Source organism: Pelophylax lessonae, assembly GCF_965119305.1.
Source record: "Pelophylax lessonae genome assembly, chromosome: 9".
NCBI classification, from domain to species: domain Eukaryota; kingdom Metazoa; phylum Chordata; class Amphibia; order Anura; family Ranidae; genus Pelophylax; species Pelophylax lessonae.
In genome coordinates, this window is record NC_138776.1 from 232,235,574 (window position 1) to 232,379,752 (window position 144,179).

A 144,179-nucleotide genomic window follows, 5' to 3' on the forward strand; every position below is an offset into this window, starting at 1 on the left:
AACTAAATAAACAGAATGATTCATTCATAATCAATAAATCTGGGAATTGGGAATTCTTGTAATTTAAAAATAAGTTTAACACTCAAGTGGACTGGAGCTCAAGCACATGGTGATCTTGGTGACAGCTTTCTAGTTTTGCGCATGTATTCTGTTGTTATTTTACATCTTAAGACTGGCTGTTATCATTTGCAGTCCTGACATGAAACTACAAGTGAAGGGCTAAAGGAGGCGCATGCGCGGGACTCGGCGAGACGGACATGTCAGCCTGAGCTCCGCTCCGCAGTGAGACATCCCGCCGCCTATCGCTGTGACCAGCCGAACGATCCTCAGCCCGTAAGTCACCCTCGGCCAGCCGGCATCCCTCCACACCCCATCATGGTGTCTGGAGGCGTGAAATCCAAGATAAAGAGCCGTACTATCCGCGATGCCCTTGTGAGGGCTTCTTCCAAGATGGCGCCGCCTCTCTCCTCACGCTCCAGCCCCAGCTTCTCCAAGGCCCCCAGAAGCAACTTGCCTCACCCAGATGAAGGTGAGTCGGACACCGATGCCCCTCTCTCCCGGGGAGCCACAGCTTTTGACCCCTCACAAGCTGCACTAATCCAGCATTTTGAGCGTATCCTAAACAAAGCCCTCCAGCACACCTCAGAGCAGATTACAGACAGGCTCACTAGGGAGATCAGGGAACTAGGCCAGCGCACCTCAGACCTGGAATACAAAACAGAGGATCTTGAAGTGAGCATTCACAATCACTCCGAGGAACTTGAGACCCTCAGAGAGGAAAATCTAGCCCTACAAGCTCAACTTGAGGACCAGGAGAATAGAGCTAGACGATCTAACATTAGAATTAGGGGGATCCCTGAGACTGTTGTGGATCTGCAGTCCACCATTACTGCTCTCTTTCAGGAACTCTCCCCTTCCATCCCTATTGAACGTCTGGAAATGGACCGGGTCCACAGGGCCTTGGCCCCCCGTAAGCCTGAGGGACCCCCCAGAGATGTCATAGCCAAACTGCACTACTATAAAACAAAGGAACAACTCCTACAAGCTGCCAGGCAAAAGGACACCCTCTTGTTCCAAGGCTATTCCTATCAGCTGTTCACTGATCTCTGTAAAGCCACGATCACGAGACGCAGGGCATTCAAGCCCCTTCTCCAGATCCTGCAGCAACACCAGATCATTTACTCCTGGGGTTTCCCATTTTCTGTGCGATTTAACTACCAGGGGCGCAAGCACACCTGCAAAACCACTGAGGACCTCCAACATCTTCTCCATGAGCTGCATCTGTCTTCCTCCCTTGAGTTCTCTACGGCACAACAGCACCGCAGACGCTCTGCATCCCGCTCCCCGCAGACAGCCACTGCCTCCACATCAGCCACTCCTAAACGGAGTCGTCTCATCTCCCCTCTGCCAACGCCCTTAGACTCCATGGACTGATAACCGCGAGCGGCCCCAGGCCCTGGATTCATCCTTTTATGTATTTGAATTTTTACACTTCATTATCTTGATTGTATTGACGAGTTATCTCTCTCCTGTTTTGCTTCCTGCTTCTGCACAGCGGACCTCCCATACTGCACTGTTGCAGTTGCTCCTGGACCATCCATCCATTCGTCTGACCTGCACTGGCGCGCTCGCCTCCACTGATCTCACACGCTTCTCCCGGGACGGTAACTATGGCGTGTTATTTTTATTTTTATTTTTATTTTTATTTTTTCCTCTGACATTATATTTTTGAATTTTTCACAACAAATACTCTCTTTCTCTTGTTAGTTGCACTGACCTCTAGCGGGTCCCCATACTTTTGTATGACTTTTTTATTCCCCCCCCCCTTTTTTTTTTTTTTTGCCCTGTTTTTTGGGGCACGGCTACCACTGGCCCTTCCCTTGGGTCCCTCACGGGCCGTAACACACTGTTCCTCATGCTAATTTACTCACTTTACAAATGTACGATATTGTTGTTACCATTGCTTACCACTTCTGGTCACCAAATGTTCTCTATCAGTTTTATGCTTCTACAGGCGGTTTGTCTCCTGTCGGCAGTCACTGCTGCCTCCTTCTTGCCTCCGGAACCCTCCTTTTGGAGATTTCCCGAGGTGACCCTACTCCCTCTGAGTGGATGGACTCCCTCTCCTCAGACGGACTACTATTTGCTCACATGATTCTATTGCTATCTCAACATATCTCAATGTCTCCTGTACCCCCCTCCTTTCTCCCCCCACTGTCGTCCTCCCCCCTGCCCCCCCTCCTTTCCTTCCCCCTCCCCCCTACTCGCCGGGGGGGCACAGTTGGCGAACGCAAGATCGCCATTTTTAGCTCTTCTCCCCTTGACACACGATGGCCTCCTTAAATGTCTTGTCCCTTAATGTTCAGGGCCTCAACTCCCCACAAAAACGTCGCAAAGCCTTTCGTTCCCTAGCTTCACTTGACGTACATGTTGCGTGCCTCCAGGAGACCCATTTTTCCACCTTGCATGCACCTAAATACCTAACGGCCTCTTATCCCCAGTTTTTCGTGGCCTCGGCTACGGTAAAGAAAAGAGGGGTTCTTATAGCGTTCCACCGTAAGACTCCATTCATACTTCACTCCACTGTAGCTGACCCTGAAGGCAGGTACTTGATACTCACCGGCTCATTGTTGGACACAGAAGTCACTTTAGCGTCCTACTACGCACCAAATTCGAAACCCCTCTCCTTCCTCTCACACTTTCTACAGATAGTTGAACAACATAAAAAAGGTACAGTCATTCTTTGTGGTGACTCCAACCAGGTCTTATATCCGTTTCTAGACAAGTCCCCTGTCTCTCTTTCTCAGCCTGCGCAGCGGCTTTCATTCCAACTCCTCCTCCAGACTCATTCACTGGTGGACACCTGGCGGGAACTTAACCCGAATAAGCGTCAATACACCTTTTACTCTCATCCACATAAAGTGTCTTCACGCATAGACCATATATTCACCCCCGTGGCCTCCTCCCCTGCTCTCCTATCCTCTTCTATTCTACCGATTCCATGGACCGATCATAACGCGGTGGTCTCCACCTTTGACTCCCTAGTCCCCAAGCAACACAACTTCTCTTGGTGCTTGAACAACTCCCTCCTGGCCCACCCCTCTCACAGAGCCGAAGTGGCTGTGGCTATTAAGGAATATATTTCTCACAATGACACTGCTGACGTCACTCCACTCACACTATGGGAAGCCCATAAACCGGTGCTTCGGGGCACCCTCATTAGCCTGGCCTCCCGTCGCGAGAAAGAGCGACAGCTTCTCTACCGTACCCTTAATTCCACCTTCGCTTTAGCTCACGAACGCTTCCAAGCGGACCCAACCCCAGCACATAAGATCGCCCTTGACAAAGCAACACTGGAACTGGACCTTTTTCTCACAGAATCCGCTGAAAAGCAGCTCAGGCGTTCCCAACACCAGTTCTACACTAAAGCTAACAAACCCGACACCTTCTTAGCACTCTCGCTCCGCAACGCCAACATTGTTCGGAAACCGATCCGACTAAAAACATCCACCACGACTTACACTAGTAACCCGCTTAAGATTCTGGAGACCTTCCGTTTACACCTCTCAAAACTTTATTCCCCTCCACCACCTCCGCCTGACTCCCAGATCACCGACTTCTTTTCTGACCTCACCTTGCCTTCACTGTCTGCCCCTCAACGAGAAGATTTGGATAGACCCATATCTGACCTCGAAATCCGCATGGCCATCAAGTCTCTCAAACTCAACAAGAGGCCTGGACCCGACGGCTTCACGGCCTCTTACTACAAGCACTTTTCTGACCTCCTGACCCCCATGCTTTCTAAAGCCTATAACTCCTTGCTTACAGGCCACTCTCTCAGTCCCGACTCATTGAAAGCAGCTATCTCCATGATACCCAAACCACAAACTGACGACTCCTCTTGGACTAACTACCGTCCGATCTCCCTCCTTAACATAGACATAAAGATTATGGCTAAAATACTGTCAGCCCGTCTTAATCTCGTCATAGGCTCCTTGATCCATAGAGACCAGACTGGTTTCATCCCTTGTCGTCAAACGGGAGACAACGTACGCAGGGCTGTTCATCTTGCCTACCAAGCCCGCCGTCGCCACATCCCTGCGTGCTTTGTCTCCCTTGATATTCGGAAAGCCTTTGACACTTTATCATGGAACTACCTGCAATCGGTACTACGCATCTGGGGTTTCGGCCCCCATTTCCTATCCTGGATCTCATCATTATATTCTACCCCCTCTGCCTTTATTCGCTATGCAGGCTTCCAGTCCTCTACCTTCACCATAGGCTGTGGCACTAGACAGGGCTGCCCCCTATCCCCTCTCCTTTTTGCACTTGCAATCGAGCCCCTTGCCCATAAGATCCGTTCCAACCAGAATATAACAGGAATTGAACTAGGTGGTCACCATCATAAATTATGCTTATTCGCAGACGACATCCTTCTATTCCTCACCTCCCCACTCACCTCTGCTCCCAATCTCCTAGCCATTTTGCAACAATTTGCCCATATCTCTGGCCTGGTGGTCAACACCCACAAATCCAAAGCACTCAATATTTCCCTGCCTGCGCCCCTCCTCACACAACTACAATCGGTGCTCCCCTTCTCCTGGGCCACTCACCACATTCCCTATCTAGGAGTAAAGCTCACGGCTGACCCTCTTGACCTCTATGCAGCTAACTATCCTCCTATGCTACAACACCTAACTAGGCTTATGCAAACTTGGTCCTCACTTCCCTTAGCTTGGATGGGTCGCATCACAGTTGTTAAAATGGCCTTGCTGCCCAAAATATTGTACCTGTTTCGGGTTCTGCCCTTACATGTCCCCTCCTACTACCTGTGTCAGCTCCAAAGCCGGACCTTCTCCTACGTTTGGGGTAAAATTAGACCCAGGGTATCCAGACAGATTCTTCACCTCCACAAACTGCAGGGCGGGCTGGGCCTCCCCCAGTTCGCCAAATATTACCAGGCAGCCCAACTAGCCCAGCTGACCAATTGGCACGCTACTCGGGAAATTCCCCTATGGGTGGCCCTCGAAGCGGTCGAATGTGATCCTTTATCGGTGGCCAACCTACTGTGGTTAAAATCCTCTGATCGCAGATCGATTACCAACCCCATTCTACGCCATTCCCTGCACCTTTGGGACACCCTAAAGTTCAAGTATAAGCTTCTGTCGCCCCATAACCCACTTCTCTCCTACCTCCACAACCCATCCTTCCCCCCAGCTTGGGAATCCCCATCCTCTTTTCAACGTTGGTCGGCAGCTGGCCTCCTCCGGGCCCACTCCTTGATCGTTTTCGATACATTTAAATCCTTTCCGACTCTCCAAGACTCACACCAACTCCCCAATTCTGAGATCTTCCGCTACCTACAAATTAAACACTTCCTATCCCGCTGCATACGTACAGACACATCTTTACCCACCTTGACCTCATTTGAACACGCCTGTCTCCATGACCCACACACCCGAGGTCTAATATCCCTCCTTTACTCTAAACTTTCTGAACCCCTAACCCGAGCTCTCCCAGCATATACGTCCAAATGGGAACGGGACTTGGGCATTACACTTGAGCCTGCAGACTGGTCCAAGATCTGGCAGACGACAAAGACAGCCTCCCAAAATATAGTGGCTTCCGAAACCAACTATAAGGTGCTTATGCGCTGGTACCTTGTGCCAGCTCGTATTGCTAAATTCCATCCCTCATACTCTCAGGACTGTTTCCGAGGCTGTCAGGATGAGGGCACTCATATGCATATCTGGTGGTCCTGCCCCGTGGTCCAACGATTTTGGAAGGCTGTCTTTCGCATTCTCTCCACCCTCATGGACACGCACATCGACCCTGACCCCTGTCTCGCCCTCTTGAACGTGAAATCAGATGACATTTCCACACGGCAGCACAAATTGTTCCTACAAGTCACGACAGCGGCTAAACAAACAATAGCTAAAGCTTGGAAAACCCCCCATCTACCTATTCCCGAAGTGAAACACAGAATCACTAATGCCATGATTCATGCGAAAATTGAGGCGGTCCTGCTGGACAGGGTAGAAAAGTTTGACAAATTATGGCAACCATGGGTAGACCACTTTCTCCCTCCGGACTTTGATAGCACTCTCTTATTGCCCTAAACGGCATATTTGCAATGCTTGTATCCACCAGTAGTTACCCTGCTCCCCCCCGGCGACCCCCCTCCTCCCCCCCCACTTTCTCCCCTTCCACCCCTCTCCTTTCCCCCCATTCCTTTCTCCCCCCCCCCCCTGTTTTGTCCCCCCGTCTCCCCCCTTCCCCCCTATTCTCACCTCTCTTATGACCTTATCCCGCTATATGTACAATACTCTGTCCCATACTCTTCCCCACTGTGGTTACTTCTCTCCACATTCCCTACACAAGTCATTTCGCCATTCTACTACAGTCTGCATCTTGTTTGACCTAATGCCAAGGACTCCTGACTAGTGTTGAGCGAACACGGACTGTATTATTCGTGTTCGTACCGAATAATTGGATTTTTTGTACCCGAACACGGACACGGACACTTTACTGTATGTTCGGGTAAAAATCCGTGTTCGGTCGTTTTATTTCCGGGTTTTGCATGCTTTGGCGCTCTTTTCATGGCGGGCTTTCAACAGCCAATCAACAATCGTTTACTGGTGTGCCTTAAGCCATCCCAGCCATGCCTGCAAATGTCTCAGTAGCTGTGATTGGCCGTCTGAAGCATGTGACCAAGTCTTTATAAGTTCGAGGCAGCCGCAGCGGCGTCATTATGCTGCTTAGATTCAGGGACAGAGCACACATCAACGTGCTGGCTGCTGATTAGGGAAAGATAGGCAGGAAAAAACCATTTGTGTCCGGATAGAATTGAGGGACAGGTCGGAGTGTTTAGGCAGGGCGAGTTGTAGGCATTTTAGGGATAGAGTCTGCTGAATTATATAGGGTCAGTGTCTTCTACAAACTACAATCGATATTGCTGTGTGGGGGGTGGGGTGAATCTGCACTCAATCCTGATCTACGATCTCTTCTCAATCCTGTTAGGGACAGAGTCTGCTGAATTTTAGGGAAACTGTGTTCTACAAACTACAATCGATATTGCTGTGTGGGGGGTGGGGTGAATCTGCACTCAATCCTGATCTACGATCTCTTCTCAATCCTGTTAGGGACAGAGTCTGCTGAATTTTAGGGAAACTGTGTTCTACAAACTACAATCGATATTGCTGTGTGGGGGGTGGGGTGAATCTGCACTCAATCCTGATCTACGATCTCTTCTCAATCCTGTTAGGGACAGAGTCTGCTGAATTTTAGGGAAACTGTGTTCTACAAACTACAATTGATATTGCTGTGTGGTGTGGGATTGGAGATAGGCAGGTGTCAGTGATCCACATCCATTTTTCTGTGTGTGAGCTGCAGTGAACACAATCTTTTTGGGCTGCAGTGAACACAATCTTTTTGGGCTGCAGTGAACACAATCTTTTTGGGCTGCAGTGAACACAATCTTTTTGGGCTGCAGTGAACACAATCTTTTTGGGGTGCAGTGAACAAAATCTTTTTGGGGTGCAGTGAACACAATCCTTTTTGGTGTGCAGTGAACACAATCTTTGTGGGGTGCAGTGAACAAAATCCTTTGTGGGGTGCAGTGAACACAATCTTTTTGGGGTGCAGTGAACAAAATCCTTTTTGGGGTGCAGTGAACAACATCCTTTTTGGGGTGCAGTGAACACAATCTTTTTGGGGTGCAGTGAACAAAATCCTTTGTGGGGTGCAGTGAACACAATCTTTTTGGGGTGCAGTGAACACAATCTTTTTGGGGTGGAGTGAACAACATCCTTTTTGGGGTGCAGTGAACAAAATCCTTTTTGGGGTGCAGTGAACAAAATCATTTTTGGGGTGCAGTGAACACAAACTTTTTGGGGTGCAGTGAACACAATCTTTGTGGGGTGCAGTGAACACAATCTTTTTGGGGTGGAGTGAACAACATCCTTTTTGGGGTGCAGTGAACAACATCCTTTTTGGGGTGCAGTGAACACAATCTTTTTGGGGTGCAGTGAACACAATCTTTGTGGGGTACAGTGAACAGAATCTTTGTGGGGTGCAGTGAACACAATCTTTGGGGGGTACAGTGAACACAATCTTTGTGAGGTGCAGTGAACACAATCTTTGTGGGGTGCAGTGAACACAATCATTGTGGGGTGCAGTGAACTCAATCTTTGTGGGGTACAGTGAACACAATCTCATACTGAAGGTTTGAGGGTGCTGCCTGTTCCATACTCCCCCTACTCCTCATCTAGCCTTTTAGGGGTACAAACAATAGTAATTGGGGCCTAGTGTGGTTGTGTACGTGTGATATACATACACTTTTTTGGGATCATATTTTCTATTCCGCTATTTAATCAAAAACCTTTGGGGATCAGTTAAATTGGGGGATAGTCTGTGTTGGTACGTGTGAGAGAGATCCACCTTTCCAAGTTGTTGGGGTTCATCTCATACTTCTGAAGGTTTGAGGGTGCTGCCTGTTCCATACTCCCCCTACTCCTAGCCTTTTAGGGGTACAAACAATAGTAATTGGGGCCTAGTGTGGTTGTGTACGTGTGATATACATACACTTTTTTGGGATCATATTTTCTATTCCGCTATTTAATCAAAAACCTCTGGGGATCAGTTAAATTGGGGGATAGTCTGTGTTGGTACGTGTGAGAGAGATCCACCTTTCCAAGTTGTTGGGGTTCATCTCATACTTCTGAAGGTTTGAGGGTGCTGCCTGTTCCATACTCCCCCTACTCCTAGCCTTTTAGGGGTACAAACAATAGTAATTGGGGCCTAGTGTGGTTGTGTACGTGTGATATACATACACTTTTTTGGGATCATATTTTCTATTCCGCTATTTAATCAAAAACCTCTGGGGATCAGTTAAATTGGGGGATAGTCTGTGTTGGTACGTGTGAGAGAGATCCACCTTTCCAAGTTGTTGGGGTTCATCTCATACTTCTGAAGGTTTGAGGGTGCTGCCTGTTCCATACTCCCCCTACTCCTAGCCTTTTAGGGGTACAAACAATAGTAATTGGGGCCTAGTGTGGTTGTGTACGTGTGATATACATACACTTTTTTGGGATCATATTTTCTATTCCGCTATTTAATCAAAAACCTCTGGGGATCAGTTAAATTGGGGGATAGTCTGTGTTGGTACGTGTGAGAGAGATCCACCTTTCCAAGTTGTTGGGGTTCATCTCATACTTCTGAAGGTTTGAGGGTGCTGCCTGTTCCATACTCCCCCTACTCCTAGCCTTTTAGGGGTACAAACAATAGTAATTGGGGCCTAGTGTGGTTGTGTACGTGTGATATACATACACTTTTTTGGGATCATATTTTCTATTCCGCTATTTAATCAAAAACCTCTGGGGATCAGTTAAATTGGGGGATAGTCTGTGTTGGTACGTGTGAGAGAGATCCACCTTTCCAAGTTGTTGGGGTTCATCTCATACTTCTGAAGGTTTGAGGGTGCTGCCTGTTCCATACTCCCCCTACTCCTAGCCTTTTAGGGGTACAAACAATAGTAATTGGGGCCTAGTGTGGTTGTGTACGTGTGATATACATACACTTTTTTGGGATCATATTTTCTATTCCGCTATTTAATCAAAAACCTTTGGGGATCAGTTAAATTGGGGGATAGTCTGTGTTGGTACGTGTGAGAGAGATCCACCTTTCCAAGTTGTTGGGGTTCATCTCATACTTCTGAAGGTTTGAGGGTGCTGCCTGTTCCATACTCCCCCTACTCCTAGCCTTTTAGGGGTACAAACAATAGTAATTGGGGCCTAGTGTGGTTGTGTACGTGTGATATACATACACTTTTTTGGGATCATATTTTCTATTCCGCTATTTAATCAAAAACCTCTGGGGATCAGTTAAATTGGGGGATAGTCTGTGTTGGTACGTGTGAGAGAGATCCACCTTTCCAAGTTGTTGGGGTTCATCTCATACTTCTGAAGGTTTGAGGGTGCTGCCTGTTCCATACTCCCCCTACTCCTCATCTAGCCTTTTAGGGGTACAAACAATAGTAATTGGGGCCTAGTGTGGTTGTGTACGTGTGATATACATACACTTTTTTTGGATCATATTTTCTATTCCGCTATTTAATCAAAAACCTTTGGGGATCAGTTAAATTGGGGGATAGTCTGTGCTGATAGCTTAACTATCCCACTTCTATGCCTCCTTGAAAAAACAATTCGGGCGATGATGGAAGAGGATGTGGCACAGGATGAGGAGGAGGAGGAGGATGAAGAGGTAACATTTCCAAGGCTTTCAGGGCAGTCATTCGCAAGGGGCTCCGAGGGTGGGTTCCTGCACACGCAAACGCCAGGGACGCAATTGTCCAGCAGGGGCACAGTTCTGGAGGATGAGGAGGATGAGGAGGAGGAGGAGCTGGAGGAGGAGATGGAACCATGTTCACAGCAGGGTGGCACCCAGGCCAGCTCATGGCCATCACTGGTGCGTGGCTGGGGGGATACAGAGGACACGGACGATACACCTCCCACAGAGGGCAGCCTTTCGTTGCCTCTGGGCAGCCTGGCACACATGAGCGATTACATGCTGCAGTGTCTCCACAACGACCGCCGAGTTGCCCACATTCTAACTTGTGCTGATTACTGGGTGGCCACGCTGCTGGATCCCCGTTACAAGGACAACGTACCGTCCTTAATTCACTCACTGGAGCGCGATCGCAAGATGCGCGAGTACAAGCGCACGCTGGTAGACGCCATGCTGCTGGCATTCCCATCTGACAGCGGGGCCACAGTGGAAGCACAAGGCAGAGGAGGAGGAGGAGGAGGTCGCCAACGCAACCAGGGCACCGCCAGCACCTCAGAAGGCAGGGTTAGCATGGCCGAAATGTGGAAAAGCTTTGTCAGCACGCCACAACAAACAGCAGCACCAGCAGCTCAGATGGAACGTCTTAGCAGGAGGCAGCATTTTACCAACATGGTGGAGCAGTATGTGTGCACACGCCTACATGTAGTGAATGACGGGTCTGCCCCCTTCAACTTCTGGGTCTCCAAATTGGGCACATGGCCTGAGCTTGCCCTTTACGCCTTGGAGGTGCTGGCGTGCCCTGCAGCCAGTGTATTATCTGAACGGGTATTTAGCACGGCTGGGGGCGTTATAACAGACAAGCGCAGCCGCCTGTCCAGAGACAATGTGGACAAGCTCACGTTCATTAAAATGAACCAGGCATGGATCCCACGGGACTTTTCCGTACCTTATGCAGAATAGCAATGGATACCGACCTTACCCACCCATTGTTCCATTTTTGCTCTTTCTCACTCTTTTGGGGTGTACCCTCATTTAAAATTTTTGAAAAGAAGCAGTGTTGGCTACCTCGTCCTCCTCCTCAGGGCCAGATTAATGTAGGGGCTATTGGAGCTGCAGCTCCAGGCCCCTACCTTTTATATAGGCCCCGGGTTGGCCATATTCACTGTTACCGCTCTTCTGTCACTTGTAAACACAGAAGTCTGGCTTCTATGCTCGCTTCCCCAGGCAGCACCCTCAGAACCTCCCCACACAGCGTGAAGGCCGGACAAGGAGGGACAGTTGGCGATGCATGGATGTGTTTATGGGCTTCAGAGACAGCATCCCATGTTGAATTAGGCATGCATGGCTGCACCCTTCCTCCTCTGGGTGCATGGCAAGGCACGGCCCTTAAGGCCCTTCAAAATCCTCAGCACCAAGCCCATGATGCTGTTAATCCGGCCCTGGTCCTCCTCCACCGCCGCTTCCACCTACACCGCCCATAGGTGTGCGCAGCCTATTGCATTAAGGTGTGCACCCCAAAGTTGAAATACACATGCATGTGTTTGCCAGCAGGGAGAGTAATGTATCGGGGCCATGTACCTGTAGGCAAGGAGAAATAGAGCAGAGCAGGTCCCAGGGAGATCTTTCCCATCTCCTCACTGGCAATGCTATGTGCCCTAGGTGATTAGGGTGTGCCCAGGCACACCCAGCACACCCTGTGCGCACGCCTATGTCACCGCCACATCCACCACCACCTCAACCTCCCTCCTACTCCATATGGGCCTCGTCCTTCAGAGATGAAGAAGAACATTGTTTTATTTTTCTGTTTTTTTTTTGTTGTTTTAAGTTATTTCCCTATCCACATTTGTTTGCAGAGCACTTGCCATGCTCTTAATTACGTTTTGCTGCCATTTGCAGCACTCTAGCCCTTTCCTTTGGTGTTTTAGAGCCATTTTAGTGCCTTAAAGTTCGGGTCCCCATTGACTTCAATGGGGTTCGGTGTCCGGGAAAAGTTCGGTAAAAGTCCGGGACACGGACCCGGACTTTTTTTTAAAGTTCGGCCGAACCCGTCGAACACGGACATCTAGGTGTCCGCTCAACCCTACTCCTGACCTAACCAGGCTTCCTTTCTCCCTCTGAGCCATGTATTGCGACCCCCGAAAACGATACTTTCATGCATGCTATATGACCCACTGAAGGCGCAGTCGCGCGCGGGCACAGCAAGTTCCCTTTTAGGGGTGCCCGGGTGTTGGCTGTGCTGGAAGGATCTCCCTTCTGGGGTTGTCGCCCACTTGGCTCCGGAATATGTCTGTTACCCTGGTTTGCTTTGTTACTATCTCCGGTTTACTGTTGCGACCTGTTGTGCAAATGTAACCTCTCTTGCTCTGATTGTACATGTTGCGTTGTATTTACTTCTGTTTTTTCAATAAACTATTTGAACAAGAAAGACAAAAAAAAAAAAAAAAAAAAGTGAAGGGCTAACAATGGCAGTACAAGTGAAGGGCTAAAGAAAGTAAGGAAAGGGCCCAAAAGTACACAATGAGGTGTTTCTTAGTTGTGGAGCCTGGCCTCCTATACTATCTGCTGGTTCTAAAAATATTCTTTTATACCCTGCCTGTTGGTCCTGGAATGTAATCGCTTGTGCCATCTATGGGTGCTAGCAGGCTGTTTACACAGACATAGGTGCAACAACTGTACTCAGGTAAACTGTGTTTAGTACTTTCTGCTAGGTGGTAGTGGGTTGTACAATGTGGCGTAATCTAATGTAAAGTCCTTCAGACTTTAGATGGCTAGATTGTGGCCAGTAAGAGTAGAAAATCCTCTGGCAACTCTGAAAATAAACACTGCCTTAGGCTTGATGGTCAATGGGAGTAAATCAAATTACATAGAATCTGTAGTATGTAGGAGGGAGACTATTGCGCCATCACTGGTATCAGAGAGAAGAACAGTACTCCATCATTGGTGTGAGTGGGAGGTTTAGTGCCCCATCATTGGCATCAGTGGGAGGAATAGTGTCCCATCATTAGTATTGACAGTGAGAGAAATAGTGTCCTATCGTTGGTATCAGGGGCAGGAATAGTGTTCCTATCATTGGCATCAGCGAGAGGAATAGCGAACCATCCTTGTTGTTAGTGAGAGGAATAGTGCCACGTTATTGGCATCAGTGGGAGGAATAGTGCCCCATCATTGCTATCATGGGGGGAATCTTGCCCTATCACTGGTATTAGTGGGAGGAACAGTACCCCATCATTGGTATTAGTGGGAGAAATAGTGCCCCATCATTGGTATCAGTGGCAGGAATAGTGCCCCATTATTTTTATCAGTTGGAGGAATAGTGCCCCATCATTGGTGTAGGTGGGAGGAATAGTGTCCCATCATTGTTGTCAGTGGGAGGAATAGAGCCCCATCATTGGTATCAGTGGGAGGAATAGTGTCCCATCATTGGCATCAGTGGGAGGAATAGTGTCCCATCATTGGTATCAGTGGGGGAAATAGTGCCCCATCATTGGTATCAGTGGAGTGGAAGGAAATAGTGCCACATCATTGGTATCAATGAGAGCAATAGTGCCCCATCATTGGTATCAGTGGGAGGAATAGTGTCCTATCATTGGTATCAATGAAAGGAATAGTGCCCCGTCATTGGCATCAGTGGGAGGAATAGTACTCTATTCTTGGTCTCAGCAGGAGGAATAGTGTCCCATCATTGCTATCGGTGGGAGGAATAGTGCCCCATCATTGACATCAGTGGGAGGAATAGTACTCTATTCTTGGTCTCAGCAGGAGGAATAGTGCCCCATCATTGGTATCAGTGTGAGGAATAGTGCCCCATCATTGACATCAATGGGAGGAATAATGCCCCATCATTGGTATCAATGAGAGGAATAGTGTCCGATCATTGGTATCAGTAGGAGGAATAGTGTCCCATCATTGGTATCAATGAAAGGAATAGTGCCTCCATCAGAGCTGGGACAAGGCCATCCAGCGCCCAGGGCGAAGACACCAAACTGCGCCCCCCCAAGATGTAGGAACATAATGTTTTAGCAATATAAAAAAGAGAATTGAGCACTAATTGGCACACTTAGCCCTAAGCAGATATTCCCTTTCCAAGCCAAATATTTCCACAAACAAATATCCTCCCTCCTCCCAGTACACATCTCTCCCTGCTGAAATCCCCCTCCCTGCACAAATCTTTCCCCCCATCCTCTCTAAGCTCAAAGCCTCTCTCTTCCCAAATGTTCCCTGCTAGCACAACTATCACTACTCAAAAAAGCTCTGTTAGCGCACATTCTCACCCCTCAAATTTCCCCTCCAAACACAAATTATCCCCTCTCCAAATCCCCCCTCCCAGCACAAATCTTCTCCTCCCCCAAATGTCCCCTCCTAACACAAATACCCATCAATTTTCCTACTAGCACAAATCCTCTCCCCCAAATCCCCCCCCCCTCCAAAAAAAATGTTTTCCCTTCTTGCACGAATCCCCCCTCCTAGCACAAATCCTCTTCCCCATCCCCCCAGCACAAACCCCCCAAATTCCTCCTCCTAGCCCATCCCACCAAATCCCCCATCCTAGCACAAATCCCCCCTCTTAGCACAAATCCTCTTCCCCCATCCCCCCAGCACAAACCCCCCAAATTCCTCCTCCTAGCACATCCCACCAAATTCCCCCTCCTAGCACAAATCCTACCCCCAAATTTCCCCTCTAGCACAAATACCCCCAATCATCCCTACTAGCATAAATCCCCCCCTTTCCCATTTCTAACAGCCCAAAAACTCCCCATCCTGGCACAAATACCCCATCACCTCTTCTAGCCAAACCCCCCAAATACCCTCTTAGCCCAAATCCCCCCCATCCCCCCAGCACAAATCCCCCCTCCTGGCACAAATCCTCTTCCCTCCATCCCCACAGCAAAAATACCCCCTCCTGGCACAAATCCTCTGCCCCCCCCTTCCCACAGCACAAATATCCCTCCTGGCACAAATTCTCTTCCCTCCATCCACACAGCAAAAATCCCCCCTCCTGGCACAAATCCTCTCCCCCCCCCATCCCAGCAGCACAAATCCCCCCTCCTAGCACAAACCCTCTTCCCCCATCTACCCAGCACATATCCCCCCTCCTGGCACAAATCCTCTTCCCCCAACCCCACCGCATAAGTCCCCCCCTCCTGGCACAAATCCTCCCCCCCCATCTCCCTAAATCACCCTCCTAGTACCCCCCAAATGTTCCCCTTCTAGAACAAGTCTTAATTTCCCCCTAGCACAAATCCCCCCATCATTCCTACTGGCACAACCCCCCCCCCCCCCAAATACCCCTTTTTAACAGCCCCAAGACTTCCTGTTCTGGCACAAATCCCCCCACCCCATCCCAATAATCTCTTCAAAGACAATCCCCAAGTCCCCCCTCCTGGCACAAATCCTCACCCCCCCCCCCCCCCAGCACCCTCCCCCCCAATTTCCCTGCTAGAAGAAATCTTATCTTGTCATCTCTCAAATTCCCCATCCCAGCACATCCCCCCCCCCCCATATCGATCCCACCTAGAAGTAATCATCTTCTCCCCACCCCTCCTAGTACAAATACTTTTGGGGGGATTGTCCTGGGGGGGGGGGAATAAGAGAATTTGTACTAGGAGGGGTGGGGAGGAGATGATTACTTCATGGTGGGATCGATATGGGAGAGGGGGGGGGGGATTGTGCTGAGATGGTGGAATTTGAGAGGTGACAGGATAAGATTTGTGCCCCCGGTGCAGACAGTTCACCCTTTCCTCCAGACCTCAGATACAGCGCGGCACATCAATCTGTGATCCTCCTCTTCTGACTGGCTCCTTCTCATCTTCATATGTCAGAGCGGAGGAGGAGCCTAGGAGAAGACAATTCCTCAAGCTTTGCACGGAGAGATGCGGCTGCAGAAGGGGAGAAGATTGCGGCTCAGGAATGACACTGGATGTCAGATCGGGACTATACAGAGTTTGTTATCCCCTCTCCTCCCAGCAAAAAATGTGGAAAGGGGGCGGGTAACAAACTCTGTATAGTCCCGATCTGACATCCAGTGTCATTCCTGAGCCGCAATCTTCTTCCCCTTCTGAAGCCGCATCTCTCCGCTAGCCCAGCTGTCTGTGCAAAGGTTTAGGAAATGTCTTCTCCTAGGCTCCTCCTCCGCTCCTCCTCCGCTCTGACATATGAAGATGAGAAGGAAAAGCCGAAGTCCCGATCTGACGACCGCTACAGTGATAGGAGTCAGTGTGAAGCCTGGCGAGAAGAGAGAGAGAGAGTACATCCCGCTCTCTCCTCTCAACTAATAGCCACAGAAACACTCTTGGCAGCGCCCCCTCCACCTCCCATGCTAACGACGCCCAGGGCAGCCGACCCTGCCGCCCACCCCTTGTACCGGCCCTGGCCTCCATCACTTGTGTTAGTGAGAGGAATAGTGCTCCATCACTTGTGTTAGTGAGAGGAATAGTGCTCCATCACTTGTGTTAGTGAGAGGAATAGTGCCCCTTCTTTGGGGCACATATTGATGTGTCCACTCTGTTCACTCCTCTCCTTCCTGTCTCTATCCTCTTGTAGTATTGTGAGCTTGGTTTCTCCCTGACTAAAGAGTGCCCATTGAAAATTGGAAGGAGGCAACCGCTGACCCTAAAACATTGTGAGTACTGACCAGAATTCTGTGCCCCAGTGAATACATGCAGATTCTCTTTACTCCAGAAGGCCCTTATATTTGCTGGCTTTGTGGTGTTCTCTTACATGGATTGTTTCAGTTATAATCTTCTGCTCTAGTGTACAGAGACTGCCTAGGAGAAAGAGAAGTGTCCTCTTGTTCTTCATTCTTCCTGGGGTATTCTCTAGTCTACTCTTGTATCTTTTCCAGGTTGTGATTTCATATAAAGTAACAATGTAAGGTGGGTGATTGTGGGATTTAAAATTGTAACAATGTTTCTGAGTGCAGCATAAATGTTCACTCAGTGCTGACACCTAGTGGTCAGTCTGGGTATAACACTTTGGTGTGTTTGCAGTAGAATAGAGGAATATATACAGTCAGAATGTGGAGATGATCTCCACAATCCAGAGAGAATCAGGATGCGACTAGAAGAAAATCTGGAGGCATCCAGAGCCCTGCAGAGGAGAGGACACAGCTGAGGCGTGAAAGAGGCAGAAATCACAAACGTACCATAAAAATAAATGACTTAAATGTCATAAAAAAAAAAAAAAAAACTTAATTATTTTTTTTTTTTATTCCCCCAAACATACCTCAATTCTAATACTGAGCTCCATATTGTTCTGATCGGACAGTTACAGTATTTAGGGGAAATACTGGCACAAAAGATCAACACAACACTGCCACCGTGCGGCCATTTCATCAAACAGCAACAGGATGATTTATTTTTTTACGCTGTAATCGTAGAACAAAGACAATAAATGCGGCTCCAAAGGAAATACATAAAAATCATTGGATCAAACCATTTAAAAATTAAAAAAAATCTGATTGTTTCAACCCCCTTTAAGTGTGTGTCTACACATTTGTTCATCATTATTATTTTTTTTTTCCCTAGCAGGAATGTCATTTTCTGATCGTGATGAGTGATTTAATATATTTATTATTACCAAATGTGCATACAATGAAAGTTAGTGAATGTTATAGTGCATGGGGATGGGATGAGAGCTGTGATAGTAGAAATATCGGCTTAGAAGAGTCTTTAGGAGAATGTATTTCCACCCAACCATACAAAGAGCCCCACATATGTGTTTTTTTTTTTTGTCTCATTCTTTTTTTTTTTTTTTTCAAATATCATTTTATTGAAAAGTTTTCCTTCTCTTTTATAAAAAAACAAAAAAATAAACAGTACGACCACAATACATGTTTCTCTCATTCTTTATTAATGTGATAAATTGTATTATTACTGTCAGGAAAAGGGCACTCTAAAGGCAAACACTTTGTCTTCTTATTCACACTCAGACTTGTAATACAGGTGAATAGTAATGAGGGGAAATCTCTCATCTATTTTCATTACAATATATCAGCATTGTTGTTGGGGGATGGGATTGGATCTTCTTATTGTACAACATTACAGGGACTGATCCTCATTGCTCTCCATCCTTTACTTCTGATGGATGATTACATATTCTATACATTCCAAACAAGAATCCTTCCAACTGAAAAGGAACACAAATCTCATCACCTCCTTCACACTCATCAGAAGACAAAATCCTATCTGAAGGAATCTCCCACAACTGCGATTGGATCAACTTTCCAATTCCTTCCTATAAATGGATCCCAGGAATTCCATAGACCGTTACAGTCATCTCCGATCCACTCAGCCGACCTTACCGGGAACATTGATCAACTCAGGGGGATTCATGAACCGAGAATAAGAAATACGTTGGAAATAATAATTTCAGGATGTTTCATTTCACAATACAGAATCCGCCCTGCTATAGAGATCAATGGAAAGTCTACAGAACAAGTATTTTCTGGGCTGAGAACAGAGAGATCTCACAATACATTTCTTTGGATTCCTCATAAGAAGACATTATTACTGGCTGATGAAGGAGACGCCCACAGCTGTGATTGGCTCAGATTTCCAATAGCAGTTTTCAAATTTGCCCGCCAGAATTGTGTAGATCGTTACATAGAAATATTCAGCCCTTTTATACCGCCAAATCCGACACGGAGGAGATCATCAGATGAGACATTTATCGGCTAAATCCCATTATTACTCCAATGCCATTCGTACAGAAGGATTCTCTGTTACTAAACCATGAGAAAACACTTCAATATGTTCTCAGAATCCAGGATCTCACCACTGCTACACACACAGCATGATAGAGAAATGTATTCTATTATAGATCTCTACTTTTCTATATATGATGGGGAAATCATCACATACAGATCTGATCATCAATTTATGTCTCTTTCAGACATTTATCAGTGAAAGATTGTCCTCATATCACAAGCAGAATATGTATAACAAGAAATGTCTGGTAGTAACCATGACACATAAATATGTACAATGAATGAATAAAGAAACTATTTCATGCCTTAAGAACCAGATCGGTTTCCTCTTTGTATCACACAATCCGCCAAATGTTACAAGGTTCTAAGAACGTAAAATTCTCTACAGAATACGAATATGTTGTGGCCACGCCCCTTTCGATTAGTCTCCTATCAGGTCCGCTCAGGTTTAATCAGGGAAGAGGTGTTATTCGTATATATAATTTCTTTTTTTAGAGTAATATTCTATAAATATGACATCGTTTTTGACAATAATATCTGGTGATTCGGAGGATAAACGCCAACACCTACCCACTTCACCCCAACAAAGGTCCTTCTCAGGGCCACCCACCTTCTCATACAAAGGGCTGTCTATGTTGATATTTATACATTGCTACCGGAGTTATGTGAGTTTCTAGCAATTTTAGAACAAATTTGTGGAGAAAGAAGGTTCTTTTTAGCTGAACATACACTAAAAGATCCGATTGTACATTTTTCTTTAGTACAAAACTAAAAGGCGCTTTATAGCTAACCGACGATTTTTAAAAAAGATTGCATAGTATGTGGCCAGTGTTTAGAATGGCAGCAGATTTCCGTTGGTTAAGATTTCCTTAACCTGCAAATAAAGGCACACTTATCTTTTCAGAAGCCATTTGCAGTGAGGATCCAGACTGGGCCCTCCATCCAGCACTGTGCAGGAGGACGAGGGAGAGGTGGCAAAGTCCCTTTCTGAGGTATGAAGGTGTCTCCTGGATACTCTTACTCTCCTTTCCTCCCATTGATTGGATGCATTTTCATCAAAATGCAGAAAGAGGAATCTGATCCAATGCTTTCCGACCCTCTCTCACTATTTCCTTCTCACCTGCAATGACAATTATATATATATAAATTAAGATCTGCATGCACAGCGTCTAAAGGGCCATACACACTATAAGATTTTCTGAAGACTTTTTTCCTTCAGACTTACCAAAACCATATAATATGAGGTCATACCTATACACTTTCAATTTGTATGCAATCTGGCAGGCCCTTGCACTACATAGAAAAGGTGAATCTGAAGGAAATCTAACCACAAAAGTTGGATAGTGTGTATCCAGCTTTACTCTGAATCCTGAACCTGGATTTGGGTCCCATATCCTAGCAATGTGTCTAATCCAAAGGATGGAGGACAATGGAAACCAGTCCCTATAAGGAGATCATCTGCTTATCTAAATTCACATCAATTCAATGTGTTATATTAGACAATAAAATCATAGAGACTCATAATTGCTGTTAGGACAGACAGGTGTCATTATAACACATTGCCCCCCCCCCCCACCCGGATCACAATCTTCGGTGTCTAATTATACAATCAGATCTCCCAAACATGCATGTCCGGCTCCTTCTTAGATAGAAGTGGGTGGCTCTGAGAAGATCCATTGGGTTTGGTAATAGAAAATAATTGATTGGGTTTACTTGGCGGGCTTGTGGAAGGAATCTTCGAGGATTTTACCGCTTTGGAGGAAATATTTGGAAGCTGAAAACCGACACAAGTGATGTCATTTGGAGGAAGATGAACAGATTTATGAATAGAACTTCTACAATGTCGGATTTAGCGGTATAATGCGGCTGAATCTTCCTAACGGCCAGTAGAATTATGGCGGGAGATTTAAATATAGCAACTAGGAGCCATCATAGACGTGGTCTATTAATAGCCAAGAGGGAAAATAATTTCTGGAAATATGGAGTACAATGTGTTCTGACATTGGAGCTCTATGTAGGTGTGCATGGTTTTGGTTGGATGAGTTTAGCGGTGCGTAGACGATCAGCATAGAAAGATTGGAATGAAAAGAGATGAGAGAATGATGTCCTGTGATCACATTTCCCCTCATTACTATTCACCTGCATTACAAGTCTGAGTGCGATAAGAAGACAAAGTGTTTGCCTTTAGAGTGCACTTCATCTGACAGTAATAATACAATTGACCACATTGATAAAATATATCCTTTTTGAAGAATAGGAATAAAAACTGCGTATGTCCGGCTCTTTGTACAGAGATGTGGGTGACACGTTTGTGATGCTTCGATAAATATATCGTATTTGACTATTTTCCTCCTTTCACTGTAAATTTGGAAATTTGTTGAATTATGAGATACATGGACTTTTGATGTGATTAGGATCATGGAAAGCTTTTTTCTTGGCGCTGTATATTTTCCGGATTAGCCGGAATTGATTAACACTAGAAGAGCGGTGCTTGGAATGGAGGGGGGCAGATTACATTTTAATAGAGGGGAGGTCTTCCAGAGTGACTTCTTTACCTCTATATGACATTATACCTGAGTAGCCGCCAGTATAGATTTGCAGCAATATGTGACAATAAACATACTCAGAGTATTTGTATAAAAACATGTTTATCATGGTGAGCAGATAATGATGCATTGTATATTAAACATGACATTGTGTAATCAGCTGAGACATTTGTATGTATAACAATCTCTCCCATCACATCACACAAGGATCTCATGTCACCGGCTGATGTTTTTCTTCCAGGCTCCTTCTACTCAGCTATAAATGAGCAGAGTTCTGTATTAGAGGGAAATGTTTCCTGGTGGTCACTCTTTACTCATCTAATGTGAAGATCATTCTAGAGGGAGATGTGAGAAGATTGTTTTCTGTGTAGAATTTGTGTAGAAAAGAAGATAGAAGGAAGAATGGGACACACACTCAGGAGGATGGAGGTGTTTGCAGCCTCTGTGTTCAGCCTCCTCAGCAGCTCCTGGCAGCTGTAAGTGACCCCCGATAAGTGACAGTCCAGTGAGCAGATCGGGTCCCCGATGAAGATCGGACAGCGTTCTATTTCACATAAAAGTCGGTTTTCTATCTACTGGGGAAACACAACAAGAGAGAGAAGATTCTCCAACTACTCCATGATACTGAGTGGGCGTGTCTGATGTGTAACCAATAGCAGAGCAGGAGGATTGTTGTGTACCGACCAATAGCAGTGCAGGACGTTTAACTATATAATCCCAGAAGAGGTGAGTGGGGAAGTTTATCTGTCCAATAGACTTTCTAGAATCATGTCTGAGACTGAGAGCGCCCCAGCCGCCGCTCCTCCAGCGGAGCCCGCCGCCAAGAAGAAGGCGACTAAGAAGGCGGCAGCCGGAGGAGGGAAGAAAGGCAGCAAGAAGCCGTCCGGTCCCAGCGTGTCCGATCTCATCGTCACAGCCGTGGTCGCTTCCAAGGAGCGCAGCGGGGTCTCCCTGGCCGCCCTCAAGAAGCTCCTGGCCGCCTCAGGATACGATGTGGAGAAGAACAACAACCGCCTCAAGGTCGCCATCAGGGCGCTGGTGACTAAGGGGAGCCTCGTCCAGGTGAAAGGACATGGAGCCTCCGGATCCTTCAAGATCAACAAGAAGCAGCAAGAGGGCGACAAGGCCAAGAAAGCCCCCAAAAAGAAGCCATCAGCTGCGGCCAAAAAGCCAGCCAAGTCCCCTAAGAAACCGGCGGCCAAGTCCCCCAAGAAGGCAGTAAAATCCCCCAAGAAGTCGGCCAAGAGCCCCAAGAAACCGGCAAAGGCTGCAGCTGCCAAGAAGGTGACAAAGAGCCCCAAGAAGCCCAAAGCTGCACCCAAGCCCAAAAAAGCCGCCAAGAGTCCGGCTAAGAAGGCGGCCAAACCCAAGGCAGCAGCCAAGCCCAAGAAGGCCGCTCCGAAGAAGAAATAAATCCAAGCAGCCGGAGGCCTCCTTCATCTACACCCCCCAAAGGCTCTTCTCAGAGCCACCCACCTCCTCCTAACTGAGCTACACATACCTACCTACACTCACCTCCTCCTAACTGAGCCACACATACCTACCTACACCCACCTCCTCCTAACAGAGCCACACCTACCTACCTACACCCACCTCCTCCTAACAGAGCCACACATACCTACCTACACCCACCTCCTCCTAACAGCCACACATACCTACCTACACCCACATCATCCTAACAGAGCCACACATACCTACCTACACCCACCTCCTCCTAACTGAGCCACACATACCTACCTACACCCACCTCCTCCTATCAGAGCCACACATACCTACCTACACTCACCTCATCCTAACAGAGCCACACATACCTACCTACACCCACATCATCCTAACAGAGCTACACATACCTACCTACACTCACCTCATCCTAACAGAGCCACACATACCTACCTACACCCACCTCCTCCTAACAGAGCTACACATACCTGCCTACACCCACCTCCTCCTAACAGAGCCACACATACCTACCTACACCCACCTCCTCCTAACTGAGCCACACATACCTACCTACACTCACCTCCTCCTAACTGAGCCACACATACCTACCTACACCCACCTCCTCCTAACTGAGCCACACATACCTACCTACACCCACCTCCTCCTAACAGAGCCACACATACCTACCTACACCCACCTCCTCCTAACAGAGCCACACATACCTACCTACACCCACCTCCTCCTAACTGAGCCACACATACCTACCTACACCCACCTCCTCCTAACTGAGCCACACATACCTACCTACACCCACCTCCTCCTAACTGAGCCACACATACCTACCTACACCCACCTCCTCCTAACAGAGCCACACATACCTACCTACACCCACATCATCCTAACAGAGCCACACATACCTACCTACACTCACCTCCTCCTAACTGAGCCACACATACCTACCTACACCCACCTCCTCCTAACAGAGCCACACATACCTACCTACACCCACATCATCCTAACAGAGCCACACATACCTACCTACACCCACCTCCTCCTAACTGAGCCACACATACCTACCTACACCCACCTCCTCCTAACAGAGCCACACATACCTACCTACACCCACCTCCTCCTAACAGAGCCACACCTACCTACCTACACCCACCTCCTCCTAACAGAGCCACACATACCTACCTACACTCACCTCCTCCTAACAGAGCCACACATACCTACCTACACCCACCTCCTCCTAACTGAGCCACACATACCTACCTACACCCACCTCCTCCTAACAGAGCCACACATACCTACCTACACCCACATCATCCTAACAGAGCCACACATACCTACCTACACCCACATCATCCTAACAGAGCCACACATACCTACCTACACCCACGGCACACAGTGCTCCGCATCTCTTCTACACATCTAATAGCACACAGACATCAGAGATGGGCGCTGATCAATATTTCCTCTTCTAGATCATTCACTTGTTTTAGAATGTAAAAGTTTAAAGGAGAATCATTCTAATGATCGGGAGATCTCATCCTCCGCTCATCTTACAATGATTAGGAAGTCTCCTGTGTTGAGAATGTTATAACTTTTTGAGAAGATAAATCTGTATGATTACCTAAAAGCTCCTATTGGCTGATATATATAATTTATATTCAATTGCCTGCCAATATTTTAATGGTTTAAAATATTTGCAGTAACAGTGGAACCCCAACATGGGCGTCGTGCGATAATAAGTAAAGAGAAACTACTGCTCGTAATCCCCCCCCCCCCCCTATCCGTACACAATAGTGCTGAGTGAGGGATGGGCAGGAAAATGAATCTCCATACAGATGAATTGTTTTCCTCTCCAATCCCGGATGTATTCTTCCCTGTAATGTGTCCGTGTGTGATCTCCTGTGATGACACAGTTCTAGTATGGGGGGAGGGGAGATAGAGGAAAAATCCCTCCTGATCCCCATAGTGACATCTCCATGTGGACTGTGTAAGGTTTACCCCCCTCCCCCCACAAATTAAATGGGCTGATTGGTCATCAGCTCTCTAAGCACGATTCCTAATGACTCGAAATCGATTCCATTGTTTGAAATAAGAAATTATTACGTTTCTAGAAAATGCAACTATGTGTCTCCTGAGAGAATGGGAACCAAAGAGACAAAGATTGTTTAATCTGTTCCTAGGAAAGTGTGTTTTACCGTTAAATATTGTAACATTGTATCTATTAGGGAAGATATAGAGGAAGTGTGAATTGTGTTACAGATGAGTTCCATTGTATTTATTACAATAAATCGGCAAGAGAAAGGATGTCCCTTCTAGATGAGAAATGGGAATGTTTTCTGTGTAATTATATTAGAGGTGAGCTTTACTTCCACACTGAGCTTCGGAGCGCAGAGAAGGGAGAGAAAAGAAAGACGTGGTGAAGGTGATCCCGGGGAATGTATAGGAATGTAGTAGCCGGTATTTTCCAGCATGTAGTCGGTGTGATGAGGTAGTGTATATATATATAGAGCTCTGTATATAGGAGGATGTGGTGGCTCTGAAAAGAGCCTTTGTGTTGGGATGATGGGAGTAGTAGTAGGAGTGGTGGTGCCCTCCCCTTCTATGCCCTCTCTCCGCGGATGCGGCGTGCCAGCTGTATGTCTTTGGGCATGATGGTGACTCTCTTGGCGTGGATGGCGCAGAGGTTGGTGTCCTCGAAGAGTCCGACGAGATAAGCCTCTGAAGCCTCTTGCAGAGCCATGACGGCGGAGCTCTGGAAGCGCAGGTCGGTCTTGAAGTCCTGGGCGATCTCTCGGACGAGGCGCTGGAAGGGCAGCTTGCGGATGAGCAGCTCGGTGGATTTCTGGTAGCGGCGGATCTCTCGGAGAGCCACGGTGCCGGGCCTGTAGCGGTGAGGCTTCTTGACTCCGCCGGTGGCCGGGGCGCTCTTGCGGGCGGCTTTGGTGGCCAGCTGCTTGCGGGGAGCTTTCCCTCCGGTGGACTTCCGGGCGGTCTGCTTGGTTCTCGCCATCTTTACTCAACTCTCTGCTGGAACAGTGAATGTGAGGCATTGCCGCTCTGCGGAGCCATTTATACACAGCACTGCCTTCCGATTGGACAAGTAACTCACACGCCTTTCAATGATTGGTTTTCTTAAAAAAAGCGGCATTTTTAAAATGCCCGCCCAAATCTGCACGTTATCTTTGTAAGTAGAGTCACCATCTTTGTGTGGGATGGGGGAGGGGAGTTACTTTACATCATACAAGCGATCTCTATTCTCAAAAAGAGAAAACATTCATCAGACATATCTTTATAGATTTAGGAATTATAGACTGTGAGAATGGACTGGCGGTAGATCTCTACCTTTCTATATGATGGGAAATAAAGGATTCCATGTTTCATTATCAGATCTGTGTAGGATCATGGAACTGACCTCTATCAGACATGTAGCAGTTATAGATTTCCTCATATTAAAACTAGAATAAGAAAAAAGTGAAATGACTGGTAGAAATCATGGCACTGCCAGATATGTACAATGAATCAATAACACAAATATTTCATGTCTGAAGAAGCAGATCTGTCCCCTCTTAGAAACATTGTAAACATGTTGCTGGTTTCTAGTTACAAAGTAAATGAAATTCTCTTCGGAGTATTGAATGGCTGAGGATCCTTTCTATCAGTTTTCCTTCCTGCCAAATGAGAAAATATTCATCAGAAATATGATATAAAATAAAAAAAGATCGGAGATTCCTAATCGGTGTAAGAATTAGAAGATCTGAGATTGGACAGTTTTTCTCCATAATACAGTAAATGAGATGACAGAAAATCCTCCTCCGATCTCACTGATCTGATTATTCCGTTCTTAGTGAATAACAAGTAGAAAGTTGACTTGCACAGCTTATTCCATCCAGCACAATTCTGTACTAACATGGAGGGACAGATCTCTGAGCAGACAATGAATCGTCCCCCCAGCATTGCCCTCCCTGCTCCGGGCAGATCTGGGATCAGTCGGTGTCATTGTTTCCAGATGGATCAGCGCTCAGGAAGTTTTCTATCAGATCCATTTGAATGAAATTGAACTAAACTGCTCCAATGTATTCTCTATGGAGGAGAAACACTGACACCTGCTGGTAAAAAGAGGAATGACTTCCGTGCGGGGATCTGTGAAGAGATACAATGTAATTTCATGGCTTCCTTTCCGAATCCATAGGAACAGAATAAAACGGATAAGTGTGTGCAGTTTGATAACAGAATTACAATTCATAGCTGAAGATCTGAGGAAATGGCATCCAGACTGCAAAATTTATCGGATTATTTTGCATGTTTTTTTTGTGTCAGATAAAACCTTTAGAAGTCGGCAGATGAGGGATCGCTCGGTGCGATCATTATTTCTAGATGTCCCATGTGGATCAGTATTAAATCCTAACACCTATTGCTGAATTCCCCTTTCAATCAAATCCCTGTGTAATAATTATAATAGGTGTGCCGCTACTGCACCTTTCACACATAGATAGATAGATTTTCGGTCGGTCGGTCGGTCGGTCGGTCGGTCGGTCGGTCGGTCGGTCTGTCTGTCTGTCTGTCTGTCTGTCTGTCTGTCTGTCTGTCTGTCTGTCTGTCTGTCTGTCTGTCTGTCTGTCTGTCTGTCTGTCTGTCTGTCTGTCTGTCTGTCTGTCTGTCTGTCTGTCTGTCTGTCTGTCTGTCTGTCTGTCTGTCTGTCTGTCTGTCTGTCTGTCTGTCTGTCTGTCTGTCTGTCTGTCTGTCTGTCTGTCTGTCTGTCTGTCTGTCTGTCTGTCTGTCTGTCTGTCTGTCTGTCTGTCTGTCTGTCTGTCTGTCTGTCTGTCTGTCTGTCTGTCTGTCTGTCTGTCATCTTATGTGGATCTAAGATCGATCTGTAATGAATGATCAATTTGTCTATACAGTGGTACACCTCTAATTAAACAAGTAGGCTAAAAGATCTGATTGCTGAGAATGGGGCATGTTTGATCCAGGGTGTATTGCTGCAGAATAACACATTAACTGATACAGTGCAATGATGTGGTGAGATTGGTTGGTGTATGAGCAATGAGGGATGGAATTGGTTTGTACCCCTCTGGTTATGTGCAGCAGCTGTGCAGGGTCCTATCCCATTCTAATAGAAGATGATGAGAGATCCGGGATTCTGGAGACATAATACATTGTGTGACATCTCATCTGTTCCAGGACTCTGGGGGAACATGACTTGTGAGAGATCAGCAAAGGGTTCTAGATGTCACAATCTATCCGTGCAGTGTATGACCGGAAGGAACCCAGAGCCGAGCGTTCATTGTGGGGACTTTATATAGTAATCTGGATAGGAAGGTCACCAGTGGAAGGTGTTAGAACATCTGTTATAAACAGGAGGATGGATTGAGGGGAGAACTTTATATGCAGGAAGCGTTAATGGTCTATGAAGTCTTCTCTGGTCAAAATATGTAATAAAAAGTCGGCTAAACGATTGTGATAATTATTGGGAAGGAAATGGATTTCTAGAAAATATTGGAAAACTGATAATTCTTCATAAGACCATTGTCTAAATGTTGGGGTGGCTAGAAGAATTTTAGTTTCCATATTGATGGAAAAAAAAGGGGGAGGGCAGTTGTATGGACATTTGAGTGCGCTCACATCTCTGGTATTCTTCTTTCTTTTTTCCGGTTGGGGTCATTTATCTAGGAGATCTGCACTCTACTAAAAGCTGGGAGGTATTATGTCTCGTTTTGGGTGGGGTGGGGGTGTTACAAATGCTGCATTTTATGGTATTTTTGCGATTTCTATGTACTTCATAATATATTATTTTATATATTCTTTTTTTATATTAGGATACTATTATATTTTATTCACTGAATGTGAATATTTCGATGTCTGAGTATGTAGTGAGGACATTTATTTGGAGGATCCTGGGTGACGTCAGAGACATGACCTCACCAGTAATGATGATCAGGTAACATCCAATGGTCACCCAAAAGGAGTGAAATGTTGTTCTTTCTATTGAACAAAGAGCATCATCGAGCGGGAAATTCAAATCACGGAACTGCTGAGGATTGGATGATTGAGAGCACAGAGAGGCGGACTTATTGTGACGTCTGGACGCGCCCTCCTCCAACCCCTCCCCCTTATTCTCCATCAGGTCCGCATATGCTGCATATAAAGCGAGGCTGGGTGCTTTTACTTCACATTCGTCTGATACACGAAGAGCTTGGAGATGTCTGGTCGCGGTAAAGGAGGAAAGGGTCTGGGGAAAGGAGGCGCTAAGCGCCACAGGAAGGTGCTCCGGGACAACATCCAGGGCATCACCAAACCCGCCATCCGACGTTTGGCCCGCAGAGGGGGTGTCAAGCGCATCTCCGGTCTCATCTATGAGGAGACCCGCGGAGTGCTCAAAGTCTTCCTAGAGAATGTCATCCGCGATGCCGTCACCTACACCGAGCACGCCAAGAGGAAGACCGTCACCGCCATGGATGTCGTCTATGCGCTCAAACGCCAGGGCCGCACTCTCTACGGATTCGGAGGCTAAACCCCAACATCCACCGACCCACTTCACCCCAACAAAGGTCCTTCTCAGGGCCACCCACCTTCTCCTACAAAGAGCTGTAACCATTTATTTCTCTTAGATCAACTTTTATCATGTCGGAATGAAAGCTTTTTAGCTAAACACATATTAATCCGATTGTACAACTTTATTTTACTTGGAATACAACAGATCGAAGCGATCTAGTGTTTATATTCTCTCCGCTTACAATATCGTTAGATCACTTTATTATTTTTCAGCTAGCTTGTTGAGACACCGATAAACCCCTTTCTTAGGCATTATTTCCAGTCACCTCACATTTCTTTATAGAAAAATTCGGGGTGTGATAAGGGGACAATAAATATCGCTCAGTGACATTTCTAGATGATCATTACTCTATTTTCTCATCATAAAGAAAGGTAGAAGTCATGTGACTGTCGTGTTCTGTGTATAGCGGTGGATTCCGAGCACTTGCAATAAAGGACATTTTTTGGTCAGTAATAATCCGGTCACCCCTCTCTAATCTGATTGAAATTAAAGTGTTGATGTTTTTCCAATCAAAGTTCTCCTCTGCTGATCTCAGTATTCAGGGTCGGATTTGGCGGTATAAAAGAAATGGATTTTTGTGTAACGATTTACACAATTCAGGCGGGTGAAATTTGAAATATTGGCCAATCAGAGTTGTGGGAGATCCCACAGCCAGCCACTAATGTCTTTCCTATGAGTACAAAGAAAGTGTGCGCTCCCTCTCCTTTCTCAGAGTAGAGGTCACGTGTTCAGTGACTTTCTAATCATCTCTACAGCAGGGCGGACTCTGAAGTATCAAACAACAAAACGGACGTTTATCAATGTATGGATTATCGTTGTGAAATAAAGGGACCGTTGATGAATGTTCCACAATAGAAGCTGCTGTATTATCGTGATGGTAGATGGGAAGTGTAAAGAGAATTGTGGCGGGAAACATGAAGATTGCAGCAATCAGAACTGTGAGATTCCATGAGAGATGACATGACAATGTATATTTGTGTTGCGGTGAGAGTGAAGGAGGGGGGGGGGGATTGTTATTTCTAGAATGATTTGTGATGATGAGAAGTAAAGGATGGAGGAGAATGAAGAGGAGTCCCTGTAATGAGAGGACATTGCTCTATAAAAAGGGACACTGAAAGCGTTCCAATATAAACATCTATCATCATTTCTTATTACTGCCACGTGTCATCCTAAGACATTGTTCCCCCCCATGGGGAATCACACCTTCTAGTCATAGTAAGTATTTTATTTCCTACCTGGAAAATAAATGCAATCTTTCATTGTTACAATTAGATCTCCGAATAACAATGTAGATGTATGCAGCTCTATGTATGGATGGGTGGGTGGCTCTGAAAAGAGCCGTTGTGTTGGGTGACGTGGATGAACCGGTGGTGATTACTTGGTCTTGGCGGCCTTGTGGCTCTCGGTCTTCTTGGGCAGCAGCACGGCCTGGATGTTGGGTAGGACTCCTCCCTGGGCGATGGTGACGCCCCCGAGCAGCTTGTTGAGCTCCTCGTCGTTGCGGACTGCCAGCTGGAGGTGTCGGGGGATGATGCGGGTCTTCTTGTTGTCGCGGGCGGCGTTACCGGCCAGCTCGAGGATCTCAGCGGTGAGATACTCGAGGACGGCGGCCAGATAAACGGGAGCTCCGGCCCCAACCCGCTCGGCATAGTTACCCTTCCTGAGCAGACGGTGAACACGACCGACTGGGAACTGCAGACCAGCCCGGGATGATCGGGTCTTGGCCTTAGCCCGAACCTTTCCTCCTTGTTTGCCGCGGCCAGACATGTCTCTGTGATATTGGAGTTCTCAAAGAGATATGAATGGCTGCAGCCGCTCCCTTTCCTGTTATACTTTGAATGATATGACGTCTCGCTCTATGATTGGCCACGTTTGAAGCCAGCCAATGCTCTCTAGGTTTGCATCTAGACCAATCGGTAAACGAGGAAGGAAAGCATGACGTCACTCACCATCACATGACCATGTCTTCCAATAGAAGAGTGAGGAGGAAGGAAGCTCATTTGCATAGGACAGCCTATATAAGCAGCACATGAGGGCGGCGCCAGTACACTTTATCTTCTCAGAGCGGAGAAAACATTCTTATCCCTTATCATGCCTGAACCAGCCAAGTCCGCCCCGGCGCCCAAGAAGGGCTCCAAGAAAGCCGTGACCAAGAGCCAGAAGAAGGACGGCAAGAAGCGGAGGAAGAGCAGGAAGGAGAGTTATGCCATCTACGTCTACAAGGTGCTCAAGCAGGTCCACCCCGACACCGGCATCTCCTCCAAGGCCATGAGCATCATGAACTCCTTCGTCAATGACATCTTCGAGCGCATCGCCGGCGAAGCTTCCCGCCTGGCTCATTACAACAAGCGCTCCACCATCACCTCCCGGGAGATACAGACCGCCGTCCGCCTCCTCCTGCCCGGAGAGCTGGCCAAGCACGCCGTCTCCGAGGGCACCAAGGCTGTCACCAAGTACACCAGCGCCAAGTAATACCCCTCCCCCACCCATCACCCCAACAACACACAAAGGCTCTTCTAAGAGCCACCCACCTACTACACAACCGAGCTGTCATACAATTTTTATGTATCGTACAATTTATTACTTTTACAAGTTTTAGCTCTTCGGATAATTTAAAATGAACTCAAAATGGCATCATTAATAATCTTGAGATGAGAAGTAGGTCGGTCAGACTGGAAGGGGAATGAATAAAACCTTCCTTCTAATCTCATCCTTCTTTATTGCGGAGATCGTCTCCCCTTTCTGGCTCTATACATTTCCTATTCCTCGCCTTGTACTGCACACACCCAACTGCTCTAATCACCTCTGCTGCATTGTTACAATGAGAGATTCTCCGCAATCTCCCGCCTTACATTGTTCCTTTATCTGGGAAGATCGTGAAGCTTTTATTCCGCAACACAATGGGGGATAGAAGCAAGAAAAGTGAAACATTATATCTGCTCAGTCATCTCAGATCGGCTAATCCGACACTGACAATTATTCATAGAAAATATCACTCTTTCCCGGACAGTCCCTTCAATTCCAGGAAATATATATGTAGAAATATTATTGTTCTGTTTTAAGGTTTGATTTTGCACATCAGAATACAGAAGTTGCTCTGTTATTGGATGTTTGTTATAGAGAACTATGAGAAGTCTACGGAACAAATATTTTCTAGGCTGAAAACGGAGATAAATCTCCTAATAAAATTCTTTGGATTCCTCATAAAGACATCGCTGCCTAAATAAGACTGATAATGAAACCGCTCACAGTTCTGATTGGCTCAGATCTGAAATAGCTATTTTCAAATTTCCCGCCTGAATTGTGAAAACGTTACAGAGAAATAATCAACCCCATTATAACACCAAATCCCACACTGAGATCATCAGAGGAGATATTTATCCGATAAATATCTTTAACACTTTATTTTCAGGCAGATTCGATTAATATGGAATAAACAGAAATAGAAATGAAAGATTATTGAATAATGTAAAACATTTCCATATGTTCAAAATGCAGAATCCCTACCCCCCCCCCCCCCCACACACACACACACACACACACACACACACACTGCTACATACAGAACATGATAGTGAGATTACTTCTCTCATAGATCTCTACCTTTCTATGTGATTGGAAATAAAGTATTACATGTTTCATTATCAGATCTGTATATGATCGGGGAACTGGCCGATAATTAATGTTTCATTTTTCAGACATGACATGTAGCCGTTACGGATTTCCCCCCTACATCCTAAAATAAAGGAAAAGTGAAAGGGCTGGTAAAAATCTGTAGTAATCACAACACTGCCAGATAAATATATACAAATAATCAATAAACACAGTTTTTGTAACTAGATATCAGAAAAATGTTAACAATGTGTCTAAGTAAGTGAAATTCTCTGCATAGTATTGAATGGCTGTGACCCCGCCCCTTCCATCAGTCTTCCATCAGGTCAGCTTTTTCTTATAAGAAAGAATGCAGGCCTTTTTTTTTTTTTTTTACAGTAATATTGTATAAATATGAAATTGTTATGATGTGTGACAGATGAATGTTTTCTGTGTAATCTCCAAGGAAGAACGAGGAAACCGCAGTAAAGGAAGAATAGCGCCAAATATGAACAGGGAATGGATGAAGAGAGGATTTCTGTACATTTCACTGTTTCCTTCATTTCTATTACTTGTGCAAGTAAAGTCTTCTATTTATTGTTGTAGTCCCACCCCCTCCCCCATATAATGTGAAAAATAGAATTAGGGTAATGCGAATTTTCCTGACCCTACAACAGCTCCAGAATAGGTGGAAGGAAAATCAATCAATGTTGTCTCTATCAGATCATCACAAATATGTTTAAAAACAGCAAAATGTATTGCAGTTAGTGCTGAGCTCCGACTATGTCACCCGGGAGTCATCTACTGATCCATCAAACGGTTCTCTGCACCTTATCATTGGATTATGGGTCCCATATCCCAACAATGTGTCTAATCTAAAGGATGGAGGGCAATGGACACCAAGGAGATCACCTGCTTATCTAAACTCACATCAATTCAATGTGTTATATTAGACTTTAAAATCATATAAAAAAAAAAAAAACTTAATTGCTGTTAGGACGGACAGGTGTCATTATAGCACATTGTCCCCCCACCCGGATCACAATTTTCGGTGTCTAATTATACAATCAGATCTCCCACACATGTATGTCCGGCTCCTTCTTAGATAGAAGTGGGTGACTCTGAGAAGATCCGTTGGGTTTGGTAATTAAAAAAGAAAAAAAAAAAAAAATTGGGTTTACTTGGCGGGCTTGTGGCAGTAATATTCGAGGATTTTACCGCTTTGGAGAAAATATTTGAAAGCTGAAAACCGACACAAGTGACGTCATTTTGGAGGAAGATGAACAGATCTATGAATAGAACTTCTACAATGTCGGCTTTAGCGGTATAATGCGGCTGAATCTTCCTAACGGCCAGTAGAATTATGGCGGGAGATTTAAATATAGCAACTCGGAGCCATCATAGGCGTGGTCTATTAATAGCAAATTGGGGAAATAATTTCTGGAAATATGGAGTACAATGTGTTCTGACATTGGAGCTCTATGTAGGTGTGCATGGTTTTGGTTGGAGGAGTTTAGCGGTGAGTAGACGATCAGCATAGAAAAGATTGGAAGTAAAAGAGATGAGAGAATGATGTCCTGTGATCACATTTCCCCTCATTACTATTCACCTGTATTACAAGTCTGAGTGCGATAAGAAGACAAAGTGTTTGCCTTTAGAGTGCACTTCATCTGACAGTAATAATACAATTTATCACATTAATAAAATATATCCTTATTGAAGAATAGGAATAAATGCTGCGTATGTCCGGCTCTGTGTACAGAGATGTGGGTGACATGTTTGTGAGGCTTCAATAAATATATAATAGTCATAATAATTTATTTCTATATATTCTATATTTTTTGCGGAGATCATCTCCACTTTCTAGCCATTTCCTATTCATCTCCTTGTACTGCACACACCGAGGTGTTGTACCTGGAATGACCACAAGGTGGCAGAGGTTACTAAACTTTTATGCCTCACTCAAACATTGTTACAATAACAGATTCTCAACAATCTCCCGCCATAAATTTGTTACTTTGTATTTGGGAAGATCGTGGAGCTTTTAACTCGCAACACAATGGGGAATAGAAGCAAGAAAAACGAAACATTGTATCTACTCGGTCAGCCCAGTCAAATCTTTGTCTATCTGTATCTATTTAATGAATAAGCAACAGATCATTGTACATAGCTAAATCAATGAGCTGCCTGATATGTAAATGACAAAAATATGTACAAAGTATCTGCTACATACAAATCTGATTACAATAATATCACCTCGGATAACAGTCCTTTATATAAGTTAGAAGTAGAAAATTGTTTCACTGAAATGTTTAGCTCATTTATTGGTGAAGTTACATATAATCTCCAATCCTGGACCCCCCCCATCGTTCCATAACTTCCGAACATCACATAACTTCGGAGCTGAACAACGAACGTCATTAAAGTCTCTGGGAACAAGGCTGGGAAAATAAAAAAATAAAAAGTACTCTTTTTTAAATGTATTATAATTTATGTTTTTTTTTTTTTTTTTTTTTGTTTTTTTTTTAGTTAGGGTTTTAAGTGCTACAGAGTAAATATGGACATTTGAATTTAGTCAACTAGAGCAATAAAACCCCTGAAAAGCACAAGAAAAGAGATTAATGACCTGAAAATTATACAAAAATCACCCCCCCCCCCCCCCCACACACACAAACACACACACAAATGTGTCCAAAGATCAAGTTTGCCCCTTTCGAGAAGGTTCACCCACCAAGCAATGAAATCTTCAACAAGTGGTGTTTGCTGCTCAAATATTGTCTATAAACTAACACATTATTGGTTCAAACAGTATATTGCTGCTAACATTAACCACTTAATAGAGATGGCCTTGCGGTTCGCCCGGCGGTCGGTTCACGGCAAATTTTGCTTGGTTGCTACCCGACAAATTTGCAAACACATGGCGTAGTTTGCGACGGCCATATTAGTTTACATTGGGGAGAACTTTGACCCATGACACAGCCGTCAGGTGGAACAGGACAGCCAATTGAAACATTTCAGCACATGGACAGTCCCCCTACCCTATAAATAGACCTGACCTGGCGGCCATTTCACGTTCCTCTTTTTGCCAGTGTAGGGAGAGGTCTGCTGTGCTCATCAGTGAGAGTTTGCTAGACACATATAGCACTGTGAAGATCCACAAAAGTCCTTTTCAGGGCTGGTATTTCCGTATAGGCCTTCTACAGTCTCTTTTCAGGTTAGGGACAGGTATCCAGGGGTTGCTTTAGGGGTAGTTAGAGATTGGCTGCAGTCACACAAATTGCTATGTTAATGTCCACAATAGTCCTTTTCAGGGCTGGTATATCGGTATAGGTCCAGTCTTTCTTCAGTATAGGGACATGTTATCCAGTCTGTGCTGTAGGGGCAGTTAGAGATCGTCATCTGCAGTGACACAAATCGCTCTGTTAATGTCCACAAAAGTCATTTAAAGTGCTGCAATGTCGGTATAGGGTCTATTACAGTCTCTTTAGTATTGGGGGCAAGTATCCAGTCTGTGCTGTAGGGGCAGTTAGAGATCGTCAGCAGTGACACAAATTGCTCTGTTAATGTCCACAACAGTCATTTAAAGGGCTGCAATTTTTTTGGTATTGCTGTGCAGTGCACTAAAAAGGGGGTGGGGGAGGGGGTTAATCTACAGTATAATATACTTTGTAGAAAGCATATTATAGTGGATTAGTAGTAGTATTGTGCACTGTGCAGCATTGTGACAGGTGTGCTGACTGAGCATTGCTGCAGCAATACTACACACAGTGACAAACTCCCTAGCCAATTATTTGTAGAACTGGTGTGATAGACCAGTGGCCCCCCAATACCACATATTGAAGTGGGGTGTTATCTGAGTATACTTTTACAAGTGCATTTGTGTCCTGCAACAATATTGCCTCTTTTGCTGAGTTAAGTCTGATACACACAGCGATAAACTCCCTGGCCATTTTTTTCAACAACTGGTGTGATAGACCAGTGGCCCCACAATACCACATATTGAAGTGGGGTGTTTTTTAACAGAATACTTTTCTAAGAGTGTACTTTAGTCCTGCAAAAAATTGTCCTCTCTTGCTGTGTTGACTGTGCTACACAAAGTGACAACAGTTACTGGCCAATTATTTGTAGAACTGGTGTGATAGATACCCCAATACCACATATTGAAGTGGGGTGTTATCTACCTTTTTCCAGATATAATGCAATTCTCTAGAGACTTTTGTCACACGGTAATTAAAAAACATGACAGGCAGAGGAAGAGACAGAGACGTATGCAGGGGTGGTAGTGGTAGGGCAGGAGCAATAGGCCGGAGCCTAACTGTGAAGTTTCAAAAGGCGCGTGCATTTACGGCAAAGGACGCACCAGACTTGGTTGAGTGGGTCACTCAGCCTTCCTCTTCTGCACCCTCCTCATCCTCTCTATCTGCACCCTCTTCACGCTCTGCTGTGTGCACCCCCAAAGACACCACCACCACATACCCTCCATTTGAGTCACTGGAATTATTTTCCAATCCATCACAAGACGTTTGCGATGCACAGCCATTGTTGGCATTGGATCAGGAAGAGGAGGTAGCAACAGCCGCCACTCAGCAGTCTGACGACAGTACCCAGATCAGCCCAAGGAGGTTGGTCCCCGCTGTTGCTGCCTACTCAGAGATCTTGAATGTTAGTAGTGGGGAAGGTGACGTGGATGATGACGAGCCTATGGACATCACGTGGGAGTCCACAAGAGAGAAAGAGGAAGGGAGTTCAGAGGGGGAGACGGGCCGGCAGATAGGGAGGAGAGGCAGGCAGAATTTGCATTGCACAAGAGGTAGAAAGCAGACTGCAAATGTATCAGGAGTGAGCCATCAACCATGTACAGTCACATCTGGCATTAGCAGGACGCCGGCACATGGCTCCGCAGTGTGGGTTTTTTTTAATGTGTCCGTTGCTGACAACAGTGTTGTCATCTGCAGCCTTTGCAGTCCATGCATAAGTCGCGGTAAGCCCAACACTCACCTAGGGACCACCGCCTTAAGAAGGCACCTGAACTCCCATAACCGAGCCCAGTGGGAGCAACACCATCAGAACCCACAAAGCAACACTCCAGGCTCTCATCGTCCAGCCCCTTCTCCTTCTCATCTCTCCTCACATTTGCCCTCCACTCCCCCTTCCATGATGCCGTCATCACGTTGTTCTGGAAAAAGGCAGGCTTCTGTGGTCCAAATGTTGGAGCGGAAATAAATAATGATGCCGGATAACCCTCTTGCCCAACGTTTGACTGCTGGCTTGTCGGAACTGATAGCCCGCAAACTACTGCCATATCAACTGTGGGACTCGGAGGCCTTTTGTAAATTTGTGGCCATTGGAACAACACAATGGGAGGTCCCAAGCAGGAAATATTTCTCGCAAAAGGGCATTCCAGAGCTGTATGGCCATGTTCAGCGGCAAGTGAATATATCTCTGGCACACAGTGTTGGTGCCAAGATACATCTGACCACAGACACATGGTCTAACAATGGTCTGTCAGTTAAACCCATGTGAGCTAATTTTTGGAGCCTATACAGGCCAACACTTACTTCTGTATACTGTGCATGCCTACTGTACCTCTAGCCATCAAATACTAAGTTATTTGCTGTCAGTTCAAACCATGTGAGCTAATTTTTTTGGAGCCTATACAGGCCGACACTTACTTCTGTATACTGTGAATGCCTACTGTACCTCTAGCCATCAAATACTAAGTTCTTTGCTGTCAGTTAAACCCATGTGGGCTAATTTTTGGGGCCTTTTATGGCCGACACTTACTTCTTTTTTTTTTCCCAAACAGATTTTTATTGGTTTTAAACAGCAGATACAAGAAATGCATTCAAGGTGTCAAAAGACACAACAGAAAAAATAAATTTACATAAACAACAAGTAATACAAGGTATTGTTATTCGAGAGATATAGTCAGAAACAATTAACACTCATTTATCATTCCAAGTGATCCATGGTTCCCAGTGTTTGGTATGTGTCCTAAGAGAATGGGACTGTAATGCTAGTGATTTCTTAAATTCAAACGTGAGTGTCACTGAGGCTACAACCTCCAATAGGTTTGGTGCTTCTTTTTTTTTTCCATCTCCTAGTAATGGTGGCCCTAGCGGCCAGCAAAATGTGTGAAACAACCCATCTGACCTTACTAGGAAGCAGATCGATGGCCAGGGTATTGAGTGCCAAAGCCGGATTTAGCTTAATGGGCGATTGTGTTACAGAGGAGATGAGGCCAAAGACCTGGTTCCAGAAGCTTGTAAGGTTTTTACATGTCCACAAGATGTGGTATAAGTTGCCAACCTGGCCACACTCTCGCCAGCAGAGCGGGGAGTGTGCTGGGTAGAATTGAGACAGCCTATATGGTGTAAGGTACCAGCGGGAGAGAATTTTCTACGACAGTTCCCAGTGGTTGGTGCATTTCGACACCCCGTACGAGTGCCGGAAGGTGTGGGTCCACTGTTGTGGTGAGAAAGGTCGTTGGAGGTCGCCCTCCCACTTAATCATGGGATTTCATTTTTGAAAAGTTTTTTTTTTTGGCATGGAATATGTTATAGAAGAAGGTGATGCCTTTTATCGACCCAGGAGGGGTTGTGAGGAACTGGTATACTGGGTATGGAATAGTGATGGGTGCTGGTGGGTTTTTAGTCAGGAACGTGGAGATACGAGTGTAAGTCTATAGTTCCGAACGAGGGATTTGGTATTGTTGAGTGAGGGAAGTACATGGTTTCAGTCGATGTCGCTAAAGAGGTCGTCAATCCAGTGGATGTCACTGTCCTTCCATTTTAGGGTAGATAGACATGGGATCAAGATGTCTAGTAGTCGGATAGGTAGTCTTTGTTTACAATGGGCATCTCCTACATTTGTGTGTTTATGTAGTTCCCTCCAGGCTGCGATGGCAGCAGGGCTAGGTGGATGGCCCTGGGAAACCCTGCTGACAGAGTCCTCAAAAAGAAGAAGAGACTGCTGTATGGCTTGGGGCTCAGACTGCTTGCCTGATTTGCAAGGGGGTGAGGTGAAAGACAGTTGGACATTGGCTGCAGGTGCCAACTCTGACCTTTCTGCAGTAGACTGGGTGGGAGACAATGTGAAGGAACTGGAGGCACTGTCAGCAGCAAACCAATCTACTATCGCCTCTCTGTGTTCTGGCCTCATCACTTCTAGAGGCGTATGATGCCCTACCAAATACTGATGCAGGTTTTGTCGCCTACTAACACTTGAGGAAGGTGTTTCACTTGTGCGTGTAGCTGGCACAGATCGACTACGTCCTCTCCTTGCAACAGGAGCTCTACCAGCAGCACCACGACCCAGGCCACGGCCCCTATTTGACAGTCTCCTCATATTTCTGTAATTTATGATCTTGCCCTAGAAAGGTGTTTATTGAATAGCGGAACAAAACAACAACAGTATTGCACGGGTGTATCTGACAGTCAAATATGCAAACTATGCCGTAATTTAATTTTCTTACACTCCAAAAGGGTGTATATTGAATAGCGGAATAGGAAAAATGTTATAATACGGTGTATCTCACACGTACAAACACAGACTAGGCCCCGATTACAATTTTTTGTACCCTAAAGGCAGGATGAGGAAGAGGAGTAGGAGGAGTTGGGAACAGGAGGCAAACTGAAGCGCCCTGCAATCCTCGGCGGTAGAAGGAGATGCGCCAAACAAATTTAAAAAGGTGTATCTCACATGTACCGATACAGACTATCCCGCAATTTCATTTTTTACACTCAAACAGGGTGTATATTGAATAGCGGAATAGGACAAATTTTACAAAATGGTGTATCTCACACGTACAAACACCAACTAGGCCCCGATTACAATTTTTTGTACCCTAAAGGCAGGATGAGGAGTAGGAGGAGTTCGGAACAGGCAGGAGGCAGACTGAAGCACCCTCAAATCCTCGGCAGTATGAGATGCATCTCAAAAATTGGAAAGGTGTATCTCACACGTACCGACACAGACTATCCCGCAATTTAATTGTTTATACCCAAAGGTTTTGATTAAATAGCGGAATAGAAAATATGATCAAAAAAAGTGTATGTATCTCACACGTACAGAAGCACACTAGGCCCCAATTACTATTGTTTGTACTCCTAAAAGGCTGAATGAGGAGTAGGAGGAGTATGGAACAGGCAGCACCCTCAAATCTTCAGAAGTATGATATGAACCCCAAAAACTTGGAAAGGTGGATCTCACACGTACCAACACAAACTATCCCGCAATTTAATTGATCCCCAAAGGTTTTTATTGAATAGCGGAATAGGAAATATGATAAAAAAAAGTGTATGTATCTCACACGTACAGAAGCACACTAGGCCCCAATTACTATTGTTTGTACCCCTAAAAGGCTGAATGAGGAGTAGGAGGAGTATGGAACAGGCAGCACCCTCAAATCTTCAGAAGTATGAGATGAACCCCAAAAACCCCAAATATCATTCAGCTCTGCTTCAGGCCACAATTTAATTTTTTTTAACCCAAGGCTGTATATTGAATAGTGGAATAGAAAAAAGTGTATGATTTTTGAAACCACTCAATAATAGCACATGTGAACTGAACACAGCAGTGTATGATCAGTCAGCACAGCACAACTGAAGGAAAAATGCTGCACACAGTGACTGATAGAAAAATACTTTTCTCCCTCCTCCTCAGTGGGCAAAAAATATTGTGTTCACTGCACCCCAAAAAGATTGTGTTCACTGCACCCCAAAAAGATTGTGTTCACTGCAGCCCACACACAGCAAAATGGATGTGGACCACTGACACCTGCCTATCTCCTATCCCACCCACACAGCAATATCGATTGTAGTTTGTAGAACACACTGACCCTAAAATTCAGCAGACTCTCTCCCTAAAAGGATTGATAAGATGATGATCGTAGATCGGGTGACTGAAAACCCCACCCCACACAGCAATATCGATTGTAGTTTGTAGAACACACTGACCCTAAAAATCAGCAGCAGCCTCGCCCTAAAATGCCTACAACTCGCCCTGCCTAACACACTCCGACCTGTTCCTCAATTCTATCCAGACACACACTGACCCTAAAAATCAGCAGCAGCCTCACCCTAAAATGCCTACAACTCGCCCTGCCTAACACACTCCGACCTGTCCCTCAATTCTATGCGGACACAAATGAGTTTTGCCTGCCTGTCTGTCCCTAATCAGCAGCCAGCACTTATGTGTGCTCTGTCCCTGAACTAGTACACAGCAGAATGACGCCGCAGCGGCGCTGCCTCGAACTCATAAAGACTTGGTCACATGCTTCAGACGGCCAATCACAGCTACTAATACATTTGTAGGCATGGCTGGGATGGCTTAGGCACACCAGTTAAATGCTTGTTGATTGGCTGTTGAAAGCCCACCATGAAAAGCGTGCCAATGCATGCAAAACCCGGAAATAAAATGACCGAACACGGATTTTTACCCGAACATACAGTAAAGATTTTGGGTCCGTGTTCGGGTAACAAAAATCCAATTATTCGGTACGAACACGAAAAATACAGTCCGTGTTCGCTCAACCCTACATATGAGCTAATTTTTGGGGCCTATTCAGGTCAACACTTACTTCTGTATACTGTGACTGCCTACTGTACCTCCTGCCAGCAAATACTACGTTATTTGCTGTCAGTTCAACCCATGTGAGCTAATTTTTGGGGCCTATACAGGCCGACACTTCTGTATCCTGTGAAAGCCTAATGTACCTCTAGCCATCAAATACTAAGTTCTTTGCTGTCAGTTCAACCCATGTGAGCTAATTTTTGCAGCCTATACAGGTCGACACTTCTGTATACTGTGTGAATGCCTAATGTACCTCTAGCCATCAAATACTATGTTCTTTGCTGTCAGTTCAACCCATGTGAGCTAATTTTTGCAGCCTATACAGGCCGACACTTCTGTATACTGTCTGAATGCCTAATGTACCTCTAGCCATCAAATACTGGAAGCAGGCTACTACACCGCTTCCAGTTTATTGCGAATGGGGGCCTACATGCTCCATTGTTTTAAGAGGGATCCCCGTATAAAAGGCATAAAGGCAAAGGACCAGTACTGGGTGGCAACATACTTAGACCCCCGGTACAAACACAAAATGGTGGAAATGTTACCACAATCACAGAGGGCGGTCAGAATGCAGCACTTCCAGGCCTTGCTGAGGGAAATGCTGCATTCTGCTTTTCCGTGCGCTCGCAGAGGAATTTCCAGTTACAGAGAGACAGTTGCGGGTAGCAATCCAACAGCGCCTGCAAGAAGAGGGCAGTTTGAAGATGTCTTGGTCACTTCAGATATGAGATCCTTCTTTCAGCCGAACCATTGACAGCTGTACTCCGGATCCAGCATGAGGGAATGCCTAGACCGATAGGTGTCCGACTACATCGGGTTAACGGCCGATATGGACGCTCTGAGGAGTGATAATCCCCCGGACTACTGGGTGGGCCGGCTTGACCTCTGGCCAGAGCTTGCACAATTTGCAATGGAAATTTTGGCTTGCCCCCATCCAGTGTCCTGTCTGAAAGGACGTTCAGCGCAGCAGGGGGGGGTTGTGACCGATAAGCGCACGGATCTCTGAGGAATTCAACACGTGACCAGTAGACCATGTTTCATCGAAATTCCTCATGCCAGGCCACAAATATCCGCCAGACCGCCATCCACCCACAGCAATTCCTGGTCCTTGGCTTCGCTACAAACTTTGCTACACCCATGTGGGCTTTTTTTTGCAGCCTTTACAGGCTGACACTTACTTCAATATACTGTGAATGACTACTCTATCTCCAGCCAGCAAATACTATGTTCTTTGCTGTCAGTTCAACCCCTGTGAGCTAATTTTTGGAGCCTATACAGGCCGGCACTTACTTCTGTATACTGTGAATGCCTACTGTACCTCTAGTCATCAAATACTAAGTTCTTTGCTGTCAGTTAAACCCATGTGAGCTATTTTTTGGGGCCTATACAAGCCGACACTTACTTCTGTATCCTGTGAATGCCTACTGTACCTCTAGCCATCAAATACACTACGTTCATAGCTGTCATGTAAACCCATGTGGGCTAATTTTTGGGGCCAATACTGGCCGACACTTACTTCTGTATCCTGTGAATGCCTAATGTACCTTCAGCCACAGAATACTACTATCGTAGCTGTCAGGTAAATGCATGTGGGCTAATTTTTGGGGCCTGGAATGGCCGACACTTTCTTCTTTCTCCTGTGAATGCCTAATTTTTCAGACTGGAAATGAAAAACAATGGGTCTGTAAAGGTTCTGCCAAATTGTGGAATGGATGCGGACCCATTTTTTTTTTTTTTTGTTATAACCAAATTTTTATTGAATTTTTGCAAAAAGGTTAGATACAATTAGCATTAGCATTAGCATAATAAAGAATAGAACAATTATCACATTGGTCACAGCTATAAAACAAGAAACATGAACATAACAACAGGTCGAGTCAAGGCAATTCAGATGAACCTTGCCGGTGACATATGAGTGTGTTGAGCTTCCACCCTATGAGGGCCAAACATTAAGGTACACCGGGCTCTGACTACCCCACATGGGAACCAACTGTAGTCAGGGTACAACATGGGGAGTATTATAGGTTGGGGTCATCAATGATTAACTAGTGGTAGGTCAATACGCGGGGGAGCAACGAGAGAAGGAAACATGTACCGGCAGGGTTCCACAAAAGGAAAAAAAAAAACAAGAGGAAAAGAGGAAGATGTTCTGATTAGTAGGTGGACCTCTGATGCAAAAAAGTGTGGGAGTGTCCCCAGTCCGTGGGGGTGCATTGAATTCCCCAAGCAGAATAAATTTGGGATGATGTAGGTTATCTGGGGGGCGTATTACAGGAGACAGTTACATTGAGACTGGTGGAAGTTCATAGGTTAGCACTCCTATGATCAGATAGCCAGGGTGCCCAGTGTTCGTAGAAAGAGGTGGTGGTCATGTTGGCTTTAGCGAAGGCAAATTCAATTCGAGGATGATTGTTTAGCAATATAATGGTGTCCGCTAGTGTGGGGGGTTTTGGTGATTTCCAGGCTTTCGCCAATGCTAGGCGAGCTGCTATGAGGACATGGGTAGCCAGGACTCTGATGGGAGAGGGCCATGTTGGAATTGAGAGACCCAGGAGGAGATCCAGAGGGGAAAGTGGGGAGGAAATGTTGCATAGGGAGGAGAGAAATGCGGAGATGGAATCCCAGAAAGGTTTGATATGCGTGCAGTCCCACCATATATGTTGAAGTGAGCCTACGCCTTGACATCCCCGCCAGCATAACAGAGACGAGGTAGGATACATAGTTGCAAGCCTAGGGGGGGTAAAGTACCATTTATGGAAAAGTTTTTGTAAAGATTCCCAATGGGATATGCACCTTGAGGCTTTTAATGGTATGAGCAGTGCTCGGTGCCACACATGTGGGGGTGGGGAGCTGGGTACCATCGAAGACAAAAAGACCATAGATGAAGAGGATGCATTTTGTGTAGATTGTAAGAGCATAGTATATATGAGGGATATGCCCTTAACTGCAGGTTTGGGAGTGTTGTAGAATTTCATGATTGGATCCAATATGGAAGGTTCAGACGTCAGTTGGATTTTGGAGAGGAGTGAATGAATCCTTAGGTATGGGAAAAGGGAGTTGGGCGGCAAATCAAAGGAATTTTGAAGGTCACAGAAGGACTGTATGCCAAAGCTCGAGAGGATGTGGTTCAGGTTGTTTAGACCTTTGGCAGACCAGGTAAAGATGGGGAGGTCCGGGGATAGCAGCCCCAAAGCTGAGATAGGAAGGTGAGTGAGTATAGACCGTGGTAGTCCTTTCTCAGACTTAGTCGTGGCTAACCAAACCCTTGTCGCTGTATTGACAGATCCTAGATGATGGTGTTGGGGTTTAAAGTTAAGTAGCATAGCTGTGAGGAGGAGTTGTGGATCCACTCCTATAGCTGCGGTTTCAATGTGTTTCCACAATTTTGTTGAGTGTGGGGACCACCATTCTCTAATTTGATCCAATACGATCGCTCTATAGTATTGCTTAATGTCCGGGGCTCCCAAGCCTCCTCGAGAAACTGGGGTAAGGAGAAGTGACTTTTTTATCCAAGGCTTTTTGTGTTGCCAGATAAATGTGTTGATTAAACCTTGTAGCTTATAGATTTGAGAAGTCAAAAAAGGAAGTGGGATGGTTCGAAGGAAGTACAATATATGGGGAAGAAGGTACATTTTTGCTTGGGCGATCCGACCTGCCCATGAGACAGAAAGGTGGTCCAAGTCCTTGGAGAGTTGTGTCAGCCTTCCCACGAGGGTGTCAAAATTGTATTTTAGGATGTTGCGACTTGGGGAGGTCAGGATAATGCCCAGGTATGACAAAGACGCGTTAGCAGACCATTGGAATGAGGTAGTGGAAGAGATGGTGCGTGCCACGTCAGGAGCTATACCGATATTTAGCATAGTGGATTTAGAGTGATTTAGTTTGTACAGGGATATTGAACTGAACGTGTTTAATAAGTGGATAACTTACGACAGCGATTCTACAGGGTTAGTGAGTGTGAGGATGACATCGTCAGCGTATAGGCCTATTTTATGCTCCGTGTCTCCAATGACGACGCCGGAAATCGTTTGCGACGTTCTGATGGCTTGTGCCAAAGGTTCCATAACCATAGCAAAAATCAAGGGGGAGAGTGGGCATCCTTGGCGTGTGCCATTTGTTATTGGGAACGGGTCAGAGGTGATCCCGGAAGTCCAAACCCGTGCACTGGGAGAGGAGTACAGATTCATAATAGCAGTGAGAAAAGGGCCTGATAATCCGAATTTGGAGAGGACTTCCTCCATATATTTCCAGTGGACCCTGTCGAACGCCTTCTCCGCGTTCAGGGAAAGGAAGAGAGAAGGCGTCCGACAGTGCTCCGCGTGTTGGATAAGGTCGACGAGGCGGTGAGTGCCATCCGCCGCCTGCCTACCTGGTATAAAACCCACTTGATCTGGGTGAATGAGTTGGGGAAGGATTGTAGAGAGGGGTTGGGCTAGCAATTTCGCATATAGTTTTGTGTCCGTGTTCAACAGGGAGATCGGACGATAGTTGGCAGGACTGTCAGGGGATTTACCTGGTTTGGGGAATGTGACTATCAGGGCCTCTAATGATTCCTTAGGCATGTTGCCAGTGGAGACGTAGTGGTTGTATGCTTTGCAAAGATGTGGAGCGAGTTTGGGGGGCAAAGTGTTTATAATATTCATTAGAATATCCATCTGGGCCAGGAGCCTTGTGGAGGGGAAGAGATTTAATAGCCGCAAGAACTTCTGCTTGAGAGAATGGGGCAGATAAGGATTCCAATTGTGTAGGTGATACATGCGGGAGTTGGACAGAAGATAGGAAGTGGGAGATGTCAGCTAGCGAGGGGGGAGGGGATGGATCTTTATCTTTTAAGTTGTACAGTTGTGCATAAAAAGTGCTAAATTCATTAGCAATGTCCAGGGGGTTGCGCAGATGATTACCCGTGGAGTTCGTGAGGTATTGGATTTTGGTTTTGGCTGTCTGATGCTTGGACAGTTTGGCAAGGAAAGCGCCCGCTTTGTTGGCAGAGGTATAGAACTGCAGTTTAAGGCATTTAATGTATAGATCAAAGTTTTGGTGAAGGTGGGTACTTAGTTGGGAACGAGCAGATTTCAATTCTGCGTGTGTGATATCAGACACGTTTTGTCTGTGGATTTTTTCCAGGTCCCTAATACGAGTAAGAAGGGAATTTGTGGTGGCTGAGCGTTTTTTGCGTTCCTGGGACCCTAATTTGATGAACAACCCCCGTAGGAAGGCTTTATGCGCATTCCAGGTAATGGAATGAGCAGGTAAAGAGTCACCATTTAGTTCAAAAAAGGTCTCAATCTCGGATCGAATCTCGGATTCATATGTGGGGTTTGTAATTAGAGAGGAATTTAGCCTCCAAATGGTGTGTGGTGGCGAAGCACCCCTTTCTAAAATTTTGAGGGAAATCGGTGCGTGGTCCGACCACGTTATAGAACCAATAGTGGCTTCTGTGACCAATTGCAAGGTGTGTTTATCGGTCAGAAAGAGGTCAATTCGAGAGTAAGACTGTTGAGGGTGAGAGAAAAATGTGTAGTCCCGTTCATCACCATGTAAGCACCTCCAGGGTTCATACATGTCCTCATTTGTCAGAAGGGCAGCAAGGGCTGAGGGTCTGCGACTTATAGGGTTGGAAGTGTCTAAATTAATATCTACAATATCATTAAAATCGTCACAAAGAAGAATTGGATCTGATCTGAATGGTGCCAATTTGGCAAATAGGAGAGAGTAAAATTTATTTTGGGCTGTGTTGGGGGCGTACACATTTACTAGGGTCATCCGAGAGTGTCCAAAGGTAGCGGATAAAATTAAGTATCTACCTTCGGGGTCAATTTCACAATGGTGTAGTGCAAACGTGATGGAGTCTCGTATGCCGATCATTACCCCTCTTTTTTTCTTTGGGGCGTTGGCAAAGAAGCAGTGAGGGAATTGTTTGTGAGAGCATTTTGGAGGATTGGATTGTAGAAAGTGTGTTTCTTGTACACAAATAACATGTGCTTGAGAGGATAGGGCTTCCTTCCATAAGAGGTGTCTTTTAAATGGGGAATTGAGGCCCTTAGCATTGATAGAGGTGATATTGAGTGTCATGATGAGTTCTGTAGGTGGATACTAGTGAGTGGAAGAACGGGACCACAGGCTCCCGATCCCCTTGGAGAGGGAAACGGGAAGTATCAAACTGTAATACACGTAACAGTCAACAAACTAATAAACAAATAATATGAGATATCAAGAGATACTGCACAATAGTATCTATGCGGTAAGGGTAACAATTAATGACTAGACAATACCAAATTGGAGATATAAAGAGGCGCAAAACTGCCTCTAAGCCTGTGACTCAATGCAATAAACCAGTAAGAGGAAAATTGTAATAGCAAGAGTAAAAGAAAAATTGACAAGTGTGCTTGGCACACTATACCTCGAAGGTGTGGGTAGAGTGGTGATTCAACAACCACACCGGATCCAGTAGTGGCATGGAATACGTTGGAAGGGGAAGCCATTAGGTTTTGTTCCTGTCAGGAGAGGGACCTTGTTGAGAGGACGTATTAGGGTGAGACTTGCCATGGTGAGGGGTGAGAGGGGGAAGCGAGAGGAGACCCCAATTTGTCAGCTTCTTGTATTCATCTTTAGGTGACAGGATAGGGTCCATTTGTTGCTGGTAAGTTACCAGGAGTTTGGTAGGGAAACCCCATTTGTAGATTATTTTTCTTTCTTGAAGGATGGACGTGATAGGTGTGACAGCTTTACGCATCTCCATTGTGGCCGGTGACAAGTCGCTGAAGAGAGCCAAATCGGTGTATGGGGCCGGCAGGGGTTTCGACACCCTAGCTGTGTGGAGGATTTGTTCCTTCACATGGAAAAAAGTGAATTCTTGCCAGCACATCCCTGGGCACGTCAGCAGGAAGGTGAGAAGGTTTAGCGATGTGGTGGGCTCTGTCAATAAGCAAGTCGCGTGTATCCAAGCTTGGAAGGAGCACGGAGAACAAACGCTGTAGATACTGGGTCAGTTCATTAGGTTTAACAGATTCAGGAATATTTCTGAATTTTATATTATTACGCCTGGAGCGATCCTCCAGGTCTGCAAGTTTCAATTTGATGCGATGTAGCTCTTCTGCTTGGTAATCCTGAGTATCCAATACTTCATTGTGCGCTCTAACGTGCTCCTGAACAGTGTCTTCTAAGTTGTCAGTTCTGACCTCCAGGCAATCTATTCTGTCTTGAACTTGTGATAGGGATAATTGAAGCTCCCTGTGCAGATCTTTCTGGAAGGTGAGTAGCATGGATTTAATAGCAGCCTCTGACGCTGGATTATCTGAAGCGGGAAGTGCTGCCAAAGCTGGGGCTCTGTCGCTGTCTGTGTCTGCGGACCATAATTGCTTCTTAGGATGTGGGCCTTTATATGGAGATTGGGCAGGGGAGGAAGCGAGCCTCTTACCTCTGTCTGATGTGAGTCCCGACATGGTGATGTCAGGTGGCGCTGTAGTGTCCATCTCTCCAGCACTGATGGATGTGAGAGGGTCGCTCGATGGAGGCGATGCCTTGGGATGTTGCTCCTGGGTAGTGGAGGGAGTTGGAGACCGGCCGGTCTCGTTGTCGGCACCATGCTGTGGAGGCCGCATATTGGTGGCGTTGAAATAGTCAGTGAGGCGGCGAGGTGCAGGCGGTTTGTAACCGCGGTGCGGCATACCCTGACGCCTTGCCTGTGTGAGGGTGGTCAATGGGGTGATGTGCGACTTGGGGATGTGGCTTCAGGTTGCAGTGGATCCGGAACATGGAGCGGAGTGCCTGACTCACGCAATCATCATGGTCTGCGGCAGACCATGCACCCGTGTGAGAAGAGAGCTTAAATGTTGGACTAAAGTTACTACATCAATGTAATGTAGACATGAGCAAGAGATTAAAAAGCATAGATACAGCCGAGGAGAGTTAATGTCATTCTGGGGGGAGATCCTGCTATATCTTGCTGGTTGGAGACTGAGCCTGGATATGGTCAGGTGGTTGCAATGTACAGGGTAGGTAGTTGGATATACGTCACTGCAGCAGGTAGGATATAGTGCGGGCAAAGAGTCTGGATGCAGCTGCTGAGGTATAAGGTCAGTTGGGGTATAATGCTTACCCGGCGCCCGGCGTGTGGAGCACAGTGGTAGGAGAGGCCGCGGCTTCTAGGACAGCTAGGCCGCAACCTCAGGCGCCACTCTGCAGACGTATTTCGCATCCCAGAAGGTGGATGGCGGTCCCGGGGTGCCCAGGCAGGTGGAGGGAGTCTCCAGATTGCAGTTAGGGAGACCGTAGGAGCCCGGAGAGCCGCCGCTGGACCGGACGTCGGATCGCGGCGGCCGCTAGGAAAGGCCGCGGCTTCGGAGGTGATGTAGGCCCCGAATCCGGATCCCCGGATTATCGCCAGCGAGACTCCCAAGACTTGTACTGACCTGTACAGCGGGTCTCAGAGGATGTTCCTCGATGGTGTGGAGGCTGTGGATGGGGTTTGAGCGGTGGATGGCGATGGATTAGAAAGCTGGTTAGACAGAGCTCCCCTCCAAAGCGTCCAGCTTGCTCGGCTCGCCCTATGTTAATCGGATGCGGACCCATTTTACAGATGTGTGAATGGACCCTATATATATTAGACAATGTATTTACCAGCTGCTGTCAGTTCTGGCTGATTTATGAAAAAAAAAAATTGCTGTAAAAAAAAAAAATTAGGGCAACTTTTTCATTTGCAATACTTCTGTTATCACATTGTCCATGTGCTGGGGCTGTTTGTGTACAGTGAGTAAGTATTTTGTGGCTGCAAATATGACCTAAAGGTTTTTAAAGTTTGCCTCCCATTAAAGTCAATGGGGCCCGCCGCAAAATCGCGGTTCGCAAACTTTTGAGGAAATTTGCGGCTGACATTCATGAACGGCCCCGGCCGATGTTCGTCCATCTCTACAGGCACTCGCCAACCTCTCCCTACGCTGACAAAAAGCAGAACGTGAAATGGCCGCCAGCTCTGGTCTATTTATAAGGTAGGAGGCATCTCCATGTGCTAAAATGTTTCAATTGGCTGTCCCATTCCACCTGACAGGTGTGTCATGGGTCAAAGTTCTCCCCAATGTAAACTAATACAGTATGGCCACTGCGAACAACAACACCATATGTTCACAAAATTGTCAGGCTGCGAAAAAGCAAAATTTGCGCAAACCGACCGCTGGGCGAACTGCAAGGCCATCCATAGTCATGACATCACTTTCGGGTACTCGGTGCCAAATTCAAAAAAATTACAGCATTCAAAACGCAAACTTGGCATTTTGAATGCTTTTAAGCGCAGAGGAGGGGTTTAGGGTCTTTTAGACCCCCAGATCCCACCACAAGAGTACCTGTAAAAGAAAAATAAAACAATTTTTGTTTGTACGAAAATATCGGTCAATATCGGCCGATACTGATATGCGATGACCAAAATATTGTTTTCGGCAATAAAAAAAAACGATAACGGTCGATCACTAGTTTTAAGAACAAAATGTAATGAAATATATAATTTTTTAAACATTTTGTGTAGTTTGGTGCCTAAAAGTCCATAAGTTCACTGATCAATTTTGCTATTAAATTTGGGATGTGACACCTTTTTCGGCTCACATTCACAGCACCACCTTGTGAGGAGGCCTTTATTCCCTAGCTCCTTTAATACTAACAATTTAGGTTTTTAATCTGCTAATGAAGATCCATCTATAAATATGTATAATATGTATATATTAGTAAAGGTGCTAAACATGTCCAATGACTTCATTGGACAATTGTCTACTTCTAACTTCTATAAAGGACCGTGTGCTGTCCGAGGTGATATTGTGATCAGATTTGTGTGTAGCTGATACTTTGTACATATTTTGTGTCATTTACCTATCAGACAGCTTATGGCTTTATCTATGGACATCGATCTGCTGTTGATGATGGAAATAGATACAAATAGACAAAGATTTGGCTGGGCTAATTGAATAGATACAATGTTTCCTTTTTCTTGCTTCTCTCCTCCATTGTGTTGTGTGATACAAGCTCTGCGATCTTCCCAACGTGTGATTTGAGATAAAGTAACAATGTAAGGCGGGAGATTGTGGAGGATGTTTTATTGTAAGAATGTGTGAGTGCGGCATATACATGTTTAGGAGATCTGATTGTAGATTTCCTCACCTAAGATTGTGACCCGGGTGAGGGAACAACGTGCTATATATTTATTTATTTTTTAATATTTGTTTATATCGTATTTAATGTGAAGGAAGGATGTGATCTCCTTACAGGGACTGGCTGTCATTTTCCTCCATCCTTTGATCTCCAGAAGATATTCAGCAGAATTAGAGATCATTGAATATTAAATAGCAAACAAACATCCCCCATCTGAAAAGGAACACAGATCTCAGATCCCCCTTCACACTCCTTGGAGGAAAATATATATTTTTTTTAAACAAAAAAAAAATCTGATGGAGGCTCTGACTGATCTGTGTTGATGTTTCAGGTGGGGATGTTTGGTATATAATGAATAATTTCTGATCTGTAGAAGAAATGTAGTAAAAGTAAAGTATGGAGGACAATGAGGAGGAGTCTCTGTAAGAAGACATTGTTCTATAAATCTTTATAATAGGATAGAACTGGCAATGGCTGGAAGCACTGACACGTCTCATGATCGCCCATTGTGCTCCCCACCAAGGTGAAATCTTTAGATATCCAAATGTCCAATCAGATCTCCCAATGAATTTCCGCATATTTATAGTTAGGAAATGTTCTCAGTACAATTTCCCTGTATTAGAAGTGTGAATAAACAATCTGCGGTTTGGGGCATTTAAACCAATAATTGGCTGCTTGCCGTAGACACAATCGGGGATCTCTGTGCTCTCTATAGAGATGTGGGAGACTGAGAAAAGCTTTTGTGCTGCAGTATAAGGATGAGAGAGAAGGTAAAGGCGGACATCTAGATATATGATCTGTGCTACTCAGAATACATAAGAATTTATTTAGACCAGAAAATCGCACTAAAACATATTTGGGTTTATCGTATTTGATACATCTTCACCTAACCCAAAATAGAAGAAATAAATAAAATCAGTTTTGCACACCATTGAAATGAGAGTAGAGCTCTGCTGTGATGTATGTGGGTGGCTCTTAGAAGAGCCTTTGTGTTTGGTGAGGGGGTGATATGGGGAGTTGTTGGCGATTACTTGGCTTTGGCAGCCTTGTGGCTCTCGGTCTTCTTGGGCAGCAGCACGGCCTGGATGTTGGGCAGGACTCCTCCCTGGGCGATGGTGACGCCCCCGAGCAGCTTGTTGAGCTCCTCGTCGTTGCGGACGGCGAGCTGGAGGTGTCGGGGGATGATGCGGGTCTTCTTGTTGTCGCGGGCGGCGTTACCGGCCAGCTCGAGGATTTCAGCGGTAAGATACTCGAGGACAGCGGCGAGATAGACGGGAGCTCCGGCCCCGACCCGCTCGGCATAGTTGCCCTTCCTGAGCAGGCGGTGAACACGACCGACTGGGAACTGCAGACCAGCCCGGGATGATCGGGTCTTGGCCTTAGCCCGAACCTTTCCCCTTGTTTACCGCGGCCAGACATTGTGAGATGAGAGAGTCGTCAGACGAAGATACCAAATTCCTGCCCCTTCCTTTTATTTATACAGTCACTGCTCTGACGTCACATTCTGTGATTGGTTACATTTGAAGCCACCCAATAGCGTTCTGACTTGTTTCTATACCAATCGGTAAACAAGGAAGGAAATCATTCCACCCCTCCCCATCACATGACTGAATCCTCCAATAGAAGAGTGAGGAGGAGGAGCAGTGATTTGCATAGGACGCCTATAAAAGCAGCACATGAGGGCGGATCCAGCTCACAGTCACTGCACACAGCGGAGAGAACACATTAACCCTTATCATGCCTGAACCAGCCAAGTCCGCCCCGGCGCCCAAGAAGGGTTCCAAGAAAGCCGTGACCAAGAGCCAGAAGAAGGACGGCAAGAAGCGGAGGAAGAGCAGGAAGGAGAGTTATGCCATCTACGTCTACAAGGTGCTCAAGCAGGTCCACCCCGACACCGGCATCTCCTCCAAGGCCATGAGCATCATGAACTCCTTCGTCAATGACATCTTCGAGCGCATCGCCGGCGAAGCTTCCCGCCTGGCTCATTACAACAAGCGCTCCACCATCACCTCCCGGGAGATACAGACCGCTGTCCGCCTCCTCCTGCCCGGAGAGCTGGCCAAGCACGCCGTCTCCGAGGGCACCAAGGCCGTCACCAAGTACACCAGCGCCAAGTAATCTCCCCATCATCCCAACAACACACAAAGGCTCTTCTAAGAGCCACCCACAGACATCACAGCAGAGCTCTACTCTGATCTTCATGTGTTTTGTTATTTAGGAAGTTAATTAATTTTTAGAAAATAGAAAACTTTTCTCTTTAAATTATCTTTAGATAAGTACTGTAGATCGCCTAGACTGGGAGGGGAATGGATCGAACCTTCCTTCTATTCCCATCCTGATTCTAGATTTATTGCGGAGATCATCTCCACTTTCTGCCTCTATACATTCCCTATTCATCGCCTCGTACTGCACACATACCCGACTGTTCTACCACGAATCACCACGAGGCGGCAGAGCTGAATAAACATCTATATGCCGCACTCACACATTCTTACAATAAAACATCCTCCACAATCTCTCGCCTTACATTGTTACTTTATCTCAAATCACACGTTGGGAAGATCGCGGAGCTTTTATCCCACAACACAATGGGGGAGAGAAACAAGAAAAATGAAACATTTATCTATTCAATCAGCCCAGCCAAATCTTTGTCTATTTGTATCTATTTCCATCATCAACAGCAGATCGATGTCCATAGATAAAGCCATAAGCTGCCTGATAGGTAAATGACACAAAATATGTACAAAGTATCAGTTACATACAAATCTGATCACGATATCACCTCGGATAGCACACAGTCCTTTATAGAATAAGACAATTCTCCAATGAAGTCATTGGACAGCCTGCCATTACAAGGAGGGGGAGGGGACTTCCCCACATTCTACGCTAAAAAAATCTAATAAATTACAGCATATAAAACCGCCAAACGTGGCGTTTTGAATGTTTCCAAGCGCAGAGGAGGGGTTTGGGGTCTTTTAGACCTCCAGATCCCTCCACAAGAGTACCTGTAAAAAAATAATAATAATATATATATATATATATATGTATATATATATATATATATATTTTTTTTAATTTTAATGTACGAAAATATCGGTTGATATTTACCGATATGCGATGACCAAACTATCGGTATCGGCAATAAAAAAAAAAAAAAAAAACTAACGGTCGATCACTAGTTTTAAGAACAAAATGTAATAACAGGTATAATTTTTAAGACATTTTGTGTAGTTTGGTGCCTAAAAAGTCCATAAGAGTTCACTGATCAATTTTGCTATTACATTTGGGATGTGGCACCTTTTTATGCTCGCATTCACAGCACCACCCTGTGAGGAGGCCTTTATTCCCTAGCTCCTTTATTACTAACACTTTAAGTTTTTTTTTTTTTTTTAATAAAATTTTATTGAGGAATTTCAAAATACAGAAAGATAATGCAACAATCAGCCTTCAAACGGCATAATAACAGAAATAATAGAATATTAACCGCCCCCAGGACGGTAGCATCACATCAGTATCATAGCACATGAAATCAGCAAACAATTTTGAAAAGAAAAGTTTAGAAAACGAAATTTGAGGGGGAGGGGGGGGGGGTAGAAGAGGGAAAGGAAAAAAAAAAAAGGGGGGGGGAGAAGAGCATACATCAAAGTACGATCTAGGGCAACATACATGCGGGCAGCCAGATGACAATGATAAATTTAATTTAAGTTACTTAATGGAGCAGAAGGTAGAGGAGGGTACGTTCTCAGGAGTTGAGGTAAGTAACCAGTGTGATAGACCGGACGGTCATGAAGATCCAGTTGTTCCTGAGGCGACATCACTGAAAGGATAAAAGCGTTCCATCGGTGCATGAAACGTGTGAGGGATTTTGGATTTCCGTCTTCCACATTTAGTCTCTCATTGTACAAAAGTAATAGTAGCGTGTGTTTGAGGTGCGAAGTTTTTGGGCACACAGGGGATATCCAGTGTTTGAGAATGCATCTCCTAGCTGCCAAAAGGCATAGTAAAATCCAGTCATTATGTGGAGTGAGTTGTTCCGGAGGTCTTGAGAGGATTTGGGGGTCCCAATATCCAAAGAGTAAGAGGAAGGGGTCCTTAGGGATAGACAGCTGGGTTATTCCGTAAATAAAGGTAAGAACAAGGTCCCAGAAGGAAGAAATGGCGGAACATTGCCAAAAGCGGTGGGCTAAAGTTGGGCGTGGGAGCTTACAAAGGGGACAGGACGGTCCTTGCTTGTTGTGGGGGTCCGTGGTAAAAGGATAATAGGCACGGTGGAAAATCCGCATTTGCGTCTCCCTCCAGAGTTCATTCGTGGTTAAGCGGAGAGTCATATTAAGGCCTGCCCGTAGTCTGGGCAACAGATCAATGTGAGGAAAGGGTTTGCCCCAATTAGCAACTGACATTTCTGTAAGGGGGGGCGATGATTCTAGCAAGAGAGGTTTGTACATGGCCGATATGGTGTTCAGCCTATCCGCGAGAAAGGTGTCTAATATGGATGAAGAAAATCGTTGCATGGCATTCCTGCACGACATGTGGATGAAGTGCACACATTGCCTGTAACAAAAGTGGTGAGATGTTGGCAGGGAATAGGTGCGAGCAATGGCGGAGAAGGCCAGAGGGGTGCCCGTATGAACATCACATAAGTCCTTAAAATGGGTGATACCACGTTGCCTCCAGAGAGTATATGTTCCTGAATCAAGGCCCGGCTGGAACATAGGATTGCCTTGTATAGGGAGATAGCGTGAGATGGAGATAGGTAGATGGAGGAGTTTCCTGATTTCCCTCCAGGCAATAGCGGTGTCTCGAAGCAAGATATTATGTTGTAATTGGGGGGGTAAGGATTTCCATTTGCTGTGGAGCAATGCTGGCAGTGAGTATGGGAATACCATGGAGGCCTCCAGAGGATAAGAGGAATAACGTTGAGATTGAGTGATCCAATCAACACATATGCGTAACAGGCATGATAAGTTATACAAACGTATATTTGGGAGACCAATGCCCCCCTCTTTCCTTGGGAGATGCAGTTTGTTTTGGGAAATTCTTGGGCGTTTACCTCTCCAGATGAATTGTGAGATGGAGGTATTTAAAATCTTAATGTCCTTATGCTTCAGCAGAAGGGGGAGAGTCTGCATCGGATAAAGCAATTTGGCGAAGCTAACCATCTTGAGGAGATGGCATCTCCCAATGAAAGAGAGAGGCAGATTCATCCAGCTGCCCAATTCCTGAACAATTTTCAAAATTAGAGGAGGATAGTTAAGGGAGTAGAGGGAGGAAGGAGATTTGCCTATTTTTATACCTAGGTATGTGATATGTGTTTTTGCCACTTGGAATATAGAGGAGGAGAGCCAGTGACGGGAGGAACTAGCAGAGAGTGGTAGTATTTCACTTTTTTTAAAATTAATGCGTAAACCAGAGCACTGTTTAAACTGATCAAAAATAGACTGTATGATGGGCATATCGGAAGCGGGATCAGATGTAAAAATAAGAACGTCATCAGCGAATAGCGCCGTACGTATGTCATGGGCGCCCACCTTGACCCCGTGTAATGGTGCATGATTCGCTAGGTGTCGGGATAAGGGTTCCAGGGCCAGGTTAAAGAGAAGTGGTGACAATGGGCAGCCCTGCCTAGTCCCTTTGTAAAGGTTGAACTCCCCCGTGAGGAGGCCCGCCACCACCAATCTGGCCGATGGGGATGTATACATAGCCTTTATGAAATGGGAAAAAGCCCCAGAGAAGCCCATAGCGGCCAGAACCATAGACAACCAGGGAAAGCCAACATTATCGAAGGCTTTCTCGGCGTCCAGGGTGATGATGGCAAGGTCCTCCCCAGGGTGGAGGCGTGCCTGTTCCAATACGACAAGCACTTTACGGATGTTGAGCAAGGCGGTTCTGCCCTTTACAAAACCCGATTGGGCCGGGTGAACGAGTGAAGGCAATATATTCGCCAATCTGGTGGCTACGATTTTGGACAAAATTTTCACGTCTAAATTCAGAAGTGAAATCGGGCGATATGCCCCAGGGTCAAGGGGGTCCTTTCCTTTCTTTGCCAATAGCTTGATTAATGCTTGGTTCCCTGTTGGGAGATAATCACCCCCGTCCCAGATGTGTGTGTATACCCGGTGGAGAGTAGGGATAAGTTCTTCCTGGAAGGACTTGTAAAATTCACCCGTGTAGCCGTCAGGGCCGGGGGCTTTATTAGGAGCAAGGTGACGAATGGTGTTACATATTTCCTCAGTGGTGATGGGGGCGTTCAAATCCTCAAGTTGGGGTTTGGTCAAAGTGGGCAACTTGGTGCGGTTTAAAAAGGTTTGAGCTGTAGGTACGTCCATGGGATCCTTGGCATAAAGTGAGGAGTAGTATTCCAGCATTACTTCGCTAATCCTTTGTGGGGTATGTTCTATCTCGCCGCAGGAATTACGTAGAGCCACTATGTGGGTGGGGCGGTATGGGGGTTTACATAACCGGGATAAGAGTTTACCTGCCTTATTTCCGAATTTATGTAGATTGGCTGCAAAACGGTTATATTTAATTAATTCTAGGGTTGTGGTCCAGGAGTCGAAAGCACGTTTCGCTTCCTGCCATTCGGTTTTAGCAGTGGGGGAGGCTTGAGCAAGTAGAGATCTCTGAGCCGCTGCCAAACGGAGACTCGCCGATCGATAACGACTCATGGATTGTCTCTTGAAAGAGCTTGCATATGAGATAATTTTTCCTCTGAGAAAAGCCTTGCCGGCTTCCCAGAACAAATGAGGGTTGTCCGTTGAGAGGGAATTGGCCTCGGAGTATTCCTGCCATGCTTCCGCTAGGAAGACATGGAAATCCTTGTTTTTAGACAGATAAGAGGGGAATCTCCAGATGTTTGGGACTTTGGGGGCGTCAGGAAGTTCCAAGGAGACAGAGAGTGGCGCATGGTCAGACACTGCAATGTCATGAATGGTAGGGAGGGTCAGAAAAGGGGCCATGTCGTCAGTACAGAATAGATAATCGATTCTCGTGAACACATTATGAGGTGGGGAGAAGAAAGTAAATTCCCTGTCTACCGGATGATGCAGTCTCCAGATGTCAGTAAGGTGCAGGGAGTCTATGGTAGTGGCCAGAAGAGTTTGAGCCGCGTCCGTGGGGTAAGTGGGCGAGGGACGCACGGTAGATCGATCGTCAGCAGAGTGCATGACAGCATTAAAATCTCCGCCTATCAGGTGAGGGAGTTGAGGGAGAGCGAGAATGTGAGTAGTGAGGGTGTCATAAAAGGACTTTGTGGGAGAATTTGGGGCGTATACATTAGTAATTAGTACTTCTTTTGTGCCGATACAGATATGAATCGAGCAAAGCCGGCCCTGTGTATCAGTGGACGTGGACAAAACCTTATATGATAATCTTTTATTGATTAGGATGATAACCCCAGCTTTACGGCCCGGTGCAGCGGAGCCTAGTACCTCGCCCACCCAGAGCTTCCGAAGGCGGTGGAAGTCCGAGGAGGCGAGGTGAGTCTCCTGCAAAAGGGCGATGTCGGTGTCTAGTCTGCGGAGATGTCGCAGGATCTTCATGCGCTTGATGGGGGACCTAAGTCCCTTCACATTCCAGGATATCACGTGCATAACAGGGTGAGAGGATGATGACGGTGGGGTGGAGACAGAAAAGGGGTCATGCTACCGACTAACAGAATATGTAGGTATACGATGCCCGATAGTGTTCTGGGAGAGATCATGATGTTGTTGTGCAGAGAGCTAGTGTCCAGCATGTTGTAGATAGGTAGGGGTAGGAGGAGGTATGAAGGGTGCAGAAGAAGGGTGGAAACATAACATACAAAACATAAGCGTAACAACTTCTCTTTTTTCCGCATGGGGTCACAATCTGAAGGCCCCCCGCTCACAACGGCCTACGCAGGCATGCAAAAGATCGCCCCAAAATATGCCAGCGGGCCATAAAGCCTTGGACAGGGGGAGATATCATGCGTCCCGGGCAGGATGTAGCGAGCAGCAGAGCCCTTGACCCCGGGGAGAAAAGGTGCAATACAGGAGTATGGTAACTTGGATCGGTAAGGAGTGCGCTGGAGGCTGGAACAACCAAACATAAACCAAACATAATGGTGAAGTACATTAGGATGAGCGAGCATGTACCAGCGGTGAGAGTTCAAGGGAGTTAAACCCCCAAGCGGTAGAACTAGTCGCTGTCAAAATGCAAAAAGAAAAATACCTTACGTACTGGTAGTGAACATCAAATCACTAAAATTGGTGAAGTGAGGAAGCAGGAGGAGTTCAACGAAACCTGTTGCGGTGCGACGGACCGGAGAAGCGTTGTCGTTTCGGTGAGTCTTTGCGGGGGCTCCGTTGTTCCAGAGATCTCGAGAGAGTTGGTGGCCTGGCGGTGGATGGTTGGGCTTCCGGATGGATGGAGCGTAAGTAGGTTTCAGCCTCAGAGGGGTCTTGAAAAGATAGTTGTTCGCCAGCGGTGGATTTCAACCGGAGGATGGCAGGGTAAGCCAAAGTGAACTTGATCTGCAGTTGGTATAGCTGTGAGCAAATCTGCTGGAAAGCCTTTCGTCGTTTGGAAACATCAATGGAGTAATCAGCAAACAGCAAGATTTTCACCCCATCAACTAAGAGAGATTTGGTTTGCCTGTACTTTTGCAGGATCAGATTCTTATCAGCATAGTTCAGAAACTTTGCAATGATGGGTCTGGGGTTTGTGCGGTCGCTTGAATGAGCCCCTATGCGATGAGCTCTTTCCACCACATGGACACCAGGCAAACCAAGCGCTTCTGGGATTCGACGGGAGCAGAAGTCAGAAAGCTCCGTGGCCGGAAGAGATTCGGGGACCCCCACAAAGCGGAGATTACTGCGCCTGGCGCGATTCTCCAGATCTTCCAGTTTTTGGGAGAGAAAGGCATTAGTTTTATCCTGTAGCTGTTCCTGGGCCAGCAAGTGGTATATCTCATCCTCTAAGCTAGATATACGGTGCTCTGCCTCATTGAGCCTGGTGGCATGCTCACCCAGCTCCTTTTTGATCAGCAGCATGCCAGCTTGCACTGCTTTCTCCACCGTGCTCTGGATGGTAGGGGAGAGCAGGGTGGCAACAGCCTGAGCTATCCGCTCAGTGAGCCCGGGGTCCGGGTAAGGAAGTGGAGAGGAGGAGGGGACGCCTACCTCCATAGCAGGCTCTGCGGCCTCCGCTGCGGGCTGAGGAGAGGGCCCGGGAGGGATGGATGGCGGATCCTGAGGTGGCCGCGGACCTGGTTTTTCCAGAAAACGATCCATCGTAGCGGTGGTGGATCGAGCGGACCGTGCGGATGTCCCCGTGAGATATCTGTGCGGGCGTGCGGCAGGTTTTGTAGCCGGGTGCGGGAGCTATAGTGGAGTGTGACTACTCCATGCGGCGCCGGAACCGGAAGTTCACTAACACTTTAAGTTTTTAATCTGCTAATGATGATTCATCTATAAATGTGTATATATTAGTAAAGGTGCTCCTTCTGGACGATAGGAAGATTCAGATGCATTATCCCGCTAAACTCGACATTGTAGAAGTTCTATTCATAGATCTGCTCATCTTCTTCCAAATCACATCCCTTGTGTCGCTTTTCAGGTTCCAAATATTTCTTCCAAACCGGTTAAATTCTCGATGATTACTGACACAAGTCTGGCGCCAAGTAATCCGAATCAATTATTTTCTATTTGCAAATCCAACAGATCTTCCCAGAGCCTAAGAAGGAGCCGGACATACATGTTTAGGAGATCTGATCGTATATTTATACACCTAAGATTGTGATCCGGTTGGGGGGACGATGTGCTATAATGACACCCAGGGCCGGTACAAGGGGTGGGCGGCAGGGTCGGCTGCCCTGGGCGTCGTTAGCATGGGAGGTGGAGGGGGCGCTGCCAAGAGTGTTTCTGTGGCTATTAGTTGAGAGGAGAGAGCGGGATGTACTCTCTCTCTCTCTCTTCTCGCCAGGCTTCACACTGACTCCTATCACTGTAGCGGTCGTCAGATCGGGACTTCGGCTTTTCCTTCTCATCTTCATATGTCAGAGCGGAGGAGGAGCCTAGGAGAAGACATTTCCTAAACCTTTGCACGGACAGCTGGGCTAGCGGAGAGATGCGGCTTCAGAAGGGGAAGAAGATTGCGGCTCAGGAATGACACTGGATGTCAGATCGGGACTATACAGAGTTTGTTACCCGCCCCCTTTCCACATTTTTTGCTGGGAGGAGAGGGGATAACAAACTCTGTATAGTCCCGATCTGACATCCAGTGTCATTCCTGAGCCGCAATCTTCTCCCCTTCTGCAGCCGCATCTCTCCGTGCAAAGCTTGAGGAATTGTCTTCTCCTAGGCTCCTCCTCCGCTCTGACATATGAAGATGAGAAGGAGCCAGTCAGAAGAGGAGGATCACAGATTGATGTGCCGCGCTGTATCTGAGGTCTGGAGGAAAGGGTGAACTGTCTGCACCGGGGGCACAAATCTTATCCTGTCACCTCTCAAATTCCACCATCTCAGCACAATCCCCCCCCCCCTTCTCACATATCGATCCCACCATGAAGTAATCATCTCCTCCCCACCCCTCCTAGTACAAATTCTCTTATTCCCCCCCCCCAGGACAATCCCCCCAAAAGTATTTGTACTAGGAGGGGTGGGGAGAAGATGATTACTTCTAGGTGGGATCGATATGGGGGGGGGGGGGGGGATGTGCTGGGATGGGGAATTTGAGAGATGACAAGATAAGATTTCTTCTAGCAGGGAAATTGGGGGGAGGGTGCTGGGGGGGGGGGGGTGAGGATTTGTGCCAGGAGGGGGGACTTGGGGATTGTCTTTGAAGAGATTATTGGGATGGGGTGGGGGGATTTGTGCCAGAACAGGAAGTCTTGGGGCTGTTAAAAAGGGGTATTTTGGGGGGGGGGTTGTGCCAGTAGGAATGATGGGGGGATTTGTGCTAGGGGGAAATTAAGACTTGTTCTAGAAGGGGAACATTTGGGGGGTACTAGGAGGGTGATTTAGGGAGATGGGGGGGGAGGATTTGTGCCAGGAGGGGGGGACTTATGCGGTGGGGTTGGGGGAAGAGGATTTGTGCCAGGAGGGGGGATATGTGCTGGGTAGATGGGGGAAGAGGGTTTGTGCTAGGAGGGGGGATTTGTGCTGCTGGGATGGGGGGGGGAGAGGATTTGTGCCAGGAGGGGGGATTTTTGCTGTGTGGATGGAGGGAAGAGAATTTGTGCCAGGAGGGATATTTGTGCTGTGGGAAGGGGGGGGGGCAGAGGATTTGTGCCAGGAGGGGGTATTTTTGCTGTGGGGATGGAGGGAAGAGGATTTGTGCCAGGAGGGGGGATTTGTGCTGGGGGGATGGGGGGGATTTGGGCTAAGAGGGTATTTGGGGGGTTTGGCTAGAAGAGGTGATGGGGTATTTGTGCCAGGATGGGGAGTTTTTGGGCTGTTAGAAATGGGAAAGGGGGGGATTTATGCTAGTAGGGATGATTGGGGGTATTTGTGCTAGAGGGGAAATTTGGGGGTAGGATTTGTGCTAGGAGGGGGAATTTGGTGGGATGTGCTAGGAGGAGGAATTTGGGGGGTTTGTGCTGGGGGGATGGGGGAAGAGGATTTGTGCTAAGAGGGGGGATTTGTGCTAGGATGGGGGATTTGGTGGGATGGGCTAGGAGGAGGAATTTGGGGGGTTTGTGCTGGGGGGATGGGGAAGAGGATTTGTGCTAGGAGGGGGGATTCGTGCAAGAAGGGAAAACATTTTTTTTTGGAGGGGAGGGGGGATTTGGGGGAGAGGATTTGTGCTAGTAGGAAAATTGATGGGTATTTGTGTTAGGAGGGGACATTTGGGGGAGGAGAAGATTTGTGCTGGGAGGGGGGATTTGGAGAGGGGAGAATTTGTGTTTGGAGGGGAAATTTGAGGGGTGAGAATGTGCGCTAACAGAGCTTTTTTGAGTAGTGATAGTTGTGCTAGCAGGGAACATTTGGGAAGAGAGAGGCTTTGAGCTTAGAGAGGATGGGGGGAAAGATTTGTGCAGGGAGGGGGATTTCAGCAGGGAGAGATGTGTACTGGGAGGAGGGAGGATATTTGTTTGTGGAAATATTTGGCTTGGAAAGGGAATATCTGCTTAGGGCTAAGTGTGCCAATTAGTGCTCAATTCTCTTTTTTATATTGCTAAAACATTATGTTCCTACATCTTGGGGGGGCGCAGTTTGGTGTCTTCGCCCTGGGCGCTGGATGGCCTTGTCCCAGCTCTGATGACACCTGTCTGTTCTAACAGCAAATTCGAATATATATATATATATATATATATATATATATAGCATCTAATTGTTTATATCGTATAAGGAACGATGTGATCTCCTTATAGGGGTTAGTTTTCATTTTCCGTCATCCTTTAATTCTGCTGAATAACCTCTGGAGATCAGAGATCTTTCAGTATTAAATACCAAACAAACATCCCTCATCTGAAAAGCAACAAAAATTTCAGATCCTCCTTTACACTGCTTGGACGAAAAATACATTTTATTATCAGAAGAAAACGTCCAGAACTGTGATTGGTGCAATTTTTACATTCTAAAATTCAGATTTCCCGCCGGAATTCTATGGAACGTTCCAATTATCTCACAAAGAATAATCAGACACTAAAATCTGTTATCTCTTTCTCCGGGAACATCGATCATCCGTCCTCTGAATTGTCGGACAGTTTATCTAACCAAGAATAATAAATACGTTAGAAATATAAATGTCACATTTCTTCCAAGCTTTTCTTTTACTTTACAATACAGACTCCGCCCTGCTAGAGAATGTTTCCTATAGAGATCAAAGAAAAGTCTACTGAACAAGTATTTTCTAGGGGGGAAACGGAGAAAGATCTCAGAATAGATTTCTATGAAATCCTCATAAGAAAGACATAACTGGCTTAAGAGGGAAACGCCCACAGCTCTGATTGGCCCAGGTTTCACATAGCTCCTTTTTTAAATTTGCCGCCTGAATTGTAAAGAACGTTACAGAGAAATAATCAGTGCTATTATACCGCCAAATCCGACACTGAGACCTGAGATCATCAGATGAGACATTTATCCGAGAAATCTTATCAATGCTTTATTATCAAGAAGATGAATAGAAATGGAATGTGAAGATGATTGAATAATGTAAAACATTTCCATATGTTCTCTTTTATTCCAAGTCCTCAGAATGCAGAATCCAACCCCCCCCCCCCCCCCCCACACACACACACACACACATACACTGCTACACAGAGAACATGATAGTGAGATGACTTCTCTCATAGATCTCTACCTTTCTATATGATGGGATAAGAAGTATTACACGTTTCGTCATCACATCTGTATATGATCGTGGAACTGGCCGATAATTAATGTTCCCTTTTTCAGAGATGTAACAGTTACAGATTTTCCCCATATTAAAACTAGAATAAAAAAGTGAAAGTGCTGGTAGAGATATGTAGCAATGATTACACTGCCAGATACATATGTACAATGAAACAAATGTTTCATGTCTGATCGGCTCCCTCTTTGTAACTTTAAAATCAGCAAACTGTTAACAATGTTTCCAACTAGTAAATGAAGAAAGAAAAAACTTATATAAATATATCAAATTATGACATGTCAGAAAAAAATGTACAATGAATCAATAAAGAAAATATCTCGCTTCTGATAAATTACATCCGTTTCCATTCATAAAAATATTCTAAATAAATGCAATTATCTGCAGTGTAATAAATGACTGACAGCACCCCCTTCTCAGCATGTCTCCCATCAGGTCCGCCCAGCCTTACACCCAGGAAGGTGAGATGTCGGGAAAACGTGTCATTGTTTCCTTTTCAAAACAATATTTTATAAATATTAAATTACTTTGAACAATTAAAACTGGTGATTGTGTTTCTGTTATGAAGTGTTAAAGATTCCCTTTCTCTGTGTAATCTCCAGCTATAAATAGAAATACATGATAAGAAGGAATAAATGCATCTTCCGGAAATGTATTGCTGTTGCATTAATGTATCGGAATATAATATAATAATTAGGTGCCTTATAAATGAATTAAATTGTCTTATTTTTGTATGAACGGTGTGACTCCGCCTCTTTCCCAGGAAGGTTTCCATCTGGTCCGCTCAGGCTGTATATAAGGAGGGCGGGCAGACAGCTGAGCTCAGTCTGTCTTTGTAGCAGAGAATCATCATGTCTGGTCGCGGTAAAGGAGGGAAGGGTCTGGGGAAAGGAGGCGCTAAGCGGCACAGGAAGGTGCTCCGGGACAATATCCAAGGCATCACCAAACCCGCTATCCGACGTTTGGCCCGCAGAGGGGGTGTCAAGCGCATCTCCGGACTCATCTATGAGGAGACCCGCGGAGTGCTGAAGGTTTTCCTGGAGAATGTCATCCGCGATGCCGTCACCTACACCGAGCACGCCAAGAGGAAGACCGTCACCGCCATGGATGTCGTCTATGCTCTCAAACGCCAGGGGCGCACTCTCTACGGATTCGGAGGTTAAAAAACCCCAACATCCACCGCTTACCCACTTCATCACAACAAAGGTCCTTTTCAGGGCCACCCACCTTCTCACACAAAGGGCTGATCATTCATAACTCCCAACACTCATTTCTACACATTTATTGTGTAACCATAGGAACTGCCGCTCATTTCTTTTCACTAAGAAATGGAGTGCTGCGATGTCTAGCTGCCCATACACTCTGCGATCTGATTGTTCGATCTGTTTTACGTTTAACAAAGCTATGGAAGAACAGAACAATATTACAAATTACATTGGTTGGGCAGTTGATGCATTGTTATAGTTGATTGTAGAGTCCGCACTCCGGGTGATGGAGCCGATTTTCCGAGCTGGCTGCTGGGTGAGGAGAATATATCGTTTATGTTGAAACTGAACCTAATATTTCTAACGTATTTATTATTCTTGGTTAGATAAACTGCCCGACAATTCAGAGGACGGATGATCGATGTTCCCGGAGGAAAAGATATCAGATTTTAGTGTCGGATTATTCTATCTGAGATAATTGGAACGTTCCATAGAATTCCGGCGGGAAATTTAAATTATAAAATGTGAAAATTGCACCAATCACAGTTCTGGGCGGTTTCTTCCCATAATAAAATGTATTTTTCTTCCAAGGAGTGTGAAGGGGGATCTGAGATCTGTGTTCCTTTTCAGATGGGGGATGTTTGTTTGGTATTTAATATTCAATGATCTCTGATCTCCAGAAAATATTCAGCAGAATTAAAGGATGGAGGTGTTTGGGAATAGAAAATAATTGATTGAATATTTGGAACCTGAAAAGCGACACAAGTGATGTGATTTGGAGGAAGATGAGCGAATCTATGAATAGAACTTCTACAATGTCGAGTTTATCGGGATAATGCGGCTGAATCTTCCTATTGGCCAGTCGAATAACGGCGGGAGATTTAAAAGAAGCAACTCTGATCCATCATAGGCGTGGTCTATTAATAGCCAAGAGAGTAAATAATGTCCTGAACTATGAATTATAATGTGATGTGACATTGGAGGTCTATGTAGGAGGGATGGATTTGGTTGGAGGAGTTTAGCGGTGAGTAGACGATCAGCATAGATAGATTGGAAGTAAAAGAGATGAGAGAATGAAGTTATGTGATCACATTTCCTCTCATTACTACTCACCTGTATTACAAGTCTGAGTGTGATAAGAAGACAAAGTGTTTGCCTGTAGAGTGCACTTTAATTATACAATTTATCACAATAAAATATTACTTAATAAAGAAAATAAATTAAACCCAATTATGTCCGGCTCTTGGGTGGAAAACTAATAATAATGACATTTAGTAGAGAAGTACTGTGGGGAATGGATCGAACCTTCCTTCTATTCCCATCTTGATTCTAGATTTATTGCGAAGATCATCTCCACTTTCTGCCTCTATACATTCCCTATTCATCGCCTTGTACTGCACACATACCCAACTGTTCTACCAGGAATCGCCACAAGGTGGCAGAGCTGAATAAACATTTATGCCGCGCTCACACATTCTTACAAGAGAAAACAAGCAAGAAAAACGAAACATTGTATCTATTCCATCAGCCCAGCCCAGTCTATTTGTATCTATTTCCATCATCAACAGCAGATTGATGTCCATAGATAAAGCCATAAGCTGCCTGATAGGTAAATGACACAAAATATGTACAAAGTATCAGCTACATACAAATCTGATCACAATATCACCTCGGACAGCAGACAATCCTTTATAGAAGTTTGAAGTAGAAAATGTTTCCTTTATCATTGGACATGTGTAGCACCTTTACTAATATCTACACATTTTTTTTTTTTTTTTCAAATTTTTTTTATATGTTTTTTTTTTTACAGAATTCTGAGTTTATTAATACAATAGTCTCTATTAGGATGATTTTAGAACCAATGAGGAACAATGTAGTACCACCCACAGACCATCTTTCTGCAGACATACATATCTTCTGCTCTGTAAGATTTGTAAATCTATCCTAGTTACAGCATACAGTATAGGGTAGCAGGGCAGTGCTGGGTTCTGTGGTTCCTTGTACAGGTGTCAAACAGGCGGCCCTCCAGCTGTTACAGAACTACAAGTCCCATGAGGAATTGCGAGGCTGACAGTTACAAGCATGACTCCCACAGGCAGAAGCATGATAGAACTTGTAGTTCCGCAACAGCTGCAGGGCCACCAGTTTGACACCCACAGGCCACTGTATTAAAAACTCCTCATTTTGCTGTCATCCTCCTGCTCTGCCATCTGCTCCATCATAAAGAGCCATGCTGAAAACATGTGTGTCTATGGTCATAACGGATCAATCATAACAGTTACTTGTCTGGACTAATACAGCTTTGTTACAGGCACTTAGCTCTATGTATGGTCTGGACACTTTTGGTGTGATTTGAGGACTGCTGGCCTGGTGTGAATATGGCATGCTGATGTGATGTGGGCACCTCCAATCAAATATGGTCACTTCTGTTGTCATACAGGTACCTCTGCTGTGACATGGCCCATGTCACAGCAGAGGTACCTGTATGACAACAGAAGTGACCATATCTGATTGGAGGGGTGCCCACTAGAGATGGCCTTGCGGTTCGCCAGGTGGTCAGTTCGCGGCAAATTTTGCTTGTTCGCTACCCGCCAATTTTGCGAACACATGGTGTTGTTCGTGGCGGCCATATTAGTTTACATTGGGGAGAATTTTGACCCATGACACAGCCATCAGGTGGAACGGGACAGTCATTGAAACATTTCAGCACATGTACATGCCTCCTATCCTATAAATAGACCAGAGCAGGCGGCCATTTCACATTCTGCTTTTTGTCAGCGTAGGGAGAGGTCTGCTGTATGCATCAGGGAGAGATTGCAAGGGAAAAATAGCTCTGTTAAGATCCAAAAAAGTCCTTTTCAGGGCTGGTATTTCGGTATAGGTCTACTAGTATCCACTAGTCGGTGCTTTAGGGGCAGTTAGAGATCGGCAGCAGTGACACAAAACGCTCTGTTAATGTCCACAAAAGTCCTTTTCAGGGCTGGTATTTTGGTATAGGTCTACTACAGTCTCTTTTGAGTTTAAGGACAGGTATCCAGTCTGTGCTTTAGGGGAAGTTAGAGATCGGCAACAGTCACACAAATCACTCTGTTAATGTCCACAAAAGCCATTTAAAGGGCTGCAATTGTTTTGGTATTGCTGTGCAGTGCACTATATAGGGGGGGGGGGGGGGGGTAATCCACGGTATAATATAGTTCGTAGAAAGCATATTATAGTGGATTAGTGGTATTATTGTGCACTGTGCAGCATTGTGACAAGTGTGATGACTGAGCGTTGCTGCAGCAATACTACAAACAGGACCGGCCTTAGGGGAGGGCTCTGTGTGTAGGGTCTCTGATGTGAGGGGGCTCTGTGTGGGGGTCTCTGATGTGAGGTGGGTCGCTGATGTGAGGGGGGCTCTCTGATGTAGGGGGGCTCTAAATTAAGGGGACTTTGTGTGGGGGGTCTCTGGTGTGCGGGGGTTCTCTGATGTAAGGGGGGCTAAGTTATTAGTGATCATAAAAAAGAAAAGTCAAATAAAGTGCAAAAAAGGTGCACAGGATTAGCTCGCACAGGGCGCCTGAACACCTAAGGTTAGCCCTGACTACAAACAGTGACAAAAGCACTTTTAATGTATTATAACTGGTGTGATAGACCAATTGCCCCCCCCCCCCCCAATACCACGTATTGCAGTGGGGTGTTATCTGAGTATACTTTTACGAGTGTATTTGTGTCCTGCAACAATATTGCCTCTTTTGCTGCATTCAATCTGATATACACAGTGCCAAACTCCCTGGCCAATTTTTTGAACAACTGGTGTGATAGACCAGTGGCCCCCAAAACCACATATTGAAGTGGCATGTTATTTAACAGTATACTTTTCTAAGAGTGTATTTTAGTCCTGTAAACATTTGGCCTCTGTTGCTGTATTAACTGTGCTACACACAGTGACAACAGTTACTAGCCAATTATTTGTATAACTGGTGTGATAAAACTGTGGCCCCCCAATACCACAGATTGAAGTGAGGTGTTGTATACCTTTTTCCAGATATACTGCAATTCTCTAGAGACTTTTGTCACAGGGTAATTAAAAAACATGACAGGCAGAGGGGGGGCGTGGCGACCACCAACTAGTATGGCCGCATAGAGCCGGAGCTCCTGATCTTCGTGAACGAGTGCGTGATCACTCCCCGCACACCCCAGAGATGGCAAGACGGAAGACCGAGGCCCCAACAGTCCGCAAACTCTCTGACTTCTTTCGGCCGGCGACTCCCAGTCTTAAAAAAAAATGGTGCCGGCTGCCCAGTCATTGCTGCAGCGCGCCAGCCCTCTAGCGGCGGCTGCACCTGCATCATCAGACGGCGCCACAGCGAGCCCCGGGCAGCACGGCTCACCGACCCAGATGCGATCATCCCGCACAGGGGACTCCTCTCCATCCACTCCCTCCACGCAAAGCCCTGCAAAATCCAGGCCTAGATGGGACAGCAGCCACGCGACATATGAAACACCGGACATGGAGGTGAGCACTCAATCATCCACCAGCCCTCTGCCTTGGGCCTATATACCGCCTCCAGACCCCTTTGCTGCCATTACCACCACAGGGCAGCCAGTGTCGGACACCACGCTCAAGGAGATGATGTCCATGCTTAACAACTCCATGCAGGCTAACATTGCTGCATCTATCTCCTACTGCCAGAAAGAGCTGCATGGCTTGGGGGACCGGGTACACAATCTGGAAGACAAGATGGAGGAATTCACATCCTCCTATAATGTATTAGTGGACTCTCACGCCTCCCATCAGGAAGACATCCACAAAATCCAAGCAAAAATTGCAGATCTGGAAAACAGATCCAGACGCAACAATCTTAAGATCCGTGGCGTCCCGGAGTCACTTTTACCTAACCAACTACCGTCTTTCGCGAGGGACCTTTTTCAAAAAGACCTGCTGCTCAGGATCCATTTCTTTCAAGCCAAAGAAAAAATTCTGGAAGCTTTCAGGCGCAGAGATCGCCTACCTGACCAAATTGGATCACTGCAGGTTCTTCCAGACTATTCTCAATACACTCTGCAACTTAGGCGCAATTTGAACACCGTCACCAAGGCCCTCCGCAACCACAAAGTTGTTTATAAATGGAAATATCCTGCGAGACTCTGCGTGACTCACCAAGGTACTACATCCCATATCACTTCCCTGGATCAAGGGATCCGATTGCTCCGCCAATGGGGAATTGTACCAGAACCTCAGGATCCCCAACGCAACACCACCACACTTCCGCCCCGGCATGTTCAACCCGAGTGGAACGTCGTGTCAAGATCCTCTAGATCCAGATCACGCCACAAGTGACAGCAGTTTTCCTTATCCTCTCTGGGTGCATCAGACCCCAATTTGCTGAATGAGCACATACCACCGTGCTTTTCACCCCCGATGCCTTTGCAACGCCTGTTGCACACCTGGTCGTAAAAGGCCAAGTATTTTTTACCCTACCCTACTCTTTTCTTGTTTTTTGTGTGTCGTTTTTGTTTTTGCCAATTTTTTGCAGTTACATCCTGTGATTCCTGGTTTGGAACCTTTCGTTGACACTCGCTCGAGTCACCATCTTCGCCTTCCTCCAGGGGTGGACCAGAGTTGTCTCTTTGTGCTCCTGCAATGCACTGCTACTATCCTGTCCGAAGACCCACGACGACTGGCGCCTCAGGTACTCTCTCTTATCTGCTCCTTCCCACATTCCATCTGTTACTGGAATGACATTCATCCCAGCCGCAACCCATCGCCGGAGGAGCTGCCTCCTGAACTTTTGCACAACACCTCCTGCTTCAATCATACCCTTTACCCAATGCTACCATGACCCTTCAACTTCTCTCTCTGAACGCTAAGGGGCTAAATCACCCCGTGAAGCGCTACTCTATGTGGCGGGAGGCGACTACAGCTAGGGCAGATGTACTAGCGGTACAAGAGACGCACTTTAAACAAGACCACAGTCCTCGTTGCACACACCCGGACTATCCTCACATCTTCCAGGCCTCCTCTACAGAGAAAAAGAGGGGTGTGATGCTGGCGCTTCGTTCTTCTGTATCCTTCTCCTACTCCAAGCTGGTGCAGGACGCAGAGGGCAGATACATCATTCTTGTTTGTGTCATAGATAATTGTCCGTACACCTTAGTTAACGTGTATGCCCCCAATAGACACCAACTACGGTTCTTACGTAAACTTTGTATGAAGGTATCTAAACTAAAAGTGGGTAGACTGATCATGTGCGGTGATTACAACTTGGTGATGGACCATGTCATGGACTCCTCCTCCAGGGGCGCATCAAAACTGCCTTCTCTAGCTTCTCTGGCACATGCTGAGGGGCTCCATGACGTGTGGCGTTACCAACACGCGGAAGAGCGGGACTATTCCTTTTTTTCACCTTGCCATAATACGTACACTAGGATAGACATGTTCCTAGTGGACTCTACATTGTTACCGCTTGTGCTGGACACTTCTATATCCCCTATCACGTGGTCCGACCACGCTGCGGTTCTCATGTCACTATCCACTAGCCCCACTACCCCTTCTTCCTTTGTATGGCGATGCAATAATTCTCTCCTCTCTGATCCTGAGTCACTCACACACATACAGGCCCAATTGCGAGAATTCTTCGACACTAATACCACTCCCGATTAGTGTTGAGCGAACACGGACTTTATTATTCGTGTTCGTACCGAATAATTGGATTTTTTTACCCGAACACGGACACAAACACTTTACTGTATATTCGGGTAAAAATCCGTGTTCGGTCGTTTTATTTCCGGGTTTTGCATGCTTTGGCGCGCTTTTCATGGCGGGCTTTCAACAGCCAATCAACAAGCGTTTAACTGGTGTGCCTAAGCCATCCCAGCCATGCAGCCATGCCTGCAAATGTATCAGTAGCTGTGATTGGCCGTCTGAAGCATGTGACCAAGTCTTTATAAGTTCTAGGCAGCGCCGCTGCGGCGTCATTCTGCTGTTTAGATCAGGGAGAGAGCACACATCAATGTGCTGGCTGCTGATTAGGGACAGACAGGCAGGCAAAACTCATTTGTGTCCGCATAGAATTGAGGGACAGGTCGGAGTGTGTTAGGCAGGGTGAGTTGTAGGCATTTTAGGGAGAGAGTCTGCTGATTTTAGGGACAGTGCGTTTTACAAACTACAATCGACATTGCTGTGTGGGGTGGGGTTTGCAGTCACCCGATCTACGATCTTATAAATCCTGTTTTTTTTTTTTGTTTAATTTGTTTTTATTGAAAATGGTTAAACAGAACATAAACAACACAATACAACACAGCAAAGTGCGGGTAAACTACAAAGTCATAACAATAGAAGTACAAATGACCAACGTATGCCAGTGCCAGCAAGTACTACAGAACACAAATGCATACATCATATCCTGCACAGCTCTAATTAGAGACGAGCAATCAGATCATAAACAATATGAGCAGAGAGGCGTAAACCATGTCGGAGGAAAAGCAGAAGAAAGAGAAAAAGAAAAAGAGGAGATAAGAAGGGTGGGGGAGTGGGGAGGAAGGGGAAGGAAGAGGGTAGGTAGACCACGAGCTACTAAAGTTTAAGCCTATACACATTAATCGGGTGGGGCGGTATTGGAGGTGCCATTTGTGATTAAAGAGATATAAACCGGGGAGGTTTTAAAGGTGGACCATGAGTACCAGGTAGATTGGAAGCGGTCCAGTTTGTCTTGGGCAATAAAAGTGAGTTCTTCCAGCTGACAAGTTGCATCTACTTTTAGTAACCAATGCCGCACTGTGGGAATGGTAGGAGTGCCCCAGTGGACAGGTATCAAAGCCTTCGCAGCATTAAGCATATGGGGTATGACTGAACGTTTATATTTGGAAAGAGGCAAGGTAGTACCATGCAACAAGACCACCATAGGGTCAGCAGGGATCTTTTCTTCCGTAATATCCTGGATAATCTGTAGAATTTCTGACCAGAATGGCTGAATCACAGGACAATGCCACCAGATGTGCGCATGTGAGGCGGCTTCTCCGCAGCTCCTCCAACATAATGGGGAGATGGCCGGAGAAATACCATGCAATTTCCGTGGAGTGTAATACCACCTGGAGAGCAGCTTATAGTTGGACTCAGCCATCCTGGTCGAAATAGAAGAAATATGTGCTAAGGCGAGTACCTTGTCCTTTCTACCATCAGATACCTGAGAGTCAAGGTCCCGTTCCCACTGGTGGATAAAGTCCGGGTAGGGTGGACTTTGCAGTGATAGAAGAGCTTTGTAAAACTGAGATGTAGAGTGGAGAGGGGCGTCCCGAGGGTGTAAGATGGCCTCAATAGGGTTAAGGTCTTTGAGGTCCCGCAAGGGGCGTGGCAAAGAACCAATGAATGTACCCAGTTGTCTATGTCTCCAACGGTCCATATTAGTAGCAGATCTGGAGCCCAGAATTAGGTGTAAAGGTTTCAAAGCATTGGAGTGTATCACATGATGAAGCAATAGTGGGGTTTTCGGGGACCATTGTTTAAATCCAGTGTCCAGAGAACCAGGGGTGAAGTAGGTATGATTTAAAAGTGGCATGAGAGGGGAGTTGTGGGCCCAGGCGAACTTCTTATGGAGGCTGTCCCAAACTGACAAAGTAGCTAAGGTCAGTGGGGAGGTGGTTGGAGAGAGTGCACGGGCGGATCCAGGGATCCAGGGAGCTACAGACAGGTCAACACCACACATGTCATATTCCAGCTGAACCCACAATTTGGATTGAGATGAATACTTCCAGTCGGACACCCGGGTGAGCGAGATCGCCCGGAAGTAGTCACGTATACTAGGGAGTGCAAGCCCCCCAGTTCGCTTTGGGCGATAAAGTGTTGCCCTAGCAATCCTGGGGCGCCTACCTTGCCACACATATTTCGCAATCAGGGATTGTAGTAAAGTAAAGAGGCCAATAGGCACACCCAGCGGTAGCATTTGGAAAAAGAAAAGAATACGGGGTAAAATATTCATTTTTTACAATATTGGTCCTCCCCAACCACGAATGGTGTAGGGAGGACCATCTCCTCAGATCTGATTTAATTGCATTCAGCAAGGGGATATAGTTATGTTGAAATAGGGAGTGCAAGTTAGGAGTTAAATAGATGCCAAGATATTTTAGTTTAGACGGGCACCACTGGAAAGGAAAATGTGGGGAGAGGGAGTCAACTAAGGTGCGTGGGAGATTGATATTTAGAATTTCAGATTTAGACATGTTGATTTTAAAATTGGAGAGCTGGCGGAAGTCGGCAAAGGCCAGCAGTAGCACTGGCAGTGAAATGCGGGGTTGTTGAATGAAAAAAGAGGATATCATCCGCGTACGCTGCATATTTGTGCGTTGTATGCCCGACCTTGACACCGTGGATATCAGCAGACTGTCTAACAGTGGATAAGAAGGGTTTGAGGGAAATGGCAAAGAGCAGGGGGGACAAAGGGCACCCCTGCCGTGTGCCATTATGTAATGGAAAGGGGGTACTCAGGAGGCCATTAACGCGTACCTGCGCAGTCGGCTGAGCGTAAAGGGCCGCAACACGGTGCAGTGCCCGCGGGCCCAAGCCGAAAAAGCGCAGAGTTGTCAACAAATAATCCCAGTCCACCCGGTCAAACGCTTTTTCAGCATCCGTAGACAGAAACAGGGTGGGCTGGGATTGACTGCGGACAAAATGAAGTAAGGAGAGGGCGCGAAGGGAATTGTCCCGAGCCTCTCTCCCAGGGATGAATCCGGTTTGATCCGTGGAAATCCAGGAGGGGATGAGGGGTAGTAGTCTATTAGCTAACACTTTGGAGTATAACTTAAGGTCTATGTTCAAAAGGGAAATGGGGCGGTAACTACAGCAGTCTGTAGGGTCCTTGTGTAACACTCCTGCGTTTTATGTATGATGTGGATTTTCAGCTGCAGAAATATTCCACTTCAGTAGTCATGTAGAGAAACGCTGAGACACCATTCCCAACTCTCAATGACTCATCATGTGTGGAGGATCTCAATTCAGCAAGTAAATACACACACTCAATAAGATGTTTCCTAGAGTGGCTTATGTATATAGTAACACAGTGATGATAGGCTGAAGAGACAGGTTGGGTAGAGATGGTAGATGACAGACACTTGAAAGGAAATGTTCTTGAAAGTAAGATAGTAGCAGATGAGATGCAGATAGGTTTAGCAATCATGTATGGTAGCAGATGACAGAGTAGCAGGTGGACATACAAGAGAGATCAACCCAGTGCAAGAACAGGTGGTAGTAGGCTCAAGAGCTAGCAATCTTAGATAATGCAGATGTAGTAATAGTCCTTAGTATGCAGAGCTAGATAGTGTAAGCTTTAGTATGAAAGTTATAGAGGTTTCCCCTACAGGGTACTCATCACTAATAGCAATGTAGCAGAGGAGAGGTTCGGCAAGAGCGGATGATCCCGTAGCGGGATACAGGGATCAGCGCAGCGTGGTTCCGACAGCGAGGTAAGCTTGCAAGCATGAGAGCTTCAAGACAGGTTAGCATCAAGGCACAAAGCAGTTTGAACGAACACATGTGAGTGAGAGCCAGGGATCTAAATAGCCATCAGTCCGGCGCTCAGTGATGACAGCATCAGTCTTAAAGGTGTATGCGCATCTTACCAAAAGAGAATGGTGGGGCGCATACACTTATGAAAGAGTAATTAGGGTACCCAAAGGTACCAGAACATTACAACCTCTAGCCATCAAATACTATGTTCTTTGCTGTCAGTTCAACCCATGTGAGCTAATTTTTTGCAGCCTATACAGGCCGACACTTCTGTATACTGTGAATGCCTACTGTACCTCCAGCCAGCAAATACTACATTCTTTGCTGTCAGTTCAACCCATGTGAGCTAATTTTTGCAGCCTATACAGGTCCACACTTCTGTATACTGTGTGAATGCCTAATGTACCTCTAGCCATCAAATACTATGTTCTTTGCTGTCAGTTCAACCCATGTGAGCTATTTTTTTGCAGCCTATACAGGCCGACACTTCTGTATACTGTGAATGCCTACTGTACCTCCAGCCAGCAAATACTAACGGAAATCTGCTGCCATTCTAAATACTGGCCACACACTATGCAATCTTTTTAAAAATCGCCGGTTAGCTATAAAGTGCCTTTTAGTTTTGTACTAAAGAAAAATGTACAATCGGATCTTATAGTGTATGTTCAGCTAAAAAGAACCTTCTTTCTCCACAAATTTGTACTAAAATTGCTAGAAACTCACATAACTCCGGTAGCAATGTATAAATATCAACATAGACAGCCCTTTGTATGAGAAGGTGGGTGGCCCTGAGAAGGACCTTTGTTGGGGTGAAGTGGGTAGGTGTTGGCGTTTATCCTCCGAATCACCAGATATTATTGTCAAAAACAATGTCATATTTATAGAATATTACTCTAAAAAACAAATTATATATACGAATAACACCTCTTCCCTGATTAAACCTGAGCGGACCTGATAGGAGACTAATCGAAAGGGGCGTGGCCACAACATATTCGTATTCTGTAGAGAATTTTACGTTCTAGAACCTTGTAACATTTGGCGGATTGTGTGATACAAAGAGGAAACCGATCTGGTTCTTAAGGCATGAAATAGTTTCTTTATTCATTCATTGTACATATTTATGTGTCATGGTTACTACCAGACATTTCTTGTTATACATATTCTGCTTGTGATATGAGGACAATCTTTCACTGATAAATGTCTGAAAGAGACATAAATTGATGATCAGATCTGTATGTGATGATTTCCCCATCATATATAGAAAAGTAGAGATCTATAATAGAATACATTTCTCTATCATGCTGTGTGTGTAGCAGTGGTGAGATCCTGGATTCTGAGAACATATTGAAGTGTTTTCTCATGGTTTAGTAACAGAGAATCCTTCTGTACGAATGGCATTGGAGTAATAATGGGATTTAGCCGATAAATGTCTCATCTGATGATCTCCTCCGTGTCGGATTTGGCGGTATAAAAGGGCTGAATATTTCTATGTAACGATCTACACAATTCTGGCGGGCAAATTTGAAAACTGCTATTGGAAATCTGAGCCAATCACAGCTGTGGGCGTCTCCTTCATCAGCCAGTAATAATGTCTTCTTATGAGGAGTCCAAAGAAATGTATTGTGAGATCTCTCTGTTCTCAGCCCAGAAAATACTTGTTCTGTAGACTTTCCATTGATCTCTATAGCAGGGCGGATTCTGTATTGTGAAATGAAACATCCTGAAATTATTATTTCCAACGTATTTCTTATTCTCGGTTCATGAATCCCCCTGAGTTGATCAATGTTCCCGGTAAGGTCGGCTGAGTGGATCGGAGATGACTGTAACGGTCTATGGAATTCCTGGGATCCATTTATAAGAAGGAATTGGAAAGTTGATCCAATCGCAGTTGTGGGAGATTCCTTCAGATAGGATTTTGTCTTCTGATGAGTGTGAAGGAGGTGATGAGATTTGTGTTCCTTTTCAGTTGGAAGGATTCTTGTTTGGAATGTATAGAATATGTAATCATCCATCAGAAGTAAAGGATGGAGAGCAATGAGGATCAGTCCCTGTAATGTTGTACAATACAGTGCTGTATCCTGACCTAGGCCAACAAGGCCCAGGCCTAGGGCGGCACTTTGCAGGGGGGCAGCAGAAAAAATATTTCATTATTTGTATAATGACTATGGACTTTCTATTTATTATACAAATAAGTGAAATAATCCTATAATTAGTGGCAGCAAACACAAGTCCAAATATCTTAAAAGAGTAATCTTACTAATCCCATGACATAAGGCTGTACTAATGGGCACTGATGGGGCTGCACTGGTGACCACTGATGAGGCTACACTGATGGGCAGTAAAAAGGCGGCACTGATAAGGCTGCACTGATGAGGCTGAACTTATGGGAATTGATGACGCTATCTTGATGGGCACTGATCTGTGGTTTACAGATGACAGGGTGGGTCATAAACAGGAAGGGGTGTGGCATTTACAGGAAGGGGTGGGGCATATTTAAATTATGGGTTGCACAAGTTTAGTCAGGCCTAGGGCAGCACAAAACCTAAATACGCCACTGGTACAATAAGAAGATCCAACCCCATCCCCCAACAACAATGCTGATATATTGTAATGAAAAGAGATGAGAGATTTCCCCTCATTACTATTCACCTGTATTACAAGTCTGAGTGTGAATAAGAAGACAAAGTGTTTGCCTTTAGAGTGCCCTTTTCCTGACAGTAATAATACAATTTATCACATTAATAAAGAATGAGAGAAACATGTATTGTGGTCGTACTGTTGATTTTTTGTTTTTTTTTTTATAAAAGAGAAGGAAAACTTTTCAATAAAATGATATTTGAAAAAAAAAAAAAAAAAAATGAGACAAAAAAACACATATGTGGGGCTCTTTGTATGGTTGGGTGGAAATACATTCTCCTAAAGACTCTTCTAAGCCGATATTTCTACTATCACAGCTCTCATCCCATCCCCATGCACTATAACATTCACTAACTTTCATTGTATGCACATTTGGTAATAATAAATATATTAAATCACTCATCACGATCAGAAAATGACATTCCTGCTAGGAAAAAAAAATAATAATGATGAACAAATGTGTAGACACACACTTAAAGGGGGTTGAAACAATCAGATTTTTTTTTTTTAATTTTTAAATGGTTTGATCCAATGATTTTTATGTATTTCCTTTGGAGCCGCATTTATTGTCTTTGTTCTATGATTACAGCGTAAACAAATAAATCATCCTGTTGCTGTTTGATGAAATGGCCGCACGGTGGCAGTGTTGTGTTGATCTTTTGTGCCAGTATTTCCCCTAAATACTGTAACTGTCCGATCAGAGCAATATGGAGCTCAGTATTAGAATTGAGGTATGTTTGGGGGAATAAAAAAAAAGAATTAAGGTTTTTTTTTTTTTTTTATGACATTTAAGTCATTTATTTTTATTGTACGTTTGTGATTTCTGCCTCTTTCATGCCTCAGCTGTGTCCTCTCCTCTGCAGGGCTCTGGCTGCCTCCAGATTTTCTTCTAGTCGCATCCTGATTCTCTCTGGATCGTGGAGATCATCTCCACATTCTGACTGTATATATTCCTCTATTCTACTGCACACGCACCAAAGTGTTATACCCCGACTGACCACTAGGTGTCAGCACTGAGTGAACATTTATGCTGCACTCAGAAACATTGTTACAATTTTAAATCACCCACCTTACATTGTTACTTTATATGAAATCACAACCTGGAAAAGATACAAGAGTAGACTAGAGAATACCCCAGGAAGAATGAAGAACAAGAGGACACTTCTCTTTCTCCTAGGCAGTCTCTGTACACTAGAGCAGAAGATTATAACTGAAACAATCCATGTAAGAGAACACCACAAAGCCAGCAAATATAAGGGCCTTCTGGAGTAAAGAGAATCTGCATGTATTCACTGGGGCACAGAATTCTGGTCAGTACTCACAATGTTTTAGGGTCACCGGTTGCCTCTTTCCAATTTTCAATGGGCACTCTTTAGTCAGGGAGAAACCAAGCTCACAATACTACAAGAGGATAGAGACAGGAAGGAGAGGAGTGAACAGAGTGGACACATCAATATGTGCCCCAAAGATGGGGCGCTATTCATTTCACTAACACAAGTGATGGAGCACTATTCCTCTCACTAACACAAGTGATGGAGGCACTATTCCTTTCATTGATACCAATGATGGGACACTATTCCTCCCACTGATACCAATGATCGGACACTATTCCTCTCATTGATACCAATGATGGGGCATTATTCCTCCAATTGATGCCAATGATGGGGCACTATTCCTCACACTGATACCAATGATGGGGCACTATTCCTCCTGCTAAGACCAAGAATAGAGTACTATTCCTCCCACTGATGTCAATGATGGGTCACTATTCCTCCCACCGATAGCAATGATGGGACACTATTCCTCCTGCTGAGACCAAGAATAGAGTACTATTCCTCCCACTGATGCCAATGACAGGGCACTATTCCTTTCATTGATACCAATGATAGGACACTATTCCTCCCACTGATACCAATGATGGGGCACTATTGCTCTCATTGATACCAATGATGTGGCACTATTTCCTTCCACTCCACTGATACCAATGATGGGGCACTATTTCCCCCACTGATACCAATGATGGGACACTATTCCTCCCACTGATGCCAATGATGGGACACTATTCCTCCCACTGATACCAATGATGGGGCTCTATTCCTCCCACTGACAACAATGATGGGACACTATTCCTCCCACCTACACCAATGATGGGGCACTATTCCTCCAACTGATAAAAATAATGGGGCACTATTCCTGCCACTGATACCAATGATGGGACACTATTTCTCCCACTAATACCAATGATGGGGTACTGTTCCTCCCACTAATACCAGTGATAGGGCAAGATTCCCCCCATGATAGCAATGATGGGGCACTATTCCTCCCACTGATGCCAATAACGTGGCACTATTCCTCTCACTAACAACAAGGATGGTTCACTATTCCTCTCGCTGATACCAATGATAGGAACACTATTCCTGCCCCTGATACCAACGATAGGACACTATTTCTCTCACTGTCAATACTAATGATGGGACACTATTCCTCCCACTGATGCCAATGATGGGGCACTAAACCTCCCACTCACACCAATGATGGAGTACTGTTCTTCTCTCTGATACCAGTGATGGCGCAATAGTCTCCCTCCTACATACTACAGATTCTATGTAATTTGATTTACTCCCATTGACCATCAAGCCTAAGGCAGTGTTTATTTTCAGAGTTGCCAGAGGATTTTCTACTCTTACTGGCCACAATCTAGCCATCTAAAGTCTGAAGGACTTTACATTAGATTACACCACATTGTACAACCCACTACCACCTAGCAGAAAGTACTAAACACAGTTTACCTGAGTACAGTTGTTGCACCTATGTCTGTGTAAACAGCCTGCTAGCACCCATAGATGGCACAAGAGATAACATTCCAGGACCAACAGGCAGGGATAAAAGAATATTTTTAGAACCAGCAGATAGTATAGGAGGCCAGGCTCCACAACTAAGAAACACCTCATTGTGTACTTTTGGGCCCTTTCCTTACTTTCTCTAGCCCTTCACTTGTACTGCCATTGTTAGCCCTTCACTTGTAGTTTCATGTCAGGACTGCAAATGATAACATCCAGTCTTAAGATGTAAAATAACAACAGAATACATGCGCAAAACTAGAAAGCTGTCACCAAGATCGCCATGTGCTTGAGCTCCAGTCCACTTGAGTGTTAAACTTATTTTTAAATTACAAGAATTCCCAATTCCCAGATTTATTGATTATGAATGAATCATTCTGTTTATTTAGTTATTGTGTTAACTCTGACATCATTCTTCACTTTAAAACTCATAAATCTTATAGCAGAACTCATAAATGTCATTTTGATGTCCTTGTTTCTGAGAAAGTATATAATGGGGTTGCATATATGTGGTACATAGGAGTATACACAAAGGACAAACACGCTAAAGTCTGCATTAAAAACCAGGTTGAACTCGTTGGCCAGGAACACAAACACCCCGGAAAACCGTCAGGCCCAGGGGCCTTGGTGGGATGTAATCCCTTAATCGCCTGTAGTACCTCCGATTCCGTGATCTGCTCATTCATGAGATCGACGTGGGACTGTAACAGCGAGGGCAGATTCAGGTCGGCAAAAAATGCGTCGGCTAGTCTCCGATCGTAGGTCGTTGGAGCCCGGTAAAGTTTGGAATAGAACCTCGTGAATTCAGATGTAAGCAGGGTAGGATTGCGAGAGAGGACCCCTGTCTGCAACCGTAACCTGGGTAGGGCAGCCGTAAAGGGGCGAGGGGCCAGCTTCCGCGCCAATAGAGTGGTAGGCCTATCTCCCATAGTATAGTATCTATGACGGGACCACCGAAGGTACTTCTCCGCTTGGGTCGTGAGAGTCAAATTCAGCGCCAGCCTGGCCGCATCAATTTTGTGTCTAATATCTACGTGGGGGTGTGTCCGTTGCTCAAGGAGTAGTGCACTCAGTGTTTGCTCTTGCGCTCTTATTGTGCTCTCCCGGTTACGTTTTAGTCTAGCCGCTATCCGAATCAATTTACCGCGAATAGTAGCCTTATGGACCGCCCAGGTAATGGTTGGGGACGTATCACCCGGCCTATTTTCCTGGAAAAACTGTTTAATATCTAGTTCAATTTCCCCCAGGACCCCAGGGTCATTAAGTAAAGCCGCATTAAGCCGCCACGGAGAAGGACCCTGAGTGGACCACAAAGCCGAAAAGGCTGGCTGAACAGTGAATCCGCCATTTCAGCCATGTTCCGGTCCATCGAGGAGCCCGGGGAGCCTGACATTTCGGGCCTGCTGTAAGAGGGGGCGGTGGGAGGGTAGCTGGTAACTCACCCCGGCGCCCGGAGATCTCCCGGATGCCCCCGATGCCTGTGAGGAGAAGGGGTCACCCATGTCCTCCGCTGAGGGGGAATCGGCTGCCAAGTTGGGAGATGCTGGTGTGGGAGGCCGTTCCAGGGCCGCGTCCCGACCGCACGGAGCGCTCTGCTTGCCCGGCGCCATCTTTGGGGAGGGAGTTTTCCCGGAGGAGATAGGCCGCAGTCCATCCCTCTGGTTGCCGCGCTTGTAGGGCCTTTTCCTGGGCAGTCCACCCGATCCCCGCCGCATGACCACCTCACGAACCTTCCGGGAGAGAGCCCAGCCACCACTTAGCCTCCCGCCGCTGTATTTAGCTGGATTGTCTGTGGTGATGTGCGGAACGCGACTAGAAAATGTCCGTTCTCGTGCCCGCGCGCATGCGCACTGTACATGCCCCTTTCAATGTAGTGACCAGCATACATGCCCCTCAATGTAGTGACCAGCATGCCCCCTTTCAATGCAGTGTGCGTGCCACCTTCAAAGCAGACAGTACTGTACTGGGCTAGTGGGCTGGCAAGTGGCAATGGATGGAGAATGGTGCTGGATGGTAGAGTGCTGGGTGAGGTTCATGCATAGCTGCACTGTGCACAGTGGTGGGTATGGGAGGGGGGGTGTCCGTTGCTGACACCAGTGTTGCCATCTGCAGCCTTTGCAGTCAATGCATAAGTCGCGGTAAGCCCAACACTCACCTAGGGACAACCGCCTTAAGAAGGCACCTGAAATCCCATCACCAAGCCCAGTGGGAGCAAAACTGTCAGAACCCATAAAGCCACACTCCATGCTCTCACCGTCCAGCCTCTTCTCTTTCTCCTCCCCCTTCTACTTCTCCTCACAGTTGTCTAACACTCAACCTTCCATGATGCCGTCGTCACGTTGGTCTGGAAAAAGGCAGGCTTCTGTGGCTCAAATGTTGGAGCGAAAAAAAAAGATGTCCGTTCAACCCATGTGAGCTCATGTTTGCGGCCTAAACAGCCCGCCACCAACTTGTGTATACTGTGAACGCCTACTGTACCTCTAGCCATCATATACTATGTTCTTTACTGTCAGTTCAACCCATGTGAGCTCATGTTTGTAATGCCGAGACTGCAGCAGAAGAGGAAGCAGGATGAGCCAGAGACGTTTCTTGGTTTTGAAGGTGTCTACTCCACTGCAGCTCGTGCTTTGCACTTAGATGCCTGATCACGCAGGTTGTGCTCAGGTTGAGAAGGTTTATGCCTCGCTTCAGGCTCTGATTGCACAGGGTGCAAACCACTCGTGTCCTGTCATCAGCACATTTTCTAAAGAACTTCCACGCTAGAGAACTCCTTTGAGCTGACTTTGGTGCGCTCGTTCCCTTGCTGCGTTGGGCAGTAGCAGGCGTAGTGTCTAGGGCACGGGCGCTCCGCTTCTGCACCCTGCTCCCTCTTCTGCTGTGCTGGTGGCTCTGTGCGACCACCGCCTCTTCCTCCAAACTACTCAGGTCACCTGCATGACGTTCATTCCATGTGGGGTCGAGGACCTCATCGTCCTCCACATCATCTTCCACCCAGTCTTCACCCCTGCCCTCCTTGTCGGTCTCCACAATGCTGAACGCCGCAGCAGTTGGCACCTGCGTTTCGACATCATCGGAGACGTGCTGCGATGGTCCTTGCATGTACTCATCTTGAGAAATGAGTGGTTGGGCATCGCTGCACTCAATCTCTTCCACTTCTGGGGCAGGGCTAGGTGGATGGCCCTGGGAAACCCTGCTGACAGAGTCCTCAAAAAGAAGAAGAGACTGCTGTATGGCTTGGGGCTCAGACTGCTTGCCTGATTTGCAAGGGGGTGAGGTGAAAGACAGTTGGACATTGGCTGCAGGTGCCAACTCTGACCTTTCTGCAGTAGACTGGGTGGGAGACAATGTGAAGGAACTGGAGGCACTGTCAGCAGCAAACCAATCTACTATCGCCTCTCTGTGTTCTGGCCTCATCACTTCTAGAGGCGTATGATGCCCTACCAAATACTGATGCAGGTTTTGTCGCCTACTAACACTTGAGGAAGGTGTTTCACTTGTGCGTGTAGCTGGCACAGATCGACTACGTCCTCTCCTTGCAACAGGAGCTCTACCAGCAGCACCACGACCCAGGCCACGGCCCCTATTTGACAGTCTCCTCATATTTCTGTAATTTATGATCTTGCCCTAGAAAGGTGTTTATTGAATAGCGGAACAAAACAACAACAGTATTGCACGGGTGTATCTGACAGTCAAATATGCAAACTATGCCGTAATTTAATTTTCTTACACTCCAAAAGGGTGTATATTGAATAGCGGAATAGGAAAAATGTTATAATACGGTGTATCTCACACGTACAAACACAGACTAGGCCCCGATTACAATTTTTTGTACCCTAAAGGCAGGATGAGGAAGAGGAGTAGGAGGAGTTGGGAACAGGAGGCAAACTGAAGCGCCCTGCAATCCTCGGCGGTAGAAGGAGATGCGCCAAAAAAATTTAAAAAGGTGTATCTCACATGTACCGATACAGACTATCCCGCAATTTCATTTTTTACACTCAAACAGGGTGTATATTGAATAGCGGAATAGGACAAATTTTACAAAACGGTGTATCTCACACGTACAAACACCAACTAGGCCCCGATTACAATTTTTTGTACCCTAAAGGCAGGATGAGGAAGAGGAGTAGGAGGAGTTGGGAACAGGAGGCAAACTGAAGCGCCCTGCAATCCTCGGCGGTAGAAGGAGATGCGCCAAACAAATTTAAAAAGGTGTATCTCACATGTACCGATACAGACTATCCCACAATTTCATTTTTTACACTCAAACAGGGTGTATATTGAATAGCGGAATAGGACAAATTTTACAAAATGGTGTATCTCACACGTACAAACACCAACTAGGCCCCGATTACAATTTTTTGTACCCTAAAGGCAGGATGAGGAGTAGGAGGAGTTCGGAACAGGCAGGAGGCAGACTGAAGCACCCTCAAATCCTCGGCAGTATGAGATGCATCTCAAAAATTGGAAAGGTGTATCTCACACGTACCGACACAGACTATCCCGCAATTTAATTGTTTATACCCAAAGGTTTTGATTAAATAGCGGAATAGAAAATATGATCAAAAAAAGTGTATGTATCTCACACGTACAGAAGCACACTAGGCCCCAATTACTATTGTTTGTACTCCTAAAAGGCTGAATGAGGAGTAGGAGGAGTATGGAACAGGCAGCACCCTCAAATCTTCAGAAGTATGAGATGAACCCCAAAAACTTGGAAAGGTGGATCTCACACGTACCAACACAAACTATCCCGCAATTTAATTGATCCCCAAAGGTTTTTATTGAATAGCGGAATAGGAAATATGATCAAAAAAAGTGTATGTATCTCACACGTACAGAAGCACACTAGGCCCCAATTACTATTGTTTGTACCCCTAAAAGGCTGAATGAGGAGTAGGAGGAGTATGGAACAGGCAGCACCCTCAAATCTTCAGAAGTATGAGATGAACCCCAAAAACCCCAAATATCATTCAGCTCTGCTTCAGGCCACAATTTAATTTTTTTTAACCCAAGGCTGTATATTGAATAGTGGAATAGAAAAAAGTGTATGATTTTTGAAACCACTCAATAATAGCACATGTGAACTGAACACAGCAGTGTATGATCAGTCAGCACAGCACAACTGAAGGAAAAATGCTGCACACAGTGACTGATAGAAAAATACTTTTCTCCCTCCTCCTCAGTGGGCAAAAAATATTGTGTTCACTGCACCCCAAAAAGATTGTGTTCACTGCACCCCAAAAAGATTGTGTTCACTGCACCCCAAAAAGATTGTGTTCACTGCAGCCCACACACAGCAAAATGGATGTGGACCACTGACACCTGCCTATCTCCTATCCCACCCCACACAGCAATATCAATTGTAGTTTGTAGAACACACTGTCTGACCCTAAAAATCAGCAGACTCTCTCCCTAAAAGGATTGATAAGATGATGATCGTAGATCGGGTGACTGCAAACCCCACCCCACACAGCAATATCGATTGTAGTTTGTAGAACACACTGACCCTAAAATTCAGCAGACTCTCTCCCTAAAAGGATTGATAAGATGATGATCGTAGATCGGGTGACTGCAAACCCCACCCCACACAGCAATATTGATTGTAGTTTGTAGAACACACTGACCCTAAAAATCAGCAGACTCTCTCCCTAAAAGGATTGATAAGATGATGATCGTAGATCGGGTGACTGCAAACCCCACCCCACACAGCAATATCGATTGTAGTTTGTAGAACACACTGACCCTAAAAATCAGCAGACTCTCTCCCTAAAAGGATTGATAAGATGATGATCGTAGATCGGGTGACTGAAAACCCCACCCCACACAGCAATATCGATTGTAGTTTGTAGAACACACTGACCCTAAAAATCAGCAGCAGCCTCACCCTAAAATGCCTACAACTCGCCCTGCCTAACACACTCCGACCTGTTCCTCAATTCTATCCAGACACACACTGACCCTAAAAATCAGCAGCAGCCTCACCCTAAAATGCCTACAACTCGCCCTGCCTAACACACTCCGACCTGTCCCTCAATTCTATGCGGACACAAATGAGTTTTGCCTGCCTGTCTGTCCCTAATCAGCAGCCAGCACTTATGTGTGCTCTGTCCCTGAACTAGTACACAGCAGAATGACGCTGCAGCGGCGCTGCCTCGAACTTATAAAGACTTGGTCACATGCTTCAGACGGCCAATCACAGCTACTAATACATTTGTAGGCATGGCTGGGATGGCTTAGGCACACCAGTTAAATGCTTGTTGATTGGCTGTTGAAAGCCCACCATGAAAAGCGCGCCAATGCATGCAAAACCCGGAAATAAAATGACCGAACACGGATTTTTACCCGAACATACAGTAAAGATTTCGGGTCCGTGTTCGGGTAACAAAAATCCAATTATTCGGTACGAACACGAAAAAAACAGTCCGTGTTCGCTCAACCCTACATATGAGCTAATTTTTGGGGCCTATTCAGGTCAACACTTACTTCTGTATACTGTGAATGCCTACTGTACCTCCTGCCAGCAAATACTACGTTATTTGCTGTCAGTTCAACCCATGTGAGCTAATTTTTGGGGCCTATACAGGCCGACACTTCTGTATCCTGTGAAAGCCTAATGTACCTCTAGCCATCAAATACTAAGTTCTTTGCTGTCAGTTCAACCCATGTGAGCTAATTTTTGCAGCCTATACAGGTCGACACTTCTGTATACTGTGTGAATGCCTAATGTACCTCTAGCCATCAAATACTATGTTCTTTGCTGTCAGTTCAACCCATGTGAGCTAATTTTTGCAGCCTATACAGGCCGACACTTCTGTATACTGTCTGAATGCCTAATGTACCTCTAGCCATCAAATACTGGAAGCAGGCTACTACACCGCTTCCAGTTTATTGCGAATGGGGGCCTACATGCTCCATTGTTTTAAGAGGGATCCCCGTATAAAAGGCATAAAGGCAAAGGACCAGTACTGGGTGGCAACATACTTAGACCCCCGGTACAAACACAAAATGGTGGAAATGTTACCACAATCACAGAGGGCGGTCAGAATGCAGCACTTCCAGGCCTTGCTGAGGGAAATGCTGCATTCTGCTTTTCCGTGCGCTCGCAGAGGAATTTCCAGTTACAGAGAGACAGTTGCGGGTAGCAATCCAACAGCGCCTGCAAGAAGAGGGCGGTTTGAAGATGTCTTGGTCACTTCAGATATGAGATCCTTCTTTCAGCCGAACCATTGACAGCTGTACTCCGGATCCAGCATGAGGGAACGCCTAGACCGATAGGTGTCCGACTACATCGGGTTAACGGCCGATATGGACGCTCTGAGGAGTGATAATCCCCCGGACTACTGGGTGGGCCGGCTTGACCTCTGGCCAGAGCTTGCACAATTTGCAATGGAAATTTTGGCTTGCCCCCGTCCAGTGTCCTGTCTGAAAGGACGTTCAGCGCAGCAGGGGGGATTGTGACCGATAAGCGCACGGATCTCTGAGGAATTCAACACGTGACCAGTAGACCATGTTTCATCGAAATTCCTCATGCCAGGCCACAAATATCCGCCAGACCGCCATCCACCCACAGCAATTCCTGGTCCTTGGCTTCGCTACAAACTTTGCTACACCCATGTGGGCTTTTTTTTGCAGCCTTTACAGGCTGACACTTACTTCTATATACTGTGAATGACTACTCTATCTCCAGCCAGCAAATACTATGTTCTTTGCTGTCAGTTCAACCCCTGTGAGCTAATTTTTGGAGCCTATACAGGCCGGCACTTACTTCTGTATACTGTGAATGCCTACTGTACCTCTAGTCATCAAATACTAAGTTCTTTGCTGTCAGTTAAACCCATGTGAGCTAATTTTTGGGGCCTATACAAGCCAACACTTACTTCTGTATCCTGTGAATGCCTACTGTACCTCTAGCCATCAAATACACTACGTTCATAGCTGTCAGGTAAACCCATGTGGGCTAATTTTTGGGGCCAATACTGGCCGACACTTACTTCTGTATCCTGTGAATGCCTAATGTACCTTCAGCCACAGAATACTACTATCGTAGCTGTCAGGTAAATGCATGTGGGCTAATTTTTGGGGCCTGGAATGGCCGACACTTTCTTCTTTCTCCTGTGAATGCCTAATTTTTCAGACTGGAAATGAAAAACAATGGGTCTGTAAAGGTTCTGCCAAATTGTGGAATGGATGCGGACCCATTTTTTTTTTTTTTGTTATAACCAAATTTTTATTGAATTTTTGCAAAAAGGTTAGATACAATTAGCATTAGCATTAGCATAATAAAGAATAGAACAATTATCACATTGGTCACAGCTATAAAACAAGAAACATGAACATAACAACAGGTCGAGTCAAGGCAATTCAGATGAACCTTGCCGGTGACATATGAGTGTGTTGAGCTTCCACCCTATGAGGGCCAAACATTAAGGTACACCGGGCTCTGACTACCCCACATGGGAACCAACTGTAGTCAGGGTACAACATGGGGAGTATTATAGGTTGGGGTCATCAATGATTAACTAGTGGTAGGTCAATACGCGGGGGAGCAACGAGAGAAGGAAACATGTACCGGCAGGGTTCCACAAAAGGAAAAAAAAAACAAGAGGAAAAGAGGAAGATGTTCTGATTAGTAGGTGGACCTCTGATGCAAAAAAGTGTGGGAGTGTCCCCAGTCCGTGGGGGTGCATTGAATTCCCCAAGCAGAATAAATTTGGGATGATGTAGGTTATCTGGGGGGCGTATTACAGGAGACAGTTACATTGAGACTGGTGGAAGTTCATAGGTTAGCACTCCTATGATCAGATAGCCAGGGTGCCCAGTGTTCGTAGAAAGAGGTGGTGGTCATGTTGGCTTTAGCGAAGGCAAATTCAATTTGAGGATGATTGTTTAGCAATATAATGGTGTCCGCTAGTGTGGGGGGTTTTGGTGATTTCCAGGCTTTCGCCAATGCTAGGCGAGCTGCTATGAGGACATGGGTAGCCAGGACTCTGATGGGAGAGGGCCATGTTGGAATTGAGAGACCCAGGAGGAGATCCAGAGGGGAAAGTGGGGAGGAAATGTTGCATAGGGAGGAGAGAAATGCGGAGATGGAATCCCAGAAAGGTTTGATATGCGTGCAGTCCCACCATATATGTTGAAGTGAGCCTACGCCTTGACATCCCCGCCAGCATAACAGAGACGAGGTAGGATACATAGTTGCAAGCCTAGGGGGGGTAAAGTACCATTTATGGAAAAGTTTTTGTAAAGATTCCCAATGGGATATGCACCTTGAGGCTTTTAATGGTATGAGCAGTGCTCGGTGCCACACATGTGGGGGTGGGGAGCTGGGTACCATCGAAGACAAAAAGACCATAGATGAAGAGGATGCATTTTGTGTAGATTGTAAGAGCATAGTATATATGAGGGATATGCCCTTAACTGCAGGTTTGGGAGTGTTGTAGAATTTCATGATTGGATCCAATATGGAAGGTTCAGACGTCAGTTGGATTTTGGAGAGGAGTGAATGAATCCTTAGGTATGGGAAAAGGGAGTTGGGCGGCAAATCAAAGGAATTTTGAAGGTCACAGAAGGACTGTATGCCAGAGCTCGAGAGGATGTGGTTCAGGTTGTTTAGACCTTTGGCAGACCAGGTAAAGATGGGGAGGTCCGGGGATAGCAGCCCCAAAGCTGAGATAGGAAGGTGAGTGAGTATAGACCGTGGTAGTCCTTTCTCAGACTTAGTCGTGGCTAACCAAACCCTTGTCGCTGTATTGACAGATCCTAGATGATGGTGTTGGGGTTTAAAGTTAAGTAGCATAGCTGTGAGGAGGAGTTGTGGATCCACTCCTATAGCTGCGGTTTCAATGTGTTTCCACAATTTTGTTGAGTGTGGGGACCACCATTCTCTAATTTGATCCAATACGATCGCTCTATAGTATTGCTTAATGTCCGGGGCTCCCAAGCCTCCTCGAGAAACTGGGGTAAGGAGAAGTGACTTTTTTATCCAAGGCTTTTTGTGTTGCCAGATAAATGTGTTGATTAAACCTTGTAGCTTATAGATTTGAGAAGTCAAAAAAGGAAGTGGGATGGTTCGAAGGAAGTACAATATATGGGGAAGAAGGTACATTTTTGCTTGGGCGATCCGACCTGCCCATGAGACAGGAAGGTGGTCCAAGTCCTTGGAGAGTTGCGTCAGCCTTCCCACGAGGGTGTCAAAATTGTATTTTAGGATGTTGCGACTTGGGGAGGTCAGGATAATGCCCAGGTATGACAAAGACACGTTAGCAGACCATTGGAATGAGGTAGTGGAAGAGATGGTGCGTGCCACGTCAGGAGCTATACCGATATTTAGCATAGTGGATTTAGAGTGATTTAGTTTGTACAGGGATATTGAACTGAACGTGTTTAATAAGTGGATAACTTACGACAGCGATTCTACAGGGTTAGTGAGTGTGAGGATGACATCGTCAGCGTATAGGCCTATTTTATGCTCCGTGTCTCCAATGACGACGCCGGAAATCGTTTGCGACGTTCTGATGGCTTGTGCCAAAGGTTCCATAACCATAGCAAAAATCAAGGGGGAGAGTGGGCATCCTTGGCGTGTGCCATTTGTTATTGGGAACGGGTCAGAGGTGATCCCGGAAGTCCAAACCCGTGCACTGGGAGAGGAGTACAGATTCATAATAGCAGTGAGAAAAGGGCCTGATAATCCGAATTTGGAGAGGACTTCCTCCATATATTTCCAGTGGACCCTGTCGAACGCCTTCTCCGCGTTCAGGAAAAGGAAGAGAGAAGGCGTCCGACAGTGCTCCGCGTGTTGGATAAGGTCGACGAGGCGGCGAGTGCCATCCGCCGCCTGCCTACCTGGTATAAAACCCACTTGATCTGGGTGAATGAGTTGGGGAAGGATTGTAGAGAGGGGTTGGGCTAGCAATTTCGCATATAGTTTTGTGTCCGTGTTCAACAGGGAGATCGGACGATAGTTGGCAGGACTGTCAGGGGATTTACCTGGTTTGGGGAATGTGACTATCAGGGCCTCTAATGATTCCTTAGGCATGTTGCCAGTGGAGACGTAGTGGTTGTATGCTTTGCAAAGATGTGGAGCGAGTTTGGGGGGCAAAGTGTTTATAATATTCATTAGAATATCCATCTGGGCCAGGAGCCTTGTGGAGGGGAAGAGATTTAATAGCCGCAAGAACTTCTGCTTGAGAGAATGGGGCAGATAAGGATTCCAATTGTGTAGGTGATACATGCGGGAGTTGGACAGAAGATAGGAAGTGGGAGATGTCAGCTGGCGAGGGGGGAGGGGATGGATCTTTATCTTTTAAGTTGTACAGTTGTGCATAAAAAGTGCTAAATTCATTAGCAATGTCCAGGGGGTTGCGCAGACGATTACCCGCGGAGTTCGTGAGGTATTGGATTTTGGTTTTGGCTGTCTGATGCTTGGACAGTTTGGCAAGGAAAGCGCCCGCTTTGTTGGCAAAGGTATAGAACTGCAGTTTAAGGCATTTAATGTATAGATCAAAGTTTTGGTGAAGGTGGGTACTTAGTTGGGAACGAGCAGATTTCAATTCTGCGTGTGTGATATCAGACACGTTTTGTCTGTGGATTTTTTCCAGGTCCCTAATACGAGTAAGAAGGGAATTTGTGGTGGCTGAGCGTTTTTTGCGTTCCTGGGACCCTAATTTGATGAACAACCCCCGTAGGAAGGCTTTATGCGCATTCCAGGTAATGGAATGAGCAGGTACAGAGTCACCATTTAGTTCAAAAAAGGTCTCAATCTCGGATCGAATCTCGGATTCATATGTGGGGTTTGTAATTAGAGAGGAATTTAGCCTCCAAATGGTGTGTGGTGGCGAAGCACCCCTTTCTAAAATTTTGAGGGAAATCGGTGCGTGGTCCGACCACGTTATAGAACCAATAGTGGCTTCTGTGACCAATTGCAAGGTGTGTTTATCGGTCAGAAAGAGGTCAATTCGAGAGTAAGACTGTTGAGGGTGAGAGAAAAATGTGTAGTCCCGTTCATCACCATGTAAGCACCTCCAGGGTTCATACATGTCCTCATTTGTCAGAAGGGCAGCAAGGGCTGAGGGTCTGCGACTTATAGGGTTGGAAGTGTCTAAATTAATATCTACAATATCATTAAAATCGCCACAAAGAAGAATTGGATCTGATCTGAATGGTGCCAATTTGGCAAATAGGAGAGAGTAAAATTTATTTTGGGCTGTGTTGGGGGCGTACACATTTACTAGGGTCATCCGAGAGTGTCCAAAGGTAGCGGATAAAATTAAGTATCTACCTTCGGGGTCAATTTCACAATGGTGTAGTGCAAACGTGATGGAGTCTCGTATGCCGATCATTACCCCTCTTTTTTTCTTTGGGGCGTTGGCAAAGAAGCAGTGAGGGAATTGTTTGTGAGAGCATTTTGGAGGATTGGATTGTAGAAAGTGTGTTTCTTGTACACAAATAACATGTGCTTGAGAGGATAGGGCTTCCTTCCATAAGAGGTGTCTTTTAAATGGGGAATTGAGGCCCTTAGCATTGATAGAGGTGATATTGAGTGTCATGATGAGTTCTGTAGGTGGATACTAGTGAGTGGAAGAACGGGACCACAGGCTCCCGATCCCCTTGGAGAGGGAAACGGGAAGTATCAAACTGTAATACACGTAACAGTCAACAAACTAATAAACAAATAATATGAGATATCAAGAGATACTGCACAATAGTATCTATGCGGTAAGGGTAACAATTAATGACTAGACAATACCAAATTGGAGATATAAAGAGGCGCAAAACTGCCTCTAAGCCTGTGACTCAATGCAATAAACCAGTAAGAGGAAAATTGTAATAGCAAGAGTAAAAGAAAAATTGACAAGTGTGCTTGGCACACTATACCTCGAAGGTGTGGGTAGAGTGGTGATTCAACAACCACACCGGATCCAGTAGTGGCATGGAATACGTTGGAAGGGGAAGCCATTAGGTTTTGTTCCTGTCAGGAGAGGGACCTTGTTGAGAGGACGTATTAGGGTGAGACTTGCCATGGTGAGGGGTGAGAGGGGGAAGCGAGAGGAGACCCCAATTTGTCAGCTTCTTGTATTCATCTTTAGGTGACAGGATAGGGTCCATTTGTTGCTGGTAAGTTACCAGGAGTTTGGTAGGGAAACCCCATTTGTAGATTATTTTTCTTTCTTGAAGGATGGACGTGATAGGTGTGACAGCTTTACGCATCTCCATTGTGGCCGGTGACAAGTCGCTGAAGAGAGCCAAATCGGTGTATGGGGCCGGCAGGGGTTTCGACACCCTAGCTGTGTGGAGGATTTGTTCCTTCACATGGAAAAAAGTGAATTCTTGCCAGCACATCCCTGGGCACGTCAGCAGGTAGGTGAGAAGGTTTAGCGATGTGGTGGGCTCTGTCAATAAGCAAGTCGCGTGTATCCAAGCTTGGAAGGAGCACGGAGAACAAACGCTGTAGATACTGGGTCAGTTCATTAGGTTTAACAGATTCAGGAATATTTCTGAATTTTATATTATTACGCCTGGAGCGATCCTCCAGGTCTGCAAGTTTCAATTTGATGCGATGTAGCTCTTCTGCTTGGTAATCCTGAGTATCCAATACTTCATTGTGCGCTCTAACGTGCTCCTGAACAGTGTCTTCTAAGTTGTCAGTTCTGACCTCCAGGCAATCTATTCTGTCTTGAACTTGTGATAGGGATAATTGAAGCTCCCTGTGCAGATCTTTCTGGAAGGTGAGTAGCATGGATTTAATAGCAGCCTCTGACGCTGGATTATCTGAAGCGGGAAGTGCTGCCAAAGCTGGGGCTCTGTCGCTGTCTGTGTCTGCGGACCATAATTGCTTCTTAGGATGTGGGCCTTTATATGGAGATTGGGCAGGGGAGGAAGCGAGCCTCTTACCTCTGTCTGATGTGAGTCCCGACATGGTGATGTCAGGTGGCGCTGTAGTGTCCATCTCTCCAGCACTGATGGATGTGAGAGGGTCGCTCGATGGAGGCGATGCCTTGGGATGTTGCTCCTGGGTAGTGGAGGGAGTTGGAGACCGGCCGGTCTCGTTGTCGGCACCATGCTGTGGAGGCCGCATATTGGTGGCGTTGAAATAGTCAGTGAGGCGGCGAGGTGCAGGCGGTTTGTAACCGCGGTGCGGCATACCCTGACGCCTTGCCTGTGTGAGGGTGGTCAATGGGGTGATGTGCGACTTGGGGATGTGGCTTCAGGTTGCAGTGGATCCGGAACGTGGAGCGGAGTGCCTGACTCACGCAATCATCATGGTCTGCGGCAGACCATGCACCCGTGTGAGAAGAGAGCTTAAATGTTGGACTAAAGTTACTACATCAATGTAATGTAGACATGAGCAAGAGATTAAAAAGCATAGATGCAGCCGAGGAGAGTTAATGTCATTCTGGGGGGAGATCCTGCTATATCTTGCTGGTTGGAGACTGAGCCTGGATATGGTCAGGTGGTTGCAATGTACAGGGTAGGTAGTTGGATATACGTCACTGCAGCAGGTAGGATATAGTGCGGGCAAAGAGTCTGGATGCAGCTGCTGAGGTATAAGGTCAGTTGGGGTATAATGCTTACCCGGCGCCCGGCGTGTGGAGCACAGTGGTAGGAGAGGCCGCGGCTTCTAGGACAGCTAGGCCGCAACCTCAGGCGCCACTCTGCAGACGTATTTCGCATCCCAGAAGGTGGATGGCGGGCCCGGGGTGCCCAGGCAGGTGGAGGGAGTCTCCAGATTGCAGTTAGGGAGACCGTAGGAGCCCGGAGAGCCGCCGCTGGACCGGACGTCGGATCGCGGCGGCCGCTAGGAAAGGCCGCGGCTTCGGAGGTGATGTAGGCCCCGAATCCGGATCCCCGGATTATCGCCAGCGAGACTCCCAAGACTTGTACTGACCTGTACAGCGGGTCTCAGAGGATGTTCCTCGATGGTGTGGAGGCTGTGGATGGGGTTTGAGCGGTGGATGGCGATGGATTAGAAAGCTGGTTAGACGGAGCTCCCCTCCAAAGCGTCCAGCTTGCTCGGCTCGCCCTATGTTAATCGGATGCGGACCCATTTTACAGATGTGTGAATGGACCCTATATATATTAGACAATGTATTTACCAGCTGCTGTCAGTTCTGGCTGATTTATGAAAAAAAAAAAATTGCTGTAAAAAAAAAAAAAATTAGGGCAACTTTTTCATTTGCAATACTTCTGTTATCACATTGTCCATGTGCTGGGGCTGTTTGTGTACAGTGAGTAAGTATTTTGTGGCTGCAAATATGACCTAAAGGTTTTTAAAGTTTGCCTCCCATTAAAGTCAATGGGGCCCGCCGCAAAATCGCGGTTCGCAAACTTTTGAGGAAATTTGCGGCTGACATTCATGAACGGCCCCGGCCGATGTTCGTCCATCTCTACAGGCACTCGCCAACCTCTCCCTACGCTGACAAAAAGCAGAACGTGAAATGGCCGCCAGCTCTGGTCTATTTATAAGGTAGGAGGCATCTCCATGTGCTAAAATGTTTCAATTGGCTGTCCCATTCCACCTGACAGGTGTGTCATGGGTCAAAGTTCTCCCCAATGTAAACTAATACAGTATGGCCACTGCGAACAACAACACCATATGTTCACAAAATTGTCAGGCTGCGAAAAAGCAAAATTTGCGCAAACCGACCGCTGGGCGAACTGCAAGGCCATCCATAGTCATGACATCACTTTCGGGTACTCGGTGCCAAATTCAAAAAAAATACAGCATTCAAAACGCAAACTTGGCATTTTGAATGCTTTTAAGCGCAGAGGAGGGGTTTAGGGTCTTTTAGACCCCCAGATCCCACCACAAGAGTACCTGTAAAAAAAAAAATAAAACAATTTTTGTTTGTACGAAAATATCGGTCAATATCGGCCGATACTGATATGCGATGACCAAAATATTGTTTTCGGCAATAAAAAAAAAACGATAACGGTCGATCACTAGTTTTAAGAACAAAATGTAATGAAATATATAATTTTTTTAAACATTTTGTGTAGTTTGGTGCCTAAAAGTCCATAAGTTCACTGATCAATTTTGCTATTAAATTTGGGATGTGACACCTTTTTCGGCTCACATTCACAGCACCACCTTGTGAGGAGGCCTTTATTCCCTAGCTCCTTTAATACTAACAATTTAGGTTTTTAATCTGCTAATGAAGATCCATCTATAAATATGTATAATATGTATATATTAGTAAAGGTGCTAAACATGTCCAATGACTTCATTGGACAATTGTCTACTTCTAACTTCTATAAAGGACTGTGTGCTGTCCGAGGTGATATTGTGATCAGATTTGTGTGTAGCTGATACTTTGTACATATTTTGTGTCTTTTACCTATCAGGCAGCTTATGGCTTTATCTATGGACATCGATCTGCTGTTGATGATGGAAATAGATACAAATAGACAAAGATTTGGCTGGGCTAATTGAATAGATACAATGTTTCCTTTTTCTTGCTTCTCTCCTCCATTGTGTTGTGGGATACAAGCTCTGCGATCTTCCCAACGTGTGATTTGAGATAAAGTAACAATGTAAGGCGGGAGATTGTGGAGGATGTTTTATTGTAAGAATGTGTGAGTGCGGCATATAGATGTTTAGGAGATCTGATTGTAGATTTCCTCACCTAAGATTGTGACCCGGGTGAGGGAACAACGTGCTATATATTTATTTATTTTTTAATATTTGTTTATATCGTATTTAATGTGAAGGAAGGATGTGATCTCCTTACAGGGACTGGCTGTCATTTTCCTCCATCCTTTGATCTCCAGAAGATATTCAGCAGAATTAGAGATCATTGAATATTAAATAGCAAACAAACATCCCCCATCTGAAAAGGAACACAGATCTCAGATCCCCCTTCACACTCCTTGGAAGAAAAATACATTTTATTATGGGAAGAAAACGCCCAGTTGTTGTCTCATCTGATGATCTCAGGTCTCAGTGACGGATTTGGCGGTATAATAGGGCTGATTATTTGTAACGTTCTCAACATTTCAGGCGGGCAAATTTGAAAGTAGCAATTTGAAATCTGAGCCAATCAGAGCTGTGGGCGTTTCCTTAATCAGCCAGTAATTTCTTCTGACGCGACCAAAAGAAAAAGTGTTCTGAGATCTTTCTCTGTCCCCCCCCCCCCCCCCCCCCCAGAAAAAACTTGTTCAGTAGACTTTTCATTGATCTCTATAAGAAACATTCTCTAGCAGGGCGGAGTCTGTATTCTATGTGAAATCAAACCCTAAAATAATAATTTAACGATTTTTTTTGTTTTATTCTTAAACTACCGGGGATTGTTTCCCGGAAGAAGAGGATTCTATAGGAGGAATTTGAAAGATTAACCAATCACATCTGATTATATACATACAATCGATATTTTATATATATATATATATATATATATATATATATATATATATATATATTTTTTTTTTTTTTTTTTTTTAAACAAAAAAAAAAAATCTGATGGAGGCTCTGACTGATCTGTGTTGATGTTTCAGGTGGGGATGTTTGGTATATAATGAATAATTTCTGATCTGTAGAAGAAATGTAGTAAAAGTAAAGTATGGAGGACAATGAGGAGGAGTCTCTGTAAGAAGACATTGTTCTATAAATCTTTATAATAGGATAGAACTGGCAATGGCTGGAAGCACTGACACGTCTCATGATCGCCCATTGTGCTCCCCACCAAGGTGAAATCTTTAGATATCCAAATGTCCAATCAGATCTCCCAATGGATTTCCGCATATTTATAGTTAGGAAATGTTCTCAGTACAATTTCCCTGTATTAGAAGTGTGAATAAACAATCTGCGGTTTGGGGCATTTAAACCAATAATTGGCTGCTTGCCGTAGACACAATCGGGGATCTCTGTGCTCTCTATAGAGATGTGGGAGACTGAGAAAAGCTTTTGTGCTGCAGTATAAGGATGAGAGAGAAGGTAAAGGCGGACATCTAGATTTATGATCTGTGCTACTCAGAATACATAAGAATTTATTTAGACAAGAAAATCGCACTAAAACATATTTGGGTTTATCGTATTTGATACATCTTCACCTAACCCAAAATAGAAGAAATAAATAAAATCAGTTTTGCACACCATTGAAATGAGAGTAGAGCTCTGCTGTGATGTATGTGGGTGGCTCTTAGAAGAGCCTTTGTGTTTGGTGAGAGGGTGATAGGGGGAGTTGTTGGCGATTACTTGGCTTTGGCAGCCTTGTGGCTCTCGGTCTTCTTGGGCAGCAGCACGGCCTGGATGTTGGGCAGGACTCCTCCCTGGGCGATGGTGACGCCCCCGAGCAGCTTGTTGAGCTCCTCGTCGTTGCGGACGGCGAGCTGGAGGTGTCGGGGGATGATGCGGGTCTTCTTGTTGTCGCGGGCGGCGTTACCGGCCAGCTCGAGGATTTCAGCGGTAAGATACTCGAGGACAGCGGCGAGATAGACGGGAGCTCCGGCCCCGACCCGCTCGGCATAGTTGCCCTTCCTGAGCAGGCGGTGAACACGACCGACTGGGAACTGCAGACCAGCCCGGGATGATCGGGTCTTGGCCTTAGCCCGAACCTTTCCTCCTTGTTTACCGCGGCCAGACATTGTGAGATGAGAGAGTCGTCAGACGAAGTTACCAAATTCCTGGTCCCTTCCTTTTATTTATACAGTCACTGCTCTGACGTCACATTCTGTGATTGGTTACATTTGAAGCCACCCAATAGCGTTCTGACTTGTTTCTATACCAATCGGTAAACAAGGAAGGAAATCATTCCACCCCTCCCCATCACATGACTGAATCCTCCAATAGAAGAGTGAGGAGGAGGAGCAGTGATTTGCATAGGACGCCTATAAAAGCAGCACATGAGGGCGGATCCAGCTCACAGTCACTGCACACAGCGGAGAGAACACATTAACCCTTATCATGCCTGAACCAGCCAAGTCCGCCCCGGCGCCCAAGAAGGGTTCCAAGAAAGCCGTGACCAAGAGCCAAAAGAAGGACGGCAAGAAGCGGAGGAAGAGCAGGAAGGAGAGTTATGCCATCTACGTCTACAAGGTGCTCAAGCAGGTCCACCCCGACACCGGCATCTCCTCCAAGGCCATGAGCATCATGAACTCCTTCGTCAATGACATCTTCGAGCGCATCGCCGGCGAAGCTTCCCGCCTGGCTCATTACAACAAGCGCTCCACCATCACCTCCCGGGAGGTACAGACCGCTGTCCGCCTCCTCCTGCCCGGAGAGCTGGCCAAGCACGCCGTCTCCGAGGGCACCAAGGCCGTCACCAAGTACACCAGCGCCAAGTAATCTCCCCATCATCCCAACAACACACAAAGGCTCTTCTAAGAGCCACCCACAGACATCACAGCAGAGCTCTACTCCGATCTTCATGTGTTTTGTTATTTAGGAAGTTAATTAATTTTTAGAAAATAGAAAACTTTTCTCTTTAAATTATCTTTAGATAAGTACTGTAGATCGCCTAGACTGGGAGGGGAATGGATCGAACCTTCCTTCTATTCCCATCCTGATTCTAGATTTATTGCGGAGATCATCTCCACTTTCTGCCTCTATACATTCCCTATTCATCGCCTCGTACTGCACACATACCCGACTGTTCTACCACGAATCACCACGAGGCGGCAGAGCTGAATAAACATCTATATGCCGCACTCACACATTCTTACAATAAAACATCCTCCACAATCTCTCGCCTTACATTGTTACTTTATCTCAAATCACACGTTGGGAAGATCGCGGAGCTTTTATCCCACAACACAATGGGGGAGAGAAACAAGAAAAATGAAACATTTATCTATTCAATCAGCCCAGCCAAATCTTTGTCTATTTGTATCTATTTCCATCATCAACAGCAGATCGATGTCCATAGATAAAGCCATAAGCTGCCTGATAGGTAAATGACACAAAATATGTACAAAGTATCAGTTACATACAAATCTGATCACGATATCACCTCGGATAGCACACAGTCCTTTATAGAATAAGACAATTCTCCAATGAAGTCTGCCATTACAAGGAGGGGGAGGGGACTTCCCCACATTCTACGCTAAAAAATTCTAATAAATTACAGCATATAAAACCGCCAAACGTGGCGTTTTGAATGTTTCCAAGCGCAGAGGAAGGGTTTGGGGTCTTTTAGACCCCCAGATCCCTCCACAAGAGTACCTGTAAAAGAATAATAATAATTATATATATATATATATATATATATATATTTTTTTTTTTAATTTTAATGTACGAAAATATCGGTTGATATTTACCGATATGCGATGACCAAACTATCGGTATCGGCAATAAAAAAAAAAAAAAAAAAAAAAAAAAACTAACGGTCGATCACTAGTTTTAAGAACAAAATGTAACAACGGGTATAATTTTTAAGACATTTTGTGTAGTTTGGTGCCTAAAAAGTCCATAAGAGTTCACTGATCAATTTTGCTATTACATTTGGGATGTGGCACCTTTTTATGCTCGCATTCACAGCACCACCCTGTGAGGAGGCCTTTATTCCCTAGCTCCTTTATTACTAACACTTTAAGTTTTTAATCTGCTAATGATGATTCATCTATAAATGTGTATATATTAGTAAAGGTGCTCCTTCTGGACGATAGGAAGATTCAGATGCATTATCCCGCTAAACTCGACATTGTAGAAGTTCTATTCATAGATCTGCTCATCTTCCTCCAAATCACATCCCTTGTGTCGCTTTTCAGGTTCCAAATATTTCTTCCAAACCGGTTAAATTCTCGATGATTACTGACACAAGTCTGGCGCCAAGTAATCCGAATCAATTATTTTCTATTTCCAAATCCAACAGATCTTCCCAGAGCCTAAGAAGGAGCCGGACATACATGTTTAGGAGATCTGATCGTATATTTATACACCTAAGATTGTGATCCGGTTGGGGGGACAATGTGCTATAATGACACCTGTCTGTTCTAACAGCAAATTCGAATATATATATATATATATATATATATATATATATATATATATATATATATATATATATATATATATATATATATATATATATATATATATATATAGCATCTAATTGTTTATATCGTATAAGGAACGATGTGATCTCCTTCTAGGGGTTAGTTTTCATTTTCCGTCATCCTTTAATTCTGCTGAATATCCTCTGGAGATCAGAGATCTTTCAGTATTAAATACCAAACAAACATCCCTCATCTGAAAAGCAACAAAAATTTCAGATCCTCCTTTACACTGCTTGGACGAAAAATACATTTTATTATCAGAAGAAAACGCCCAGATTTCCCGCCGGAATTCTATGGAACGTTCCAATTATCTCACAAAGAATAATCAGACACTAAAATCTGATATCTCTTCCTCCGGGAACATCGATCATCCGTCCTCTGAATTGTCGGACAGTTTATCTAACCAAGAATAATAAATACGTTAGAAATATAAATGTCACATTTCTTCCAAGCTTTTCTTTTACTTTACAATACAGACTCCGCCCTGCTAGAGAATGTTTCCTATAGAGATCAAAGAAAAGTCTACTGAACAAGTATTTTCTAGGGGGGAAACGGAGAAAGATCTCAGAATAGATGTCTATGAAATCCTCATAAGAAAGACATAACTGGCTTAAGAGGGAAACGCCCACAGCTCTGATTGGCCCAGATTTCACATAGCTCCTTTTTTAAATTTGCCGCCTGAATTGTAAAGAACGTTACAGAGAAATAATCAGCCCTATTATACCGCCAAATCCGACACTGAGACCTGAGATCATCAGATGAGACATTTATCCGAGAAATCTTATCAATGCTTTATTATCAAGAAGATGAATAGAAATGGAATGTGAAGATGATTGAATAATGTAAAACATTTCCATATGTTCTCTTTTATTCCAAGTCCTCAGAATGCAGAATCCAACCCCCCCCCCCCCCCACACACACACACACACACACACACACACACATACACACTGCTACACAGAGAACATGATAGTGAGATGACTTCTCTCATAGATCTCTACTAGGGTTGAGCGGACACCTAGATGTCCGTGTTCGACGGGTTCGGCCGAACTTTAAAAAAAAGTCCGGGTCCGTGTCCCGGACTTTTACCGAACTTTTCCCGGACACCGAACCCCATTGAAGTCAATGGGGACCCGAACTTTAAGGCACTAAAATGGCTCTAAAACACCAAAGGAAAGGGCTAGAGTGCTGCAAATGGCAGCAAAACGTAATTAAGAGCATGGCAAGTGCTCTGCAAACAAATGTGGATAGGGAAATAACTTAAAACAACAAAAAAAAACAGAAAAATAAAACAATGTTCTTCTTCATCTCTGAAGGACGAGGCCCATATGGAGTAGGAGGGAGGTTGAGGTGGTGGTGGATGTGGCGGTGACATAGGCGTGCGCACAGGGTGTGCTGGGTGTGCCTGGGCACACCCTAATCACCTAGGGCACATAGCATTGCCAGTGAGGAGATGGGAAAGATCTCCCTGGGACCTGCTCTGCTCTATTTCTCCTTGCCTACAGGTACATGGCCCCGATACATTACTCTCCCTGCTGGCAAACACATGCATGTGTATTTCAACTTTGGGGTGCACACCTTAATGCAATAGGCTGCGCACACCTATGGGCGGTGTAGGTGGAAGCGGCGGTGGAGGAGGACCAGGGCCGGATTAACAGCATCATGGGCTTGGTGCTGAGGATTTTGAAGGGCCTTAGGGCCGTGCCTTGCCATGCACCCAGAGGAGGAAGGGTGCAGCCATGCATGCCTAATTCAACATGGGATGCTGTCTCTGAAGCCCATAAACACATCCATGCATCGCCAACTGTCCCTCCTTGTCCGGCCTTCACGCTGTGTGGGGAGGTTCTGAGGGTGCTGCCTGGGGAAGCGAGCATAGAAGCCAGACTTCTGTGTTTACAAGTGACAGAAGAGCGGTAACAGTGAATATGGCCAACCCGGGGCCTATATAAAAGGTAGGGGCCTGGAGCTGCAGCTCCAATAGCCCCTACATTAATCTGGCCCTGAGGAGGAGGACGAGGTAGCCAACACTGCTTCTTTTCACAAATTTTAAATGAGGGTACACCCCAAAAGAGTGAGAAAGAGCAAAAATGGAACAATGGGTGGGTAAGGTCGGTATCCATTGCTATTCTGCATAAGGTACGGAAAAGTCCCGTGGGATCCATGCCTGGTTCATTTTAATGAACGTGAGCTTGTCCACATTGTCTCTGGACAGGCGGCTGCGCTTGTCTGTTATAACGCCCCCAGCCGTGCTAAATACCCGTTCAGATAATACACTGGCTGCAGGGCACGCCAGCACCTCCAAGGCGTAAAGGGCAAGCTCAGGCCATGTGCCCAATTTGGAGACCCAGAAGTTGAAGGGGGCAGACCCGTCATTCACTACATGTAGGCGTGTGCACACATACTGCTCCACCATGTTGGTAAAATGCTGCCTCCTGCTAAGACGTTCCATCTGAGCTGCTGGTGCTGCTGTTTGTTGTGGCGTGCTGACAAAGCTTTTCCACATTTCGGCCATGCTAACCCTGCCTTCTGAGGTGCTGGCGGTGCCCTGGTTGTGTTGGCGACCTCCTCCTCCTCCTCCTCTGCCTTGTGCTTCCACTGTGGCCCCGCTGTCAGATGGGAATGCCAGCAGCATGGCGTCTACCAGCGTGCGCTTGTACTCACGCATCTTGCGATCGCGCTCCAGTGAGTGAATTAAGGACGGTACGTTGTCCTTGTAACGGGGATCCAGCAGCGTGGCCACCCAGTAATCAGCACAAGTTAGAATGTGGGCAACTCGGCGGTCGTTGTGGAGACACTGCAGCATGTAATCGCTCATGTGTGCCAGGCTGCCCAGAGGCAACGAAAGGCTGTCCTCTGTGGGAGGTGTATGGTCCGTGTCCTCTGTATCCCCCCAGCCACGCACCAGTGATGGCCATGAGCTGGCCTGGGTGCCACCCTGCTGTGAACATGGTTCCATCTCCTCCTCCAGCTCCTCCTCCTCCTCATCCTCCTCATCCTCCAGAACTGTGCCCCTGCTGGACAATTGCGTCCCTGGCGTTTGCGTGTGCAGGAACCCACCCTCGGAGCCCCTTGCGAATGACTGCCCTGAAAGCCTTGGAAATGTTACCTCTTCATCCTCCTCCTCCTCCTCATCCTGTGCCACATCCTCTTCCATCATCGCCCGAATTGTTTTTTCAAGGAGGCATAGAAGTGGGATAGTTAAGCTGAGAACGGCGTCATTGCCACTGGCCATGTTGGTGGAGTACTCAAAACAGCGCAACAAGGCACACAGGTCTCGCATGGAGGCCCAGTTATTGGTGGTGAAGTGGTGCTGTTCCGCAGAGCGACTCACGCGTGCGTGCTGCAGCTGAAACTCCACTATGGCCTGCTGCTGCTCGCACAGTCTTTCCAGCATGTGCAAGGTGGAGTTCCACCTTGTGGGCACGTCACATATGAGGCGGTGAGCGGGAAGGCCGAAGTTACGCTGCAGCGCTGCCAGGCGAGCAGCAGCAGGGTGAGAACGCCGAAAGTGCGCACAAACGGCCCGCACTTTCTGCAGCAGCTCTGACATATCGGGGTAGTTTTTAAGGAACCTCTGCACCACCAAATTCAGCACATGCGCCAGGCAAGGGATGTGCGTCAAACCGGCTAGGCCCAGAGCTGCTATGAGATTTCGCCCGTTATCGCACACCACCAGGCCGGGCTTGAGGCTCGCTGGCAGCAACCACTCATTTGTCTGCTGTTCCATGCTCCTCCACAACTCCTGCGCGGTGTGTGGTTTGTCCCCCAAACAGGCAAGTTGTAAAACTGCCTGCTGTCGTTTACCCCTGGCCGTGCTGAAGTTGGTGGTGAAGGTGTTACGCTGTCCGGATGAGGAGGCGGTAGAGGATGAGGAAGCGGAGTAGGAGGAGTTAGGAACAGGAGGCAAACTGAAGCGCCCTGCAATCCTCGGTGGTGGAAGGACATGCGCCAAATTGCTATCCGCCTCAGGCCCATCCGCCACTGCATTTACCCAGTGTGCCGTTAGGGAGATATAACGCCCCTGACCGTGCTTACTGGTCCACGTATCCGTAGTTAGGTGGACCTTGGCACAGATGGCGTTGCGCAGTGCACACCTGATTTTTTTCCCCACTTGGTTGTGCAGGGAAGGGATGGCTTGCCTGGAAAAGTAGTGGCGGCTGGGCACGACGTACTGTGGGACAGCCACCGACATAAGGTTTTTAAAACTGTGCGTCTCCACCAGACGGAATGACAGCATTTCAAAGGCCAATAATTTTGAAATGCTGGCATTCAGGGCCAGGGATCGCGGGTGGGTAGGGGGGTACTTCCTCTTCCTCTCAAGTGTTTGGGAGATGGAAAGCTGAACGCTTCCACGGGACATTGTGGAGATGGTTGTTGGTGACCCAGGTGGTGGTGTTGCTGACAGATCGTCTGTTTGCGGGGTGGCAGGTGCCGGTATCACTACAGATGTGGCTGGAGCGGCCGAGACTGCAGCAGAAGAGGAAGCAGGATGAGCCAGAGACGTTTCTTGGTTTTGAAGGTGTGTACTCCACTGCAGCTCGTGCTTTGCACTTAGATGCCTGATCATGCAGGTTGTGCTCAGGTTGAGAAGGTTCATGCCTCGCTTCAAGCTCTGATTGCACAGGGTGCAAACCACTCGTGTCCTGTCATCAGCACATTTTCTAAAGAACTTCCACGCTAGAGAACTCCTTTGAGCTGACTTTGGTGCGCTCGTTCCCTTGCTGCGTTGGGCAGTAGCGGGCGTAGTGTCTAGGGCACGGCCGCTCCGCTTCTGCACCCTGCTCCCTCTTCTGCTGTGCTGGTGGCTCTGTGCGACCACCGCCTCTTCCTCCAAACTACTCAGTTCACCTGCATGACGTTCATTCCATGTGGGGTCGAGGACCTCATCGTCCTCCACATCATCTTCCACCCAGTCTTCACCCCTGCCCTCCTTGTCTGTCTCCACAATGCTGAACGCCGCAGCAGTTGGCACCTGCGTTTCGTCATCATCGGAGACGTGCTGCGATGATCCTTGCATGTACTCATCTTGAGAAATAAGTGGTTGGGCATCGCTGCACTCAATCTCTTCCACTTCTGGGGCAGGGCTAGGTGGATGGCCCTGGGAAACCCTGCTGACAGAGTCCTCAAAAAGAATAAGAGACTGCTGTATGGCTTGGGGCTCAGACTGCTGGCCTGATTTGCAAGGGGGTGAGGTGAAAGACGGTTGGACATTGGCTGCAGGTGCCAACTCTGACCTTTCTGCAGTAGACTGGGTGGGAGACAATGTGAAGGAACTGGAGGCACTGTCAGCAGCAAACCAATCTACTATCGCCTCAACTTGTTCTGGCCTCATCACTTCTAGGGGCGTTTGATGCCCTACCAAATACTGATGCAGGTTCTGTCGCCTACTCACACTTGAGGAAGGTGTTTCACTTGTGCGTGTAGCTGGCACAGATCGACCATGTCCTCTCCTTGCAACAGGAGCTCTACCAGCAGCACCACGACCCAGGCCACGGCCCTTATTTGACGGTCTCCTCATATTTCTGTAATTTAAGATCTTGCCCTAGAAAGGTTTTTATTGAATAGCGGAATAGAAAATATGATCCAAAAAAAGTGTATGTATATCACACGTACACAACCACACTAGGCCCCAATTACTATTGTTTGTACCCCTAAAAGGCTAGATGAGGAGTAGGGGGAGTATGGAACAGGCAGCACCCTCAAACCTTCAGAAGTATGAGATGAACCCCAACAACTTGGAAAGGTGGATCTCTCTCACACGTACCGACACAGACTATCCCGCAATTCAATTGATCCTCAAAGGTTTTTATTGAATAGCGGAATAGGAAATATGATCAAAAAAAGTGAATGTATCTCGCACGTACACAACCACACTAGGCCCCAATTACTATTGTTTGTACCCCTAAAAGGCTAGATGAGGAGTAGGGGGGGTATGGAACAGGCAGCACCCTCAAACCTTCAGAAGTATGAGATGAACCCCAACAACTTGGAAAGGTGGATCTCTCTCACACGTACCGACACAGACTATCCCGCAATTCAATTGATCCTCAAAGGTTTTTATTGAATAGCGGAATAGGAAATATGATCAAAAAAAGTGTATGTATCTCGCACGTACACAACCACACTAGGCCCCAATTACTATTGTTTGTACCCCTAAAAGGCTAGATGAGGAGTAGGGGGGGTATGGAACAGGCAGCACCCTCAAACCTTCAGAAGTATGAGATGAACCCCAACAACTTGGAAAGGTGGATCTCTCTCACACGTACCGACACAGACTATCCCGCAATTCAATTGATCCTCAAAGGTTTTTATTGAATAGCGGAATAGGAAATATGATCAAAAAAAGTGTATGTATCTCGCACGTACACAACCACACTAGGCCCCAATTACTATTGTTTGTACCCCTAAAAGGCTAGATGAGGAGTAGGGGGGGTATGGAACAGGCAGCACCCTCAAACCTTCAGAAGTATGAGATGAACCCCAACAACTTGGAAAGGTGGATCTCTCTCACACGTACCGACACAGACTATTCCGCAATTCAATTGATCCTCAAAGGTTTTTATTGAATAGCGGAATAGGAAATATGATCAAAAAAAGTGTATGTATCTCGCACGTACACAACCACACTAGGCCCCAATTACTATTGTTTGTACCCCTAAAAGGCTAGATGAGGAGTAGGGGGGGTATGGAACAGGCAGCACCCTCAAACCTTCAGAAGTATGAGATGAACCCCAACAACTTGGAAAGGTGGATCTCTCTCACACGTACCAACACAGACTATCCCCCAATTTAACTGATCCCCAAAGGTTTTTGATTAAATAGCGGAATAGAAAATATGATCCCAAAAAAGTGTATGTATATCACACGTACACAACCACACTAGGCCCCAATTACTATTGTTTGTACCCCTAAAAGGCTAGGAGTAGGGGGAGTATGGAACAGGCAGCACCCTCAAACCTTCAGAAGTATGAGATGAACCCCAACAACTTGGAAAGGTGGATCTCTCTCACACGTACCAACACAGACTATCCCCCAATTTAACTGATCCCCAAAGGTTTTTGATTAAATAGCGGAATAGAAAATATGATCCCAAAAAAGTGTATGTATATCACACGTACACAACCACACTAGGCCCCAATTACTATTGTTTGTACCCCTAAAAGGCTAGGAGTAGGGGGAGTATGGAACAGGCAGCACCCTCAAACCTTCAGAAGTATGAGATGAACCCCAACAACTTGGAAAGGTGGATCTCTCTCACACGTACCAACACAGACTATCCCCCAATTTAACTGATCCCCAAAGGTTTTTGATTAAATAGCGGAATAGAAAATATGATCCCAAAAAAGTGTATGTATATCACACGTACACAACCACACTAGGCCCCAATTACTATTGTTTGTACCCCTAAAAGGCTAGGAGTAGGGGGAGTATGGAACAGGCAGCACCCTCAAACCTTCAGAAGTATGAGATGAACCTCAACAACTTGGAAAGGTGGATCTCTCTCACACGTACCAACACAGACTATCCCCCAATTTAACTGATCCCCAAAGGTTTTTGATTAAATAGCGGAATAGAAAATATGATCCCAAAAAAGTGTATGTATATCACACGTACACAACCACACTAGGCCCCAATTACTATTGTTTGTACCCCTAAAAGGCTAGGAGTAGGGGGAGTATGGAACAGGCAGCACCCTCAAACCTTCAGAAGTATGAGATGAACCTCAACAACTTGGAAAGGTGGATCTCTCTCACACGTACCAACACAGACTATCCCCCAATTTAACTGATCCCCAAAGGTTTTTGATTAAATAGCGGAATAGAAAATATGATCCCAAAAAAGTGTATGTATATCACACGTACACAACCACACTAGGCCCCAATTACTATTGTTTGTACCCCTAAAAGGCTAGGAGTAGGGGGAGTATGGAACAGGCAGCACCCTCAAACCTTCAGAAGTATGAGATGAACCCCAACAACTTGGAAAGGTGGATCTCTCTCACACGTACCAACACAGACTATCCCCCAATTTAACTGATCCCCAAAGGTTTTTGATTAAATAGCGGAATAGAAAATATGATCCCAAAAAAGTGTATGTATATCACACGTACACAACCACACTAGGCCCCAATTACTATTGTTTGTACCCCTAAAAGGCTAGGAGTAGGGGGAGTATGGAACAGGCAGCACCCTCAAACCTTCAGAAGTATGAGATGAACCTCAACAACTTGGAAAGGTGGATCTCTCTCACACGTACCGACACAGACTATCCCCCAATTTAACTGATCCCCAAAGGTTTTTGATTAAATAGCGGAATAGAAAATATGATCCCAAAAAAGTGTATGTATATCACACGTACACAACCACACTAGGCCCCAATTACTATTGTTTGTACCCCTAAAAGGCTAGGAGTAGGGGGAGTATGGAACAGGCAGCACCCTCAAACCTTCAGAAGTATGAGATGAACCCCAACAACTTGGAAAGGTGGATCTCTCTCACACGTACCAACACAGACTATCCCCCAATTTAACTGATCCCCAAAGGTTTTTGATTAAATAGCGGAATAGAAAATATGATCCCAAAAAAGTGTATGTATATCACACGTACACAACCACACTAGGCCCCAATTACTATTGTTTGTACCCCTAAAAGGCTAGGAGTAGGGGGAGTATGGAACAGGCAGCACCCTCAAACCTTCAGAAGTATGAGATGAACCTCAACAACTTGGAAAGGTGGATCTCTCTCACACGTACCAACACAGACTATCCCCCAATTTAACTGATCCCCAAAGGTTTTTGATTAAATAGCGGAATAGAAAATATGATCCCAAAAAAGTGTATGTATATCACACGTACACAACCACACTAGGCCCCAATTACTATTGTTTGTACCCCTAAAAGGCTAGGAGTAGGGGGAGTATGGAACAGGCAGCACCCTCAAACCTTCAGAAGTATGAGATGAACCCCAACAACTTGGAAAGGTGGATCTCTCTCACACGTACCAACACAGACTATCCCCCAATTTAACTGATCCCCAAAGGTTTTTGATTAAATAGCGGAATAGAAAATATGATCCCAAAAAAGTGTATGTATATCACACGTACACAACCACACTAGGCCCCAATTACTATTGTTTGTACCCCTAAAAGGCTAGGAGTAGGGGGAGTATGGAACAGGCAGCACCCTCAAACCTTCAGAAGTATGAGATGAACCCCAACAACTTGGAAAGGTGGATCTCTCTCACACGTACCAACACAGACTATCCCCCAATTTAACTGATCCCCAAAGGTTTTTGATTAAATAGCGGAATAGAAAATATGATCCCAAAAAAGTGTATGTATATCACACGTACACAACCACACTAGGCCCCAATTACTATTGTTTGTACCCCTAAAAGGCTAGGAGTAGGGGGAGTATGGAACAGGCAGCACCCTCAAACCTTCAGAAGTATGAGATGAACCCCAACAACTTGGAAAGGTGGATCTCTCTCACACGTACCAACACAGACTATCCCCCAATTTAACTGATCCCCAAAGGTTTTTGATTAAATAGCGGAATAGAAAATATGATCCCAAAAAAGTGTATGTATATCACACGTACACAACCACACTAGGCCCCAATTACTATTGTTTGTACCCCTAAAAGGCTAGGAGTAGGGGGAGTATGGAACAGGCAGCACCCTCAAACCTTCAGAAGTATGAGATGAACCCCAACAACTTGGAAAGGTGGATCTCTCTCACACGTACCAACACAGACTATCCCCCAATTTAACTGATCCCCAAAGGTTTTTGATTAAATAGCGGAATAGAAAATATGATCCCAAAAAAGTGTATGTATATCACACGTACACAACCACACTAGGCCCCAATTACTATTGTTTGTACCCCTAAAAGGCTAGGAGTAGGGGGAGTATGGAACAGGCAGCACCCTCAAACCTTCAGAAGTATGAGATGAACCTCAACAACTTAGAAAGGTGGATCTCTCTCACACGTACCAACACAGACTATCCCCCAATTTAACTGATCCCCAAAGGTTTTTGATTAAATAGCGGAATAGAAAATATGATCCCAAAAAAGTGTATGTATATCACACGTACACAACCACACTAGGCCCCAATTACTATTGTTTGTACCCCTAAAAGGCTAGGAGTAGGGGGAGTATGGAACAGGCAGCACCCTCAAACCTTCAGAAGTATGAGATGAACCCCAACAACTTGGAAAGGTGGATCTCTCTCACACGTACCAACACAGACTATCCCCCAATTTAACTGATCCCCAAAGGTTTTTGATTAAATAGCGGAATAGAAAATATGATCCCAAAAAAGTGTATGTATATCACACGTACACAACCACACTAGGCCCCAATTACTATTGTTTGTACCCCTAAAAGGCTAGGAGTAGGGGGAGTATGGAACAGGCAGCACCCTCAAACCTTCAGAAGTTTGAGATGAACCCCAACAACTTGGAAAGGTGGATCTCTCTCACACGTACCAACACAGACTATCCCCCAATTTAACTGATCCCCAAAGGTTTTTGATTAAATAGCGGAATAGAAAATATGATCCCAAAAAAGTGTATGTATATCACACGTACACAACCACACTAGGCCCCAATTACTATTGTTTGTACCCCTAAAAGGCTAGATGAGGAGTAGGGGGAGTATGGAACAGGCAGCACCCTCAAACCTTCAGTATGAGATTGTGTTCACTGTACCCCACAAAGATTGAGTTCACTGCACCCCACAATGATTGTGTTCACTGCACCCCACAAAGATTGTGTTCACTGCACCTCACAAAGATTGTGTTCACTGTACCCCCCAAAGATTGTGTTCACTGCACCCCACAAAGATTCTGTTCACTGTACCCCACAAAGATTGTGTTCACTGCACCCCAAAAAGATTGTGTTCACTGCACCCCAAAAAGGATGTTGTTCACTGCACCCCAAAAAGGATGTTGTTCACTCCACCCCAAAAAGATTGTGTTCACTGCACCCCACAAAGATTGTGTTCACTGCACCCCAAAAAGATTGTGTTCACTGCACCCCAAAAATGATTTTGTTCACTGCACCCCAAAAAGGATTTTGTTCACTGCACCCCAAAAAGGATGTTGTTCACTCCACCCCAAAAAGATTGTGTTCACTGCACCCCAAAAAGATTGTGTTCACTGCACCCCACAAAGGATTTTGTTCACTGCACCCCAAAAAGATTGTGTTCACTGCACCCCAAAAAGGATGTTGTTCACTGCACCCCAAAAAGGATTTTGTTCACTGCACCCCAAAAAGATTGTGTTCACTGCACCCCACAAAGGATTTTGTTCACTGCACCCCACAAAGATTGTGTTCACTGCACACCAAAAAGGATTGTGTTCACTGCACCCCAAAAAGATTTTGTTCACTGCACCCCAAAAAGATTGTGTTCACTGCAGCCCAAAAAGATTGTGTTCACTGCAGCCCAAAAAGATTGTGTTCACTGCAGCCCAAAAAGATTGTGTTCACTGCAGCCCAAAAAGATTGTGTTCACTGCAGCCCAAAAAGATTGTGTTCACTGCAGCTCACACACAGAAAAATGGATGTGGATCACTGACACCTGCCTATCTCCAATCCCACACCACACAGCAATATCGATTGTAGTTTGTAGAACACAGTTTCCCTAAAATTCAGCAGACTCTGTCCCTAACAGGATTGAGAAGAGATCGTAGATCAGGATTGAGTGCAGACCCCACCCCCCACACAGCAATATCGATTGTAGTTTGTAGAAGACACTGACCCTATATAATTCAGCAGACTCTATCCCTAAAATGCCTACAACTCGCCCTGCCTAAACACTCCGACCTGTCCCTCAATTCTATCCGGACACAAATGGTTTTTTCCTGCCTATCTTTCCCTAATCAGCAGCCAGCACGTTGATGTGTGCTCTGTCCCTGAATCTAAGCAGCATAATGACGCCGCTGCGGCTGCCTCGAACTTATAAAGACTTGGTCACATGCTTCAGACGGCCAATCACAGCTACTGAGACATTTGCAGGCATGGCTGGGATGGCTTAAGGCACACCAGTTAAACGATTGTTGATTGGCTGTTGAAAGCCCGCCATGAAAAGAGCGCCAAAGCATGCAAAACCCGGAAATAAAACGACCGAACACGGATTTTTACCCGAACATACAGTAAAGTGTCCGTGTCCGTGTTCGGGTACAAAAAATCCAATTATTCGGTACGAACACGAATAATACAGTCCGTGTTCGCTCAACACTAATCTCTACCTTTCTATATGATGGGATAAGAAGTATTACACGTTTCGTCATCACATCTGTATATGATCGTGGAACTGGCCGATAATTAATGTTCCCTTTTTCAGAGATGTAACAGTTACAGATTTTCCCCATATTAAAACTAGAATAAAAAAGTGAAAGTGCTGGTAGAGATATGTAGCAATGATTACACTGCCAGATACATATGTACAATGAAACAAATGTTTCATGTCTGATCGGCTCCCTCTTTGTAACTTTAAAATCAGCAAACTGTTAACAATGTTTCCAACTAGTAAATGAAGAAAGAAAAAACTTATATAAATATATCAAATTATGACATGTCAGAAAAAAATGTACAATGAATCAATAAAGAAAATATCTCGCTTCTGATAAATTACATCCGTTTCCATTCATGAAAATATTCTAAATAAATGCAATTATCTGCAGTGTAATAAATGACTGACAGCGCCCCCTTCTCAGCATGTCTCCCATCAGGTCCGCCCAGCCTTACACCCAGGAAGGTGAGATGTCGGGAAAACGTGTCATTGTTTCCTTTTCAAAACAATATTTTATAAATATTAAATTACTTTGAACAATTAAAACTGGTGATTGTGTTTCTGTTATGAAGTGTTAAAGATTCCCTTTCTCTGTGTAATCTCCAGCTATAAATAGAAATACATGATAAGAAGGAATAAATGCATCTTCCGGAAATGTATTGCTGTTGCATTAATGTATCGGAATATAATATAATAATTAGGTGCCTTATAAATGAATTAAATTGTCTTATTTTTGTATGAACGGTGTGACTCCGCCTCTTTCCCAGGAAGGTTTCCATCTGGTCCGCTCAGGCTGTATATAAGGAGGGCGGGCAGACAGCTGAGCTCAGTCTGTCTTTGTAGCAGAGAATCATCATGTCTGGTCGCGGTAAAGGAGGGAAGGGTCTGGGGAAAGGAGGCGCTAAGCGGCACAGGAAGGTGCTCCGGGACAACATCCAGGGCATCACCAAACCCGCCATCCGACGTTTGGCCCGCAGAGGGGGTGTCAAGCGCATCTCCGGACTCATCTATGAGGAGACCCGCGGAGTGCTGAAGGTTTTCCTGGAGAATGTCATCCGCGATGCCGTCACCTACACCGAGCACGCCAAGAGGAAGACCGTCACCGCCATGGATGTCGTCTATGCTCTCAAACGCCAGGGGCGCACTCTCTACGGATTCGGAGGTTAAAAAACCCCACCGCTTACCCACTTCATCACAACAAAGGTCCTTTTCAGGGCCACCCACCTTCTCACACAAAGGGCTGATCATTCACAACTCCCAACACTCATTGCTACACATTTATTGTGTAACCATAGGAATTGCCGCTCATTTCTTTTCACTAAGAAATGGAATGCTGCGATGTCTAGCTGCCCATACACTCTGCGATCTGATTGTTCGATCTGTTTTACGTTTAACAAAGCTATGGAAGAACAGAACAATATTACAAATTACATTGGTTGGGCAGTTGATGCATTGTTATAGTTGATTGTAGAGTCCGCACTCCGGGTGATGGAGCCGATTTTCCGAGCTGGCTGCTGGGTGAGGAGAATATATCGTTTATGTTGAAACTGAACCTAATATTTCTAACGTATTTATTATTCTTGGTTAGATAAACTGCCCGACAATTCAGAGGACGGTTGATCAATGTTCCCGTAGGAAGAGATATCAGATTTTAGTGTCGGATTATTCTATCTGAGATAATTGGAACGTTCCATAGAATTCCGGCGGGAAATTTAAATTTTAAAATGTGAAAATTGCACCAATCACAGTTCTGGGCGGTTTCTTCCCATAATAAAATGTATTTTTCTTCCAAGGAGTGTGAAGGGGGATCTGAGATCTGTGTTCCTTTTCAGATGGGGGATGTTTGTTTGGTATTTAATATTCAATGATCTTTGATCTCCAGAAATTATTCAGCAGAATTAAAGGATGGAGGTGTTTGGGAATAGAAAATAATTGATTGAATATTTGGAACCTGAAAGGCGACACGAGTGATGTGATTTGGAGGAAGATGAGCGAATCTATGAATAGAACTTCTACAATGTCGAGTTTAGCGGGATAATGCGGCTGAATCTTCCTATTGGCCAGTCGAATAACGGCGGGAGATTTAAAAGAAGCAACTCTGATCCATTATAGGCGTGGTCTATTAATAGCCAAGAGAGTAAATAATGTCCTGAACTATGAATTATAATGTGATGTGACGTAGGAGGGATGGATTTGGTTGGAGGAGTTTAGCGGTGAGTAGACGATCAGCATAGATAGATTGGAAGTAAAAGAGATGAGAGAGAATGAAGTTATGTGATCACATTTCCTCTCATTACTACTCACCTGTATTACAAGTCTGAGTGTGATAAGAAGACAAAGTGTTTGCCTGTAGAGTGCACTTTAATTATACAATTTATCACAATAAAATATTACTTGATAAAGAAAATAAATCCAATTATGTCCGGCTCTTGGGTGGGAAACTAATAATAATGACATTTAGTAGAGAAGTACTGTGGGGAATGGATCGAACCGTCCTGATTCTAGATTTATTGCGGAGATCATCTCCACTTTCTGCCTCTATACATTCCCAATTCATCGCCTTGTACTGCACACATACCCAACTGTTCTACCAGGAATCACCACAAGGTGGCAGAGCTGAATAAACATTTATGCCGCGCTCACACATTCTTACAAGAGAAAAGAAGCAAGATAAACGAAACATTGTATTTATTCCATCAGCCCAGCCCAGTCTATTTGTATCTATTTCCATCATCAACAGCAGATTGATGTCCATAGATAAAGCCATAAGCTGCCTGATAGGTAAATGACACAAAATATGTACAAAGTATCAGCTACATACAAATCTGATCACAATATCACCTCGGACAGCACACAGTCCTTTATAGAAGTTTGAAGTAGAAAATGTTTCCTTTATCATTGGACATGTGTAGCACCTTTACTAATATCTACACATTTTTTTTCAAATTTTTTTATATCTGTTTTTTTTTTTTTTTTACAGAATTCTGAGTTTATTAATACAATAGTCTCTATTAGGATGATTTTAGAACCAATGAGGAACAAAGTAGTACCACCCACAGACCATCTTTCTGCAGACATACATATCTTCTGCTCTGTAAGATTTGTAAATCTATCCTAGTTACAGCATACAGTATAGGGAAGCAGGGCAGTGCTGGGTTCTGTGGTTCCTTGTACAGGTGTCAAACAGGCGGCCCTCCAGCTGTTACAGAACTACAAGTCCCATGAGGAATTGCGAGGCTGACAGTTACAAGCATGACTCCCACAGGCAGAAGCATGATAGAACTTGTAGTTCCGCAACAGCTGCAGGGCCACCAGTTTGACACCCACAGGCCACTGTATTAAAAACTCCTCATTTTGCTGTCATCCTCCTGCTCTGCCATCTGTTCCATCATAAAGAGCCATGCTGAAAACATGTGTGTCTATGGTCATAACAGATCAATCATAACAGTTACTTGTCTGGACTAATACAGCTTTGTTACAGGCACTTAGCTCCATATATGGTCTGGACACTTTTGGTGTGATTTGAGGACTGCTGGCCTGGTGTGAATATGGCACGCTGATGTGATGTGGGCACCTCCAATCAAATATGGTCACTTCTGTTGTCATACAGGTACCTCTGCTGTGACATGGCCCATGTCACAGCAGAGGTACCTGTATGACAACAGAGGTGACCATATCTGATTGGAGGGGTGCCCACTAGAGATGGCCTTGCGGTTCGCCCGGCGGTCGGTTCGCGGCAAATTTTGCTTGTTCGCTACCCGCCAATTTTCGAACACATGGTGTTGTTCGTGGCGGCCATATTAGTTTACATTGGGGAGAATTTTGACCCATGACACAGCCATCAGGTGGAACGGGACAGCCATTGAAACATTTCAGCACATGTACATGCCTCCTATCCTATAAATAGACCAGAGCAGGCGGCCATTTCACATTCTGCTTTTTGTCAGCGTAGGGAGAGGTCTGCTGCATGCATCAGGGAGAGATTGTAAGGGAAAAATAGCTCTGTTAAGATCCAAAAAAAGTCCTTTTCAGGGCTGGTATTTCGGTATAGGTCTACTAGTATCTTTTTCAAGTTAGGGGCAGGTATCCAGTCAGTGCTTTAGGGGCAGTTAGAGATCGGCAGCAGTGACACAAAACGCTCTGTTAATGTCCACAAAAGTCCTTTTCAGGGCTGGTATTTTGGTATAGGTCTACTACAGTCTCTTTTGAGTTTAAGGACAGGTATCCAGTCTGTGCTTTAGGGGAAGTTAGAGATCGGCAACAGTCACACAAATCACTCTGTTAATGTCCACAAAAGCCATTTAAAGGGCTGCAATTTTTTTGGTATTGCTGTGCAGTGCACCATATAAGGGGGGGGGGGGGGAGGGTAATCCACGGTATAATATAGTTCGTAGAAAGCATATTATAGTGGATCAGTGGTATTATTGTGCACTGTGCAGCATTGTGACAAGTGTGGTGACTGAGCGTTGCTGCAGCAATACTAAAAACAGGGCCGGCCTTAGGGGGGGGCTCTGTGTGTGGGGTCTCTGATGTGAGGGGGCTCTGTGTGGGGGTCTCTGATGTGAGGTGGGTCGCTGATGTGAGGGGGGCTCTCTGATGTAGGGGGGCTCTAAATTAAGGGGACTTTGTGTGGGGGGTCTCTGATGTGCGGGGGTTCTCTGATGTAAGGGGGGCTAAGTTATTAGTGATCATAAAAAAGAAAAGTCAAATAAAGTGCAAAAAAGGTGCACAGGATTAGCTCGCACAGGGCGCCTGAACACCTAAGGCTAGCCCTGACTACAAACAGTGACAAAAGCACTTTTAATGTATTATAACTGGTGTGATAGACCAATTGCCCCCCCAATACCACATATTGCAGTGGGGTGTTATCTGAGTATACTTTTACGAGTGTATTTGTGTCCTGCAACAATATTGCCTCTTTTGCTGCATTCAATCTGATATACACAGTGCCAAACTCCCTGGCCAATTTTTTGAACAACTGGTGTGATAGACCAGTGGCCCCCAATACCACATATTGAAGTGGCATGTTATTTAACAGTATACTTTTCTAAGAGTGTATTTTAGTCCTGTAAACTTTTGGCCTCTGTTGCTGTATTAACTGTGCTACACACAGTGACAACAGTTACTAGCCAATTATTTGTAGAACTGGTGTGATAAAACTGTGGCCCCCCCAATACCACAGATTGAAGTGAGGTGTTGTATACCTTTTTTCCAGATATACTGCAATTCTCTAGAGACTTTTGTCACAGGGTAATTAAAAAACATGGCTTTCGGTTCCGGCGCCGCATGGAGTAGTCACACTCCACCTCAGCTCCCGCGCCCGGCTTAAAAATCTGCCATTCGCCCGCTATTGTACCCATCGGGGACCCGCAGCCCGGCCGTGCACTCACCCGCCACCACGATGGATCGTTTCCTGGAGAAATCGGGTCCGCGGGCAGCCCAGGAACCGCCCGCTGTCCAAGCCGCGCTTTCCTCACAGCAGCCGGCAGAGGCCTCGGAGCCAGCCATGGAGGTGGGCGGCCCCTCCTCCTCCCATACTCCGCACATCGATCCGGGGTTCATTGAACGGATCGCACAGGCTGTTGCCTCTCTCCTGTCCCCTACCATACAAAGCACTGTGGAGAAAGCAGTGCAGTCTGGCATGCTGCAAATAAAGAAGGAGCTGGGGGAACATGTCACCAGGTTAAACGAGGCTGAGCAGCGTATTTCCAGCCTGGAGGATGAACTTTATCACATGCAGGCCCAAGAACAAATGCAGGAAAAGACAAATGTATTCCTGTCACAGAAACTTGAAGACTTGGAAAACCGAGCCAGACGCAGCAACTTGCGTTTTGTGGGAGTCCCAGAATCGCTACTTTCTTCAGAGCTGATTGACTTCTGCTCCCGCCGCATCCCGGAGGCGCTTGGTCTGACCGGTGTTCATGTGGTAGAACGAGCTCACCGCATTGGGGCTCATTCTAAGGACCGCAAGACCCCTAGGCCCATCATTGCATCATTAAATTTCTTAATTATGCTGACAAGAACTTGCTACTGCAGAAATACAGACAATCCAAATCCCTTCAGGTGGATGGGGTCAAAGTTTTAATATTTGCTGATTACTCCATTGAAGTGTCAAAAAAACGGAAAGCCTTTCAGCAAATCTGCTCCCATCTTTTCCAACAACACGTAACCTTCACCCTTGCCTACCCCGCCATTCTGCGTCTGAAATCATCTACTGGTGAGCAGCTGTCATTCCAGGATCCCTCTGAGGCGGAAGATTATTTGCGCTCTTTGAATCCAGACAATCAGCAACAGTTTACCCCTAGGCCTCTCTCTTTCCCGCGACCTATGGATCAACGGAGCCCCCGAAAGGACTCGCCAAAGCGCCAGCGCTTCGCTGATCCGTCTTACCGCACTAAACACCGTTGAACTTTCTCCTGCATCTTCAATGTTCAATCTTCAATCGCAGTAATTTTGTGGTATGCTTTACATATGTTTTCCCAGGTCTCGGACTCGGACCTGCCTGTTCTGCAGCTAAAGGTACTGTAGTTGGACTTTGTCCTCCATCTTCATTCTCCTTTCACGCGAGTACTCGCTCACCTGACTGTTGATCAAACCCTCAATTACCTCACTCCCATGCCTTATTCATTTTTTTTACAGGACTCCGCTCCCTAGGGAACATGTTTTATTTTCTCTATGTATTTACATGTGATTACATTGCTATGTTTTGCCATGCTTCTTTTCCCCCCTGGGTTGTTGGCCCTGCCGCTCGCTCCATCCCTCCCAGGGCACACATTATTTCTCCCCCTGTGTTTTTTTTTTTTTTTTTTTACAGCAGGAGAAGTCATCCTCTTTGACTCCCTTGGGGCGATTTTGTGTGCATCTGCGTGGGCCGTTGTGAGTGGGAGACCCCCTCGATTGTGACCCCATGTGGAAAAAAGAGAAGTTAGTACTGGTTTTTGAATGTTGTTTTTTTGTATTCCCCTACCCCTTCTCCTTATATCTCACCCTTTACCTCGCTTCCCTCACTAATTGTGGTGAAGGCCCTGGCCCAATTTATTTGCATATCTTTGCTCTTACCCCATCTAGAGTCAGATACTTACTCTCTGAGCTTCCAGCTAAGGCGTGTTCATTCCCACTCCTGCAACCAGTTCTTTCCCCTGATTACCCTCCCTGAAGTTAATATCATGGAATGTTAAGGGCCTCCGGTCCCCTCTCAAGCACATGAAAATTTTACGTCACTTGCACAGACTGCATGCAGACATTGCCCTACTGCAAGAGACACACCTCGCCCCCTCAGACTTCCACCGGCTTAGGAAGCTCTGGGTGGGTGAGGTGCTGAGATCAGCAGCTCTAGGTCGCAAGGCTGGGGTCATTATACTGATCCATAAAAATCTATCCTGTAATGTTTTGTCAGTCACATCTGACGACCATGGTCGTTTTTGTACGGCTCACATCCAGATTGGCTCCACGGAGTTGTTAATATCCAATGTTTATGCTCTGAACACACCGGACAAACCATTTTTCGAGAAACTCATCGCACACCTCCTGAATTTCCCTCAACTTCCCCCTAAGCGGATCAGTGAGGCAATGCTGGAATACTATTCCAGGCTTTACTCTAGAGACCCCATTGACCCCCCGACCACCCGCGAGTTCTTGCAACGCACTAAGCTGCCTAAGGTGACCCCTTCACAGCTGGAAACTCTTAATGCTCCAATTTCACCAGATGAACTGAGTTCGGTCATAAAATCCCTGCCCTCTAATAAAGCCCCTGGCCCTGACGGCTTTACCGGCAAATTTTTCAAATCCTTTCGCGAAGTGATCCAACCCACTCTACATCGGGTTTACACCAACATTTGGGAAGGCGGCGAATATCTGCCGACCGGTAATCAAGCCTTAATTAAACTCTTAGCTAAAAAAGGTAAAGACCCTCTTGACCCAGGTGCTTACCGCCCAATTTCCCTACTTAATTTGGATGTAAAAATTTTGTCAAAACTAGTGGCGACCAGATTGGCTAACCTTTTACCCTCTTCGGCCATCCATTTAATCCATTCGGCCCAATCAGGTTTTGTGAAAGGTAGAACGGCCATGCTAAATATCTTGTGGTTTTGGAACAGGCCCGGCTCCACCCTGGGGAAGACCTGGCAATCATCACCCTGGATGCCGAGAAAGCCTTCGACAACGTGGGTTTTCACTGGTTGTCGATGGTCCTTTCCGACATGGGCTTCTCTGGGGTCTTCACCCATTTGATTGATTCCATGTATAAGGCACCTACAGCCAGACTGGTGGTGGAGGGTCTCCTCACGGGGGAATTTAGCCTGCATAAAGGTACGAGACAAGGTTGCCCCCTCTAACCCCTACTCTTTAATTTAGCCTTGGAACCTTTATCCCGATACCTAGCAGAACAAGCCCCTTTACATGGCATCAAGGTGGGTGAGCACGACCTCCGTACGGCCCTTTTTGCTGATGACGTGCTTATTTTCACGTCCAATCCGGCTTCTGATCTACCCACTATAAAATCTATCTTTGACACTTTTAAAATATGTTCGGGTCTCTGCATTAATTATCAAAAAAGCGAAATACTACCTCTCACCTGTTGTCCAACCCGTCAATGGCCACAGACTTCTATATTCTCTATAGCCAAAACTCACATAACCTATTTAGGAATAAAAATTGGTAAGACCCCTTCCTCACTTTACACACTAAATTTTCCACCGTTGATAACCAAAATTGTACAGGAATTGGGCAGCTGGATGGAATTGCCTCTCTCTCTCCTTGGCAGATGTCACCTGGTCAAGATGGTCAGCTTCGCTAAACTGCTCTATCCAATGCAAACCCTGCCTCTGTTGCTTAAACATAAAGATGTTCAGCTTTTGAACAAGGCTATCTCTCATTTTATTTGGAGAGGCAGGCGTTCACGGATATCTCTTAAGAAATTGCAGCTGCCCAGGAGAGAGGGGTGAATTGGTCTCCCCAACATAAGAGTTTACAACTTATCATGCTTACTTAGGATATGTATTGATTGGCTAACTCAGTCTACCCACTGCTCTTTGTATACATTGGAGGCCGCTATGGTGTACCCTGTCTCCCTATCTGCCTTGCTACACTGCAAATGGAAAACCTTGGCCCCTGTCCTCCAACATAATGTACTGCTCCGTGATACGGCCATTGCATGGAGGGAACTCAGAAAGCTTCTACATCTTCCTCTCCACATGTCTCGGCACCTCCCGATTCAGGGAAACCCTATGTTCTCACTGGGCATGGACTCTGGTATCTTTTACCTCTGGAAAACCAACGGCCTCACAAAATTTTCGGATCTGTGTGACAGTACCTCTGGCACCCCCTTGGATTTTTCTGCTGTAGCCAAAGCCTTCTCCCTGCCACCTTCTCATCATTTCTACTACAGACAATGCTTGAGCTTTATTCGCAAGTCGTGTAGCTCTGACTTTGATCGCTTCCGCCTCTCCATCCTAGACAATTTTATTGCTGACAATATAAACACTATTTCGGGCATATATAAACCGATCCTTTTGAAGTCCACGCCCCCCCTATCTGACTCAACAGTTCTGAACTGGGGTACAGCCTTTCCACATCCAGATCTTTTCCTCCGACTTCGAACAGGACTTATTGCAACTCTTTGCCTGACACCGAATGAAATTTGGAGGGAAACTCAGTTGCGCATTTTGCACCGTGCCTATATGCCGTTCTCTACGGATCCTCATAACCCACAGGGTGCGACATGCCCACACTGCAAAGTTCCACGCCCCACCCTGGCCCACCACTTTTGGCAATGCACGGCTATATCCAACTTCTGGGACCACGTTCTCTCTTTCATTTTTGGAGTCACGCAAGTCCGCATACCCAAGGATCCCTTCCTTTTGCTCTTCGGATATTGGGACCCGCAAGTTCTTTCCAGACCCCCGGACACCGGTCTCCCCCATAAGGAATGGATCTTACTTTGCATCCTTATAGCCAGGAAATGCATACTGAACAAATGGACCTCCCATTTGTGCCCCAAAATCACACACATAAAACTGTGTCTCTATAATGAAAGATTGTCCATGGATGTTGGGAGTGTTGCCTCTTTTAATCGCTTCTCCGACCGCTGGAATGCTTTTATCCTTACTACGCTCACAAATCAGGAACAACTGGACCTTCACAATCGGCCAGCGTACCATACTGCTCATCTTGCTAAGCTGAAAAGGACGGGCTCAATGTAACATCAGTTATTATTGTCAGTCCATCCATCTGCCAATGTTACCTATGGCACTATTGAATTGATGGTCCCACTTTACTATCTGAATATTTGCATATTTTATCTCTACTCTAGGTGTCCTCAAACTACTTATGGCTGTCCTCCGTAGTCTTTACCCCCCCCCCAGGTTCCCTACTTTTCACCCCACCACCCCCCCACCTTCATGCAGTAATACTGCTATTTACCTGTTCTCGGTTTATTATTGGTGCAATAATGCGACTGTCTGTACACGACTGTACCTTCATTCATTACATGTTGTTTTGATTGTGGTTACTGTACTGTGAAGAAATTTTCAATAAAATTTATATAAAAAAAAAAAAAAAAACATGACAGGCAGAAGGGGGGGGGGGGCGGGGGGGCGTGGCGACCGCCAACTAGTATGGCCGCATAGAGCCGGAGCTCCTGATCCCACCCGGCAAATTCCGGATCTACGGCCCGCAACAACTGCTGTTCACAACTCAGCTCTTCGGGAACGAGTGCGTGATCACTCCCCGCACACCCCAGAGATGGCAAGACGGAAGACCGAGGCCCCAACAGTCCGCAAACTCTCGGACTTCTTTCGGCCGGCGACTCCCAGTCTTAAAAAAAATGGTGCCGGCTCCCAGCCATTGCCGCAGCGCGCCAGCCCTCTAGCGGCGGCCGCACCTGCATCAGGCGAGCCCCGGGCAGCACGGCTCACCGACCCAGATGCGATCATCCTGCACAGGGGACTCCTCTCCATCCACTCCCTCCACGCAAAGCCCTGCGAAATCCAGGCCTAGATGGGACAGCAGCCATGCGACATATGAAACACCGGACATGGAGGTGAGCACTCAATCATCCACCAGCCCTCTGCCTTGGGCCTATATACCGCCTCCAGACCCCTTTGCTGCCATTACCACCACAGGGCAGCCAGTGTCAGACACCACGCTCAAGGAGATGATGTCCATGCTTAACAACTCCATGCAGGCCAACATTGCTGCATATATCTCCTACTGCCAGAAAGAGCTGCATGGCTTGGGGGACCGGGTACACAATCTGGAAGACAAGATGGAGGAATTCACATCCTCCTATAATGTATTAGTGGACTCTCACGTCTCCCATCAGGAAGACATCCACAAAATCCAAGCAAAAATTGCAGATCTGGAAGACAGATCCAGACGCAACAATCTTAAGATCCGTGGCGTCCCGGAGTCACTTTTACCTAACCAACTACCGTCTTTCGCGAGGGACCTTTTTCAAAAAGCGGTTCCGGAACTCATTAATGCGGACTTAACAATAGATCGGATTCACTGCATCCCCAAGCCATCCTTCCTCCGACAAGAAGTGCCCAGAGACGTGCTGCTCAGGATCCATTTCTTTCAAGCCAAAGAAAAAAATCTGGAAGCTTTCAGGCGCAGAGATCGCCTACCTGACCAAATTGGATCACTGCAGGTTCTTCCAGACTATTCTCTATACACTCTGCAACTTAGGCGCAATTTGAACACCGTCACCAAGGCCCTCCGCAACCACAAAGTTGTTTATAAATGGAAATATCCTGCGAGACTCTGCGTGACTCACCAAGGTACTACATCCCATATCACTTCCCTGGATCAAGGGATCCGATTGCTCCGCCAATGGGGAATTGTACCAGAACCTCAGGATCCCCAACGCAACACCACCACACTTCCGCCCCGGCATGTTCAACCCGAGTGGAACGTCGTGTCAAGATCCTCTAGATCCAGATCACGCCACAAGTGACAGCAGTTTTCCTTACCCTCGCTGGGTGGATCAGACCCCAATTTGCTGAATGAGCACATACCACCGTGCTTTTCACCCCTGATGCCTTTGCAATGCCTGTTGTACACCTGGTCGTAAAAGGCCAAGTATTTTTTACCCTACCCTACTCTTTTCTTGTTTTTTGTGTGTCGTTTTTGTTTTTGCCAATTTTTTGCAGTTACATCCTGTGATTCCTGGTTTGGAACCTTTCATTGACACTCGCTCGAGTCACCATCTTCGCCTTCCTCCAGGGGTGGACCGGAGTCGTCTCTTTGTGCTCCTGCAATGCACTGCTACTATCCTGTCCGAAGACCCACGTCGACTGGCCCCTCAGGTACTCTCTCTTATCTGCTCCTTCCCACATTCCATCTGTTACTGGAATGACATTCATCCCAGCCGCAACCCATCCCCGGAGGAGCTGCCTCCTGAACTTTTGCACAACACCTCCTGCTTCAATCATACCCTTTACCCAATGCTACCATGACCCTTCAACTTCTCTCTCTGAACGCTAAGGGGCTAAATCACCCCGTGAAGCGCTACTCTATGTGGCGGGAGGCGACTACAGCTAGGGCAGATGTACTAGCGGTACAAGAGACGCACTTTAAACAAGACCACAGTCCTCGTTGCACACACCCGGACTATCCTCACAACTTCCAGGCCTCCTCTACAGAGAAAAAGAGGGGTGTGATGCTGGCGCTTCGTTCTTCTGTATCCTTCTCCTACTCCAAGCTGGTGCAGGACGTAGAGGGCAGATACATAATTCTTGTTTGTGTCATAGATAATTGTCCGTACACCTTAGTTAACGTGTATGCCCCCAATAGACACCAACTACTTCTTACGTAAACTTTGTATGAAGGTATCTAAACTAAAAGTGGGTAGACAGATCATGTGCGGTGATTACAACTTGGTGATGGACCATGTCATGGACTCCTCCTCCAGGGGCGCATCAAAACTGCCTTCTCTAGCTTCTCTGGCACATGCTGAGGGGCTCCATGACGTGTGGCGTTACCAACACGTGGAAGAGCGGGACTATTACTTTTTTTCACCTTGCCATAATACGTACACTAGGATAGACATGTTCCTAGTGGACTCTACATTGTTACCGCTTGTGCTGGACACTTCTATATCCCCTATCACGTGGTCCGACCACGCTGCGGTTCTCATGTCACTATCTAACTAGCCCCACTACCCCTTCTTCCTTTGTATGGCGATGCAATAATTCTCTCCTCTCTGATCCTGAGTCACTCACACACATACAGGCCCAATTGCGAGAATTCTTCGACACTAATACCACTCCCGATTAGTGTTGAGCGAACACGGACTGTATTATTCGTGTTCGTACCGAATAATTGGATTTTTTTACCCGAACACGGACACAAACACTTTACTGTATATTCGGGTAAAAATCCGTGTTCGGTCGTTTTATTTCCGGGTTTTACATGCTTTGGCGCGCTTTTCATGGCGGGCTTTCAACAGCCAATCAACAAGCGTTTAACTGGTGTGCCTAAGCCATCCCAGCCATGCCTGCAAATGTATCAGTAGCTGTGATTGGCCGTCTGAAGCATGTGACCAAGTCTTTATAAGTTTGAGGCAGCACCGCTGCGGCGTCATTCTGCTGTTTAGATCAGGGAGAGAGCACACATCAACGTGCTGGCTGCTGATTAGGGACAGAAAGGCAGGCAAAACTCATTTGTGTCCGCATAGAATTGAGGGACAGGTCGGAGTGTGTTAGGCAGGGCAAGTTGTAGGCATTTTAGGGAGAGAGTCTGCTGATTTTAGGGACAGTGTGTTCTACAAACTACAATCGACATTGCTGTGTGGGGGGGGGGGGGTTTGCAGTCACCCGATCTACAATCTTATAAATCCTGTTAGGGAGAGAGTCTGCTGATTTTTAGGGAAAGTGTGTTCTACAAACTACAATCGATATTGCTGTGTGGGGTGGGGTTTGCAGTCACCTGATCTACGATCTTATCAATCCTGTTAGGGATAGAGTCTGCTGATTTTTAGGGAAAGTGTGTTCTACAAACTACAATCGATATTGCTGTGTGATGTGGGATAGGAGATAGGCAGGTGTCAGTGGTCCACATCCATTTTGCTGTGTGTTGGCTGCAGTGAACACAATCTTTTTGGGGTGCAGTGAACACAATCTTTTTGGGGTGCAGTGAACGCAATCTTTTTGGGGTACAGTGAACACAATCTTTTTGGGGTGCAGTGAACACAATGTTTTTTGCCCACTGAGGAGGAGGGAGAAAAGTATTTTTCTATCAGGCACTGTGTGCAGCCTTTTTCCTTCAGCTGTGCTGTGCTGAGTGACTGATCATACACTGCTGTGTTCAGTTCACATGTGCTAATATTGAGTGGTTTCAAAAATCATACACTTTTTTTCTATTCCACTATTCAATATACAGCCTTGGGTTAAAAAAAAATTAAGTTGTGGCCTGCAGCAGAGCTGAATGATATTTGGGGTTTTTGGGGTTCATCTCATACTTCTGAAGATTTGAGGGTGCTGCCTGTTCCATACTCCCCCTACTCCTCATCCAGCCTTTTAGGGGTACAAACAATAGTAATTGGGGCCTAGTGTGGTTGTGTACGTGTGATATACATACACTTTTTTTGATCATATTCTCTATTCCGCTATTTAATCAAAAACCTTTGGGGATCAGTTAAATTGGGGGATAGTCTGTGTTGGTACGTGTGAGAGAGATCCACCTTTCCAAGTTTTTGGGGTTCATCTCATACTTCTGAAGATTTGAGAGTGCTGCCTGTTCCATACTCCTCCTACTCCTCATCCTGCCTTTAGGGGTACAAACAATAGTAATTGGGGCCTAGTGTGGTTGTGTACGTGTGATATACATACACTTTTTTTTGGATCATATTTTCTATTCCTCTATGTAATCAAAACCTTTGGGTATAAACAATTAAATTGCGTGATAGTCTGTGTCGGTACGTGTGAGATACACCTTTCCAATTTTTGGGGCGCATCTCATACTGCCGAGGATTTGAGGGTGCTTCAGTCTGCCTCCTGCCTGTTCCGAACTCCTCCTACTCCTCATCCTGCCTTTAGGGTAGAAAAAATTGTAATCGGGGCCTAGTTTGTGTTTGTACGTGTGAGATACACCGTTTTGTAAAATTTGTCCTATTCCGCTATTCAATATACACCCTCTTTGAGTGTAAAAAATTAAATTGCGGGATAGTCTGTACCGGTACATGTGAGATACACCTTTTTAAATTTGTTTGGCGGGGGGGGCGTGGCGACCGCCGACGATCATGGCCGCACACTGCTAGAGCTCCGCTCCGCTCAGGGACACATCTACCGCCATCGAGCCTCCCGCACCCGCCTGCCACACTCCACTGGACCGCTACACTCCTTCTCACCTCACCGCTGCTCCGGATATGCGGCGCCGCCGCCTAGATCCGCCGCCAGTGAAGAAGCTCTCCGCATTCTTTCCCCCCATGCTGCGAGGAAGCAGCCAAAATGGCGCCGGCTCCGGGACCCGTCCTCCGGCACTTCTCCCTCATCCATCCGAGGTGGGATCGGATCGGGAGCAGCAGCAGCACAACTTCCAGGCAAGTCCTCCACCTCCCTCCTCCTCCCCTCCCTCGGAGCCCTCATCCCCTACCTCCAGAAGCCCAGCCAAATCTAGGCCCAGGTTTGAGCCCCCTCCACATGAGGCCTATTCATCACCCATGGACACTCATGCGGCCCCCTCTGCAGACCCCTTTCAGGACTTTCCATCCTCGGACCAACCACTCTCTGTGTCCTTAATGAAGGACATGCTGCGGACACTCCGCACCTCCATCCATATGGATACACAATCATGCCTTAGGGAATGCAAGGCTGATATCGCACATCTTGGCGATAGAGTCAACCAAGTTGAAATTCAGATGAGCAAAGTCACATCTTCATTTAACTCTCTAGTGGACTCACACTCCTCACACCATGAGGTCATCTTCTCTATGCAGGCAAAGATTGCTGATTTGGAGGATAGGTCTCGCAGGAACAACCTGAAGATACGTGGGATCCCTGAACATATCCTGCCACAACAACTCCCTCACTCTGCCAAAGATCTTTTTCTGGCAGTAATCCCGTCCCTCACAAACGCTGATCTCACTATCGACAGGATTCATAGAGTTCCTAAACCCTCCTTCCTACCTGCAGAAACCCCTAGAGATGTGCTGCTGCGCATTCATTTTTTCCAAGTGAAAGAAAATCTACTCTCAGCCTTTCGCCAACGCAAAGATTTACCCCCCCCCCCAAGCTGCTAACCTGCAAGTTCTACCCGACCTTTCCCAATTCACTCTGCAGAGACGCCGTAACCTCTCATCCATTACAAAGGCCTTGCGCAATCACAAGGTAATATATCGCTGGAAATATCCAGCCAAGCTGGAAATATCCCACGAGGGCTCCAAACATTATGTCAACACCCTGGATGAAGGCTTCCGCCTGCTCCGACTGTGGAATATCCTTCCAGACGAACAGGATGGGCAAGCCATGGCTGCCCCCTCACCCCCGGCTCATAGTTAGTGAGGTTGAAAAGACACAAGTCCATCCAGTTCAACCATGATGCGTGTGTGTTTGCTTTTAACCGTACATTGTGTACCCCTGTATGTTGTGGTCTTTAAGGTGTACATCTAATAGTTTTTTGAAACTATCGATGCTCCCCGCTGATACGACTGCTTGTGGAAGAGAATTCCACATCCTTACCGCTCTTACAGTGAAGAACCCCTTACGCACTTTAAGGTTAAACCGCCTTTCCTCAAGTTTTAGTGAGTGGCCACGTGTCTTATTGTATTCCCTTTCTCTGAATAGTTTGTTCCTTATGCTAGGGTCGCCAGTACAGTATTTGTACATTGATATCATATCCCCCCTCAATCGTCTCTTCTCCAGAGAGAATAGGTTCAGTGCTTGTAGTCTTTCCTCATAGCCGATGTCCTCCATTCCCCTAATTATTTTTGTTGCCCTCCTCTGGACTTTCTCCAGTTCCAGCACATCCTTCCTGCGGACCGGTGCCCAGAACTGGACAGCATACTCCAGATGTGGCCGGACCAGAGTCTTGTAGAGCGGGAGAATAATCTCTTTATTTCTGGAGTGAATCCCCCTTTTTATACATCCCAGTATTCTGTTGGCTTTGCTTGCGGCGGCTTGGCATTGCATGCCACTGCCAAGCCTGTTGTCTACCAGTACCCCCAAGTCCTTTTCCATCCTAGACTCACCCAGAGGTTCACCCCCTAGTGAATAGCTTGCTTTCTGGTTTCTGGCACCCAAGTGCATTACTTTACATTTTTCTACATTAAACCTCATCTGCCATGTGGTTGCCCACCCCGTTATTTTGTTCAGGTCTGCTTGCAAGATTTCCACATCCTGCATAGAAGATATTGGCATGCCTAATTTAGTATCATCTGCAAATACTGAGATTGTACTAGATATCCCCTCCTCTAGATCATTTATGAATAAATTAAACAGGATTGGTCCCAGGACAGAACCCTGGGGGACCCCACTTTCCACACCCGCCCAATCCGAGTACTCCCCATTAATCACCACCCTCTGGACTCTCCCCTGGAGCCAGGTCTCTATCCAGGTACTCACCTTATGATCCATACCTACCTTCCTTAGTTTGTACAGTAAGCGTTTGTGAGGAACGGTGTCAAAGGCCTTTGCGAAGTCCAGATACACCACATCCACAGGCTTACCTTTATCTAGGTGGCAGCTCACTTCATCGTAGAAGGTTAACAGATTGGTTTGGCACGAACGATTTTTCATGAATCCATGCTGATTTCTACTTATAATACCATTTTCATTACTAAAGTCTTGTATGTGGTCCCTTATCATCCCCTCCAAAATTTTGCAGACTACTGATGTTAGGCTGACCGGCCTATAGTTACCCGGGATATATCTCGGCCCCTTTTTAAATATTGGTACCATGTTGGCTTTTTTCCAATCAGCTGGCACCATACCCGTCTGTAAACTATCCTTAAAGATCAAGAATAATGGTCTGGCAATCACCTGGCTGAGCTCATTAAGAACCCTCGGGTGCAAGCCATCCGGTCCCGGGGATTTATTTATGTTAAGTTTCTCTAGTTTAGCTCTAAGTCTATCCTCTGTTAGCCATGGCGGCACTTCCTGAGGTGTATTATTTAGTTCGGCCTTACAAGCGGGTTTCGTGTAGCCCCCCGATTCCTTTGTGAAGACTGAAGAAAAGAAATTATTTAACACTTCCGCCTTTTCTCTGTCCTCAGTGGCCATTTTTCCTTTATCATCTTTTATGGGGCCAATGTGCTCTGGCCTGGCTTTCTTACTGTTTATATACTTAAAGAACTTCTTGGGGTTCTTTTTGCTCTCCTCCGCTATATGTCTCTCGTGTTCTATTTTAGCCGCCCTGATTTCATCTTTACATTTCTTATTACACTCTTTGTAGTGCTTAAATGCTGCCAATGACCCCTCAGTCTTGTATTTTTTGAAGGCCTTTTCTTTAGCTCTAATATACATTTTAATGTTGGAGTTTAGCCACCCAGGGTTTAGTTTTGCTCTTTTAAATTTATTTCCCTGTGGAATGCACTGGCCCACTCCCTTGTTAAGTATGCTCTTGAAGCACTCCCATTTTTCCTCCGTGTTCTTTGTTCCCAGGGTTCTATCCCATTTGATATTTTCTAGCAGCGAGCGCAGTTTAGGGAAATTGGCTCTTGTGAAATTCAGCGTCCTTATATTACCCTTGTGTTTCCTATTACTGTAATTAATACTGAAACCAATTGACCTATGGTCACTGTTCCCTAAGTTGTCCCGTATTTCTATATCCGTGATCAGGTCTGTATTGTTGGTAATCAGTAGGTCAAGTACCGCATTGCTTCTTGTCGGTGCATTCACCATCTGACCCATGAAATTGTCCTGCAAAACATTTAGGAACTGCCGAGCCTTGGCTGAGTGTGCGGTTCCTTCTGCCCAGTCTATATCTGGATAATTAAAGTCCCCCATTATAATGACATTTCCCATCCTTGCTGCCAATCCTATCTGTAACATGAGGTCCGCCTCACCCTCCTCCCTCTGGTTGGGGGGCCTATAGCATACGCCCAATATTACCTTCCCCGCCGTGCCTTCCCTTTGAAGCTCTACCCATAGGGATTCTGCCTCGTCCATAGCTCCATTATTAATATCATCCCTCATATTTACCTGTATACTGTTCTTAATATACAAACATACCCCTCCCCCTTTTTTACTTTCTCTATCTCTGCGATAAAGGGAATACCCCTGAATGGACGCCATCCAGTCATGAGAGCTGTCAAACCAAGTCTCAGTTATCCCCACAAAATCTAAGTCCTCCTCAAATATCAGCAGCTCCAGCTCTCCCATCTTGTTGGCCAGGCTTCTGGCATTGGTATACAAACCTCGTAACTTTGATCGGTTATATTTATCCTCTTTTGATGTTTTTAGGCTGCTCTCTTGATTTTTCCCCGTACCCACCCTGGGTATAGGAGCTCCGAACACCCTACCGCTAATGCCCCCATTTCTGCCCTCTGAAACTTGCTTTCCACTGGGTAATTCTACATCTGTACCCTCCCCCCCATTCCCTAGTTTAAAAGCCCCTCTAACTTTTCGGCCATCCTCGCACCCAGTACGGCTGCACCCACCCCATTTAGGTGCAATCCGTCCCTACCAAAGAGCCGGTGACCGACTGAGAAGTCGGCCCAGTTCTCCAGGAACCCGAAACCCTCCTTACTACACCAGCTCCTCAGCCACTCGTTAACTTCCCTAATCTCCCGCTGCCTCTCTGGTGTGGCTCGAGGTACAGGTAGTATTTCGGAAAATATTACCTTGGAGGTCCTAGTCCTCAACTTAGCGCCTAAGTCCCTGAAATCGTTTAGGACTCTCCGTCTTCCTCTGCCTATGTCATTGGTACCCACGTGTACCATGACAGCTGGGTCTTCCCCAGCCCCACCCAATAATCTGTCCACCCGATCCGCTATGTGCCGAACCCGAGCGCCCGGCAAACAACAGACTGTTCGGCGCACACGGTCTTGGTCACAGATTACACTGTCTGCCCTTCTAATAATTGAGTCCCCTACCACCAGCACCTGTCTTTCCTTTCCCTTTCTCCCAGCCTCACTGGAGGAGTTCTTCCCCTGGCAGCTAGGGGCGTCGCTCTGCTCCAGCAATGCTGGTCCCTGACTGGTTTCCCCAACATCACACAACGGGGCGTATCTATTGGGGTGCTCCAGCCCAGGATCAGCCTCCTTGCCTTGTTCCCTTCTACCCCTCCTAACTGTCACCCCTCTACTCTGCTCTGATGCCTGCACCTCCGATACTCCGCCCACCTCTGTGCAGACCCCTGCCTGCACCTGATTGGTACAATCCTGGCTCTCCTCCGGCATGGACATTCGTCTCAGTGTTGCCAGCTGCTTCCCTAGATTCAGGACCTGAGCTTCCAGGGAAGCAACGTGCTCACATTTTGCACATTTGTATTCGCCTTCGATCACATGACCGAGGAACGCATACATATCACAAGATGTACACCGAGTCGCATCTCCACACCCGCCGGGCATTGTACCTACTATCTAATCTAATGGGGATTCAGTAATTTAAGCCTATCCTATGTGGCTATTTCCTGGCTTCCTAACGCTACCTTCTCACCCTCTGGTATTCCGCTCCACTCACTTGACACTCAGTTGCACAACACTCACAATCTCACAGCCAGGTCAGACGCACAACACTGAGTCGCACCGCCCGGTCAGACGCACAACCCTCAGTCGCACAGCCCGGTCAGACGCACAACACTAAGTCGCACAGCCCAGTCAGACGCACAACACTAAGTCGCACAGCCCGGTCAGACGCACACACTAAGTCGCACAGCCCGGTCAGACGCACAACACTAAGTCGCACAGCCTGGTCAGACGCACAACACTAAGTCGCACAGCCCAGTCAGACGCACAACACTAAGTCGCACAGCCCGGTCAGACGCACAACACTAAGTCGCACAGCCCGGTCAGACGCACAACACCGAGTCGCACAGCCCGGTCAGACGCACAACACCGAGTCGCACAGCCCGGTCAGATGCACAACACCGAGTCGCACAGCCCAGTCAGATGCACAACGCTGAGTCGCACAGCCCGGTCAGACGCACAACGCTGAGTCGCACAGCCTGGTCAGACGCACAACACCAAGTCGCACAGCCCGGTCAGACGCACAACACTGAGTCGCACAGCCCGGTCAGACGCACCACGCTGAGTCGCACAGCCCGGTCAGACGCACAATGCTGAGTCGCACAGCCCGGTCAGACGCACAACACTAAGTCGCACAGCCCGGTCAGACGCACAACACCGAGTCGCACAGCCCGGTCAGACGCACAACACTGAGTCTCACAGCCCGGTCAGACGCACAACACTGAGTCGCACAGCCCGGTCAGACGCACAACCCCTATCGCACAGCCCGGTCAGACGCACAACCCCGAGTCGCACAGCCCGGTCAGACGCACAACCCCGAGTCGCACAGCCCGGTCAGACGCACAACGCTCAGGTAGTAACAGGTACTCCCAGATACTCAGGTACTCACAGATACTCAGGTACTCACAGATACTCAGGTACTCACAGATACTCCCAGATACTCAGGTACTCACAGGTACTCCCAGATACTCAGGTACTCACAGGTACTCCCAGATACTCAGGTACTCACAGGTACTCAGGTACTCACAGATACTCAGGTACTCACATATACTCCCAGATACTCAGGTACTCACAGGTACTCAGGTACTCACAGATACTCAGGTACTCACAGATACTCAGGTACTCACAGATACTCACAGATACTCCCAGATACTCAGGTACTCACAGATACTCCCAGATACTCAGGTACTCACAGGTACTCAGGTACTCACAGATACTCACAGGTACTCACAGATTCTCAGGTACTCACAGATACTCACAGATACTCAGGTACTCGCAGATACTCAGGTAGTAACAGGTACTCACAGGTACTCAGGTACTACACTACACCCTCAGTCAGTGTACAATCTCAGTCACCAGTCTTACTTACCTAGTGTATGTCCCTTTAAGTCTGACTCTAGCAGTTCCTGGCTTTTTTTTTTTTTTTTTTTTCCCTCAGACGGTCAGTCTCCGCTCTGCACCCGCCTCCCTCTGTCACTTCCCGGTCAGCCTTTGCTCCGCTAGTCTCCTCTGCTCCCTCTCTGTCAGGGGGGGGGGGGGGTCCGCACCACTCGCCGCCCGCCGCAAAAAAAAAAGGGGGGGGGGTTTACTGTACCGCTCGCCACCCGCGATAAGAGAGGGGGGGTCCCGACCCGCTTGCCGCTCGCTTGCCGCTCGCTTCTGGGGGGGGGGGGGGTTCGAGCGCCGCTCCCCGCCGCTGCTCTCCTGGGGGGGGGGGGTTACTCACACGCGGTCGGTCGGTCGGTCGGTCACGCCAAGAGTGGCACATGGTTTCCCACCAGAGGTCCTCCAAGAAACACAAGGGGGCCAAGGAGGCTCTACTTTTCTCTCTAGCACCTACTGTCCCCTGAGCGTACAGCGGGTACTCGCTGATGTACCCGTTCCCCTCCACACCTGGCAGTAATCACTGCCCTGGCCTTCCCGAGGCCGCTTTTTTAAGCTCTTCGTTTTTTTTTGTTTTTGTTCACTTTTTCGCTGTTGACCCTTTTTTTTGTTGGGGTCTCCAGCGCCTTTTTGGTCGAGCATGTCTGTACTCAACAAATCACCTTTCTCAGGATACCCATTTCTACGCTTAAGCTGCAGTTTGTTTTTACCTCTACCTCATGTCAACCGCTGTTTGTTCCTGACTCCACCCTCTTCTGCAATTCTTGGATGACCAACACCTTCTCTTCAAAGTGCTTTCATTCGTGCTCCCTGCTACCTACTCCACTCCTGCATTCCCAGACCAATCTCTACGGAACTCTGACACTTCTTTTCCTCCGATGCCATGGGTATAAAAGTTGTTTCGGTTAACGCCAGGGGTCTCAACCACCCGGCCAAACAGAGATCCCTATGGCAGGAGGCACTCCACCTGAAAGCGGATATTCTTACGGCCCAGGAGACCCACTTTGACATCCATGCGACACCGAACTGTTCCCACCCTTCATTCCCTCATGTCTTCCTTGCCTCTGCAAGCGAAAAGAAAAGAGGAGTCCTGATCGCAGTTTGTGATACTGTCACCTTTACCCTTATGGACTCCACGATCGATCCGGACGGTCGGTATATTATCTTGAAGTGCATTATTAATAGCTTACCTCTTACCATTGTGTCTGCCTATGCTCCCAATGTGAGACAGAAACGCTTTCTAGTTAAACTGTTGAAAAAAGTGTCTAATCCTAGGTATGGTAATCTCATTGTTTGTGGTGACCTTAATGCACCTGTGAATCCCAGCCTCGATACATCCTCCCCTCGAGGCAGAGGCTCCCCTTCTCTAGCGGGCCTCCTCGAGTCGGAGGATCTTTATGATGCTTGGCGATGCTTGAACTCTAATGACAGATCTTACACATACTATTCCCCGTGTCACAACTCCTACTCGCGCCTTGATTTTTTCTTGGTTGATAAAATCTTGTTGCAGAGAGTTTCCGAAGCTACCATTCACGACATTGTATGGTCGGATCACGCCCCGATTTCTTTGTTCCTGAAGATGGAAACTCCTTTGCCACGGCGAGAGTATGGAGGTGCAACACGTCCCTTTTCCAGGACCCTGCCACTAAACAAATAATTTCTCAACACCTACACCACTTATTTTCCCTTAATTCAGCCTCTGATACCACTGCCTTTAATAACTGGTGTGCCCACAAGGCCTTTATCAGAGGTATTCTCCTTCAACTAAATGCCCGCTCCCGTAAAGCCTTTCGCTCCAAGCTTGACACTCTCCTTGCGGACATCCGCACTCTGGACGGCCAAAATCAAATCTCCCCAACACAAGCCTTAGCGGACAAGATAGCCACCCTTCGCCAATCCCTCAGAGAACATTTGTCCTCCCAACATGACCACTACATGCGTAAACTAAAGCTAGACTACTACGCTAACAATAATAGAGCTGGTAAGCTTTTGGCTAATCGCCTAAAGTCCAGGCGATCTAAATCGAAGATCTCTTCCCTCACCCATCCCCACACCCAAACTCCCCTAACAAATCCCCAAGCCATTGCTGACACGTTCTCGGACTACTATGGCTCCCTCTACAATCTTTCCTCCTGTCCCTCTACCCCCCAACCCACTGAGACAAAAATTGCTGATTTCCTCTCTAACCTACACCTCCCCTCCCTCTCTCCATCCCAATTAGATTCCCTGAACCAACCTTTTACTGCGGAGGAAGTCGCTAAAGTGATATGCTCCCTGCCCAATGGTAAGTCCCCGGGCCCAGACGGCCTTCCTTCAGAGTACTTTAAAACATATCTCCCCGTTCTGTCCCCCCAACTCCTTGCTGTTTTCCTATCCTCGGCTGCCAAGGGTTCCTTTCCAGAGGAGATGCTGCTGGCCCATGTGGTGACCATCCCGAAACCGGGGAAAACACCAGATACCCCCTCAAATTTCCGCCCAATATCCCTTCTTAATGTGGATGTAAAGATCTACGCCAAACTCCTGGCAAATAGACTCCATCATGTCCTCCCCTCCCTCATTGCCCTAGATCAGTCCGGCTTTATGTTAGGACGCCAACCCTCGGATGCCACACGTCGGATGATCAATCTTTTTTTTTTTTTTTTTTTTTTCCAAACGTTTTATTGAATAATAAAGATACAATACAGCAAAAATGACAACCATATGCAAGTAAATATACATATACAGTATATATCAAAACAATTGAGTTCCCCACCCACAGTTGCAGACATAAAAAGGCCAATAAGACCCAGGACCAACGTAAGGCGTCGCAAGCTCAAAGCTATGCGCATCGGTCCAGGAGCATCTGTCAAATCTGGCATAGAATGTGTAACCTGTAATGATATACCAAACCCCGAGAGGGGAAGGTTCAGATCCAGAATCCCCATATCCAACAATGTGAGGGGGTACAGAAAACCAGTAACAAACCCGTACAGCTTAGGAACACAAAAGAAAAGGAGAACCACTGTGAGGCACTCTAAGCCAAAAGGGTCATGACCTTGCACATGAGCGCGCTCCGGGCCCAACCAGCCCAGGCACAGCAACGGTAGGGAGGGGGGAATCAAAAAGAGGGAGAAAATAAAAGAAAGAACAAAAAATGGTCATCAGGAAGGGCTGAGGAAAGGTGCGAGCCGTGTGGACCAGCCAGACAGGTCAGAGCACCTAAAGGAGGTCGGGGGCAGGGAGGAAGAAGGAGGGAGGCAGGGCAAGGAGGGGGAAGGGGAAGGCGGGGAAAGGAAGGGGGAGACAGGAGAAAGAGAGGAGAGAGAGAGAGAAAAAAAAAAAAAAAGGGGGGGGGAGCTAATGCCAATTCGTATGTAATGATAGCCAACAATAATAGAAACATTGGGAAAGAGGGTGTCGATTCGGAAAACCAATGTACCATCTAAGTAGCCCCAAAATATGATACCAAACCAAGGTGTATCACCAAAGAAATAAGCGTAGCTTAAGCGTTAAGTGTAGCAAATTCCGGTGTGGTTGTGAAGTGAGCCCAGCATGCCCATTTCTTGTGATGTTTAGTGGGGGTGTCATTGGCAACATGGATGAGCTCCTCCATCTCCGCGATAACAGCAATTCTACGCAGCCACTGTTTAATCGTAGGTGCCTGCATTGAATTCCACAGAACAGGAACGCATTGGCGCGCCGCGTTGATCATCTGGACAGTAAGCGATTTTGTGTAGGAAGCATGTGAGGAGGGGGAGTGGTGCAGTAGGAATTGAGCCGGTGAGAAGTCCAGATCATCCGTAGTCACCTGTTTGATGATTCGGTGGACCTCCGCCAGAAAGGCCGTCAATCGAGGGCAAGACCACAGAATATGGAGGAGAGAGCCAGTGTCCGCCAGACACCTCCAGCAAGTGGAGGGTATGGAAGGTGTAATCTTGTGAAGGAGCGTCGGGGTGCGGTACCACCGAGAAACAATTTTATAACCGTTTTCTTGGGTCGTAACGTTCCGCGAACATTTATGGTTTTTCAAGAAGATCTGCTCCCATTCGTCTTCAGAGAACGAACAGGCCAGTTCCCTCTCCCAGGCAGCACAGCGGGTCCGAACAAGCTGACCCGTGTCCTCAAACAGGAGAGAGTGCGTGACGGAGATAAGCCTACGGAGGGGGCCTTCCTGCTGACAGAGCCCGTCAAACGTGGTCGGGGAATCCCGACAGGGGAACTTTCTAATGAATGTTCGCACATAGTGGGCCAGCAAAAGATAGGACCAAGGTGGAACAAGGGGTTTCTTTGCTTTCTGAGCAATAGAAGAGGCCGAAAAGACCTCCTCTCCGTCGCTGACATGGTGAATGCGCAGTCGTGCCTGCGGCCAGTGGTCAAGTAAGTAATGTTGGTGCATGCCGGGGGGAAAGTCAGGATTGAGTTTGAGCGGGGTCATCGGACCCTGAGCCCTCGAAACACCATGCGTTTTGCACGTTGTGCGGAAAGATAGGAGAGTAGGGCCGATCAAAGGGTGAAGCCGAAGAGAGGGCGGCAAGTGAGTGGGACTCAACCACGGGGACGTAGCCAAATCAAGTGTAGTGAAGCCACCTTCCAGGGACACCCAGTCCTTATACGGCTCATGAACGTTCCAATCAATGATTCTAGTTAAGTGACACGCCATGTGATAATTCCGAGCGTCAGGAAGACCAATACCTCCTTTGTGTTTGGGCAAGCAGAGGAGGTTGTAATGTATACGGGGATGTTTATTATTCCATAAGAACGCGGACACAAGACGTTTATAGTCCCCAAAGAAGGACCGCGGAATTGCCACGGGAACTGTTTGGAGAACATATAGCAGCCTGGGTAGAACATTCATTTTTAAGACCGCAGCTCGCCCAAACCAAGATAGAGGCAAACGAGTCCAAGCGAGGAGATCCTGTTTAATTTTGGAGAGAATCGGGGGAAAGTTCCGAAGGAACAAATTACGCAGATCAGCCGGAATCTGTATGCCCAAATATGTCAAGGAGTCTTGCTTCCAAACAAAGCGGAAGTTGGTCTTGCACATTTGCACCTCTTGAGGGGATAAGGAGACATTCAGTGCAAAAGATTTGGCAAAATTGATTTTCATGTTAGACAAAGAGGAAAATTGACGAAACTCCCGCATGACCGAAGGCAGAGTAGTAACAGGTTCAGTCAAAAACAGCAAGAGATCGTCTGCGTAAGCGGCCACCTTGTATTCCTTGGAAGCAGACTTGACCCCACGAATAGATGGATTACTTCTAATACTGTTCAAGAAAGGTTCCAATGTCATAACAAAAAGTAGGGGGGACAAAGGGCACCCCTGTCTAGTTCCATTGCGGACAGGGAAGGCATTTGACAGGGTGTCGTTTACCCGGACCCGGGCACTCGGATTAGCGTAGAGAGACATAAGGAAGCACAACATGCGCGGGCCCAACCCCCAAGCGCGAAGGGCAGCCTCCATATAGTCCCACGACACCCCGTCAAACGCCTTCTCGGCATCCAGGGAAAGGAGGAACCCCCTCTGCCGAGACATTGAAAGGACGTGGTGAAGGTTAATAGCTTTAATGGTGTTATCCCTGGCCTCCCGGCCAGGGATAAAGC

General features: G+C 46.3%; 9 protein-coding genes and 1 pseudogene across 10 annotated transcripts; 6 read left to right on the top strand and 4 right to left on the bottom strand.

Moving 5' to 3' along the window:
- Positions 1-22,302: 22,302 nt before the first annotated feature.
- LOC309564739 (histone H1.11L-like) lies at positions 22,303-22,947 on the top strand (the record flags this gene model as incomplete). Its single annotated transcript, XM_082269422.1, has 1 exon — positions 22,303-22,947. One exon carries the CDS (start codon positions 22,303-22,305, stop codon positions 22,945-22,947), a length of 645 nt encoding a protein of 214 aa, XP_082125548.1.
- A 2,638-nt stretch (positions 22,948-25,585) lies between these two features.
- On the bottom strand, positions 25,586-26,001 carry LOC309564750 (histone H3.2; the record flags this gene model as incomplete). The annotated part of the gene is made up of 1 exon (XM_082269432.1): positions 25,586-26,001. Exon 1 carries the CDS (start codon positions 25,994-25,996, stop codon positions 25,586-25,588), a length of 411 nt encoding a protein of 136 aa, XP_082125558.1. The 5' UTR covers positions 25,997-26,001.
- A 3,184-nt stretch (positions 26,002-29,185) lies between these two features.
- On the top strand, positions 29,186-29,497 carry LOC309564837 (histone H4; the record flags this gene model as incomplete). Its single annotated transcript, XM_082269520.1, has 1 exon — positions 29,186-29,497. One exon carries the CDS (start codon positions 29,186-29,188, stop codon positions 29,495-29,497), a length of 312 nt encoding a protein of 103 aa, XP_082125646.1.
- A 1,416-nt stretch (positions 29,498-30,913) lies between these two features.
- LOC309564770 (histone H2A type 1-like) lies at positions 30,914-31,306 on the bottom strand (the record flags this gene model as incomplete). Its single annotated transcript, XM_082269452.1, has 1 exon — positions 30,914-31,306. The coding sequence occupies one exon, from the start codon at positions 31,304-31,306 to the stop codon at positions 30,914-30,916; it is 393 nt and encodes a 130-aa protein (XP_082125578.1).
- Positions 31,307-31,630: 324 nt separating this feature from the next.
- Positions 31,631-32,011, top strand: LOC309564812 (histone H2B 1.1; the record flags this gene model as incomplete). The annotated part of the gene is made up of 1 exon (XM_082269495.1): positions 31,631-32,011. The coding sequence occupies one exon, from the start codon at positions 31,631-31,633 to the stop codon at positions 32,009-32,011; it is 381 nt and encodes a 126-aa protein (XP_082125621.1).
- A 21,853-nt stretch (positions 32,012-53,864) lies between these two features.
- Positions 53,865-54,256, bottom strand: LOC309564790 (histone H2A type 1-like; annotated as a pseudogene). Its single transcript has one exon. The product of its transcript is annotated as a histone H2A type 1-like (transcript).
- A 318-nt stretch (positions 54,257-54,574) lies between these two features.
- LOC309564804 (histone H2B 1.1) lies at positions 54,575-54,955 on the top strand (the record flags this gene model as incomplete). The annotated part of the gene is made up of 1 exon (XM_082269486.1): positions 54,575-54,955. The coding sequence occupies one exon, from the start codon at positions 54,575-54,577 to the stop codon at positions 54,953-54,955; it is 381 nt and encodes a 126-aa protein (XP_082125612.1).
- A 12,041-nt stretch (positions 54,956-66,996) lies between these two features.
- On the top strand, positions 66,997-67,308 carry LOC309564827 (histone H4; the record flags this gene model as incomplete). Its single annotated transcript, XM_082269510.1, has 1 exon — positions 66,997-67,308. One exon carries the CDS (start codon positions 66,997-66,999, stop codon positions 67,306-67,308), a length of 312 nt encoding a protein of 103 aa, XP_082125636.1.
- A 34,188-nt stretch (positions 67,309-101,496) lies between these two features.
- On the bottom strand, positions 101,497-101,889 carry LOC309564781 (histone H2A type 1-like; the record flags this gene model as incomplete). Its single annotated transcript, XM_082269463.1, has 1 exon — positions 101,497-101,889. The coding sequence occupies one exon, from the start codon at positions 101,887-101,889 to the stop codon at positions 101,497-101,499; it is 393 nt and encodes a 130-aa protein (XP_082125589.1).
- A 319-nt stretch (positions 101,890-102,208) lies between these two features.
- LOC309564792 (histone H2B 1.1-like) lies at positions 102,209-102,589 on the top strand (the record flags this gene model as incomplete). The annotated part of the gene is made up of 1 exon (XM_082269473.1): positions 102,209-102,589. The coding sequence occupies one exon, from the start codon at positions 102,209-102,211 to the stop codon at positions 102,587-102,589; it is 381 nt and encodes a 126-aa protein (XP_082125599.1).
- Positions 102,590-144,179: the final 41,590 nt, after the last annotated feature.